Source organism: Gastrolobium bilobum, unplaced genomic scaffold, assembly GCF_033153095.1.
Source record: "Gastrolobium bilobum isolate Gb01-03AN ecotype WA unplaced genomic scaffold, APGP_CSIRO_Gbil_v1 utg21897, whole genome shotgun sequence".
NCBI classification, from domain to species: Eukaryota; Viridiplantae; Streptophyta; class Magnoliopsida; order Fabales; family Fabaceae; genus Gastrolobium; species Gastrolobium bilobum.
In genome coordinates this window covers 6,161-137,841 of record NW_026900159.1, presented here as the reverse complement: position 1 = coordinate 137,841, position 131,681 = coordinate 6,161, and the positions used below count along the sequence as shown (strand labels likewise).

Sequence of the window (131,681 nt, the reverse complement as noted above, 5' to 3'; positions counted from 1 at the left end):
ACATATACCTGAATAGTGTACATAAAACCATAATTACACATTTGTATAACAAGTTAAAATAGCAAAGATAGTCGATGTACATATGTATTCAGTTTAAATTTACCAGTGTAAATCAGCATGTACTCAATCATTTTGGATAAACTAGTATAACCAAAAAGTACACATATACCTCCATAGTACCAATGAAAGCAACATTACACATTTTTTGGACAAGTTTAACCAGTAAATCCAGCATGTACAGACCTATACACATTAAATATACCAGTGAAAACAGCGTGTACAAGTTTTTATAAATTTAAACCAATAAAATCATCAAAAGTACATGTCTACTTTTGCATGCATGACTTCAATTTTCTTGTTACAAATAAAAGTTATGTAGTGATGTGATCAAAAACCACCACTAACCCGGAAGCTTTGCACAAAATAATACAAAATAACAACCATGTAAAGAACATGTAACTGTAATGAACCAAACTATTATCATATTCCTATTTCTTCATCCTCAGTTAGATTAGCATGCAAATTTAGATTGTCATCATCTGTGGAAGGTCTTGATAATTGAACAGGTATTGTGTCATCCACAACAAGATGGTCCAAGTTCTGTGATGGAAATTGGCTAGTCCATGTCATAATATCTTCACCATCTCTACTACTTGAATAGCTTCTAGTGTCAAACGTTCCATAAACCCCACTATTTTGAGTTTTGAGGTTGTTGTCTCTTTCTAAGGTACGAAATTTCATGCCATTTACATTAAATGCTTTGAATTTTCTAGCTTGATACAATGGACCTTTTGCCAGGGAAAGCATGATAGCTACGTCTGGTTGTTCTATATTGTTGACATCTACAATAATCTATATCACAATAAGTAGTAATTAAAATGTTAAGTATTTTATATTAAAGTTTAAGTATTTTATATTAAAGTTTACACTATAGTTGAATAAACTAATATGTGATACATTACTCACACGTTTAGAGAACCATTCGACAAACTCCTTATGCACCCGCTTATCTATCTCTGCTTGATTTCGACTAGTTCTCCTTAGTTGCCTTTTAACATCGGTCCTAAATTCCCTAAATAAATAAATGACTTTATACTTAATATCATCACCACTTACTGAATGACAAGAAATTATATATAAAATACCTACGTACTTACTGAAGATATCTTTCAACAAGTGGGCAATTGGTAAGCACATGTCTATGCACTTGTAATCTTTCCATGTTAGTTAGATTGAAAAATGTTGATGCACCAATTGGCTTACCTACTTGGGGAAATAATTCCTCTACACGCGTTTGTGGCTGTGTATCAACATGAGCATCATCAACACGACTTGTTCGATTCCATCGAGTCTCGATATTGTCCAAGTATCTTGAGCAAAATGTTAGGATTTCTTGCATAAGGTACCCTTCTGCAATTGACCCTTCTGGTTGTGCCCTATTACGAACATATGATTTCAATTGTCCTAAATACCTTTCAATAGGATACATCCACCTATAGTGAACGGGACCTCCAAGCTTAGCTTTTTCAGCAAGATGAACTATCAAATGGACCATGACAGTGAAAAATGAAGGTGGAAATAACATTTCCATGTGGCATAAGGTTAACACAATTTGACGTTGCATATTATCCAAATCTGTAACGCTCAACACCTTACCACAAAGTTTCTTGAAAAATGAGCATAATTCAATCAAAATGCTAGATACATTATCAGGTAATGATATTCGCGTTGCCAACGGTAGTAATTGCTCCATCAATATATGACAATCATGACTTTTCAACATCTCACTGATTCACATAGAATCAACATCAATGCACCTAGATATGTTGCTAGCATAACCATCGGGTACTGTGATGTTCCGCAATGTCTTCAGAAAAGCCTTCTTGCCTTGATTGGTCATTGTATACACTGCTAACAGATATTTCCCATTCTCATTTGGCCAAAGGTCATGCTTGCATTCCATTCTTTGTAGATCTCGTCTAGCATTCAAATGATCTTTTGATCTTGAGGAATCATTAAGCAAGGTGTAAATGATATTCTCGCACGCATTCTTCTCAATATGCATCATGTCAAGATTGTGACGCAATAGATTATGTCTCCAATATGGAAGCTCAAAAAATATGCTCTTTTTCTTCCATTGTTGGGCATTGCCTTGTGTATCACGATCACCAGCCCGTAATCGTTTCCCTCTTCCACCAACGGCAGTTGTTCGTCCAAAGCAGACATTAACATTTTGGACTTGTTCAAGAATTTCACAGCCAGATAATATCCTAGGAGGATTGCGCAGTTCTTGCTTTCCATTAAATCTAACCTTGTTCAATCTAAACCGGTGTCTATGTGGAAGAAAACGACGATGGCCCATAAAACACCACTTCTTACTATGATAAAGCCGATAAGGCTCAAAGTCAAAGTTGCACACTGGACAAGCTAAAGCAGTGTATGTGTTCCACCCAGATAGATTACCCAAACCAGGAAAATCACTAATCGTCCACAGTAAAGCTGCACGTAACTTAAACATCTCCCGTGTTGAAGCATCATAAGCATCTACCCCGTCATTCCATAGTTCAATCAACTCTTCCTTTAGCGGTTGCAAGTACACATCGATGTCATTCCCAGGCATTTTTTCCCAGGTATTATTGTTGAAATGATAAATGATGTGGACTTCATACATATCCAAGGAGGAGTATTGTACACGATTAGAATGATAGGCCAAATGCTATAGCTAGAGCTCATATTACCAAACGGATTAAAACCATCCGTAGCTAAACCAAGCCGAACATTGCGTGCGTCTGATGCAAATGAGGTATGCAAAGAATCAAAATTCTTCCAAGCTTCTGAATCTCTAGGATATCGCATATTTCCATCATTACCACCATCTGTAGCATGCCATCTCATGTCATTGGCAGTCTTTGAAGACAAGAACAATCTTTGTAATCGTGGTTTAAGTGGAAAGTAACGAACAACTTTGGCAGCCACTTTACGCTTGGTATTTCTATGTTGTGGGTCACCTCCTTTGGCAGGTGGTTTCCATCTAGATGTGCTACAGACCTTGCAAACTTAGAGATCTACATTGTTCTCGCCCCAATACAACATACAATTTTTTGGACAAGCATGTATCTTCTGGTAATCTAATCCCAACTTCGTAATAGTTTTCTTTGCCTCATAAAAGGAATTTGGAATTTTTGCATCAGGAAAAGCATCGTGCAGTAGCTCCAATACCAAAGTCATAGCCTTGTCACTCATCCTAGTCAAACACTTTATATGATATAACTTCACAATAAAGGAAAGCTTAGAATATTTGGTACTCCCTTCATACAAAGGCTGTTCTCCATCTTTGAGTAATTCGTAAAAATCATCCCCAGCAAAACCTTCTTCGTGTCCATTATTTGGCAAATCTTCAGCATTTTGCTGCCCATCCACCCCAAAAGCATCATTTACCATGTTTCTTATGGGATCCTCATGGACACTCTTGTCTTCTGGTACATGTAATATATCTGCATCACTAGCATTGCTGGTTTCTCCGGCACATGCACGTGTCTCTCCGTGAAAAACCCAAAAAAGGTAGCCTTCCGGGAATTTTGTGCAAATTAAATGGTCATACACAACTTCTCGTGGATGCTATTTTCTAAAACCGCAACCCGAACAAGGGCATAGTATCAAACCCTCAGCGGAGCTATTTCTTACAGCAAATTCAATAAAAGCTCGTACTCCTTGTTCGTATTCAACTGTATTTCGTGGTTTTGCAATCCATGATTTATCCATCCGCACTGAAAAAAAAACAATTCAGTGTTGTAAGATGTGGGTATATATCACCGGTACTCATTTACAGTGTGTATTGGTAACCATAACTGTTCGGTGATATTTTGGTTTGGGGATAACTTACTAGATTTAGGTTTACGGTTAGGTGGGGCTGTGATTATTATGATTACAGCGCACAAAGGCCTAATTGGGACTATGCAATTTAATTGCAATGGTCATTACATACTTGTAGTGTCGGAACTTCAAGTGGCTGAAGTTCCAACACTACATATATCAATGTATACTACTACAACTATCAAACACCAACAATCAACCATCATTGAAGAACAAGCATTCAGTGCATACATTTAATTAACTTTTTTCTAACACAAAGTGAATTCATTTCATACCAGATTGTGAGTTCCTTTTGTTCCATTGATGTACTGCTTAAGATATTGAACAACACTGATTCTTAACTGCAACAATAAGAAATAATTAGGGAAACTAAAAAATTACAAAACTGAAAACAAGATAAGCCACAGAACTTAATTATATAACTCACAAAACGAAAAACGACAAAATGAGGAAAACAAAAAATTTAAAATGAGTAAGGTTTATATGTTACTTTAATTTCAATAAACGTTACATGCATCATCCTTGTTATTTTAGAAAAAATTAAAATTGAAAAAGTAGGATAAATAAAGCTAACATTTTTTATTACATTTTTCTAACTCATTCTCTTATATAAGAATTAATTGAGCTTGAAGTAAAAGGGAACCTGTTCCTTCCATTCATCATCAAACAGGAAAAACAAATTTTAAAAAAAAAGGTCAAAAGGAATCAAGAAGCACAGAGCTGATGTCTGTTAAAATATCTGCCCTCTTTTTATAGACAACGAGATAAGCCACAAAAGTTAATTATATAACTCAGAAAGAGAAAAATGACAAAATGAGGAAAACAAACAAGATTTTGGTAAGAAAAATTAATTTTTTTACAACAAGGGGAAAAATAGACGCTAACTTTACAAAGGGCAAACAACTTGAAACAATTTACACATGCAGCAAAATAGATAAGAGGGATAATCCAAACTTGTCCACCTGAAGAGCCGAAGAACTTTCCAAGTGCGCAAAAATCAAAAAAAGTTGGAAGCCTTCAAACACTACAACAATAGCATTACATCAAAATGAAACAATGTAAGACTGCCAATGGGGGTTAAGGCGAAAGGGGATGGAAACAGATAAAATAAGGTACTTATGTTGCATTCGCTGACCTTCGCTTGTCAATGAATACAGAACAGACCAACAAGCTGATCCTGTGGACCTGAAGAACGAAGATCTTTCCACGTGCAGAACAAGAGGTTCGAACCCTGCAGAAAGTATAATAATAGCAATAAATAAAAAAAGAATCAAAGGAAAATGTCAATGGGGGTTAGGGCAAATGAGGAAGGAGATACATATGATTTATTTCTCAGACCTTTGTCTATCAATGGGGGTTAGGGCAAAACGAGATAAAGCTACCACCTGTGAGGGAGCATATTTGGCTGAGTGTGAAGATATATAATGTGACCCTAAACTTAACTAATATGCCCTGTCCATTTTTTGACTCAAAGTGTGACTTTCGAGGAAAAGCTAAGAGGGAATAGATTTTTCACAAGGGAGGGAAAACTATCCGCCTCGCCAAAAGCACCAAAACAGTATGTGCGTTTAATTTAATAAAATATGGTCTTCATAACATAACAAACTAGGGATGGCAAAAATGAGCCAACCCGTCGGGTTGGCTCGTAACCCGCACAAAACGAGCCGGGTTGGGTTGACAAAAATGAGCTGCCAGCTCGATTTAGCCCGACCCGAGCCAACCCGAGCTCAAACGAGCCAGCTCGCGGGTTGAACGAGCCAGCTCGCGGGTTACTCTTTTTTTTTTTTTTTTAATAAAATACAATGGACTTTACTGATGGATTCTCCACTGATGGACTTTACTATATTGGTCGCTTTTGCAGGTCCTTTTTTTTCATGATTGGCTTTTGATTTTAGATGCTTATCGTTGAAATATATAATGGATTTCTTTTATTTTTTATTTTTTGGCTTTATATACGTTTTATGGTTATCGTGAGTTAGAGTAATTCAGAAAATCATGATAAATGACTCATGTGATTAGTGGAGTGGTTTGTGTTTCATTTAATGTTTTTGGATTTTGTAAACTACTCTACTTGTAGTTGGACTGCAAAATACAATAATTTTATACAGGAGAACAAACCACAAAAATTAAAGTTTTTGAGCCAACCCGCGAGACAACCAGCGAGCCAATATTTTGAGCTAACCAACCCGCGAGCCAACCCACTAGCATCATTTCGAGCTAACTCGCGAGCTTTTTTTGAGCCAACCCGTGAGCTTTTTTACGAGCCAACCCGCGAGCTGATTATCGAGCCAACCCGCGAGCCAACCCTAACCCGGCTCGGGTCGAGCCGGGTTGGGTTTTCTGGCTCATTTTTTTTTTCGAGCCAACCCAACCCGACTCATTTTTTTCGGGCTGAATGCGGGTCGGGCCGGGTCGAGCCGGGTTGGCCCGTTTTGCCAACCCTATAACAAACCATGCAGGTTAAGTGGCAAAGCCATACGATATTCCTTGTATGAACGTGGGTTCGAATCCTCAATGCATACATTTTGAATTCACTATCATGTATATAATTTTTACACTTGGAATAAATCATATGATGTTATATATATATATATATATATCATAGTAGTGAATATATACTATATTAATATTACGTATATAATTATAATAAATACAAGATATTTTTAAACTTACTATTAATATATAATATTCATAAAAATAAATAACACATATTTAAGTGTTAATAAAAAGTATTAATATAAGTAATGGGTATATGAAATATAAGTTATTTTATACATTAAATCTAAGGAAGTAATTTTTATATATTCATAAAGCATAAATAAGTGAAATATTAAAAGTAATAACATAATTATAAATTTTCTCGGTAATAATTATTTATTATTATTATTTATGGAAAGCATATATATATATTACAACCATTAAAAACTTATCTCATGTACACACAAAATGGTGGGACCATCGTTTCTAACAAAATGTAAATAATAAAAGGAAAAAACTATTTTTATGTTACATAAGATATATTTTCTCTCCTACACACTCTTCGATAACTGTCTCACCTTTTTCTTTTCTTTTCTTTTTTCAGATGGTGGAGCCCACAAATTTATCTCTATGACATGAGATAACTATCTCCTTTAACATGAGATTAATAAAACCCATAACAAAATGAGGAAAGAAACACACAACTCCATGTATGTGCAGGAAAGACACCTTCTCACATGTGATAACCGTTAGATCAAAAAAAGATCAATGGTGTCACATGCTTATAAATCAGAGTCGTTGATCTTTTTTCATCTAACGGCTATCAGATGGGGCGTCAAATTTCAAATTTGACACTGCTGTCAAAGAATCCTACCATGTAGATGGGGAATTAAGGTAATTTGACACAGCTGTCAAATTTCATCTTTGGTGAGTGTGGTAGACATACTAAACACACAACACATGTAGATAAAGGTAATTCCCATAATTTATATGCACTAACCATATAATAATACAGAAGTATATATATATATATATATATATATATATATATATATATATATATATATATATATATATGTTTCGTAAATTAAGATTTACGATTTCATATATACAAAGATTGACATGCGTGACACGTGAACACTTAATCAAGCAATCTAAGTTAATACTATCTATATGTGGAGATGTATTTTTGTTATATGTCAATCGGTAAAAGGGGTGTGTGTGAACACAGAGAATTATCAAATATCTTGCCTTTGCAGGTACGAATTGTTAATCGGTAAAAGACACAAACAAATGTATGTGAGAGTGAATCCCTTGGGTTATTGCAATTGGGAGAGTAGTAGGTGAAATTATATAGAAATAGTGTTGTGTGACATGATCGTGAGTGGTTTACGTGTGTACGTACTCACCTTGTGCCCATATAGAAAGAGGGCACTTACACAAATTATGCAGGAGTAATAATTCATGTGTAACGCATGTGGCTCAGTTAAACAGAGATGTTCTACATTAAGTGAGAATATTAATGTGTGAAAAACGTGGATAACTACCTTCACATAAAGAAGTATACAATTAAGTTACAATGTTCCATTCAGTATTAACGTTTCATGTGCATGTATCATAACTTGAATACATACACACGTATTATTGTTAAAAAACCTAGGTCAAATACCTTACATTATTTCAAATGATTTTATTATAAACCCGACCTGATTATTGATCTGGTCGAAGTACTGCGTCACTGGTTCAACCGGTACTCAAGTGGTTAAACAACATGATCCGATTCAAAAAAATTATAAACATACTCAAATCTATATAAAAAATAATACCAACTGACAATATTTGGTATATGAAAATTATTAAATCATACATATAGTCAGTGTATTGATACCTATTATATATATATATATATACTGAAATATTTAAGCATTATTAATTTATAAAATATTTAAATTTCTTAGTATAAGCTACTGCGAAATGTGTTCTTTTACTGGACACAAAACTTAGGTTATTTTAAGAGAGATAGACATAAAGAGGTGTGGGTCCCAACTAAAAAATAAAGACAAAAAATATATAAGGTATAAATCTCACCTCTTTGTGTCTATTTCTCTCTTGAAAGAACCTTATTTTGTGTCTTTTAAAAGGATACACAGTATCTTTATAAGTTAAAATACATTAATAAATAAAACAAAATGAAGCAAAATAAAGAAAGTTTAGGGTTTGTAAGAAAATTATTGTTAGAGTAAAAATAGATTTGGGCAAAATGTAACCCTAAACCCTAATATTCACCTCTCACACTGGCTTCCTTCCACCGGTACTCATTTCGATAAAACACAATAGCCTCAGCCGAATGCTATATGCTCATATGCAGATCCGTTTGGTTTTTGCTGCTTTTTGTCATCTGTTGTTTGTTTTCTTTAAATTTGCTTGATTGGTTCTTAGTTCTTGTTTGTTTTCTAGTTTTTTGGTATCTTTGGGTTGTGGTTTATTTTTCGCTTCTAGCTTCGGTGGCTAACAAAGCATATTCTTCCCTCATTCGCTGCGCCTCCGTCCACTTTCTAGGTACCTCCATTCCTTCCTAATAATTTTTTCTGCTTCTTGCAAGGGTGGTTATTGATATATGCGATGAATTAACTTGATTTGGTTTTCTTTACACCTGTATAAACCGAAACAATAAGCTCGACCCAAGAAATCTTACTGCACCGTCCATGTCACCCAATGTATTTTGAGGAACAATTAGCTCTTATTAGCTTTGTTTTTACCTTGTTTTGCTTTAAGAAAATTTATAAATTTTTTTAAATAGGAACAATTGACCCTTCTGTCATATATGATGTTGGTTATTTCCTTGTTTTCCACATTTCTGATACATATGCAGGAATTGAAATCCGGATCTCCTAACAATGGCAATGAAACCTGAAATGCCTAAATCTTCTAAAGGGGGCTCTTCTTTCCCTAGCTCCCCTACAAAAGCTGAAATAGAGGAACATATCAAAGTTTTAAAGGCTGTAGTTAGGATGAAGGAAACAGAGAATGCTTTCTTGTATAATGTCAACAGGCTTACGCTGAAATATTTATTGTCAAAATATTCCAACCTCAATAGCTTCAAAAAAAGTTGAACGACCTTGTCCCCAAAAAGATTGAGGAACGGTGGAAGCTTGAGGAAAGTATCAACAGCCCAACCATTGCACCAGAGACTTGCCTTCCAAGCAGGTTAACCCATATGTTTTCCTTATTTTGTTTCCTTTACTGGACGTGCCTGGTTTTCTACAAGGGTGCTATGTTTTTGTATTTCAAGCACACAAAAAATATGGTTGTATCTTTGCCCATATTAGTTAGGTGCATGTGTTTTGTTTTATTTTCCAATAACTGCTTCATAATTTGTAGGCCTCACAATTGATAGTTTGATTATTGTTTTTGCAGTGATGGTTTATGCGATGCTGTATCTGATACGTTGAGCTCATTTAATAGTGATGGACGAGATTAGATGTGTGTGATGATACCAACAATTTTTACTCAAATTTGATACCAACATGTTTTCTTCTTTTTGTCGTGAGCATCGTTTGATACCAACAATGTGTTTCATTCTTTTTGTCTTGGATGGTTGGGTCCATGGTGTATGTATATATATCTTCGATGGTTGGTTTAGAAACTTCATTGGATGAACTTGGAGATATTGGAGAAAGTTTCAAACGGGTTCACTCTAAGGTTCTAAATTGCCGGAGCTATCTGTGTACTATTATGTTTTTGTTCATCTATCTCAAACAATTTAGAGCCCTTGTCATTCATATTCCCACTGATATCAGTACATCAAATGAAATATAACTCAAATTGTTCCTTCTTTCTTTTAATTCTCATCCAGTTTCCTGAAAAATCATTCTTTCATTTTACAACACTTTATATACTTATATCCATTTGCTGAAAAATAAATGTTTCTAAACAAAAGAATAAAACGTATGAAATTGCTTTTGTCGTTTCAATCATATCACAATTTGCAGTCAAGCAATTATCATCCTTAAAATATCTTGCATGATGACATAAGCAATAAAAAATCCATGGATGCCCAGAAAAACCGTGAAACAAGATTACTCCATACTAACGACGAAGCAGTATGCAATATAAATTACAAATAAACATAAGAGAAGGATTTAATTTTATAAAATTGGCGAGCATTTCCTCCTCAAAATAATAATTTAAAATCCAAAACAAGTCGCTAACAATATAAGAACAATATGCAACCCAACGACTTCTCCAAATGAGCTTGATTCATGTTGCCAAGGCTTGGATGATTTGGTTCGTGTTGCAACTGTCAAAGTTTGCCTTTGTAAGCTCCGCCACAGTGACTTTATTTTTTGGGAGATTTGGTTGATGAAAAATAATCTATGTGAATATTATAGAAATATTAAAAATGTTGCATAAATCAAAAGAATGATGAGATCCAATTAAACTATGTATGTTTTCATACTCACCTAGACTACAGTCAACCTAAAATCCAATGAATGGATGCACTCATCAATGAAAAGCCAAAAACACTATATCTCAAGTGAAAACCAAACCTGTTTCGAAACAAACTAAGATAAGAAATTCTCCATCATTGATTCCCTACTTTGTACCTTTTTCTTCTTGTCTACATCCTTCTAAGTATGGGTTTTCCATCATATTCTACAAAAGGCCGCTTGTAATCTTTCTATGAATCAAACAAAAATTTAAATGTCAATGGGGAATTAAGGGACTTAACTTCATAAAGTTCACAAACTATTTAAGTGTTAAACAAACAAAATAAAAGAGGTTCCATATTAAATAAATGGGTTTCCAGAGCATGCAGAGTTAGTAATCACATGCTAAGCTATCTTCATTTTAATTTCTCAAGCCTATTGCATAATCAGTCACGCCAATTTCTCTACACTGTGCACTGTCATCCTTTTTCGGTTTACCATCCTCGTGTAACATTTCTGCCCTACAAGGTTTTGAAGCATTCTCTCTCCCATTCCAAATGCATGTTCTTCAGATGAACTAGGCTACGTGTCTTCCTTAGCCTTTCTAAACATCATCCAATGCCTCATTAGCTTCTGTGATTATCTGAAGGAGGTCTAAAGGAGTAGCTGTTGGATCCAACTCTCGACAGTCCTTTGGAGCATTATGAGCTTCTTGGCTAGTAAGCAAGTAATTAGGAACCTGATGAGAGAAGCGAAACATCTCCTCTTTAGGAATCCTCCTCACCTGATCATGGTCCATGTGCCTTTGAAACACTGTCCTAAAACTGGCAACCTTAATAAGGGGGTAACTAAAATACCTTGCTCTTCATCGAAATCTTCAAGAACCTCCACCATATCATTCCAATAGCTTCTGGATAGCTTAGTGCAAGTGGAAGAGAAACACCAACTGCCAAGTATTCCACCAACAAATTCAGCATAGAGTTTGGCTACAAAATATGAAATGATGCTACTGCCTTGCTTACAATTGTCATTTTGGGGGATGCACTGTGCTTTATCAGCTGACTGATTTAAGTTGATATACAATAGCAACAACCAAAGTCTGTTGAATTTAAACAAAGTATATCTTAATTGAGCATTGATATCTTATCAGAGAAGTTCAGTTGCAGAAAAAATGTAATTGACAGAATAAAGTGTTCTGTTTATTATTACTTAATTACCTCAATTATAATCTTACAAAAATAGAAGCAGACTTTTATATACTAGTGTAAAACTTCAATCAGAGAGATGATACAAGCTCAACCAATAAAACATCAAATGCAACTAATAACAATCATTCACAGCCAACTAATAACAAATAATTAACATAATAACCTAAGTGCGGTGCTTACCTAATATCAGTCACAATTTCCCTAATTACAAAATAATAATAGGTAAGTTGGGATATGACTTAGTGCTAGGGACATTGCTTCAAACATACGGAGTCCTCATAGCTACAATCAATTACTATTCTACGAAACCAAAGTGACTTAGTGCTCTTTTTTTGGAAAATTATTAGATAAAGAAAGGGGTTGTACATCAAATACCTTTGGATTCCCCTTTTCTTCTTCAGCAGCGATGGAGTTGTCAGATGACTTAGATCTGCTCGTGGGATTCTCCTTTTCTTTTTCAGCAGCAATGGAGAAGATATGCATTTTTGGTTAGTGCTTGACATTGCCCTCACCAAAAATGCACCTTCTGAGACCCTCGAGCGTTGGACAGTAAGAACGAACCAACCCTCAAGTCACTTGCCCAAACCAACTAAATGATATTCGAGCTTACAATGATGCAAGATCCTACTGCCATGAAAGATCCTTAATTTTTCCCTTTCAATCATCACTGCTCTGTTGCCCTTTCGTTCACTCTTCCTCACTTTCGCAAGTTCCCTCTTCTCCCTGAATTGTAAAACTAAAACTATTTACTTGTTTGGCCGGACAGAAGAAGAAATAAATTAATAGAAAAAAATATACAAGAATTTTTGTATATAAAAGAGATAATTTTTTTTGGGCGGTTCAAATCTATCAACCTCTTTTTACAAGAATTCAACGACGGCGTCCAACATCCGACGTCAGATCCACCTGATATTCCTAATATTTGAAGGCGGTGAAGCTCAAACGCCAGCAATCCGCCTCAGAATATATTTGAACAAAGGCGGTCCTAATTAAACGCCACCATCTCTGACGGGTTATGACCCCAAACATCATCGGCCTTCTTATCCGCCTATATAACCGCCTAAAATGCCTGTTCACAGACGGTTTTCTGGTAACCGCCTGTATACGTCCGACGGGATTTGCCACTTTTCTTGTAGTGAGAGTTCTGCATCAAGAGGATTACAGAAACCTAATCTGAAAGAGAAACCACCCAGAAAAGCACCATTGTGATCTCTAGCAAGGCCTCCACAGCTAGCATGCTGCCTAGATAGGGAAGAAGCACCATCTGTGTTAATCTTCAACCGACCAGGTTCAGGACGACACCATTTAGTAGGCTGATGGGCATTAGGGAAGCTGCCAAGAATGCTTCTATTCTTACCTCTAGCTTCAATTAAATGCGCAATAAAATCAGAAATGACACGCTTATCATTGCTTGGCCTTCGAAAACTATCATCATGAATATGATGATTACGCCAACTCCAAAGATTCCAGCAAGTAGTATAGAAAACATCTCTCCAATCAACATGAATTTGATAATTCCAACCCTTACTCACATTTTTTATGAGCCAAGGCTGTAGGTCTAATGTGAAGAAATCGTTGAGGACCCTTCTACCAAACCAATCTATCCACAATCTTTTGGCTTGAGAACAATCTCTAAGGACATGAATAAGAGTTTCTTCACTGTTTGGACAGTTAATGCAAAAATTAGGACCCCCATTCCATTTGCATGTACGACTCCTAACTGGAAGCTTATTAAGAAAAGCCAGCCACATCATAGTCTTGATTCTTTCTGGACCCTTCCAGTCCCAAATCTTCTTCCAGGGAACATTCCTTTGAGCATGTTGAAAATTCATCAAGCTCAAGTAGGAAATCTTAACTAAGGAAGATGACACATGATTCTGAAACCAAACTAACCTATCCTCAGTATTATCTTCCAAAGTAACAGGAACGCAAAACACCTTAGAGATTAGCTCATCATTTAAGAATTGCTTCAAATATCGAACATCCCAGGTACCATGCTGAAAGATCTCAGCAATGGTTCTATGCAATTCCAGATCAGGAATATGATTAGGAGCTAAATTACAAAGATTATCATCCAGATTCAACTAATTATCCGCCCAGAATTTAATAGTCTCTCCATCACCCACCTCCCATCGAAGACCGGCTAAAAAACTGTTCCAACATTTAGAAAGGTCCTGCCAAAGTTTAGAATCATAAGGCTTAAAGCTGAGATAAGATCCTTTGATACCAAATTCTAACAGTTGATTTTCACCAATAAATGATTATCAGTTGCTGGGAATCAAATTTATTAATTAATTATTAATTTCCATAAATAATAATAGTTAATTGACGAAAATAAGCAATTATGATTTGGTATCAAATTTTAAAGTTTAATATCGATATCAAATGATCCTATACCTCTCTTCCGTACGTTATGTTATTGGGTCAGGCTTGGTCAAAGTGCCTAAAAATCGAAAGGAAAAGACAGAGAATGACATCCAAACGTTAGCTGTACGTACGTGTTCCGTAGGTTTGGATCATGGATCATGAGGGTTGCATGGGGGACTTCCATTTCCTTCTTCAGACAGCAAGAGGAACCGGAGAAAGAGAGCCAAAACCAAGCTTCCTCTCCTCCTTCTTGCGGTGGAGAAGGAGTTGGTAGTGGCAGCGGCGGCTATAGGTGGCAGTGCCAATTGCCACACGTTTAACAATGTCTTCCCATGATGGTAGCACGCTGCCCTTAAACGTCACCATGGTTGCTGTAGACAAAGACAAGAACAGTGGCCATGCCTTCCGTTGGACAACTAATCATTTTGATAACTCAATCATCATCGCCGTCCATGTCAAGCACAAAAACAATATTATTCCTCATCGTAGGTACCCTCTCATACATATCTTTCATCACACAATTATACATGAGATTATTAATTTGTTACATATGTATAATATGAATATGTTGGAGATATAATAAAATCATTTTATAACATCTTAAGCTTTTTTAGTCGTGACAATATTTATGGTCATTATAGGAGAAGCATTGTCATGATCATTTTTATATATATATATATATATATATATGTTTCTAAATTGTTTATGATTTATGCAGAGGGCACCAATGTTTTTCCTCCGGACGAAGACGACATGGACAATGTTTTCAATCCCTTACGTCAAATGTGTCGTCATAAAGTTGTATGTGATTTGAGATTTTCATTAAAATTAATTCCTACTTCATTTTTGTACATTCAATCAAATGATGTTGGTGGTACTTGAAACTTTAAACTCACTAATATTGATTTTGCACATTAATTAATTAATTCAGGTTATGTTGAAAGAAGCTGTAATCGATGATAATGATGTTGTCAGAGGAATTTTGGAATATGCACATAGGAATCACATTCATACTATCGTTGTTGGTGCACCCTCCTCGACCAAGAACACTTTGGCAAGGTCTCTGAACATGAGGACCGGAAGCAAGTTAAGTTTTGGAACATGACATCCCTATTTTATTTTATTTTTTTAATTTTTATTTCTTTAATATAACTTTAGTCCTCATAAAATTCAGCCCCTGCTTGACATTTTTGTGTTTCCTATGCATACATATATAATATATAATATAAGGGGAATGATCCGTTTACAAATTTTTTTTACAAATTACACTAAGTATGACTGGTCATATATTCTTGATTAAAGTATGACCGGTCATACTTAGTATAGTTTGTAAACAAAAAGTTTATAAATATAACCTTCTCCCGTAATATAATATGTTAAAGTTTCTTAATGTTGTGGCTGTTTTCAGAAAATTTAAAGGCAATAATGTGGCTACAGCCATAATCAAATCAGCCCCAGAATACAGTTCAGTGTACGTAATTTCAAAAGAGAAGATAGTGGGAACTCGACCAGCACTACGACCAAGGGTAAACGGGGTTGGACCACCAAAACAACTAACAGGACATGCACCTAGTGAATTGGAAAATGGAGTGAGGTACCATGAAATGAAACTTATGAGTAATTTTTTAAACAGCCATATTGTCATGTTGAGATCAGTAAAAAAAATGGGTTCTAATTCTTTTTCATAATCTTGGTTTGGCTGCAATGCAAACAGGTCACAAACACTTAGAGTAGGGGTCACCAGTGGAAGATCAGAAAGATCACATCTACATGAGAAGTCAAGAACTTCTTCATCAAGTCAGTCAATGGATAGTTTTGATCTCTCCAACCGTGGACAGAGGTCATCATATGGCCATGACTCAAGCTCGGATGAAAGTGATTCTTCAGGGTTTGCATCAGATTCTCAATCTTCAGTAAGTGTCAAAAAAAAAAAAAAGATTGAAAAGACTATAAGTAGTAAAATGATCATATGTAGAACTAGAACCATCATATGACCAAATTAATAAGATAAAATTAATAGAAAAACAATCTAACTATATGGAATATTTACTTCATTACAGGGAGAGATAGAAGCTGAGATGAAAAGATTGAAGCTCCAACTGAAGCGAACTATGAACATGTACAACTCAGCTTGCAAAGAAGCAATCTCAGCCCAAAACAAGGTGATGTTAATTATGCCATTACCGTATGAAACTTATTATACTTAAGTCCTTCATTCACCATTGCATATATAGCAGGATTTGATATCAATAATAAAATAAGGGTAGTAAGTATGATTACTCAAAAAGTTCTGAAATTTATTGGCAGGCTAAGGAGATTAATCAATGGAAACTGGAGGAGGCACGTAAGGTTGAGGAAGCTAAGATGTCTAAAGAAGCAGCTCTTGCATTGGCAAAAAAGGAGAAGGCTAAAGCAAAAGCTGCCTTAGAAGCAGCTGAGGAAGCTATGAAGATGGCTGAAAAGGAAGCACAGAGAAGATTGCATGCAGAGATGAAGGCCAAGAGAGAGGCAGAAGAGAAGGATAGGGCATTAACTGCGTTGGCTCAAAATGATAAACGATATAGAAAATACACCATAGAGGAAATTGAACATGCCACTCAAAAGTTCTCCCCATCAAAGAAAATAGGTGAAGGTGGATATGGACCTGTGTTTAAAGCCCAACTTGATCACACCCCAGTCGCAATCAAAATTTTAAACCCTGATGCTTCCCAGGGCAGGGAGCAGTTCCAACAAGAGGTATGCTATATTTGCAATGTTTTTTATATTCAGATATATGAGATATGAATTTTAATTAACTTGCAAGAATCCTTCACATAAAAATGCTTTCTAATATATCATACTTCATGAAGCTAGTATGTAACTTTGCTTATTCTAACAAGTATGCATTAAATATTAATGCTGAATATGCGGTGGCTTTATATGAAACATTCCAAGTAACTTTGGTCAGATAAATAACAATTGACTTTGTTTCTTTTTAATAACACTTTGATTTGTCTTTCACTACTTTGTTATCATAATTGTGTAACCTCTGACTTGTGGAAGAATTTGTTTATGCAATTTTGACAAAACTACTTTTTCCTGATCACATTTTTTAGGTTGAGGTATTATGCAGCATTAGGCATCCTAATATGGTTCTCCTCCTTGGTGCATGTCCTGAGTATGGATGCTTGGTGTATGAATACATGGAGAATGGTAGCTTAGAAGACAGATTGCTTCGGAAACATAACAGCCCTCCTATTCCATGGAGGAAACGTTTCGAAATAGCTGCTGAGATTGCAACTTCACTCCTTTTTCTTCACCAAGCAAAGCCAGAACCCCTTGTGCACAGGGACCTTAAACCAGCCAACATTCTCTTGGACAAAAATTTTGTCAGTAAAATAAGTGATGTTGGTCTTGCAAGACTAGTTCCACCTTCTGTAGCAGATTCTGTCACACAATATCACATGACTTCAGCTGCTGGAACCTTTTGTTACATTGATCCTCAGTATCAACAAACAGGAATGTTAACAACCAAATCAGATATATATTCTTTGGGGATAACGCTAATGCAGATAATCACAGCCAAGCCTCCTATGGGGCTTGCTCACCAAGTCAAAAGGGCAATTGAAAAAGGAACATTTTCTAATATGCTTGATCCTGGGGTGACTGATTGGCCAGTTGAAGAGGCCGTAGCATTTGCCAAACTCTCAGTGAGCTGTGCAGAACTCAGCAAGAAGGATAGGCCAGATCTTGCATCAGTAATAGTGCCAGAGCTTAATCGTTTAAGAGACTTTGGGTACAGATTACATAATAATCAGAATTGTAGCCACTCACCACGCCCTCCTACGCCTACACGAGGTCCACATTCAAAGACATAAAAAAGGTTACATGTTTGTATATTGGCTTACTTGTCATGTTCGTGTAGAAACCCTTTGCTCCATTGAACTTCTTTGCAACACGCATTCTTGTGTTGTAAATGTAAGTTTCCAACAGTTTTCTTGTATTGGAAGGCTTAACTTTTGTCCAATTAGATGCCTAGAAATCCAAGATGAGAAAGTCGAATTGTGATGCAAAAAATAAGAAACATAATTCATAAACAACATTAAACTTCAGGACATGTGGTAGTGTTGACTAGAGTGACATATAGGAGGAGGACATTTCAGTTTTCACATCAAGATTTTAACCAACACAGTGCCACAAAATTGATATTCATTGATGTTAAAGATAAAGAGTCTTATTATCTACGAGGTTAGAGAATATTCTGTGATACTTTAAAGAGGTGGAACGCTTTTGAACTGCTTGTCATGACGGCAATATAGATAAGACATTACAGTAAGTCATGTTTCATTGGGTATAGCCATAGTGCCATAGCTTCTATCACTCTTAATTATTAATATTATTATTTTAACAAGAATTTACCTAAACTCACAAGTGAAAAGGTGGTTCAGAATCCTAGCTTGCAAAGTAAAGTATAAACTGATCAGCATGTAGTATAATACTTTGAAGCCAGAATTGATCCACGCAAAGATGGATTGTGTTTGGAGAAAGGTATAAGAAAAAGAGAGATTGAAAAAGCTTTGCTTCGGAGAATAAATTACTTTGTTACCATAATAAACTTTGTTAATGAAGTTAAAGCTTTTCTGTTTTTATATTATTCTGTGGTTACGGGTTCCATAATTCTTATCATCAGATTACGTAAATATATATCAAATTAGATTACTCCAAAATGTAACAAGAAGGTCCAATATTTTCATAAACATGTTTTCTTTGTGGGGAAGATTGAAAAAATATACAGTATCAGACTCATTAGTGGTTATTTATGATGTCTGCAATTCCCAGTTGGTCAGGGCACTTAGCAAGACCCTTGAATTAATGTATAAATATCTTATGCAAGTGATATTATTTCATCATCCTCTGCAACATTCAGTTTTAACAAATTGTGTATTAATTAACTGATAACAGATATGTCCAAGTCATGACTTTAGTGAATTCATTGGCAAACGGCAATGTATTAAGGGTATAAATCTGATAAATTATATTATGGGCCAAAATAAAGTGGGAGAACTAATACTTTTCCACCATGCACCACACCCCTTCATTAAGGAAGCATCAAAGAATATAATTCAAACTTCTAAGTTGCAAAAAGCCAAATGCACACCACAGAGAGAAGTTACCTGGTTCTCACATTGGTTCTATCTATATAATCACTCAGCCAAAGCTGACTTTATGACTCAGTTCACTAGGCCAGAAACATACCTTCCTTGTTTCTCCAAGCTCAACCCTACTTTAGTTCAAATGGGTCATAGCAAGAATCTGGGATTCATCAGAAAAAGTTGGTTTCCTTGGATTGTAAAAGTTGGATTCATGGTGCTGGCTTTGTTTACCAGAGTGACATTTGAGGACAAAGTTGAAGAGTCTTCAAGTGGTTTATTGTGCATTAGTGAATGTGCCACATGTCCAACAATATGTTCACCACCCCCTCCTCCAATTGTAACATCTTTTTCAAATCATCCTCCACCTTCATATTCAAATCATCCTCCCCCATCACTTCTAACACCATATCCTCCACTCTTAACACCACATCCTCCATCTCCTCCAATCCTAACACAATATCCTCCCCCTCCTCCACTTTTAACACCATATCCTTCCCCTCCTCCACTTTTAACACCATATCCTCCCCCTCCTCCACTCCTAACACCATATCCTCCTCCACCATCACTAGGGCTAAAACCACCAGTGCTGCCATTACCACCTCCTCCACCAACCCCAGCAGCACATTCTTCAGGGGCTGCTCCACCACCACCTTTGAAGTCCTACAATCCACCTTCATCAGGTTCAGCACAGCCTACAGTGATTGGTGGACCTCATGAATATCCCTATCCTTATTATTATTATTATGCCTCAGGCGCATCTTCTCTTTCTTGTGTTCATGTTATACCCTTCTTCCTCCTACTACTGTTCCTTCATGGGGTGTTCTTTTGTTGGTAAGTGATAACAAGTAGTTGTATAGTGTACAGCAATGTTATAGAAACTCTGAATTATTTGTTAGGAAAATGCAGGGTATCATATATGCAATTAGTATTTGGGGGAAATCCTTTGTAATCTGTATACAAGTTTAAGTTTATGATTGATTTTTTTTTTTAATGTTATTGTGATGTGTGTAATTTCTTGGTTAGAAAGTTTTAAACCATGATTGAGGTAAGAACTTGTCTTCTGTATTTTTCATGCATATTAGGGACTGTTTGGAGTGAGATATAAAGCACGATAGTATAAGCTTATACCATACGTTATGACATTTTCAATTATTTGGTGTGACCATCGTATAGTATAAGCTTATATAGCATAATCCCTTAATATATCAAAACGATGTATAATTTAATCCAGCATAAGGGTGAGGGATAAGGCCTGATAAGAGATTGATATATTAACATCGTTGACCAATGTAATTCTCAAAAATTAATATATTATTTTAATATTAATTTATTAAAATAAAAATTATTTTTTTAATATATTAATTTTTAAAATATCGAATATTTTTATTTTTATAAAAATTAATTTATATTTTGGACACACTGGTCAATAAATTTTTATAAAAATTAATATCATATGATATTTTTTGAAGAATTATATAAATTCTTTATTAAAGGATATTTTTATCATATATAGTATTATACAGTGCATTACCAAATACTAAATGATATTATCTTATATAATATATTATTTTATATAATACCGTGCCAAATGCTGGATAATATTAAAATTCAATCAGATCTTATACTATGAAGCTTTATCCTATACTATGCACCAAACATGTTATTAAGGAAGTTCCAAACAGAAATTAAACACCGTATTAACAGTAATAGATTGGGCAACTTATATTTTTAGGCTAAATAGTAACAGATTTGTCATTTTTCTTAATTACGAGGTAGGATGTTTATTATTGTGGATTTATTTGGTTATTATTGTAAATGTTGTTTATATTGTGTTTGTTAGTGTTCTATTGCTCAATAGCCATAGATATATCCAATCAATAAACGTATATTCTTCTCTTTGTTGAAAAGAAAAGTAATAGGTATCGACAAACTCAGGGCCTGTTTATTTGAGCTTTTTTTTTTCTTAAAATTATTTTATAGAATAGTTAATGAAATAAATATTTTTTGTATTTTTTTTATTTTGAAAATTAAAAGTCAAAATACAAAATAAAAACAACTTTGATATATTCTCTAAATTTAATTCTAAAATTTAAAAAAGTTATAATTTTTAGAATAATTTTTACAAAATTAAGTTTAACAAACAAATCTTTTATTTTTTTATTCTAAAAATGAAAAAATTATTTTTAAAAACGAAATTCAAACCTGCCCTTAATATAATAGAGTTATATTATCCGATTCAACATAAGATAACTCATATTTTTATACAAACATAACAAAGACAGGTTCCACCTTTATTTTTTTTTCTCCAATTATTTGTAGGTCCCTCTTATTATTTTATTTCACTAACATAAGATAAATTATCTACATCAACATAAGAAAAAGATTTTCCAATATAATAACACTAGGAAGATAATTAAATAAAAAAAGAGGAAAGAATTCACAAGCAATAAACCCTTGCTGAAGATAAAAAGGAGGCCATAAACAACTTAAAGCAATTAGCATGAGTTGGCTTAGCTGATTATTTTACTCATGATAAATGCATAGTTTGAATTAGAATTTAAAGGCCTCTTGTTTGCAACTTAAATGTTCATTGAACCTAAAGATATGCCCTAACCTTGGGCTAGGTTAATTATTCTCAGACTCTAAATTTCTATATATAAAAAAAATTGCGCGAAAGATACCTTAGCAAATCGACATCATGATGTTAAATATGTGGAGACAGAGTTATACTAATTAGTAATTAGATATGCGTAAGTATAAGGGGTAACGGTTTCTTATGTCACAGAACATTATTATCCTAAATATCTTGGACGTGATATATTCTTGAATTCATGACTGGTGCTATCTGTATTTATTAAGAACACATTTTTTAAACATACCATTTTTTTTCTTTATTTTGTATTTTGTGATATTTCATTTCTATCACTCTTCAGCCTCACCTAGTAGTAACCTTCACTAGAAGCATATATAATTTACACGACATAATAACCTAAGTTAAGGCATATTAATAACGGTGTGTAATGATTTTGTAGTATTGTATACAAATTATATGATTGGAGAAGATTTTTTTCTTGCACTGATGCAACAAACAGGTGAGTCCCACGTGTTTTCAATGGGCCCCACTTGCTTGTTGTGTCAGCTGGCGAAGAAAATCTTTTTCAACCCTATAATTTGATTTTATACTACAAAATCATTGCACCTTGTTATTAATATGCCTTGACTTAGGTCATTATGTTGTGTAAATTATATATGTTTCTAATGAAGATTACTACTAAGTGAGGCTGAAGAGTGATAGTAATGAAATATCACAAAATACAAAATAAAGAAAAAAAATGGTATGTTTAAAAAATGTGTTCTTATAAATACAGATAGCAGCAGTCATGAATTCAAGAATATATCATGTGATTCAATATATTTAGGATAATAATGTTAAATTTTCTAGGTTTTTCAATTTGAGGCACATGGGATGAATTAATCATTTGTCAATTCCAATATTGTCTTCTTACTTATTATCCTGCACCACGTCAATTAGAAGCCAGCACGTAATTAGCATTATATGGGCCATGGCCTTTACACCAAGAACAAATTAATATTAAAAAAAAAAAGACCTTACCCTATAATTCTTATTTACTACTATATAGTCTTAGATAAACTACGAATTAATCAATTCTAGAAAAGGAGGATATCAGGGATTGAGTTGGAATCACAATTATCATAGTAGCATTTATTTGTCATTAGGATTAGATTAATAGTGTGTCCAAAAAAAAAAGGATTAGATTAATAGAATAAACAAAAACTCAAAAGGAAAAGAAGGAAAAAACAAGGACTAATTATGGAAGTTGTATCTTGTATGCATGCTAGCTCCTTTAATTAGTTCAGTGGTCATATGGACGGAAAATATCTGGTCTTGTTCTCCCCGAACTATCAGAACCTCCAGCATATGAACAAATATGAGTCAGCAAGCAATACAACATATTTTTAGAAGATTACTAATTTTGAGAACGGCTAAAATTATACATTTAAAGAGAATGATAAACGTTTAAAATTATATTGTTGACAGTCTTGAAATTGATAATTTCTATTTTTATTTTCTACTCTGTATATTTATAACTATGTAATTCTATTCTGTATAATTGTAATGCATACGTACGTCTAAACTATAACGTCATAAAGAATTTTAATGACTTATAACTAAGGTAGTGTTTGATTGAAGATTTCTTAAAATTTACCTATGCTGCTATACAAATCAAATTGACAAAGTAAGAAAGCAATGTTTGGTAGAAGGTTTTACAAAAATTTCCTAGGTGTTTTATTTGCATAGCATTCTTTATTTGTTCATAGAAAGCAAGATAAAGTTACTATTTAGAAAGACAACTTGAAGGTGGTATTTTACATTTAGCTAGCTAAATGGCAAAAGAGCAACCCACTAGTAGACTTAAATACCCTCATCTAAAGTGCCAAGGTTTCACTTTTTTTATGGGGTTATATTTGTAATTTGAAGTTATTTCTTCATCTATATTTTACCTCAAACCAAACATAGACTTTATAAATCTTACCTAATTTGTCCTCTAATTTTTTTTCTAACCAAACAACTTTTTTTACATTTTTCTACTAAACTCACTCTTCAACTATTTTCCTATCAATTACATTTCCCTAATATTTAAAAAATTTATCCTCAACCAAACGCCACCTAAGGGTATATAATATATACTCTATGACTCTGTCTACATGTTGAAGAGGTGAGATATTCAAATTAAACAACTTTCCGAAGAGTTATCCCTTTCGGGAAGCTTCATGAAACTAAACGAGAAATGTAAAGAATATATATATATATATATATATATATATATATATATATATATATATATATATAGGCAGGATATTCTTACACCGGTGTAAGAGTTAGAAGTCTTACACCCAATCTTGACCATTGATCCACTTGTATCCAATGACTCACATTACTAAAAATTTAGAACCCTTAGATATAAGTGGGATCAACGGACAAGATTGAGAGTGTAACTTACACTGGTGTAAAATGATCCTGACCCTATATATATATATATATATATATATATATATATATAAATATTACACAGCAACTGAGACCCGATAGATAAAAAAAGATCAACGACTCTGATTTGTAAGCATGTGACACTATTGATCTTTTTTGATCTAACAGTTATCAGATGAGGTGTCAAACTTCAAATTTGACACTGGTGTCAAATAATCCTACCTATATATATATATATATATATATATATATATATGGGGCAGGATCATCTTACACCGGTGTAAGAATAATAAATCTTACACCAAATCTTAACCATTGATTTTCTACATCTAACGGTTCAGATTTATTAGGTTTCATTAATTAATTAATTTTTAATTCCAAATAAATCTGAACCGATAGATGCACGGAAATCAACGGTTATGATTTGGTGTAAGATTTATTATTCTTACACCGGTGTAAGTTGATCCTATCCCTATATATATATATATAATTTTATCTCAAAAAAAACTTTTAAAATCCTAATCCAATACACCCCCTAAAACTTACTTATCTCTTAATAGATTTTCTTAGGTTTTACAATTACTATGGTAAAATGTAGGTGTGTATATATATATATATGTGTGTGTGTGGAGGAGTTATATATACAACTCAAATAGTTTACAAACTCTTACAATCATATCTTAATCATTGATTTCCGCCAATCAACGGTTGTCATTTATTGTGAATTAATAATTAATTAATAAATTTGATTTGCGAAAATCTTAACCGTTGATTGACGGAAATCAACGGTCAATATATGGTTGTAAGAAATTGTAAACGAAAATAGGTTGTAAGTATAACTTTCCTTATATATATATATAATATTTATGGAAAAATATTTCTCCAGCAACTTTAAATAAGTTTATCTCCGGCCACCCCAAAACTACGTCGCTTTGTTTATTTGTTTCTTTATATTAATTGATTCACCTTTGAATGGTTATGATTTCATTTTTCTCTCTCTTTCTTCGTTGATCTATCTTTGTACAATTATGATTTAGTAGTCAGAGACAAAATTATCTCAAGCAGCTTGAGAAACGAGAAGTCATATATAATATAGAGTCGTAAGATCCTTTGACACCAGTGTCAAATTTAAAGTTCGACGCCTCATCTGAGAGCCATTAGATCAAAAAAGATCAACGATTCTGATTTGTAAGCATGTGATACCATTGATCTTTTTTGATCTAATGGCTCTCAGATGAGGTGTCGAACTTTAAATTTGACACCGATGTCAAAGGATCCTACCTTATATATATATATATATATATATATATATATATATATATATATATATATATATATATAAAAACCTCATACACTGTCGGCTGACGTGGCGGGGAGAGAAAATACAATTTTAATATTTAATCGGTCATATTTAGTTAAAAAGAAGTAGTTGTAAACAATCTTATCTAAAGTGGCCGCAGAAATATATATATATATATATATATATATATATATATATATATATATATATATATATATATATATATATATATATATAGACACACATTTTACCATAGTAATTGTAAAGCCTTAGAAAATCTATTAAGAGTTGCAATACTAAGGATTTCAATTCACGACAAAATACTTGTGAGAAAAAAATATTCACAAAAAATTGTAAGGAGTTTTATTAAGAAAAATACTATTTGCTCCTAAAAATTCTAGTTAAAAATTTGGACAAAGCAATTTGAGACCAGTGGCAAAAACTTTTACACTTTATGCTCTGAAAAGATTAGTCTCGTCCAAATGGACGAAGACTACATCCCTGGAAAAAAAAAAATCTAGTATAATAAATAATGCGGGATCCTTATTTTTCAATGTGTAATTTCACACAAAAATAGTATTTTTTAAAGCTACCAACGTGTGGTAGCATTTTTTTTTAGCATAAATATTTTTTAATTAGACTCATAATAACAAGTCTCAACCTCTTTTATAGGATTTCACATCAATTAACTTCTTTCTCATATAATTATTCAATTTCAATTGTAACATATACATTATGTCAAATTTATAATTTGACTTCAAAATATATTTGAAATATTATTCAGAAGAGTAACAACTTTTCACAAAATTGCTATATAAAAACGTACTATGTGTTGTCCTTTAGGGGTCGCATGTAGCTCCTTTCATTCATATACAATTATTATATTGTCCATTAGATATTAACCCTCAATCTTTTATCGTAACATATTAACCATCAAATGTTGTTATTGAATATCAAAGACGATTGATTCAAGTTGTAACATATATACTTGAGTTAAACAAAATTTTAAGTTAACACATCAATGTACAGCGATTTAGGCTCTAATACGAATGGTAGGAACTATTGGATTTATGCGAAAGCGATTTAGGATCTAGTATATTGGTATGCTTATCGAATCATCCTCGTTTCACAATTACCTTTTGGTGCGCAGGTCTTATGTAGAATCTTCCCTCGTATGATTTCTCTTCACGAACAGCTCACCTCAGCCCCGCAACACGAACAACCTTCTTGAAGCTGGACTATGGCAGATCTTCCAGACTATGTCTCAAGGAAAAATGGGAAGTGTGTGGGCACTCTCTCACTTTCAGGAAGATGACATTACCTCAGCCTCTACAACTGTCAAGTGAAGACTTAAGAGGTTGATGATTATAAGTGTAGAATATATATGAATTCCAAGAAACCCTAGCCCTAAGTATAATGAGCTTTAGATTTCTTGGGCTCTTCTTATACACTAGACTCTATTGGACTTTAGAATTATAAAGAACAAAACTCAACAAGTTAGACCCACCATGATATAGATATTCGTGGCTCAAATAGAATTATCTTACGTGAAAGATACATGTGATTTATAAAAAAGAATCAAATTTTGCTACTGCAAATTGTACTTTGATTGGGCCATAGCATTTTTTTTACTATCTTTGATTTTTATTTTTTGGCCAGGAGGAGGGGGTGGGGGACTTACTTTTGGAGAATTGTTTATCATAAATATAATGAAGGAACAAATAATTATATATTAAAGTTATTATTTTTATTTAGTTTAAAATTCAATACTTATTTTAAATAATTGTTTACTTTATCATTATAATTAAATGTTTAAAAAAATTCAAAATATAAGTAGCCCTTTTATTTTTTATTTTGGGTCAGGCTGCACAAATATAAGTGGCTGCTAAGTGCTACTACTAACCCTTAGAGAAATATCTAGCAACATTACCAAAAGAGAAAAGGAAAGGACAAGTTGATTTTCTTAAGGCTTTACAATGTGTAAACAGCAAAGCACGAATTACCTAAATTCATCTGTATGAAATGATTCAAATGGAATGAAGGAGGCCAAAAAGTCAGAGATTGAGATTGGCATACGTGCATGTGGTCCCATGTAGAAAACGAACTCATAACACAGTATCTAATGAAGTATCCACCCACCAATTCTATGTCTATTATGACTATGATCCCTTAACTTCTACGCCACCACTTCGCCAATGACTAGTACTAAATTGTTGTAAACTTGTAATGGTTACTACTTCCTATTCCAATCATTTTCAGTGAACTTCATTTACGTTGGGTTGCGGGAGTATCATGAAAACTCGAATCAAACAAACACTTAGGTGTACCACTATAATGGCATAACATGCACGCTTCCTTTGCGTACTTCGGCGTTGCAAATTGGGTAAAGGTACGACTTATAGAGACTGATGCACGTTCTTTAATATTGCTTTTGTAGATGGGGACCGTTCTCGATCTGTTCCCTTTGATTGATCTACCAATTTTGATTTGACGCCTCTTCGGGGAAGGTAGGACAAAATTTTGATGCATCATATTTAGGGTTTTTTTTTCTCCAAAAATTATTTATTTCTAAGAAAAAAAAATTAAGTTCATTTGAATGTCTCTTTTAAAAAAAAGCAGAAATTATAAAAAAGTCAAAAATTTACTCTTTTTAAAAGCTAAAAAATTTAACTTCTAAAAAAACAGAAATCAAAAGTCAAATATTTTTTTAAAAACTAAATATTTTTATAAAATATAAATAGTTTTAACTTTTATAAAAAGCACTTTTAAAATAAGAAAAAGATAAAAATTGCTTTTTCTGAAAGTCGAAACAAACAGACTCTTAATTAAGTACATTTTTTTATATTTGAAATTTTTTTATCCTTTTTGAAAAAAAAAATTCCGTCACATTTAAAAAATTTATTTGGCTTTTGGTTGAGGATAAATTTATGAATGATAGGGAAATGTTATTACTAAAGAAATGGTTAGAAAGTGAGTTTGGTAGGAAAATATAAAAAAAGTTGTTTGGTTGGAAAAAAATTTACCGGACAAATTAGGTATCTTTTATAAAGTCTATGTTTAGCTTTAGGTAAAATATAGATGGGAAAAAAGTTGTTATTACTAAAATAACCTTGTTTTTAAAAATAACCAAGTCTGATCTCTGTTCTTAAGCCTTCTTTTTCAACTGAAACCTGTGAACTTCATTCAACACAAATGCTGCTAGTGCAGAAGGTAAATGGGAGGCACAACTTTTAGTCTTAAATATTGACAATGAGATCCCTATCGAATTGTGTTTTTCTCATGATTTAGGAGTGCTAAAACGTTACTATATACAATTTCAGGAACCAACATGATCATATGCTCAAGCTTATAAAGTGTTCGTCATGGCTTGAGCTACTCAAGGAATCACCATCCTGCAGATACAGATAGAGTTGTCTGATTCAGCTTGTTCAGCATCAACTTTGGAGGGTACACTCGTCATCTTACTCTTGCCCAATGTGACCATTTAGGTAGTTAAGATGCCATACCACATATCAAGAGGAAATATTTGGCTAGCTTTCTTAATCTTAATCAGATAGACATGCAAATTGTTTTGATAGCATAATGATTTAGGTAGGTATATGAAGAAAACGTTTAAACCAAACAAAGGAACCCAATAATCCCACTTCTCAAATGCTCATCTATCTCATCACATCCGGCAAAAAAATTTATTTATTGTAATTTAATTAAATAATTACGCATTTATTACAGTTTGGGGAGTATTTACAGATTTATTGCACAATGTGACGCCTTTTTTGGGCGTCACATGCATGTGACGCCTCATTTAGGCGTCTCTCACCTAAGGGAAGACGCCCCAATGGTGCGTCTCTCATGAGGTGTTGACACGTGTCATTTCTCTCTCCAAACAAAATAATAATTTAATCATAAAACTTCTTAAGGTCATAACTTTTGACTCGGGTATCCAATTCAGGTAATTCTTTTTTTGATTCCACATAACTTTTCGAGATCTACGCAATGACATTTCATTTGATATATTTTATTTCTCACAAACATAATTTAAATTTACAAGAATGGTATTATAAGAGCGTTTAAACCCACAAGCCTCTGAGTACTAGATTTGTGATTTAATATAAAAAAATAAAGATTTAGTTTGTGATTTAAATTTAAAAAAAAATCACATTTTTTAATTTTTAATATAAAAAATAAATAAAGTTTTGGTTTGTGATTTAAATTTAAAAAAGTCTAAAAAATTATCATTAATAAGAAAAACAAAATAAAGATTTGATTTGTGACTTAAACTCAAAAATCAATTTGAAAACCATTCAGAAGCTATAAGCTTCCAATGAATCCAGCAATAAAGACCCAGCCATTATTTCGTATCAGAGTCGTTTCCAAACTTCAGAGTTCAGGATTCGATTTTCGGTTTAGTTTTATTTTCTTATACCCATTAGTCCTTTTTTTATTTTTATTTTAAATGTATTTATTTTTTCTTTCTCTTAGGCATACATAATTTAAATGGCTTTAAAGAAAAAAAGTCATAAAACAGAAGGATGTAACTTATGATACCGTATGATTCAAGATACGAAAAATCAACCTAACGATACACAATATGAATTTGGTTCAATAACATTGTACACTATTTTTTTCACACACTTGGTTTTGGTGTGTTTGGTGTTGATTCAGAAAGAACTAAGGTGGTGTTTGGCTCGCGTCTTTACAAAAGTTTTCTAGGCAAATGACACAAGGATTCCAAAAATGTCTTGTTTGGTCAAATAGATTCACTCAAAAAGCCATCCATCCAAAATGCATAGCTTTTTCAATTGGATCACAAAATGACAGCTTTCGACACTGTTTCAAAAGCGTTTTCTTAGGTGGTTTTTTGAAAAAGATGGCTAAACCACTGTTTGCTTCATTTTTTCACACCCATTATACCCTTTGAAAAAGCAAGAGAGATGATACTACTAATTTACCATCAATTATTTTGTCATTTTTTAAAAACAAGGATATTTTTGTAATATCACATTTTTTTTCCATCAATATTTTACCAAAAGGCAAACATAGATTTTACAAAAGTTACCTAATTTTTCCAGTAAATTTTTTTCCTACCAAACAACTTTTTTTATATTTTCCTACCAAACTCACTTCCCAACCATTTTTCCACTAATCACATTTTCCTATCATTCATAAAAAATATTCATCAACCAAACGCCACCTAAGAGACTTTTAGGTTTAAACGCTCGTATAGTACCATTCTTGCAAATTTAAATTATGTTTGTGAGAAATAAAATATATCAAATGAGATGTCATTGCGTAGATCTCGAAAAGTTATGTGGAATCAAAAAAAGAATTACCTGAATTGGATACACGAGTAAAAAGTTATCAACTTCAGAAGTTTTATGATTAAATTATTATTTTTTTTTGGGAGAGAAATGACACGTGTCAACACCTCATGTGAGACGCCCCATTGGAGCGTCTTCCCTCAAGTGAGAGACGCCTAAATGAGGCGTCACATGTGACGCCCAAAAAAGGTGTCACATTGTGCAATAGATCCGTAATTATTTCCAAAACTGCAATAAATGCGTAATTATTTAATTAAATTGCAATAAATAAATTTTTTTTCCATCACAATCCTCCAACCAAACACACCCTAAGTCTTCGGAGTTATAATGAAAAATAATATTTTTTATTTCTAGGTTTAGAAAAAAATTTATGGCAAAAAAAATGCTTGATAACATTTATTTTACAATGTGTATCGTTAATAATTAAAAAGATAGATTCTTTTGTTCCAAATTTTAAATTTCTAAATGTGTATTTAATAAATAAAGTGTTCGGATAAATTTTTGTTTCTGGATACTAACCTATTATCTGAAATAGAAATATAAACTGATTTTGTTAAACATAATTTTTAACTGTTTGTGTTCTTTTCATCAATCAATTTTCCATTAAACATAAATTGAAAATGTCGTCATGCAAATTATTTTTATCAATCAATTTTATGCTGATTTCATTTTTCTTATTAGTTATTATTGCTTGGGTAGTGCACTAGTGTTTTAATCAATCAATTTTGATTTGATGCCTTTTTTATTAGTTCTTTTGAAGAAGGCGTTGATCTTTTCTTGGACTTTTATTCAGATTCCATTTGTTGTTACTGCTTTGCTAGTGCTTTCAACTTGAATTACATATTAATCCTACTTTTTTTTTAATCTTGTTACGCCATCAAGTAATAAAGAGATTTGTTAACGCAATGCTGAAACAAAATTATAAAGTATTACACAAAATAAAACTTTTATTATTTGAGACAGGGAATGTTATATTTATAATTTATTTTCGTTTATAACTTCTTACAACCATATCTTAACCGTTCATTTCTGTCAATCAACAATTAAGATTTTCGCAAATTAAATTTATTAATTAATTATTAATTAGCAATAAATAACAATTGTTGATTGACAGAAATCAACAGTTAAGATATGATTATAAGAGGTTGTAAACGAAAATAAATTGTAATATAACCTTCCCTAATTGAGATTACCAAAAATATTTAATATTAAATTCCTTGTGTAATAAGACTTTTTAAGGAGACATTGAATGTTCCTAATTAATGTTTCTACGAAAAATGGTTATTAATAAAATTTAATAATAATTAAATCCAACTTAATATTTTTTTAAAGTATAAACTTAAAAGCATCCGATACAAATAAAATAACTCGTATAATATGAAGAATATGAGATAAATTATCTTATATGTGTTTCAATTAACATATTTTAAATTAAAAATATATAGTTAAAATACTTCAAAAAGAGCTTTTCTGTCAAGAAATTTTTTTAGGTGTAAAATAAATTAATTTAAACATACATATACCTTTTTTAAAGTATAATAAAGTTGTTTATTTGAAATTTAATAATTAGATAAGTCAATCTTATTTTGTTTGTTAGTGTAACCTTTTGACTTAAATTTATATACAAAATATAATATTTACATATATGTATATAGTGTAAATAGACTAAAAATTATATTTTAAAATATTTCATTATGATATGTGAGTGTTTTTATAAGATGAAAATTTTATACGGTTTTTTTATTGTTCTAGTAATAAATTTTTTAACTTGATATTATATTTTGATATCTTTTTTCTGAAGTTTTAAATATTGTATTCTTAAAATTATAGATGCGCTTAGGCTTAGGCCATCTAAATATATTAGTCAAAGTTTATCCATTTTAAATTGTGTTCTTTGAAGAACGTAATGCACCCGAAGGAAATATATTATGCATTTTAATTATTTATGAAATTTAATAAGTTATAATTAATATTTCGCTATAAAAAAAAAATTAAGAATATATAACATTGTTATTGGAAATTTAAATGTGGATAAAGTTAAACAACATGGAAATACCAGATTGGGCTGATATGTGGGTCCTATGAAATTTATATATTACTGAGATATATAATTCCAACGACACGGATATCCTTGGACGTAAATGAACGTACCAGGTGAAGTTCGAGAGAAGTTACTTTAATTGGAGGGGAACGAGGAAAGAGAAAGACAGAAAAAATGGAGGAGAAACGAGACAGAAAAAATAAATAAATATAGATGTTAATTTTTGAGTGGAAGAATTACGGTGATCCTGAAACATATTAAAAAATTTCGTGAAATTTATCCTGTGGTGGGTGATTTTTTTATTTTTTTTTGGTAAATATGGTGGGTGATTTTTTAACTATATTTTACTTTACTATTTTATTATAAAAACAAATTGTTTTGAGGGTTCTGATTCTATTAAGAAAAATTGTAAGAAAATCATGATTTCATAAGAAGTTGTGTATTTAAGTTTTTTAAATGTTATATTTAATAGTAAATTTAATAATACAGTGTCATCATTGGTTTATATAGTTGACATTGTCATGCATGTTTGTCAATTAATTTTACGAAGCGATTTATTAATATGATGATGGAGGAGAATAATTTTCTTTTACGGTAAACATAATTATGTGTGGAATTCATTTATTTATAAAAAATAAAAATTGAATTGTGCAGAAATTGATATTGTAGGAAAGAGAATTACTTTTTTTTTTAGACATATTCCAATTGCTTCATCATTTTGTGAATTGAGACTAGTTCAATTTGAGACGTGTAAACTTTAAACTATTTCCAAAGACTATACTAATATATATAGAATATGAATTATAGATAGATAAGGTGCTATTAAGGAGTGTTCTAAGGGAAGTAATTAGAAACATTAAGTATTCAATTATTTTAATTATCAAAAAAATATTATTTATAAATTACATGATCATTTAATAAAATAGGAAGGGTTATATTTACAATTTTTTTGTTTACAAACTACATTATGTACTCCCGGGAGAACACTATATTCTCTCCGAGAATACCTAGTGTAATTTGTAAATATTTGTAAACGAATCCTTCCTCAAATAAAATTACATATCAATTTATATATATATAATAGTGAAAACTGAATAGATAACTTAATAGAAACTACCAATCAGAATGTTTTAATCAACCGATCATATAAGATTTAATGGTGTATAGTTGCCTCTCTGGTGTAAACTTAATTAGTCACATCCCTTACATGAGAGAGAGAGAGAGAGAGAGAGGAGAAGGATAAACAGTGAATCATTAAATATCATGCTAATGGCGTGATCAGTTGTTGAATATCTCGTCTTATACTAGAGCAATTGGCGCTGACTATTTTATTAAATCTAATGCATCTTTCCAAATGATATAAAAAGTCATGCTAACAAGTTACAATATTAGAGTATGGAAAATATGCCACTAGAAGCTTATGAGCTATTATCAGACGGGGATGAAGATTTGGGCCTAGGCCACGATTTTTCACCAAAAAATAAAATAAAATAAAATACAAAACTTGTTGACTAAAATTGTTTATCACAACCAAAGAAACATGTAACAGTTATACAAAAAAAAAAAAAAAAAACATGTAACATACCCCCTGACCTCATAGTAGTTTCCCTCTTAATCTTATATGTGAAAAAAAAAAAATGTATTAAGCCTCTTTTTTCCTTAGTTTGAAACCATTTTGTAGAATTTTAGTCATTAATCACTTTGAAACATGAAATGGCAGCACAATTGGAACTCTGCAATATTTTCCACGAACGATAGAAGTGGTTGTGGGTTAGATTGATTGGTTCACCCTTTTTCTTGACCTTCCCAGCTTCATCTCTCTTTTTTTAACTTGTTTTCTTGAATAGATTTAATATATCTATGGATTTAGTGTTTGTTATTTTTTTTTTTTTTTTTTTTTTTTGGTACATAGTGTTTGTTATTTTAAATAACACAATTTTGTATTATTTTGAATGAAACTACGTTGTTTTGATGTGTTTTGTCATTTTTTCTAATTTATAAAAAAGTTCTCTTTTTCTGCAGTTACTGCAGTAAGCCTAATACGACATCATTTTGGAGCTGAAATCATAGTGTTTTTGTAATTTTAATTTATTTCAGGGTTATTATAGTCTTTATAACTATAATTTTCTCATCTTTCAATCTCAAAATAATATCGTTTTGGAAGTAAATGCAGATAACTTATTTATATTAATTGTACAAATATTTTTTTATTTATAAAATTAAAAATAAAAAGAAAACAGAAGAGAGAAAATATAAAAAATACCAAAACTACGTAATTTCATTAAAATGAGATAATTTTAAGTCATTTAAAATGTTTTTCTTGATATCTAAACCCTCGTGAAGAGTAAAACCTTAATGTATTGACGCAGACGTTGTTACGATCCTAGGAACACAAATTCATTAGTCAAAAAGTAAATAATAATTGTGTAAGTGCAATCCCACTCTGAACATCGTTGTTTTTAAGTTCTAGATTCTAGAAGCTGCCCTTGATGATCACATTTAAGAATTTAAAAGAATAGTCCCATTGTCGGTTTGCTAATATATGATTTTGACATCCTAACAACAATAATCCAGAGGAGCTTTACCTACCTAACATTGGGAAAATATCAATTAGACCCTAAAATACTTGACAATACACAAAGCACTTTTTTTTCTTATTGTTATAATAAGACAGATGTATGCAATATAACCCGTTAAATAATTAAAAGAAAACCTTTGATGTGTGGCCACAACAGATTTGATAATGGAATTGTTGGTTTAGCACTAATGGAATTATGTTAGATCCCTTCATTCCTCAACCTTGTTGGTGAATGTACATCAACTGCTAAACACAAAAATATGTGGACGGCAAGGGATGCAAGATGTAGATACATACATATTTGTAGAGGGGGTTTAATTAGTGTAACATTGAAGTCAACAGGTTGGCAAGTTTCTTGGCCTTTAATTAATTGATCAAGATATATATGAAAATAATTATGTATAATCACAATATTAAAAAGTAACTACAAATAAAATAAAAATCATTCATTCATATCGTATAACTCTAGCATCCACATTTAAGGTCTAGAAGTCAAGGAATCTCCCTACAAGTTCTATTCCAAGGTAGTAGGTGAAAGTATGTACTATAAATTTTCTTAGCTTTCACATATTTTTTTCCCTGCAGCATCAATCATTCCAATTCTTATGTCGTCTTTCTCATTTTTTAGATTCAAAAGCAAAAGGTAGCTTGTGAAAAAAAAAAAAGAGACATTACACATATATACCAATTTTAGATGACTCCTAAAAAGATTACATGGAAGTCTGTTACCTTGATCTTAAGTTGTTACAAGGTTAAGGAGGAATCAGAGAAACAGGTTTTAAAACAAGGTTCTTTTCAGAGGCTATGCCTATCGGATGTAAGCAATTCAAGCTCAACTCAGGCCATGGAAGATCTTTCAATTTCCCTTGCTGGCTCAAAACTTCATACATTCACCCTTGAGGAGCTAAGAGAAGCAACACATAATTTCTCATGGAGTAATATGCTTGGTGAAGGTGGGTTTGGACCTGTTTACAAGGGTTTTTTTGATGACACACTTAGGCCTGGTTTGAAGGCTCAGACTGTGGCTGTGAAACGATTGGACTTGGATGGCTTGCAAGGTCATAGGGAGTGGCTGGTTAGCTTTCTGAAGTGCCCTTTTTAACTTATTAAGAATAGCTTGTTCACCCCCATTTCTTTGTTAGTCACAAATCAATATAAGATTACAGATTTCCTTGTCAAAATACTACAATTGTGAATGAATATCTAATGGAACACCAATATCTGAAAACTGTTATTCTTTGGACATATTTTCTTTTCTAGGCAGAGATTATATTTCTTGGACAGCTAAGGCATCCACATCTTGTTAAGTTAATTGGGTACTGTTATGAGGCTGAACACAGGCTTTTGGTTTATGAATACATGGCAAGAGGCAGCTTGGAGAATCAACTTTTCAAAAGTATGTTGCTTTTCTTTCTTCTAATCATCTACTTTTCTCATCACTCTTTCCCCAAAAAAGACAGGAATGAAATTGAGTAGAAAGTCACAATCTTTTGGGTTACATAGAGAACCAAGGTCATTTATTTCTGTATTTCTGATTATATAAGCAGTAAGTCAGTAACTCCCTCAAAGACAAACCTGATTACAAGATCGAGATATATGATGATCAATGATTTGGATCTTCTATTATATACTATAAAGAACACCTAATTGTTTCAAATATTATTTGTTTTCTTTGGACTCTGATGAAAAATTGCATGATAGTTGTGGATTATATTGACTAATTAGAATCCCTCATACTAACACAAGAATTTGGAAATTAACTTCTTACCATATGCTTCTTTTTGTTCTAATACAAGCAGAATACTCTGCTGCCATGCCATGGTCAACCAGAATGAAAATTGCATTGGGAGCGGCTAAGGGCTTAGCCTTCCTTCACGAAGCAGATAAGCCTGTAATATACAGGGATTTCAAAGCTTCAAACATCTTACTAGATTCTGTAAGTTCTCTTCTATGCCCTCTCTATTCTCTTCACATATATATCTCTACATCTGCTGAAGAATCATATTGCATAATCTCCTATATCATCTTCCTAGTGGCCATAACTTGGATTCTTTTTTTTTTTTTTATCTCTCTCCAAATCTAGGATTTCACAGCTAAACTCTCAGATTTCGGTCTAGCTAAGGATGCCCCTGAAGGGGAAGACACGCATGTAACAACACGCATAATGGGAACACAAGGCTATGCTGCTCCTGAGTACATCATGACAGGTATAAACTACCATTTATATATGCTAACCAAGTTTCTAGTATGATGGCACCTAAAATGTAAAAAGGGCTTCAGGGTCACACTATTCCATTCCAAGAGTATGTTACAATCCTCAATAAGAACTTATAGTATTACAGTTTGCATATCCCTTCCTTCAAAAGAACTTGGGCCTTTCAATGGAATTGCTTCAATTTTTACTAGTTTTTTGTATTACTAGAAACTAGTCTTGAGAACCCAATAATATTCTTTTTCTTCAAGTTACAGCTTCACTTTAATCACTGGGATACTTGAAGCTAACTAAGTCATGGCCATATTATAGGTCACCTCACAACCAAGAGTGATGTGTATAGCTATGGAGTGGTTCTGTTGGAATTGCTGACAGGAAAACGGGTAGTGGATAAGTCCTTCCAGTTAAATAGAGGGAAGAGCTTGGTGGAATGGGCAAGGCCTTTGTTGAGAGATCAAAGAAAGCTGCATAGTATCATAGACCGTAGATTGGAAGGGCAATTTCCTATGAAAGGAGCCATGAAGGTTGCTATGTTGGCTTTTAAATGCTTGAGTCACCACCCAAATCCAAGGCCGGCTATGAGTGATGTGATGAAGATTTTGGAACCACTTCAGGACTTTGACGATGTTTTCATTGGACCATTTGTTTATGTTGCCGTAAGTGAAAATGAAGACAAAGATAAAATATAGCAGATACCAGAAGGGACAAAAACAAAAGTCATGTGTTTCTTATATATATATCATTTTGAATGGGACCGCTTGATCTTCACAATTATATATATATATATATCTGTGGCCAGAAATGTAGAGCTGCAGCAAGAATGATGTTTCAGGTGGAATAAGTACTACTACTACTACTACCACATCGGAACCCAAGTTGTCAGAAGTGTTAATTGGGGTTTCTAAGGTTTGATGATGTTGTACACAACAATGCACAAGCACTTGAAGAGAGTGTTTGTTCTGGTGTTACTACTTATATATATATACCTTGTTTGAATTAGTGTGAAACATTATTTAAAATAGACAAAGTGCATTTATTAAAATTATTATTGAGTTGTATTTGAACATGACTTTGGATTTCAAATTATAGTTTAGTGAAAGTGAATTTTTTATTTTTCATTAGGTCAAATCAATACTTGTAAATTGTAATCAAAATAGTTTACAAAATTTAGATTGAGTTAGTAATATTCATGAACAGTCATCTTTATCATGGTTGAAAGGGCTTGGTCAAGTAATTTTACAGCTTTCATTATCAAGCGTTATACAATGAGGACAGAGAATCTACTCACAATTCTGTTATTTACAGACCAAAAAATATCTATCAAATTTATACAAAATTATTAATTAACAAGATATACAATTTGGTTAATAAATTATTATTCCGTTAACCGATTTATATATCTTACTAACTAAAATTTGAGTCATAGTTTACTAGCGTAAGAAAAGAAACTATACACTACATGGTATGCAAGCGATGAAGTTTGACGGTTATAATGTAAATACATAGATATAACTCTTACGGAAATATATCTTTTCAGCCACTGCAAAAGACATTGATCCGTACAACAGTCACATACTTCTCAAGATAGTATTCTGAAAAGAATGGGTCAACTGCAAATAACTTTTCTGCAGCAACAGGAGATTAATAGAACCCTAGCTCTTATCTCTTTAAGGTTATATCATATGTTTCTCAATTGCCCTCATTAATTTTTTTAATACGTCCGCATGAAATTTTCTTGACATAAAAAATATCAGTCATTGACCCTTCAATATAATTTGTGATTTAGTAACAAAGGTTTAGTTAAATATATATTGGCCTTTGTGCATAAAAGAATAAAAATAAATAACAAATTGGCGTAATTCAATTCGTTGGAAAGTAACTGCAGGCTGTGAACAATTCATTTTTGCACGACAACTATGGTATCAAAGAATATCTCAACAAAGTTCTTGAGGGGAGAAAATGCTTGTGCGTGCGTTACTTTTGTATTTTATGTATGATTCCTTATATTGCTTAACTGGAATCCAATAATGTCGCAAAACAACTGCAATGGACAAGCACTAAGCCAATATCATTTATAATATATAAGTGTTGTTAATTATTGCTAAGCTTCGTATCGCTCTCGAACTTAAATTTTCTGATGGCATCGTATTTTCTATTCTTGTTCGTTAAACATGCATGCACATCAAGAAAATTCATGCCAATTAAAAGAAGGAAAACATTCATACAAAAAGAAATGGGTGCATTTAATATGGATCACACACACACAAATACTTACGCCATTCTTATATTACTTTTTTCAAAGATAATAAAATAAAAATAAAAACATATTCTAACACGTATTCGTTTTACCTTTTTTACATGAATTTTTTTTTTTATTTTAAAAATGGTATATCTTTGATAGGATTAATATTTCTATGCATAAGTGTCTGAGACTCATATAACATCTCGTTCATGACGGGTTTGTTATTATTAATATAAGTATTAAAAGCAGCATAATTACTAGTAAATAGGAAGCTACTCTTGTAAATATCACATATACTCTTAGGTAGTGTTTGGTTGAGTTTTTGGTAGAGATGTCTATCTATTTGAGTTTGGGAATTGATGTTGTTTATGTTTGGTTGAGGGTTTCTAAAAATTTGCCTATCAATCTCTTTTGCCTAGCAATTGAGAATCAAGTGCAAAAAGGCACAAAATGCACCATGGAAATTTACCAACTTGAACATGGTATTATATATATAGCTGGGCAAGTGAGAAAAATGTGATAAAAATGATGACAATGTTATCTCTTTTAACTCAATTTTTTCGGTAAATTTTTTTTCCACCCAAATAACATTTTTTACATTTTCCTACCAAACTCACTTTCCAACCATTTTTCTATCAATCACATTTCCCTAATATTCAAAAATTTTCTCCTTAACCAAACACCCCGTTAGGTAAATAAGTGAACTAATTTTTTTCTGATTACAGATGGTAATAAACATTACTCATCTCATTTTTATTCAAGGTAATAACTATTTTAAATTATTCCTTTTACACTTACAGGACTTAACCTCTTCTCAAATTATAATTTATGGTTATTTATGTTTGGACATCCACTCATGATGGGAGAAATTAGCTACCTCCCTTAGGGTCTCGTACCCTTAAACATCAATTAATAGCAATATAGAGCGCATAAGTCCTTCCATTGAAAAAGAATCCAAGGGCACGAACTCTATTGTCATTTTTTGGTATTGAACATCCCTCACCATACTTAAAACTGGTACTACATGAGTTTACTATTAATACTCATCTTTTACTATGTAAAACTAGACATCTTGACCTTTCCAATGACATGTTATAAGCCTCAATTGTATATGTGCAACTCAAGTTACGCATGTCGCAAGCCAACTATTTCAAACTGAACTTCTGAAAACAGGGCAGCGACTTCAGCATTAAACTAGGATTAATCCACTTAACCAATGACTCTAAGATTTCATAGTGTTATATCCCTATGTATTAGCTTCACAAAAGTCCAAATCTCATTCAATTTGGAATCCTATATCTCAAGTTATACGCGTTTTATTGTGCTAAGTGTAATTTGTACTCATACATGTGACGTTCCCATTTGTCGTTCCCGCATATACATGGGTCGTTCCCTTATACATGGTTCGTTCCCCCATACATGGGTTGTTCCCGGTACTTGGGACATTCTCGTCCTATAACATAAGACCTTCTCGTTCAGTAAACATGAGACGTTCTCATCCCTTGCTAGCAGAACAACTCTTCAGTCATTTTAGCTTTTTCTGGAAGCTTCGGTTCTACCCAAATTGGGAACGTTTTGCTACCAGAAAATTCTGAAACTTAGAGACAAAAAAATATACTCTTGGGCTTTAAAATGGTATATAATATACCTCGTTTTATTAAGGAACAAAGGAGATATGGATGTTCTAAGTCGACCCTAGTTGTCAAAATAAAAATTGATAGCACTTGGTTGTATCATAATGGTTAGGGATGCTTCCCAAACTTAATACCACCTGCTTGACAAATTATAAATTCTCATACATGATTAATATGGCGTAACAATCCATTGCCTAGGCTTTCTCATACATGTCATATCTCAAAATAATACATAAACATAATTATTTAGATCATTTGATAAAAGAAATACAAATACATAAGTTGCATAAACCTATACATGTTCCTCTAATAAATGTTCCTAGATTTATCCTAAATGGCATAGACACTCTTTATGCTCTCCACAAAATATCATCATGTCATATATATCAAAATGACAATCATATGTCTCATGTCAGGCAATAATCTATATCCTGACCTCTTGCCACGAGATACACCAATATCATCAGTCTTAGTACATGAAATATGGTCTCCACATGGGATGCGATAACAATCTCAGTAAACTAGAAGACCTTGGAGGATCCCTCCACCCCTAAGTTCACTTCAGATGCAAAAACAGTAAGCAGATATAACATAACACACACACACACACACACAGATATATATATATATATATATATGGGGCAGGATCATCTTACACCGGTGTAAGAATAATAAGTCTTACACCAAATCTTAACCGTTGATTTTTTGCATCTAACAGTTAAGATTTAGTAGGTCTCACTCATTAATTAATTTTTAATTCCCAATAAATCTCAACCGTTAGATGCACGGAAATCAATGGTTAAGATTTGGTGTAAGATTTATTATTCTTACACCGTGTAAGTTGATCCTACCCCTATATATATCAATGTAATGTATAACGATCTCAATCAAACAATTCCTCAGGACCATCAGCCATCACCGAAGTGTTCAAATAACACTTTCAAGAGAAAACGCACAAGGGATTCACATCTCTTATATGACATTTGTAAGAGAACACACACAAAGGAATTCACATCTCTTAAGTTTTACCCACTTAGTATTGCATCCACATGACTTTGGTACAAAGGGATGTTATCAAAAAGTTATTTGGTAGGTCAAAATATTCTCAGGAATGTTGGGTTAATTTTTTTGATGCTATATTTGGTTGATTGTAAAATATTAATTTTACAAAATAGCGCCCATCTTCAACCTGAGACTGTGTGAGAGAAAGAGCAAATAAAACGTTGTCGTTTTCATTGTCATGCAAAGCAATAATAGGGCACCTCACTAAGAGAGCTAGCAATCTGAATAAACAGTAACAGTCAGAGTAGTAGAATTGATGTGAGCCACTTAATAGATTAGTTGGGAAACATCTCATTGTTTCAGAATGGAAAAGAAAAAAGTTAGGAGGTTTATAATATGGGAAAAGTGTTTGTCGTTTTAAATCACATAAAGTTATGTCATTTTAAGAGAGAGATAGACACATAATAATTTTTTATTTAAATTTTAAATTAAAAAAACCACTCACTTTCTCTCTTCCATGATTTTCATTTTCTGTGTCTTTCTCTCTCCTAAAATGACATAACTTATGTCATTTAAAATGACAAACACCAAGCCCTTATAATATATCAAATCAAACAATATTGGAAACAGTTTTCTAGAACTGTTCAGAGCAAATGAATGAAAAACAAATAAAATCAAGTGAAGTAGGGTAGTGACACCATCGGACATCCAACAAAGAATGCAGGTGTTGATGAACAATAGCAGTAGCAGTCTTCGATACTCAACCATCTCACAAAAGTTGTTCCTACCCAGAAAGCTAAAATCGATTTGCAGTCAGCCTTTTTTGCCAAGTTCTAATTTTTCTAAAGATTTTGTGGGCTTATACAGCTCCAATGGCCAAATCGGATACTAGTTGTTGCCTTTCAACTTACCAAAAAGAAGAAGAAAAGAATCAGGTTAACAATGAAGAAGAATTCAAAATGGAGATCCTTCGTTGTTGTGTTTTCATTGAGGTTAATTATGTCCAAAAAAATTATCAAATATTCTTATCCCATGGGATTCTCAAAATACCACCCATTTGATGGTATTTTAAGATGAATTTTTTTTCATAAACATGACTCCCGGGAATTCGACTTTTTATGGAAAAAATTTACTATTTCTTATACCAAATGTGGGGAAAGTAACATTCTCAATCCCATTTTTCCAAGATTCTAAAATTTTTCTTTCTACAAAACAATCCCTAATAGCAACTAATCACGAACGAGAATTTTATTATTAAAGGTGTTTACAAATTAATTTTGATGCATTTCAATGAGAAAAATTATTTGATCTAATTTCATTAGTTCTTACAAGTTTATTATGAAATTAGTCTTATTATAAATTTAAATATGTTCTAGCTTAATTTAAATTGGATTAAATTTGTTCGGTTTTGTTTTTTTAGTAGATAAATTTAAAGGAAAAATATTTATCATTTTAAAAAATAAAAATTTGGGTCCTATTAGATGAAATTATTATATTTTGATAGATATTTAATGATTTTTTTCTATCTTTTCTCTCCTCCACAAAATTAGAATGAGAGAAAAATTAAGAGTATTATGGTTTATGGATAAGTGAGAAGGTAAGAAACTAACAAAAAAAATAACAACCAAATCAACGTATATGGGTGTGCATGACAACCTCCCTGGAATCAATTTTTTTTTTTTAATTTTTGTTCTCAGGAACATAAATGGATAGAAAATTCGTTTGATAAAATCGGTTTTTTTTTCTCGGGATAAACCAATTTAATTTTTGTGCTGGGAAATAGAAAAAGAATCAAAAAAATGTTACTTTTTTATTCGCAGGCAAAAAATAAGAAACATTTATCTCTCTCCACCTCTATCATCATCACCACCACTACCATCATCCCGACACGACTACTGCCACCATCATCGTCGCTGTCGTCGTACCACCATTGCTGTCGTCACCATCATCACCACGGCCTCCACCCATCACTACCATCATGCCACTGTCACCACTACCGCCACCATCATCGTCACCACCACCCCCACCAATCACCATAACCATTATCGCAGGCACTGTCACCGCCACCATCACCGCCATTGTCACCAACCACGACTACCATCATTGTAGCCACTGCCGTCACCGCCATCACCATCACCACCTCACCGCCACCACCGCCACCAACCTCCACCATCATCGTCACAGTCATTGTCGTCATCATCACCACCGCCGCCGCAACCACTGCCGCCATCACCGCACCACTGCCACCATCACCACTGCCACCGTCACCGTCACCACCGCCATCGCAGCCACTGCCATCACCACCACCACCACTACCATGCCACTGCCACTATTGCCGCCACTGCCACTATTTCCGCCACTACCACCACCACCACCATCATCGTCACAACCACTGCTGTCACCACCACCACCACCATCGCTATCACTACCATCGCCACCACCACTATGCCACCATCATCGCCACTGCCATCATCACCACCACCACCACCATGCCACTGCCACTATTGTCGCCACTATCACCACCACCGCCACTATCACCACCACCACCATCATCGTCACAACCACTGCTGTCACCACCACCACCATCGCTATCACTACCACCGCCACCATCATCGCCATCATTACCATCACCACCGCCATCACCACCACCACCACCATCGTCGCAACTACTGCTGTCACCACTGCCGCTGCCACCACTATTACCACCACCATCACCGCAGCCATTGCCGTCACCATCACCACCACGCCGCCATCACCATCTCCACCATTACCACCACAGCTGCGGTAGTCACTGTCGTCACCACCACCACTGCCGCCGTCACCACCATTTAGAAAGGAAAATGATGATTCGAAAACTTTTTATATTTATTTAATAGGAATTATTTTTTATTATATTATTGGTTGTGTTATCAAACACAATTCTCATTCTCGGAATAAAAATAGAACATGTTATCAAACACATCTTTTTCTCAGAAACTGTTTCAAGGCACATAAATAGAAAAAAATTATTTCTTTTCGAAAACAGTGCCAAAGAATAAAATGGTTGTCATGCACACCCTATATACATGTGTTGAATTATCTTTGAGTTAAATTAGTTCTCAAAACTATATACAAAAATCCTTGAATTAAATTAGTTCTGGGTTTTATATTGGTTATGTTACAAGAATGCACGATGCATTTCCTCCACAAACAAAAAAAATGTGAAACAAGGATTGAGAAATAAAAATTCATGGGTTCCACACTTTTTTTGTTTGTGCATAAAATGTATTGTGCATTCCTATAATATAAAACCTATATAAGAATCCATCTAATTAAGCTACTATGATCGGTTTAATTATAAGAGATTTGGATATGTCTTATGTTATATATTCAATTCCCATCATTTTATCCAAAAAGAAATCCAACTAATTAAACTATGAGAAATGTTTTTCTCAAGTTACATAAAAAAATTTATCTCATGTCAGAGACACATCGCAATCCGAGCCAACATTTTTTTTCTTTTTCCTTTTTTTTAACCGTGGGAACAACCCAATTATGTAGATAATACTATCTCATGTAACATGAGAAAAGCATTGCCCTTAAATTATTTAATTTTTTCGATTTTGAGATTAGATGGTTCATGAACACTACATCATACTTGATATTCTTATTTTACAAAAAAACAAAAAATTTGAAAGAAAAAAAAAAAACGGTTCCAGTTTCGCCTTTGTTTTTCCCTTCCCGATCTTCCGTGAGTTCGAACTAAGAATCAACAAGGTGATCGGCGATCGCGAACTAGTTCTGTGTAATGGCGACCTCCGTTGCAGTCACAGGCGCTCTAACGGCGCACGATCGCGGGATTCTTACGGCAGTGAACGTCGGAGCGTCGAGCCTGTCGTTGGCTGGGTCCAGCTTCATTGTACTCTGCTACCTTCTCTTCAAGGAGCTCCGCAAGTTCTCCTTCAAGCTCGTTTTCTACCTCGCCCTCTCCGTATGCTTCCTATTCTTTCTTTTTTTTCCATGCTTTCTTCATCAGATCTAAAACCCTGCTTATCCTCTCTGTATTTTGTTTACATTGCTTCGAATTCTTGTTTCCTCAATTTAACTCTTCGCTAAAACACTTTGTTGTTGTTGTTTTTTTTATATCTAATGTACTTAGCATATAGTTGATACTTCTCATTGACGTAATCACTAGATTTGGTTTTCGAACCAATGACCATAAAACAACTATTTTGAGCTTTTTTCAGTTTGGTATTCACTATGCCGAAGATAGGTTTAAACATATTTAACTTCTTATTCTAATGTGCACTAAAAAATTGGGAGTCTAATGCTCAAGAATCTTAGCTTAAGTTCAACCAAGTTCATTTGAGGACTGCTTGATCCTGGGATTGAATCTCAGAGTGAGACTGTTTTGCCTTCACTTTAGCCTAACTTCCATTCACCAAAAAATAATAATTAGGAGTGTAAATATATGCCGTGTGAACTAGTAATTACGGGAAGCTTCTCCGTGCAATATATATGTTAGTTATTACCAGATGGTTATTGACTTCTAGGGTTAGCAAAATGGTTCGACCTGGCCCAACCCGGCTCTACCCGCATGCAATCCGAAAAAAACGAGTTGGGTTAGGGTTGGCTCGAAAAAAAAAACGAGCCAGAAAATCCAACTCAACCCTACTCGAGCCGGGTTAGGGTTGGCTCAAAAATATGGCTCGTGGGTTGGCTTGAAAAAATAGCTCGTGAGTTGGCTCGAAAATTGGCTCACGGGTTGACTCGTTTTCAGCCTATTTGAATGAACCTGTAGTATTAATGCATGAGCTATGTGGCTTCCATCAGCTTAAACAAAGGGTTACAAAATGAGAAATAAAAGCAAAATATTCTAGTTTCGAATTTTCTTCACAACAAATTTGTACCAACATCAAGAAACAATCAGAACCACTTGCTACCAAGTGGGTAAGATATTTGAACCAAATAGAACCAGCACAGCCTAACAATATAAAAATGGCAGGGATGTGAAAAGATTAGGGACTTAGGTTTAGAGAAGTAAGAAAGACGATGATAACATGTGTGAGTTTTGTCCATTTTTGTATATTATATTTTTTATTTTTATTAAAAACAAAAAAAAACTCAACCCTCGAGCTGGCTCGTTTGACCCGCGGGTTGGCTCTTTTTTTTTGAGTTGGCTCGGGTTGGGTTGGCAGCTCATTTTTGCCAACCCAACCCGGGTCATTTTTACGGGTTGGCTCATTTTTTCCAACCCTAAAGACTTCCATAACAATTGTAAAAACTACATTTTGTTGATGGAAAATTGTTAGTAAATAACTTTTGTTATCTTTCTTGTTTTTTTTCCTTTAGCCACTTTAATTTTTATTTGTAATGCTGTTTTACAATTGAGATGTAGGTCCTTTGTCATTTCAGGAACCATACATATCTGTTCCTTTGTATTGGTTTTCCCTTGTTTTCTTCTTCTGAGCCATAATGCTCTTTTATGACGTTTTTGCCGATTGCAGGATATGCTTTGCAGTTTCTTCAGAATTGTAGGGTATACCTGCTAGATCAAGGGCAATCTTCTTCAAATGTATGTATCAACTGAAGTTGTTCATCATGTGATTGATATAAGTCTCATTTTGATACAGGGACCCATCCAAAGGTTTCTTTTGTTATGCTCAGGGCTATAGCACACATTTCTTTTGTGTGGCATCTTTCCTGTGGACTACAACAATTGCTTTTACCCTGCACCGTACTGTTGTAAAACACAAAACAGATGTTGAAGATTTGGAGGCCATGTTTCACTTGTATGTCTGGGGTATGCATTTATAGATGAATCAGCATTTAATATTTTAGCTTTGAGAAATGGCCTACTTTGCAATGATCTTCACGTCTTGTAACTTCCTAATCCCATGACTTTTAAATTGAAAATGAATTTTTAGAGCAAATTAATGCCGATGGAATGGCTTCAGTTTTGTACCAATAGTTGGATTTCCAACTTCAGTCTTAATCTCAACTGTTCCATTAGCAACTTGCATTGTGGAGAGCTCATTTGATGTAGTTTTTACTTTTGATAGGTACCTCCCTAGTTATGACAGTTATGCGCTCCTTTGGTAATGACCATAGACATCCTGGTGCATGGTGTTGGACTCAAACAGGTCGCACAGGGAAGGTAAGCAGTAGTAGTATTGTCTTTATATATTCCTGAAAATTTCTGTAAAAAAAATTTCTCCCCTTGTTTCTTTTGTTTTACATATGGTTTGCAATAGGTTCGAATCCAGGAAACAACCTCTTTGTAAAAAATATAAAGATAAAGCTCTCCCTCGTACCTACCCTCACAAGATGGGGTTTTATGCGCAGTGGTTCTTTATTTTCGTATAGTATACAATGGGTTTTTAATTCACTAAAAGAGGCACCTGTAATGCAGGGAAGTTTTCTCCCCTTTTCAATCTAAACATTAATGTAAATTGACTTGAAATTGACTTTTTTAAGGCATGGAAGTTTTCTTCCATAACTGTAGGAGGGGTCAAGTTGTGGCAATTTGTGATTAATTTGTAATGATGATTTGTCCCCCCTTTTAGGTTATAGTAAAAATAAAATATTAGTCTTTTCAGGAAAAGTAACAAAGACTCCAAGGGGGGAATCCCCTTCCTATAATGGTGTAGATATCCGAATTACATGTTTTAGTGTCAACTCCTTTTTTTTTTATATCTGTATAATTTGACATCCTATAAATGCAAATGGATTGGAAATGAATTTAAGGACTTGGTTTCCTATGAGAAGAATATATTCCATGTTGCAATTCTTTATTCTTCAAAATCAAATATGTACTTATTAATATGAAAAGCAGCTAAAGTTAACAGCTGAGAAAAATCCATGCAAGAAATGTTTACAGACAGTTAAAAATTCTATACAGCATTATATCCACATTTTTGTTAAGGGACTAGGATGCTCCTCATTATGGCATTATCCAAAAGAAGCTTGTGATGGTAATTGTAAAGAACCAATTCAACCCAAAAGCTTAAGCTTTTGGGTGAGGCTACATTAATGGTTTTATATATCTCAACAGTAATGAATATTAGAAAGAAAGCAGATTAACAACGGACACCTCCCAATTTTCTGCAAGTTTGGATTGCATATCTATTGTGTTTATATATGTATTTTGTCATCAGGATAGTCTAGGTCTGCTAATTTTTCTTCTTTTTTCCTGTCCTCTGAAAGAAGGTTCCTTTTTCTATGCAGGCGGTTCATTTTGTAACATTTTACATGCCACTCTGGGGAGCTATTTTATATAATGGGTTTACATACTTGCAAGTCATACGCATGCTGAATAATGCAACCCGTGTATGTATCTAGTTTTGCTTTTTCTTTTTCAAACAGAGAATGAATTAGGCACTTTTTGAGACCTTATTTCTTGTTTCTTGGCAAATTTCAGATGGCGGTTGGTATGTCAGGCCAAGCTCATGTCTCAGATGCAAGAGACAACATGAGGGTATTTTATACTTTTATTGTTTACAAGATTTGAAATATAAAGATCCGTACACACAGATTAGGAATACCCCTCCCCCCTCCCTCTTCCCTCAAAAAAAAAAAAACCCACGAGAAAAGCTTTTAGTTGTACCTAGCTACTCTCATCTAGTCATCGTTTGTGTGTATTTTATATTTTAAGTTCGGTCATGTGGCTTATTAGTTGTATTCTATTTTTTGTTCAAATGCTGTAGATAGATTAGATATTTCCATTATGTGATTTCTAATGTTTATCCCTTACTTTTTTTGTCATTGATAAAAATTAAAACTAGCACTCTATTATGTGATTTTTAATGTTTACCACTTACTTTTTTTGTTGGGATTTTCATGAGTAAATTTATATCCATGCTTAAACCAATTGCTTAAGATGAAACTATAATTATCTGTTGCATCTACATTCCCATTGAACAATACTTTAGTATTTTCTGTTTTACATTGCAGGCTCTGAATCGCTGGGGATACTATCCCCTAATTCTAATAGGATCATGGGCTTTTGGCACTATTAACCGTATTCATGATTTTTTTGAACCCAGCCATAAGATCTTCTGGCTCTCACTTCTTGATGTTGGAACGGCTGCTCTTATGGTATCAACGAGTATCCATACTATTTTCAGCTTTATTTTCCAGTCACTGAATGTCTGGAAACCCAGCATGGTTGTCATTCATTGATAAATCCTCACTTATAATCTTATGTCAGTTCTACCCATCTCCTTGCTCCCAGTTATGAGCATTTTACTTTCTCCAATAATGAGGCTTAATATGGTGGTAATAACAGATCAAAATGCATTATCTAATTCGAAACCCGGATACATCTAAAATATTTGAGATTTGATAATTTTACACATTCAACTTTATTGGGTGTGAAAATCTGGGTACAACTTGTTCATACTTGTTATTTCAACATATTTGAATAAAAATATAATAATTTATTTGAGCATCATGTGCTTTACACTGCATTACATATATTAGCAAGAATGCAATTCTGATTTTACTCGCTTATAAGAGGTATTTCCCAATGTTTGGTTACCTAACCAGTATCAGTGCAATAAGTTAAATGCTTTTCAAGGTTTTGTAGTGTGATATAATTCCATTTTAAACAGCATGCTCTAATTGGTTGATGATTTTTCTTTGGGGTAATATATGAAAATTAGGAGGTTAATTTTTACAATTTAAACACAAGTAGATGATGCCAAAGTCACAATTGATTTAGAGGACAACATGGCAATTTAAGATTTTTTTTGTGGTCATCCTCACCTCAATTATAGCATGATTGTAAGTTCATCAATACTATGGAAACTTCCCCATTTGCACTGGCACTCTGAAACATTTTTTAACTTGGTTCATCAATACTATGTAAGTTCATCACTTTCCATTTTGCTGGAATCTTCTATGCTTTTCCAGTTTATGTAATTGGCATCCCTTAGTACACATTCGATGTCATGTGAAGAGTGAACATCAAGTGCAACATCGGGAAAAGTACTATTACGGCATCTTGCTAAGGTTCATTACTTTGTCTACTTATTGCAGGGCCTCTTCAACTCAATTGCATATGGCCTCAATTCTTCTGTTCGTCGGGCAGTTTGTGAAAGACTGGAAAAGTGAGTCCTGATTCTATTCTTTCTTCTTTGACAGACTCCAATGAATTTGATCATCTCTACCTTGTTCTTTTGACTTTCTAGGCCAGTCTAATTGTAATATCCTCATCACCTATTGAGTTTAACTTGTGCACTCTCGTGGCCAATCTAATTGTGTTAGCTTTACCGCCTTGCCTTTTTGTGCACTTTGCCTGGCAAAACTTGTATCTTAACACTTACTCAGCCACTCTTGTTCTCTGCCTATTCTCCCAACCTCCTCATCTTCTTCAGGTTACTCAGCCAATCTGGTGGATGTTGTACTATCACATAGAAAAACTATAATTAGGTTACTTGTCATCTTATAGTTTGAGAACTTTATATGCAAGTCTATGGTGCACCCACATTTGGTGCCCCAGTGCAACTCATAACCTAGACTGTTGGATTGCTATTCTCTAAATGGATAGCTATGGATTATGAGGAGGTTTGTATCCTCGGGTGGCCATTCACACAACCTATTTGGTGCTACCGTCACCTCTTCATCACCTTTCATTCAGAATCAATCTTCATCACTGCATAACAAAGGACGAAAATGAAGGTGCGGTGGGAGCAGAAATTAGTGGCTGTGTGACTTGCAACTTAATGCATACCCATTCATTTACACATTTCTTATCCAACAGCCCGTGTTATGTGTTGAACCAGTGCACCCAAATTGTGTGGGTGCCCGTGCACCATAGACTTTAATTTAAATGATAACTTGAAAATTATTAATCTATGAGGTCATTGTTTCCTTTTTCCATCTAAAAAAAATTGAAGTTTATCATTTGTTCAATTTTACCTTCTTTTGATATAATTGCTTCTTTGTTCTTGCTTATTTTAGCACATTTAATTTAACACAAATAACCAAATTTGCTACCTTTTTTTTTTGCCAGGTTCTGGCCTGAGAGATTAAACAGATGGCTACCTAACAATTTTAAGTACAAGAACCTACAGCAAGAAAGTGAACTAGTTCTGTTAAAAACTGAAGATCAGCGATAGTGAATATCCTTCGTACTATATTTTGACATTTTTCATTCTAATTTACTGAGATGCTGCTTAATAGACAACAGAGGATCTGCTGGCAGCCATAATTCCAGGTTATATGTTGCTTTGCTGCATCAGTTAGGTGAATCATTCACACTGAATCTTGTACTGACGAGGATCCTTCTCAAACAATCAGAGGATGTACCAGTTCATCTGGAATTTGTCTTTGGAAGCTGTTATTCTCAAATTGAAGACTACCTGTGACTGCAGAAAGTGCTTTTAATTTTGCCGAAAAGGCTCAACGTCTCTCCCCGTGATTCATCTTTACCCTTGTATTTTTTTGCTAATTTCGGTAATAGAAAGTTTTCTTAATTTTCCTAGTTTTATAGGCTAGGTGCACTTTCAGATTGTTACAAATTGCTAAACAACTTTTCCAGATTTGCTGGGTATTTGTATCACACCTCCGGCAATAAAGGTAATTGACTGTAAAATACATATGTTCAGTACGTTTTCCTTTATTCTTTTTTTGCCCCTTTTGCACCCTTGATTCCTACTATAACTTGTAATAAGCGGACCGAAGGCTATTTAGATTTGATGAAGTTCTCCTGAAGTTGAAGCAAGCCTCCCTCAACAGAGAAGAGGATCTTTAAAACTAGGTGAAATTATAACCACAAATACAAAAGTTAACTTTTCATAGTATTCTAGGATAACAACTACAACAATACATAGATATTTATCAACACAAAATTACATAAACAACAGAAAGGTGAAAAAGAAGAAGAGAACAAGCCCATTCACTATATTATCACAGGAAATGAATTGCAATGCAAAAACAGTTAACTTTTTTCTCAGATCAAACACTCAAGCACATGCACAAGAATTGTCAAGGAAAAGCGCGGCATCTTCGCCTTCAGTCCTGAAGAAGAAGTAACCAAGTGTGAGACCCACCACGATGGCCACAAAGACCCCTCCGTTGAAGGACATGATGGCCAACATCAACAAATACCCAATCGCCGAGTTCACCCCGAACAGAATCGCTTCGGCGAATTTCATCCCTAACCTGGCCTTATCTCCGGCGACATTCCATCGCAGAAGAGGGGTTTGGATCTCCGGCGCCACCGCAGAGGGCCTCTTCTCGCCGGCGATGAGCTTCAGGCGAATCCGGCGATTCTCCAGATACTGGTAGAAAGCGGAAACCACGAGGCACGCGAGTAAACTCAGTGCAAAACTCGTCCATGAATCGGTCTTCCAGGAATCGATTAGAAGGGTCACTTTTTTTCCCCAATAAAAGGTCATGTGCATCATCTTCGCTCTTGAGATTGAGATTTTCCTCGAAATTTCAAGGGACTTATATTTTTGTGTTCCAAAAGTCAGTACGATGAATCGGAAAGTTCCTGATTTTTTGTCTTCCAATTCCAACAACCTATTCCTTCCTTTCTACGTTGTACGCTACCTGTATCTTTTTGTAATTATCCGTTGTCATTATGATTCGGTACGTTGTGAGTTGTGATTATTAATGTTGGTATTTTGGCTTTCGGCGAAAGAAAAAAAAACCGCAATTACGAAAATAGACTTGAGATTGCTACGTGTCTATCCCTTGTTAATGATATGAAAAAAGTGAATGTAAGAAAGAGAACAATATATTTTATAAAAATAATCTTATATTTTCTGTAATATTTCATAATCAATTAAATACAGATTCAGTAAATTTAATTAAATAATTTTAAAAAAATTTGCACTTATCAAATAACTTTATTGTAATATTTTTGAGAAATTAACGTTCTCATATTATTTTCAAAAATCATGTATCTGGAACAAAAATATTTAATCTTTTATTTGCAGATCACCTATATCTTTAATTCTTACAAAATAGATGAATAAATAAAATCTAAAGTAATTATATATATACATATAAAGAAGAATTCGTTTACAAATTGCACTAAATATGATCGGTTATATACTAGTGTATAATCGGTCAGACATAATATAATTTGTAAGAATTTGTAAATATAATCTTCTCTTATATATATATATATATATATATATATATATCATAATAATTCAATAAATTAATTTAATAATTAAAATGTAAAATAATACTTTATTCGAATTTTTTTATTTTAATATTAACTTTATTAGTTACAATTTTTGTAGTCTGATAATTAAAATGTAAAATAATACTTATTCGAATCTTTTTTATTTTAATATTAACTTTATTAGTTACAATTTTTGTAGTATGATATTATTTAAGCCATCTACACATTCATTAATATTAATTAATATATATTTATATTAATAGATAGTATGACAGTAATTAAATAAATAAATAATTTTTAATTAATAAAATAAATAAATTGTTATAAATATCTTTTCAACATTTTTATTATTATATATTAGATATAATTATTTCAAAATCTTATTTACTTAATGGAAAAAATATTTTACCAAAACCCAATGGGTGCAGCTCAGTTGGTAACTTGGCGCTGAGTTAGTGGGATTGGATATGTGTTCGATTCTCGCTGAATGCATTCTTGGGGAGGGAGCTGAACCTTTAGCTATCACTGTTCCCCCGCACTCCGGATTAGTCTCATAGCCGGCTCAAAGAGTCGAAGCTCGTGGGGATACCGGAGGGAACCAACTCGTCTCAAAGAGATAATTAGGGTTGGGTAACTCCAACAAAAAAAAAATATTTTACCAAAACACCTTTCGTTAATTCTTTCAACTCTCAAAATGATATAATTTTAGAGTTGTAGAATATAACTTTATCTAATGTGAAAAAGGAAACGATAAATCCTTTATTTATATTATAAACATTAAAGTACACATAAGATAAACATTTTAATGTTTAATGGAGATTGCAGACCTCATACAATTAGAAGGTTATAATTGTGTCATGTCATAACTCTTGTTGTTAGTTAATGGTAATTGAAGTCATTTGAAGGTATAACGACTGAATAGTGGAATAATCATAGATTAGATGTTAAATATGAAAATTTTGAGTTCAAGATATCAATTAATTTATGGGTTATATTACTCCTATGTTACATGAGATAATATAACTTCCTACACACTAATCGATTTCTGTACTTCTTTTTTTTTAATAAATAATGAGATTTACTACATGATTATATCTACAACATGAGATAATATATCTCCTATTACATAAGAGTAATATAATAAAAGGTCAAAGTTTATGATGGTAATATACTCTTTTCTTCTCTCTCTTTTTCTTTACTACAAGTGAAATACTTTACTTACTTTCACTTTCTTTATTTTACCTTAACTGTATAGAGTTTCACATTATTAATATTTACTCAATTTATATTACAAAAAAGTGAATAAAATTAAAATTTATAAATTACATGTATTTTCTTAGAAAAAAAATTAAATGTGTTGAATAAACTTTCAAATTCGTTCATAAGAAATTTGGATACTAGCATATTAGTCCCTCACAACACAAAATGTGTCCTCGTGGTCTCTAATAACCCACCAATATTAGTCGTATCAATCCCTCAGTTAAGTTCTCTTTGTTAAACTTATTGGACATACTCAGAATGCACATTGTATGGTGTGTCATGTATACAATATTCACACCTTTGAGGTTGGCTTTGGAAAAACGACGTCGCATACCATTCCATTCCTTTCTCCCACTCATCTTCACATCAAAGCACAGCGAAACCCAAATTCTTCCCCTTCCTTGTTATTCAAGTGCCATGCACAGGAGGAATTATATTGACAAATTTTTTTTCTTGCAAACTATACTAAGTCTGATTTGTCATACTTCAATTAAGAGTGTCTAACTAGTCAGATTTAGTGTAGTTTGTAAGTTTGTATATATATAGGGATAAGATCAATTTACACCGGTGTAAGAATAATAAATCTTACACTAAATTTTAACCGTTGATTTCTGTGCATTTAACGGTTGAGATTTATTGGGAACTAAAAATTAATTAATGAGTGAGACCTAATAAATCTTATCCATTAGATGCAGAAAATCAATGGTTAGGATTTAGTGTAAGACTTATTATTTTTACAACCAGTGTAAGATTTTTAAACTTACACTCAATCATAACCACTTATGTACCTTAAATCCAATGGTTGTAATCTATTAAAGATTAGTGAGCACATGACATCCTTTTTTATTTTTTATTTTAACACACTCTCTCAACAACACAGCCACCACTGTAACTCTTCCCCTCTTCTCTATCGGCGTTTTCATCCGCCTCTTCCACCTCACCCACAGCTTAGTCAACTTTGTCATGGAATATATCCTACGTTGAATACTCCCCTCCCCTCAAGGATTTGTCGATCTCCCATGTTATAGGTATGCGAACCCTAATAGTAATTTTCCTCCTATTATTCTTCTTTTTGTATTCCTTGATTTTTGTTTGTGTTTTGGGTATAAAGGCAACGGACAATGCGAACTAAAAACGGGTATTTTTTAAAAAAAATCTTTTGAAAATTTACATTGAAAGAGGAGGCTGGTTTACATCCGATTTTGTCCCCCTTGTTTCCATTTTTTTAACACATTCTCCCACAACACAGCCACCACCGCAACTCTTCCCCCTCTTCTTTATCGGCGTTTGCATTTGCCTCTTGTGAGTTTTTCCCTTTTCCATTTGCATGCTTTGTTAAAAAATTTAGAAGTTAGAAACGAAATCAGCGAGAAAGTGTAAGCAGAAAACAAGAAAGTTTGCACAAGCGCCCCTTTAGAAATTTTGAAGAAGAAGTTTGTGAGAACTAAAGAGAACGGTTCATGCAATATCAAGAGGTAAGTTTTTTTTTCATTTAATTGTGATACTCTTGTATAGTACTTTAGCTGTGAGCCTCTGACACTCTTATATTTCTTCTTTTTTTCATTTAATTGTGATACTCTTGTAATGTATTTCCATAAATTCTATAATAATTGCCTGTTATCACAAAATAAAAATAAAAGTTCTAAGTTTTTTTAAAAGTTATCCGTAAACAATTCAAAACTTTACTTCTTCGATTAAGAATGACAAAAAATAGACAAGGACACGATTGCTTCACTACTGCACTCAATGACCATTGACAACTGTTGTAAAACTTATGAAAACTATATTTATATGGTTTCATCTATTTTTGTTTTCGGGTTAGCAAATGATGGATATAGACACAATTGATTTTTCTCCCACGGACATGGAGACAAATGTCATTTCGGATAACAACTTGGTAATAGATTCTAACTCTCTTGATATGCCACAATCTTTTAGTGTTGAAGAAGTCATTGTTGAGCCTTATGTTGGAATGGAATTTGATTCATTGAAAAAAGTTGAACATTTTTATACGTTATTTGCCAAAGCAAAAGGGTTTGGAATTCTTACCCGCTCTAGTAAAAAAAATTATTACATTTTTGTATGTGTTAGAGAAAGTGAAAATAAGGTGAAAAATGATAATATAGTAGAAGTCAAGAAAAAAACTTCTACCATACGCTCAGGATGTCGAGCATCACTTTCCGTATCAACCATATCTGCATCTATAACCATTAAAAAAAGAGATGGCCGTGAGCATCCAAAAAAACCTAATACTTTTTTTCTAAAAAAAACTGTTCAAAAATAATATCCAAGACAGTTTTTCCTCTTCCTAATTTAATCTTTATCCTCTTCATCTCTAGAACCACCAACAACATTCTTAGCAGTAGCCCTCTAGTTGTGGAGGCATTGTCAACAAGCCATGTTTGCGCCAAGTCCACAAGACAAAATTTGAGAATGACCAATGTGCAAGAAAAACTACTAGCCTGAGAAATCAGATAAAAAAATCATCAAAGGTTCAATTTGCAAGGATATAGAGACTATCTTATAATTATTGCCTTGAAGACAAGAAGTGATAAGTGTAAATCAGATTGTAAATTTAAAATAACAAAAACAAAAAATAAAATAAGTTTATTAGGGACATTGTGATTTGTGGGCATAACCAACATGATAGCCCAGTTGAGATAATTTCTCATTTTTCACAACATATGCATTGGGAAAGAAAAATGGAAACAAGGGGACAAAATCGAATGTAAACCAGCCTCCTCTTTCAATGTAAATTTTCAAAAGAATTTTTTTAAAAAAAATACACGTTTTTAGTTCCCATTGTCCATTGCCTTTATACCCAAAACCCAAACTAAAATCCAGGAATACGAAGAGAAGAATAATCAGAGGAAGATTACTGTTAGGGTTCGCATACCTATAACATGGGAGATCGACAAATCCTTGAGGGGAGGGGAGTATTGAATGTAGGATATATTCCATGACAAAGTTGACTAAGTTGTGAGCGAGGTGGAAGAGGCGGTTGAAGATGCCGATAGAGAAGAGGGGGAAGAGTTAAGGTGGTGGCTGTGTTGCTGAGAGAGAGTGTGTTAGAATAAAAAATAAAAAAGGATGTCACGTGCTCACTAATCTTTAATAGATTACAGCCATTGGATTTAAGGTACATAAGTGGTATGATTGAGTGTAAGTTTAAAAATCTTACACTAGTGTAAGATGATCCTTCCCCATATATGGAGAGGTTCTTTTTACACCAGTGTAAGATTAATAAGTCTTACACCTCATCTCAGCTATTGATGGACGAAAATTATCGATTGGTATTTGTAATGTAATTAATGATTAATTAATATTAATTAATTCGTATGACTTTCTAAATTATAACCGTTGGATGCACGAAAATCAACGGCTGAGATGTGGTGTAAGACTTATTAGTCTTACACCGATGTAAAAGGATCATGATCCTATATATATATATATATATATATATATATATATATATATATATATATATATATATATATCATCCTCCCAAATTATAGACTAATTTGTTTGTGTTTACTCAAAATTTGATTAAACTTACTTGAATAAAAGAAGGGTTTTATATTTCTCATGTTGCTTGTCTCATGCAACACACAAAAAAGTGGATGGAACCCACTTTTTTGTTTTCTCTCTCTCTCTTTTAGTGGGTCCCACCCATTTTTTTTTGTGTTGCATGAGACAGAACATGAAAAAAATAACATCCATAAAAGAATTATTTATATGAGTAAATAATATATTCGAGTAAATTAGAATTTAATTAAATATGAACAGATTCGTTTATAATTGAGAGGAGAGCATATTGATATATAATTTAAAAAGGAAAATAAATCGATGTCTTCTGACTCCATCTTATCCCCCCAAATAAAGTCTCTTTGAATTCTTTCAATGTCTTTACAACCAGAAGTAGGTAATTTGCAACTCTGCATTTGAAAGAATGGTGGGCTGGGTTTGAAGAGATTGGATGTAATGAACGATGCTTTTATAGCTAAAAGGGCATGGAAAAATTTTTCTGATCACGATCAGTTGTGGATTCGAGTACTCAAAGCTAAGTATATGTCTAATAACATAATGGGTATGATTTTTGTGGAAATAAGTGGAGATTTCAACATCTGGAAAAATATGTGTCGTATTTGGAAGAAATTGGAGGGGTTGCTTGTTTAAGAACTTGGGGATGGAAAAGAAATTAGGCTCTGGTGTGATAATTGGATAGCTCATGGTCCCTGCATGTAAGATATGTTACTGCCAGGTAATAGTAATATTAATTTTAATGCAAAAGTTGCAGATTTAATTTTGAACACAGGGGAATGAGACTTGCCTGCTTTACAACAATGAATTAGTCCTGATGCTATTGATATGCTTCTTAGAACGTTGCCTCCTTGCTATTCTGATAGTCCAGATAGAAGAAGGTGGATTATAGGGAGGAACACTTCAGTTGCGGTAAAAGATGTTTATAACTGGTTGATTAATGATGGAGAATTAGTTGTGGGAGATAGTTCCTTGTGGCATCTGTTATGGAGCTGGTCTGGTCCTTAAAAAGCAAAAGTTCTGATGTGGAAAGTCTTGCATCATAGGTTGCTTACTATGGAAAAAATTATTCATTGGGGAGGAGGGTCTGATTTGTGTCCAATATGCAAAACTGACAGTGAAACAATCCTTCATGCATTAAGGGATTGTTTTGAGGTGAAAAATCTTTGGGGCAAGTTGATTTCCAACTCTTTTAGATCTAATTTCTTTGAAGCTGATTTGGAGCATTGGCTAGAGATTAATATAAAAGCCATATTGGGGTTAATCTTACCCGATAATTGGTTATCAATTTTTTCCTATCAGCGTGGAAGATTTGGAGCTGGCGCAGTGAGGTTCGACATGGGGCTACTTTATTGGATCTATCTATAAGGGAACACATTATTAGTAATCTGGTGAGGGAGGTAGATCAAGCTTTCAATTCATCTAATAGTCATCAGTTGGGTAGAAGGGCTGTGGTAGTTAACATTGTGTGGCAGTTTTCGAAAGAGGGTTTTGTAAAGGTTAATACTGATGGTGCTGCTAGAGGAAATTTGGGTCTAGCTGCTTGTGGGGGCATTATTCGAGATTCTTCTGGTAAGTGGATAAAAGGTTTTGCGTTTAAACCTGGTTCTTGTTTAGCCTTCAAAGCTAAATTGTGGGGAATCCTTTGAGGTTTGGAGCTTGCGTGGAGTAAAGGTTTCCGTTATATTGAGATCGAAAGTGATTCAAAGAGTGTTATCTTTGTGCTCACCAACGATGGTGTAGCAGTCCGTGAGGGTCATCTGATCCCTCGGATACGGACATGGTTACACAATTGTTAGAAATATGAGTAAAATAAAATTTATTCATTTAACATAATAAAATTAAAAAAAAAATAGAAGCAAGATAGAATTTGAGAGTTAAATATATGAACTAATGAAATTATTAAAAATTTGAGCAAGATAAAGTTTATATAGTTAATACAAGTTAGGATCAAGATAAAAGTCATAAACATATGCTAATTTAAATATGTTTAAAAAAATTAATAGGAATATGAACAAGTGAATATAAACATTAGACAAAAATAACGCTTAATTAAAAATACAACTGAATATAAATATGAGCCAACAAAAATGCTATACATGTGAGCATAGTAAAACTTATATATAATAGGAGTTGATAAAATTATTATAAGCAAAATAATGTATACAAATATAAATTAATATAAGTATGATCGATCGAGTTAATCAAAGGTTTAATTTTGTTACTTTGATAGGCAGAGGCAGCTTAATTACCTAGAAGATGAAATAAGGAAGTCAATAACGGTATATTCTTTTGGTCTTTGCTAGACAAGTAAAGTCTTAAATGTGTGTGTGTGTGGTGGTGTTGTGGGGGTTAAAATGGCGAAGGTAAAAAATTTAGTGTGAAGTAAGCAGAGGCGGAGCCAAAGCCAGCAGGTGCCTTGGCACCTGTTTGTTTTTTGTTTTTTACTTATTATATAATTAATTATAAATAACTAAGATAAAAATTATAATTTGACATCACCTGATTAAATAGAATATTAAATACTCAATAAGGGTAACAACAAATTATCTAAGTGCAAACAAATAATAAGGAACATGTATAGTACGGTTATTTTTGTGTTTTATCTTTCTTTTTTTTATCTTGTATATTTGTTTTTTTTTTACTGTTTTATTATAATCAGTTATGCTATTTATCCTTACTCCTATTATTTTAAAAAAAAAAAGACTTCTAAACTTAATCACAAAAATGATTAGTTAACTTATTTCAAAATTTGGGCCCAACTAAATCAAATAAACTCATTTAAAAGTAGGAAAAATGGTTTGTCTTTTTAAAGGACATAAGTTTGTATCCTTTTAGTTTTTGACACTATATTTTACTGGTAAAACATAGTTATAATATGAGAAATAACTTTTTTTTTCTATTTTCTCAGTCATTTAACTGACTTGGAGAGAGAAAAAAATAAAATTCATGTTATAACTATGTCTTACCGGTAAGACATAATGTTAAAAACTAAAAGGACATAATTTGTATCCTTTAAAAGGTTAATGCATTTTTATATGTTATTAGAGTAGATGAGGTGTACAGCTTATACAGCTGTACACAGGGTCAATCTTGTAATTAGCCATAGGGTTATTTCTGTAATTAGCAAACTCATTCTGTTCAGCTAACTAATTCTGGTTACAACTAAACCAGATGACGTGGCATATTTGTAAGGTCTATATTAGACCATTGTGTAACACATGTACGATCAATGAATCACTTTATTCTCTTTCTCTATTCACTTTCGCTCTCTCTTCTCTCTCTCTATGACTTCTTTGATGGTATCAGAGCCCTCTCTCTGAGGGCCTGATACAGATCCAACCACTTGATGTCTTCCGCTTCGCATCCACCGTCTCAGTCGTCTTCAGCTGCCGGAACAACCACCGGAAATGGAACGACAGAGCATCGGTCATCTTCTCCGTCACTGTTCACACATCAGATCTCCGTCAAACTTACAGAAAGCAACTTTCTGATCTGGAATCAAGTTGTAGAACCAGTAATCACATCTCATCAACTTCATCACTTTCTTGTTAACCCTAAGATACCGCTTCAGTTCGAATCTGAGCAAGCTCGTGTTGATGAAGCTGTTAATCCACTTTATACTGAGTGGATTCGTCAAGATCAAATGCTTCTTTCATGGATTCTGTCTACTGTCTCAGAAGAAATCTTGAACGAGATCCTCGGTTTTTCTCATGCGTATGAAGCCTGGGAGCAAATTCACAAGTTTTTCCAAGGTATGATGAAGTCCAAAACTCATCAACTCAGATCTGAACTTCGCACCATCAAGAAAGGTGGCAGATCTGTTGCTGAATATCTTCGTCGAGTTAAAACTATTTGTGATGAGTTAAAGGCTATCAAAAGTCCGATCTCAGTTGAAGAACAAACTGAACTGATTTTAGCTGGTCTTCCTCCTGATTTTAATGCGTTTGTTACTGCTGTTCAAGCTCGTGAAAATCCATACTCACTCAATGATTTACGTGTTGAACTGATGTCCTATGAAATGATGCTTGCTAGGCAGAACGAAACTCTTCTTTCAGATTCAATGACTGTTAATGTAGTTCAGAAGATAGCCTCAGATCCAACAGAAAGTTCAAGATCTTATTCAACAGCTATGAGACCTCCTTTTGCTCCTATTCAAGCAAGTCAGAATCAAAGGTCTTATAATACAAATAATGAAAGAGGAAAAGGAAGGTTTTATGGTAGAAATAACATAGGAGGAAGAGGCAGATGTCGAAGCAATATTCAATGTCAACTCTGTTACAAATTTGGACATGGAGTTCAAAGTTGTTGGTATAGATTTGATGAGAATTTTATGCCTGAGTTCTCATCACCAGAAGCTCACCAGTTCTTTCCACAACCACAACCCTCATTTCAGAGATCATATCAGTACAATAGACTACTTTCAACCAGCCTCAAGCTTTGTTGACCACAAATCAACCTCAACATCATGCTTCACAACTTTGCAATATAGCTTCACAATCTCAAGGACAAGGACTCTTGCCTACTCCTTCAAATGTTCAGTCCATAGAGTGGTATCCAGACTCAGGTGCCTCTCACCATGTGACTGCCAATCCTCAAAACCTTCTACAAAGCACACAACTGTCAGGTGCAGACCAGGTTTACATAGGAAACGGCCAAGGTTTGCGAGTCAATGCTACGGGTTGCTCTTCCTTTTCTTCTCCCCTCCAACCACACACTCACCTACATCTTAACAATTTATTACTTGTTCCCTCCATAACTAAAAATCTTATCAGTGTAAGTCAGTTTGCTAGAGATAACAGTGTTTATTTTGAATTTCACCCTTTCACTTGTTTTGTCAAATCTCAGGCATCTCATGAGGTCTTGCTGGAAGGTGCTTTGGGAACTGATGGATTGTACCATTTTCAAGGAGTTAATCTTTACCCCAATTCAAGTTTGCCATCAAGCCAACAGTGTGCTTCTGTTTCTACGTTCAATTCAGATTCTTGTAGTCAAAATTCTCTATGTACTAGTTACAGTGTTTCAGCTTGTACTGATACTCCACTCACTAATGTACTCACACCAAACACATCTAATAAAGTCAGTAGCGCAAGTCCTATAGGGTCAAACTATATGTACTCTCTTTGGCATTGTAGATTGGGTCATCCTCACACTGAGGCTCTGAATTCAGTTCTCAAGTCGTGTAATATTCCTGTGCCTAATAAATCTGACATTTCCTTTTGTTCTGCGTGTTGTTTGGGAAAAATACATAGATTACATTCTGGTCCTTCTACCAAAGTGTATGAAAAACCTTTTGACCTTGTTTTTAGTGATCTGTGGGGTCCAGCTCCTATCAAGTCCTCAATGGGCTTCACCTACTACATATCTTTTGTAGATGCCCACTCTAGATACACTTGGATTTATCCCCTAAAACAAAAGTCAGAAGCATTGGTTGTTTTTAATCAATTTCAAGCACTTATATCAAACAATTTTCAGTCCACTATTAAAGCTCTTCAAACTGATTGGGGTGGAGAGTTTAGACTTTTTCATCAACATCTTAAAAACCTGGAAATAATTCACCGGGTTGCCTGTCCTCACACCCATCATCAGAATGGTGTTGTTGAGAAAAAACATCGTCATATAGTTGAAATTGGTCTTACCTTACTTGCTCATGCATCCCTACCCATCTAATTTTGGGACCATGCCTTTATCTCAGCTGTGTATCTCATTAATTCTCTTCCTACTGCTGCCTTGAACTTTGAGGTTCCTTCTATCAAACTACACAAAACAGTGCCAAGTCATTCAAGGTCTTCGGTTGTGCTTGTTTCCCTTTCCTAAGACCATACAACAATCACAAACTAGACTTTAGGAGCAGTGAATGCATTTTCCTTGGCTATTCTCCTACTCACAAAGGCTACAAGTGCTTGAACTCTTTTGGCAGATTGTTTGTTTCTAAAGATGTCCTTTTTAATGAATCAAAGTTTCCTTACCCTTTTTGGTACAGCTCATCATCCAACAATGCTACTGATCATTCCTCTCCTCCTGTTTCTAATATGATCCCTTTGGTAGACTCTCATTTTCAGTCTAATGCTCCTGTACGTCCATCACTCTCCCCATCACAGCAGAGCTTGACCACTCAAAGTTCCCAAGCATCCAGCAGCAACACCTCATCACCACCATGTACCGTAGCTCAAGCAGATTCTTCTTCATCATTCTCAAGTCCTGTTTGCTCTTCTGGCATGTCACCTTCACACAACAATCCTTCCAACTCTCAGTCAGTCTCAACTACAGCCTCTTCAGGTTCAAATTCTCCTGTTCCTATTTCATTTAGTTCTTCTTCTCCTTCTTCTGTTGACTCTGGTTCCGAATATATACCCTCTGGACCTCTTCACATTTCACCTTCTCACACCATCACTACCCGCTCCAAGACTGCTCCCCACCCACAAATCCTGTCCACCTCTCTTGAACCTATCAACATCAAACAAGCCTTGGCCAATCCCAACTGGTCTGCTGCTATGCAATCTGAAATGTGTGCACTTCATGCTAACTCAACTTGGTCTTTGGTTTCTCTTCCTCCCAACAGAACTGCAATTGGTTGCAAGTGGGTTTTTCGTGTTAAAGAAAATCCTGATGGCACTCTCAACAGGTATAAAGCTAGATTGGTGGCCAAAGGTTTTCATCAGCAAGCTGGGTTTGATTACACAGAAACTTTTTCCCCAGTAGTTAAGCCTATTACCATCTGCACCATTCTTACTGTTGCTATCTCCTTTGGCTGGACATTAAGACAACTGGATGTCAATAATGCCTTTTTTAATGGCACTCTTGATGAAGAGGTGTACATGCAACAACCTTCTGGCTCTGAGTCCCCAAATAAATCACTGGTCTGTCAGTTACATAAAGCCCTTTATGGCTTGAAACAGGCCCCCAGAGCTTGGTTTGATAAGCTCAAAGCATCTCTACTGCATCTTGGATTCGTTGCTAGTAAATGTGATCCTTCACTATTTATCTACAGGAAGTCTGCACAATGTGTCTTTCTCTTGGTTTATGTTGATGATATAATCATCACTGGAAATGACTCCAGCTTTATTCAGACTCTTATTCAGAAACTTGATTCTGATTTTGCTCTCAAGGATCTTGGGAATCTTGATTTCTTTCTTGGTGTTGAGGTTCAGCGAACATCTTCTGGAGCACTGCTTCTTACTCAGTCAAAATACATTCGCAGCCTTCTTAGTAGAGCTCATATGGCAGAAGCCAAAGGTATTTCTACCCCACTTCAATCTGGCTGCAAACTCTCCAAATATGGGTCCAATTACTACTCAGATCCATCCTTCTATCGTTCCATTGTTGGGGCTCTCCAATATGCTACACTTACTAGACCTGATATCAGCTACTTGGTTAACAAAGCTTGTCAATTTATGGCTCAACCTCTTGAAGAGCATTGGGCTGCAGTCAAGCGGATTTTACGTTACTTGAATGGCACCCTCCATCATGGTATGTTGCTGCAGCCATGTCATCCAAGTCACTTGTTCTCTATCACTGCATTTTGTGATGCAGATTGGGCTAGTGACCCAGATGATAGATGGTCTACTTCAGGAGCATGTATCTTTTTTGGCTCCAACTTGGTGTCATGGTGGTCCAAGAAGCAGAATCTGGTTGCACGGTCCAGCACTGAGGCTGAGTATCGCAGCCTTGCTCTAGCTACAGCAGGTTCTCTGGCTCAAATCTCTCCTTCATGAGCTCCAAATTCAGTTTGGCACTCCTCTCATTCTGTGTGACAATCTGAGTACTGTTTCCCTATCTCATAATCCAGTCCTTCATGCTAGGACTAAGCATATGGAATTGGATATATTCTTTGTAAGAGAGCGTGTTATTGCTAAAGAAATCAGCGTCTGCCACATTCCTTCCTTGGATCAAGTTGCTGACACTCTTACAAAAAGCTTATCTGCCTCCAGGTTTGCTGTTTTGAGGGACAAACTCAAGGTGGTTGACTCTCTCCGTTACCTTCATCCACCCTGAGTAGAGGGGGCATATTAGAGTAGATGAGGTGTACAACTTATACAGCTGTACACAGGGTCAATCTTATAATTAGCCATAGGGTTATTTCTGTAATTAGCAAACTCATTCTGTTCAGTTAACTAATTCTGGTTACAACTAAACCAGATGACGTGGCATATTTGTAAGGTCTATATTAGACCATTGTGTAACACATGTACGATCAATGAATCACTTTATTCTCTTTCTCTATTCACTTTCGCTCTCTTCTCTCTCTCTATGACTTCTTTGATATGTTTGCTTTGATATATAATCAACGATAATTGTTCATTTGAATTTTTAATATTATGTGACATTATTTAGTACATAATTTAGATAATTATGTTAGAATTCATAGTAAATTTTTTTCCTGATAAATTTGTGTAATTATCATAAATACTTTGATAATTTAATATGTCAAATTTTTTGGCACCGTCTAAATTTTTAAGCAAGTGAGAACGACGAAGAAAGTAAAATTCATATTAATTTAGGCAGGGTAATCTGATACTGGGTGGATACATTGGCAGATTTGAAGAATTCTCTCATTTTTTTTATTTTTTTTTGTACATGCAATAATAATGACGAAGGGGACGAACTCATACTACACTACATTTCTTCTTCTTCTTTTTGGATACATACTACACTTGTACACTACGTAAATTTTTTTTTTTTTCCTTTTTTGGATACATATATACTACACTAGTACACTACATTCTTTTTTTTTTTTTATACATACTACACTAGTACACTACATTTCTAAGTCTTAACGTTGTCTATGACAAAGATTTATATAAATATACAAGGGTAATTTTCCCTCCTAATTCCACCGTGCCTTCACGACTATAGGGTGTGATAATTCTAATTTGTAGGGTTATTTTCCATTCATTTCTAATGTATTTTATTTGTTTATTTAATTATTTTGAATGAAAATTGCCTAAATTTTTTTAATTGATTAAGTATGATGTAATAGAACTATTTTCCAAGAGAAAATGCCAAAAGTTGGGGTTATTAGCAAAGAAATGAATTGAAAATAAGGAATGTACGAGTCCAAAATTAATTAATCAACAGAAACATAATTTTATTGGTGAACTTTTAACAACTTAATTTTTTGCAACAAAAATTTAGTGCGTAAATCAGGAAAAAAAATTGGCTAGAATATCAACCCATAATAATAAGATTAAATTTGTGTTTTGAAATTTGAAATTCAAAATTCAGATCAAAATCAAATCTCAATCTTTATCCGAAGGAAAGAATTATCAGGAAACTCTTGGCATCGAAGTTGCGGCTAATAAGAGTTGATGCAAGAGGGATATCTCCAAAGGTCATAAACAAAGGGAAACAACGTTTAATCAATTCCTGAATTTCCATCTCTTCCATCATCACTCATCAGAGAAGGGAAGAAGGCCCAATACACCAAGATTAAGAGTAAGCTATTTAGACAAGAAAAAAGGGAATCTTTTATTTTTCTCTCTTTATCATGTTCTATTAACTTATATCTCCAAATTGCTTTATTGTTTCTTTTCTACCATGAACTAAATTTTGTATTATGGGGTTTCAATGTAGCCTAGTCATATAAACCTGAGATTTGTTCTATTCTCTTTTAATATATGGATTAAATCATTCATTTCAATCTAATTTTTTTATTACTTCTACGTGATTGATTGCTATTGTAGATTTATTCACTAGAAGTTTTTCATGAACAGTTGAATGTGAGACTTTTATGAATTTGAAAGAGGGATTAATGATTAGTCATAAGGTGGAATAAAGTGGTGAGGTGAACCAGAGATGTACCACACATTCTGTAATCATGGATAGACATGTATTTTATGCATTTGTTTAGTGAGTCTTGATTAGAGATATGACAAAACCCTTAAACAAATAGACTTAAATGACATATATAGATCGATAATATACCTTTAAATACCTTAATATCTAGGTTAATAATCAAATCAACCGAGTAATAATTTTTACACACTAGATGGAAAATTTGTAGTTCCTAAATTGATTTTAATTAGGGGAGGATGAAATTAGGATCCGAGGCTTAAAACTTATTCAATCATAAAAATTATTAATCACTAACTAATTCCTGGATAACCGATGTAACAATGTTGTGACAATAAAGTGTAGAAATAACAAAACTGAATATAACTTGGGATCACCAGTAAACTTCTGAATTTGATGATTTGCACAAAGAAAAGCAGAAGAGCATGCGCCAGACTGAGATAAGATTTCACGGTTTATGTATCCTTATCACGAGCGTCTATCACTTACCAACTTGTAGGTGTAGTGGGGTCTATAAGTACGGGGTTCTTTCTGATAACTCATTGTCCACATTGTCCCACCCTTTCTAATAGTACACAATTTTCCCATGGGCTTGAACCATCACAAGCGGTGGACCCTCTGCCACTAGATATTTTATTTTATTCAGCAGATATCCTTGTGAGATGCCTCGTCAAACATAGTAAAGTGGGTGGCTTAAGAATCGGAGACTTTTCATTTTTGTGTATCACTCATTTCTCCTCCAAAAAATTTGCTTAGGAAACAACCAAGAAGATATGGACCACGAAATTGATCATGTGAAATGAATCATAAAGAAAGAAAAAAAAAAGTAACATTTTCTGTTTATTTTTGTTATATTAGCTCAAGGTTAATTTGGCATTATAAACCATATCTTTTGGTTCTTCCACAAACAAGAAGATGCTACCTCACGATATGCCACACTGCACTCTATTTAGTTCACTCGCCATTCAAAACTTTTTAATGCAACTAGTTACATATATGAAACAGCTTATATAGTAGAAGTAAGAAGCACGTATTCTGAAGAGTATATATCCCATTAAAAATCATCGAAAAATTAAACTCTATAACATTTTCAAAGATGAATGGTACGAGGGAGCGATTTCGATAATAATAATAAAAATTAAACTCTATATTTGAAGCCCAGACATTATCAAACATAAGACAGAACATGATTTGGCTACGAAACTAAATATTTTGTAGCAAGAAAATAAAAGAAGAAGAAAAATAACTGAAAGAAACTTCATAAGCTTGACATTGCTAGTAATCACAGTGACATTTAGATTGAAGTCAAGGAAAGGAAGAACTCCTATCAACAATCATCCACTCAATCACAAATGTCAAATAAAAACGACCGACAACTTAAATGTGTCTTAACCTAATAAACCATAAACTAACCAGATTATTAAAAACACAACACAACTAAACAAACAAACAACAAACACAGGACACAATTGAGTTTTAATTATTCACTTCTCATTATTGTTGTTATTATTATTATTATCATTATCTATTTCTGTGTGCAATTTATAATCTAACAATTAAGACCCCAATAATTAATCAGTGATCTGAGTGTGTCTCTGCCTGTGTCGGAGTTCCCTGCATTGTTGAAAAGCAACTGTGAGATCTACCAAGAGGACGACATGTGAAACGGTCTTTCCTTGGAGAATCCAAAGTGCGAAAAAGGATCTGCTTCATTACAAGTATGAAATCCTCGTTTGGAGGATTGGAAGAACTCATGAACTTTTGACAGAACATCATGTGTCGCTTCAAAGCTTCTTCATTAGTTATCATCTTCTCTCTCTCAGACCTCAATCTCTCTTCCTTAATTGCCTCAGAACACAGCCCACAAATCCAACGACCCTCGTACCTCTCCCTCACGCGAACAATGTACTCTTCCGTGCACTCCTCCATCAGCCCGCAGCAACAACACTTCACCGACGACACACTCGTCTCCGTCTCAGCCGCCGCAGCCGCCTCAATACCCGACAGCGACTTCGTTTCTTTCAATAATATCTTCGCAGCCATATATACGTACGTTTTCTTTCTTCTATTCGGATATAGCACACAACGCAACACAACACAACAAAACAACCAACAATGCATTCAGGACAGAAATCAATTAATTAACCTCGTAACGGAATTTAAGGTTTTTAAGAATTATGTTAAGAGTTTTACCGTGTCGTGTCCCAAGAAATCACAAACGGTGGAATTGAAGGTAGGAATTACCGCTCCTTTTCCCACTCGATCTCGTGAACCTTCTTCTCGCCGCCGAAAAGAAGAACACTGAATGGCGTATAGTACATTCCAGAGCCTTAATGGGCTCTCTCTCTCTCTCTCTCTCTCTGTTTTTCGAATTCTTCGAATCAATCAAAAACTGCTATCTGCAACAACAAAACCAATTGTTCTGTTGAGTTTTCAGATCTGTTTCTTGAAACGACAAAGAACGCGGAGCAGAGGCAAATATATGTGTGAATACACGGAATGAAGAATTTTGTTGTTTTGTTTTATGTTAAAAAGGTTAAACCAAAAGGGAAAATTTTGCAATCATTGGGGGATTTCGTTATTTGCATTTGGTTCTCATCATCTTGTGTTAAAAAAACACTATGACATGCTGATGTGAAAAATTATAATTATATAAGCGTGGATTAATTGTGATAACAAAAATAGAAAAATGGAAAAATTGTTTGTAATTTTAAATGACATAAATTTATGTCATGTCAAGAGAGAGATAAACACAAAATAATTTTTTTATTTAAAATTTAAATTAAAAAAACCACCATTTTTTCTCTTCCACGATTTTTATTTTTTGTGTCTATCTCTCTCTTAAAATGACATAACTTATGTCATTTAAAATTAAAAACACCAAACCCTAGAAAAATATATTAAAATAAATAATTATAAAATCATAACTATCTATTGATCTCGGTATAATATTTTTTTTTTACACATGAGAATGCAGGAACACTGACCAAAATGTCACTCTTCACCAACTTTTTTACCAAAATGCTACGCGAACAGTGTTATTTTCCAATCTGTCACGGGACAAGTTCGCTACCCGGTGTAGCGAACTCGGTTTACTGACGTGTCACATTTTTAGTGAATAACAAATACCAAGTTAAAAAAAAAAAGGTGTGAACGTGTAGCGAACTTGATGTCCACTGGAAACTTGACATGTCCGCAAACCGAGTTCGCTACACCGGATAGCGAATTTATCTCCGTGGCTGATTGAAAAATAACACTGTTCCCGTGAGATTTAAGTAAAAAAATTGATAAAGGAGTGGCATTTTAGTTACCTGATGCATTTCCTTTCGTTTTACCAATTTACGTGGACTGTGACAGTGACAGGATCGCTGATGTTTTGTAGTTTTTACCTGGAAAGCTGCCACTGTAGTTTTTCTGAATCTCAGGATTTGAGAAGCGGTTTCTAGACGCAACATTCTTTTCTGTTCTCTGGCATATCATATTGCCAGTTTCGAAATGTAAAATTATTTTCATTATTATTTAAGGAAGAAAAAAAAATTAAAATATATCAAAATAGTAAATTATTTTAAGCTGGTTTTTAAGAGGATACCGCATTTTAAAATTATTAGGAAGGCAATTTACCAACTTTCTTATGTATTAAATGCGCATGCCTAGTTTGTATTTTTCTTTTCTTTCTTATTTTAATAATTAGTAAAATTGTTAATCTATTTGAAGTATAAAATTTAATTGCTTCATTATCATCAAATTACATATTTAGAGTTAGCATATGGATTAATTTAACTCGGATTCAACTTGGCCTGTCGTGGAATAAACTAAGGTTGACAATGGATCGATTGGATGATGAATTTTGAATTAAACCGGGTTAAGATGGGTTATTAATTTAGCAACAAAAAAAAAAGGTAACTCAAACCAAACAAACCCGATTTAGCACATATTTGTAGTTAATATTGCCCAAAATGTTTACAAAGAATGTGGCAAAAATCAAAGGTATGCAGGGCTTCCACAATCTCACTTGTTGATCTCATAGACAAATAATTAGTTATCGAACTTTGGCCATAGGATCAAGCATAAAAATAAAAAAGGTCAACCCAGTCAAGCAAATCCAACGGATCTTCAGTTAGCTATAAAAAAATGAGAAATGATCCGTTTACAAATTTTTTTTACAAATTACACTATATACCCGGTCGGGATATTAGGTCATTGAATCACTGATCGGATCAGTTGACTCAGATATATAGAAGTACAATGTATAACCTAGTGTACTTCCTGGAATACATATTGTAGTTTGTAAGAGTTTGTAAATAAAAAAGTTTATAAATATAACTTTTTCCAAAAAAAAAATATACGACGGAGGAACGAACCAGTCTAGTGGACCATCAGCCTAGGCACCTCTCACAACGACTCGAACTAACCAGAATAATATTAAGTTGTGTTGGGTTGAATTAACTACGGTTTTAAAGTAAATGAATCTAGACTCTCATATGTCTAAATACACTTCAATATTCTTGTAAAATAGATACATTTATAATTTCTCATTATCCAATTTCAATACATTTATCCTTATCCATGTTGGCATTTTTCCCCAACTAAATGCATCTATATTCTTTGTGTCTACGTACATTCATTTTCAAAACGTATGGATATCTGATTTATCCAATTAGTGTTTGGTTGGTTCATTAATTACTCGCATTAACTAAAACTAATAGTAATACAATCCACACACGTGTGTGTGGCAGGGGGACATGGACACAATTGTTATCCCTAGCCTTAATCACGTTGAAACATGTTGGGTTCTTTACTAAACAAATTCAAAATTTAAAATCCAAACATATGACACTTAGGTTTACATGAACCCGTGAACCTATTAAAATAATAAAATTAAAAATCACTGGAGCAAACATCAGAAGTAGAGTATATGCAACATACATATAGCCCACATTAAAGGTAATTATTCTCTTGATATCAAAAAAAAAAAGGTAAATTATTCTCTTAATTGCTTGCCTATAGGGAAGCTTAGTTTCGATTCAGCAAATCCTATGGTAGTGATAATTTTTATATTCTGCAATTACATTGGATGAGATTCATTTTTTTTTATTTTCTCTCTTCTCTTTATGTGGTTTCACCCTTCTCATGAAAGTACAGAAATAAATTATCTCGCGCTAAGAAAAGCATTCAATATATATATATATAAATATATATATATATAACATTTTTATTACCAATTTTTTTCACTATCACTCTAATTATTGGATTAGAAGAAAAGTTGAATGAAGAGAGAGAAAAGAAAAATAACTTTTGAATCCAAATGTGATTAAAGTGGTAGTAACAAAATTGATAGTAAGAATATCCTACCTCATATATATAAAAACATTTTCTTATACTGTGGAAGAATTATTTTCTCCTACAAGTTACTCTTTGCTTTTTGTGCAGTATTTTTTTTTAATAGATGTGGGTCTCACACAAAATATGTTTATAGCATGAAAAAAATTTCTCCTATTGCATAAGAAAATTGAAACTTCGTATGTGTGTGTGTGTGTTTTGTCCTGAAGACAGAGATGTTTTTGGATCTAGGTGCTTTCTAAGGTATCTATGAGTTAAATACCCTTGAGTTTAGCAGATCACCGTGCACAAAATAATAAAAGACAGCTTTCGTCAAAGGAGTAGTGTGTGCACAGTAGCAACATAACAGTAATAGAGAGAGAATAGTCATACATGTTAGGCTATACCTCTTATTTATAGAGTTTACCCGTGGGTATTAGGATTCAGGACCTTCTATGCCTCTTCTAGTAGCTCAAGCCCATGTTTAATATTGTCGTATTAAGATTGATATCTTTGATAGATATCCTCCTTTGATTATATTGGATTTATATTTAGATTGCTCCTTATTGGGCATTATAATGAATGAGTCTCACATATGAGTCCATAACAATACGAGATAGGATATTTATACTACCACTTTTTTTTACTACTACTTTAATTACCATTGAATCAAAATTTTCACCAACTTTTTTCTCTCTCTTTTCAATGAATTTTTTGTTTAAAAATTTGATCCAAGGGTGATTAAAGTGATAGTGATTGGTAGCAAAAACAATTGTAGTATGAATATCTTATCTATATATATGTATATGGTAAAATCATTTCTGCAGCCCACTTTACGTACAGCAACGACAGGTGTATGGTTATGACTCTCTACATTTAATATTTTCATCCTTTGTATGGTTATAATTCTCCGCATTTAATGCTTTCAAGTATATATATGGCAAATATTTGATTGTTGCACGTACAGTAGCTGCAGAAATGTAAACCTCTATGTATATATATTAATAGGTTATATTTACAAATTTTTTGTTTATAAACTATACTATATACTTCAGAGAGTACATTCTTAAGTGAATATACTCTTCCCAGAATATATAGTGTATTTTATAAAAATTTCTAAATAAACAGTTTGTAAACATAAATTATATATATATATATATATGGGTCAATATTTCTCCAGTCAATCGAGATAAGTTATCTCCGGTGAGCCCAAAATGACGTAGTTTTGAGGTGAAAATCAAAGTATTTTTGTAATTCTAATATATTACAGGGTTATATTAGTCTTTTTCATTATAATTCTTTAATCTTATAACCTAAAATGATATCGTTTTGAGCTTATTGAAAATAACTTTGTTTTCAGTGACTGAAGAAATATTTTTCCATATATATATATATATATATATATATATATATATATATATATAAGGTAAGATCTTTTGACACCTCTTCTAAGAGTCGTTAGATCAAAAAAGATCAATGATGTCACATGCTTACAAATCAGAGTCGTTGATCTTTTTTGATCTAACGACTCTTAGATGAGGTGTCAAATTTTAAATTTGACATATATATATATATATATATATATATATATATAATGGTTTCAAGATCATGCTTTACATTATTAAAAGAATGTTTCTTATCACGAAATATCTGAATAATTACAACATTAAAAATATAAAACGTCAATTAAATATTATAATTAAACTTTTTATGTAAGAATTTATTGAATTTAAACGGTATGGTATGAATGTGTCTAAGAATCTATGCGTAGGAAAGAGAACAGGTAGCCAGCTGTGAGGACAAAAACAATTTGCTATATTTGAAAAGAATTTAAATATTTTTTTCTTTGGTCCATTTTATACTCGAATTAGTTTCGTAGTTGACTTAAATTAAAGAGTCAAAGTCTCTTGAAATATTAAGAAGAATCAATTTAACTCAAAAAAAATAATTAAAATTGAATTAATTAAAAAAAGTTTTGCTTTAGTGATGGTCATCTGGTATTCTGGTAGAAGCCCAACGTGCAACTTAGAATGTTTTATGGGTAATGTTTTTCTTATGTTGTTGAAGAGAATTTACCTCGTACCATAGACTCTTTGAAATTTGAACCATCAATTTCTTTTTCTTTTTTATAATGTGGGATCCACTTAAAAATGTTTCTGTAAGATGTACTTTTTTTTTTCTTTGAGATTACAAAAAATTAAACACAACACTCTTCATTACACACACTCCTAACACACACCTCACACCACTAGAGTTACTCTAGTGGTTTCTGTACTATGTACTCTTATCTTCAAACAATGAGAAAAGACAATCGCATGTTTTATTGAAGGTATATGTGTTTGTGATAAACTCGCAAAACCATGCGTGTGACCACATGGAGCAGAGTATGATGATGAGGGATGGGATGGACCCTTCGCAGTTCGCACTCGTGTTTCCCTCGCATACTTGCTTGTCCGTATTCCATCACATGAATCAAAATCATCATTACCTATCTACCTTTTTTAACTTTCTTCCTTCTTTTCAACTTTTTTTTTTTTTATCCTCACCGCTTGCTCCACGTGCAGGCACTGAGGCTGCAATGGTGGCCTGGACCACCAAAAAACGTCAACTTATAACTTGTTATATTTTATAATAAATTTTATTTTTATTATATTTTTATTTTTAAAAATTTACATAAAGTTTTCATATTTTATAAAGGGTTAAGTTAATCTGATGCGGTAGAAGACCAAGAGTTTCTCCCATTAACCCTTTAATATTCGTGTTTGTCTTTTTTCTTTTTTTCTCTTTTTAAAAACTAATAGAGCCTATATCTGTTGTGTTGAGTATATCAGATAAGACACCATAATACAATTCATGATATTATTAGCCAATAGTTAACTGTTATTTGTTTTGTGTAAACTGATAAAAAATACTTTTACTAACTTCTCATTACACAAAATACGTTTTATTTCTTAAATTTTAATTTACGCATATTTCTTTATATTTTATGAATACTTTATAATTAAATCTTCTTTATTATATCAAAAATTTAAAATTATTATATAGTTAAACTATAAAAATATAAAAATAACATATAAGTAATACAAGAGAGAATAAACAACTAAGTGAGTTATAATTGTTCACATATTCAAAATAAAGAAAAGTTCTTTAAAAGTACTATAATACAAATTTAATCACGTAAATTGATGTTATATATTAATAAAATGAATCAAGACAAATTTATTGAAATCATTTTTTCAACTGCAAGACATCCAGTTATAATCCAATGATTGTAAATTTCTAAATTGTGTTTATAAGTTCTTTCTCTATGAAGTAACTATTTTGTTTGGTCTTTCAATCGGAGACATCGGGATCCTAACCGGAGCAATAAACATGTTAGAACTCCTCTATTCGCAGTGTAACTCTTATCACTTAATATTTAAAGAATACGCTCAAAACTTAGCAATGTATTTTTACGAAAATACGTTAAAAAATAGTTACAAATGGGATGGCTAATTTTATATTTTATGTGCAACGGTTTTTTCCCTCTATACTTTTGTTACGAAATTTTACTTATCAGTTTTTAAAGATTCATAACTCGTTATTAAAAACCATTTCCGGCTAAATAACACTGCGGGGTGTTTGGTAGAGGAAAAAAGAAATTTTACTAGGGAAATATGATTAATGGAAAATAGTGAGAAAGCAAATTTACTAGGCAAGTTTTAAAAAAACAGTTTGGTAGGCCGAAATATTACCAGGAAAATTGATTTAAGTTTACTAAATCTATGTTTGGTTGAAAGTAAAATATTGATGGGAAAATATATTGAAAAACCGAAAATACCCCTTGTAAATTTTGAATCTAAATGGACCCGTGAGTGTATCATTGAACATCTATACAAGGAACGTTCGTCTTTCGTTATGTGTTTCTCTGTGTTTCTTCATAAATTTTTCTTTGATATTTATGAAAGGGAAATGTATCCATGCCATTACAGTTTAGAATAAGAATGCCATTATAAGGACACTTGAAACAGCTTCTCATAGACAAACTATAATCTCAACAAGACACTACAATGAGAAGGTTCTAGGAAAGTCTAATCATTCCATATCATGATAAATTTTCCTTACACACCAAACTGTGCAAAACCTATTTCAGAAACTCAGTTTCCAAATTTAAGTTAGCATGAACACATCAACTCTAAGATAAAATAATAAAAAAGGCTAATTGCATCCAAATCCTACGATTCAGATAAAAAATACCTGTATTCACTCACACTCTCAAACCGTGTAATTTGGTTATGTGTATCCCTTCCCTTCTCTCTTTCTCAGTTTCTCAGATTAGAAGGGCATTTCAGTCAACAAAATCTGGTCAAATTTTTCATTTCCCTAGTCTTCCTCAAATACTAGCTCTGATGTGGTCTTCACAAAATGGGTTTTTCATATCAAATTACACACAACTCTGGTTTAGATGCGTAAAATGGTTGCCTAGTTTTATTTCTCTAAACCCTCTACCAAACATGGCTTACATAGTATTCCACTCTCACTTACCCATCCATCTCACCAAAAACCACCTACCAAACACCCCCTGCTATTAAATAATTAAAGGAGCATAAACTAGAAAAAAAAATACCCAATGATACAACTATTTTAAGAAGTTATTATTTTTAGTTTCCGCTAAAAATATTAAATTAACTTTTTTAAGATTTTATTTTAAAAGAAAACTTATATAATTATAAAAAAATTTAAATATGTTTTTAATTAAAAAAAACTCTTTTAGTCTGAACCATTCTTGTGTTTGCAAATTAAAGAAATCAAGCCTACCAAAAAAAAATATTAAAGGAATGAAGCATAGTTTTAAGGGTGAATATTCGGGTTAACGGTCAAGTTTAGATGGATAAAAAGATAATATGAATAGTTATTTCTTTCAAATCCATAATATTAATATAATTTATTTATTATATGGATTGACACGATACTAATATTTCATTAATTTTATTTCTTAAATAAAAATTATTTAATTAGATAATCTCAAATTAATAAATAAAAGTGGAATATTGAATAAATATATAATTATATAACTATTTAATTCAAATGGATCAATTACTTGTATGAATACCCCTTATATAAATATCACGTGATTTTATTTCAAATCACTTTTTGTTCAGCATAAATACGGATTAATATAAACATAAAATTTTAATATTATATTCAAATAATTGTTAGGAACTCGGTTCCCTCAAACTCGAAGCGGAAGCGTTGCGGAAGTCACTGGTGGTATCAGAGCCCGGGTTCGACGAGTTTTGAAGGAGAAGAGATGGAGACCAATAGTGTAACCTATGACGACAATATGTTCAAGCTGACTGTGAAAAACTTTACATACTAGAGACCGATGATGGAAGATCATCTATATTGCAAAGACTTGTATGAGCCCATCGTCCATGAAGAGGGGCCTAAAGACAAAACCGAAAAAGAATGGAAAATTCTGAAGAGAAAGACGGTGGCCATGATTAGAAAATACATTGACAAAAGCCTTTTTGAGCATGTTACTTAGTTCGCAAATGCATACGAGTTATGGACGAAGCTAGAGTCCATAATTCGGAAAAATACTTACAGGAACAAAGCACACTTGATTCACCGACTTATGAAGCTGCAATATAAGGACGACATGAGCATGATTGAAAATCTCAACACCTACAAAGGTATAGTGCATCAGCTTTCTAAAATCGAAATGAAGATAGATGATGAGATGCAAGCATTACTACTACTAAGCTCACTGCCAAATAGTTGTGATACTCTGGTAGTGACGTTGAGTAACTCGACTCCAGATGAAAAACTGAAGACAGACACCGTGACAAACAACCTCCTGAATGAGGAATCCAAGAGAAGAGAACGAGATGTAACCAGTAGATTTGAGGAAAATGTTGTTGAGAATAAAGGAAGGTCTGAAGCCCAGGGTCATAGCAAGAGCTGGGGTCGTGATGGACGTGATAAGTTCAGAGGTCGTTCAAGGCTGAAATACGAATTGAAGTGCTTCTATTATAGGAAGCCTGGTCACAAGAAGCCAGACCGCAGGACTCTGTGAAAAGATGAGAAGAACGACACTGTGAATCCAGATCAAATTATTCCAAAGAAGAAAGAAGACAAGAGCACTACTGCGGTGGTTGCCAATGCTGATGCCGAGATATTTCTCTTCGGTGAAGATAAATTTTTGAATGTTTCCTATGATGACGGCACCTGGATTGTTGACTCTGGTGCCTCCTTCCACATTACTCCACACAAAGGTTTTTTCTCCTTTTTTAGAGGTGGTAATTTTGGAGTCGTGAAGATGTGAAATCAGGTAACGAGTAAGATTGTTGGTGGCGGTGATGTAACCCTGACCACGGATATTGGGTGTCGACTTGTATTGAAAGATGTAAGACATGTGCATGACATGCGTCTAAACCTAATCTTGGTAGGCAAACTTGACGATGTTGGGTTAGTAAACTACTTCGGAAGTAGTAGATGGAAATTGGCCAAGGAAAATTTGGTGGTTGTCCGAGGCAAGAAAAAAGGCTCCTTGTACATAATGTAAGGAAAGATAAATGGTGAAGAAGCCAACTTTGTTCGAGATGGACCAAACATGGAGTTGTGGCACAAACGCCTCGGCCACATGAGCGAGAAAGGCCTCAAAATCCTGAACAAGGAAGGATTTTTGATCGGGTTGAAGGATCAAGTGCTGATAGTTGCACGTATTGCCTAGCTGGAAAGCAGCACCAGGTTTGTTTTGTGAAATCGGATCAACCCAGATGACGTATGTATATTCTTGACCTCGTCTATATCGATGTATGCTCTATGTTCAAGATAGTCTTGGAGGAGCTCAAAACTTTGTTTCTTTTATTGATGACAATTCTCACAAGTTGTGGGTATATCTGTTTAAGTCTAAAGACCAGGTACTCCAAGCCTTCAAAGAGTTTCATGCTATGTGGAAAGGGAGACTGGAAATAAGATAAAAGTGGTCCGATCTGACAATGGTGGTGAGTACTGCGGTCCATTTGACATATACTGTAGAGTGGTCGAGATCCGACTTGCGAAGACCCTCCCTAAGACTCCTCAAATAAATGATGTATACTGTATGGTGGAAAAGGAGATTATTCAAGACATCTTGAAGCCCAAAGTTTGGGTTGTTCTCCGTAATGAAGAACCTGTCCCTCTTGTCCGGGCTGAAGCAAGGGGAAAAACAAATGAAGAAAATGAACAAGTAACTGAGGATCGAGAAGATGAGGTCAGAGATACTGAGGTCCGAGATGAGCATGATGAGCTGGACTCTCAACTTGAAGAACAACTCAGACACTCTACACGAGTAAGACAACCTTCTACAAGGTACCCTTCGAATGAATATACAGTTATTGCTGAAGAGGGAGAACCACAAAGTTATGATAAGGCCATGACGAGCTCATAGAAGGAAGAATGAGAAAAGGTAATGCAGAACGAGATGAAGTCCTTGCATGAAAATCAGACTGATGAATTGACCAAGTTGCCTCAATGAAGATGAATTCCGAAGAACAAATGGGTATACAAAACTAAGCATGAGGAAAATGGCCATAAGCCAAGATACAAGGCCAACATTGTGTTGAAAGGTTGCAATAAAAAAAAAGGTGTAAATTTTGAAAAAATATTCTCTCCTGTTGTGAAGATGATTTCGGTCCGAACTGTGTTAGTCATGGAAACTTAAATGGACCTCGAAATGGAAGAAATGGACCTAGAAGAAGAAATTTATATGAAGAAACCTAAAGGGTTCCGAGCTCTGGGACAAGAATACTTGGTCTGCCATTTGAAGAAAAGCCTATACGGCTTAAAACAAGCACCTCGGTAGTGGTATAAGAAATTTAATCTTTTATGACTGAACACAAGTTTGTGCAGACTGACGTTGACCACTACGTATTTGCAAAAAGGTATGAGGTCAGAGACTTTCTGTAACATCCCCATCTCGAGCTGGTTCAATTAACATACATATGATACAAACAGAAATAGCGGAAGCCTTAACTTACGAAAATACGAGCTAACTTTTTTCTTTTTTTTAAAATCCTTTTTCACATGATATCTCACATTGTATACTTCTCCTAATTTAATTCTTATTTGACGAAGATGGAAATCGAGCAGAGTAACCATTGTAAATTGGACAACTGAGGATTTGCAAATCCCACTCTCAAGGGTTCCTGATAAATAGTTTATACCATATATGATTTCAGAAATACCAGATATTCATATAGGACTATATACCCATCCATGGGCGCATGCATAACTTGGCTCCATGCCACTATGTCTAACAGCATGCAAATCCAACATGTAAGCATATAACTGAATACTACATCGTAATATAAACATGCCTGAATACACATTTGTACATGCATCAAAGCAGAAAACATTTACAAATCATATACAGGCCATATACAAAATAAAGGATCAGACATAATGATCCACAAGATAATGGAATACGAAACAACATAAATATACTCAAAAATAGCAATAGCCTACAGCTACTCAAAATTCGGTCCGTCGTAGCACCTCTACCCAGGGGTCGTGTCCCTGCCTTGTGAGGGCTCACCGGGAATCCGAGAACTTGAAATGATGTCCCCAAAAAGGGGTGAGATAACAAATCTATATAAGCTTCAGATTTATAGAGAATTCTCCATACCCCTGGGCCCACTCCTGCATGAAAGTCAGATACAAAGTATACATAACAACATATAGCGGATATCATAACTAAGCAAAACATAAACACATATCTTATCAGAGGCATACACAATCATTCCCAAGGGAAGACCCAAGCAGAAATCAACGTATGTGTTCCCAAGGGAGGACCCCAAGCGGAACTAGAACATATATCAGAGGTGTGCACAGTCAGTCCCGAGGGAGGACCCCAAGCAGACATCAGTGCACCAGCAATCAATACATAAATTACATCAGAAAAAACATATCATGTGACCAAATAACTCTATATAAATGCATCTATACCAGGTACCAATACAGTCATACAATCCAACCATAGTTCAATAACCATGGCGGAGCACTCAAGCAGGAAAAGTCTCCTTAAATATAGAGCTTACCTTTTGAAGCTTTACCGATTTGCTCACTTGTAACACAAGTTACCTATTTAGCTCCAAAGGAAACCCAAAGACGCCAAGTCCCTAGGCACACCTAGAGACAGAATCCAAAACGAAGCTCAATAAAATGCTACAATGCCATGTAATTACAAGACATATATTTTATTGTTTACTTTCATTTCTTTTCATGTATGTCAATTCTATGCTAATTTACAAGTCAAGACCATACTTTCTTAATATCATTATTTAACACATTTACGGATGATTACTCGTAACACAAGCAATCACTCGGTTTTATAATTACCTAGGGTACTTAAATGACCCAACCAAGCTTCTAACATAATCTTTACAATTTTTAACATTTCCTAGTTCCACAATTCATGCAATGGCCGAAGCTAATATCAAGAAAGACTAGGAATTTTCATCAATTCTTTTTACACAACCATTGGTTCCTAGAACCCACACTTAGCCCCTAAATTATTCATATATTCTCATAACAATTTTTAAGCCTAACTTTGCCTATTTTTGTTCACAAAGCCGTTGCAACACATACAAAGGAGCCAAGGTGGTTCTCATTATGTCTTAAACCATTTAACTTCAAAATCATACTAAAGCCATGCATTAGGACCTAACCACATCATCAAAATAATTTTTAACATAATCATCCCTAATTAGATCCTAATGGCCGAAATTCACAAGGAGGGTTTCCAATGGATTTTCCACATGGTATTCTCACTTTAATACCTAAATCTCAACATACACATACATATAAACCTCCACAATTATTTAATTTAATTATTTTGGCACAGTAACCCCTAAATGCCCAATATGGCCGAACCTAGTGTGGTGGTCCAAGGGGATTTTTTTATACTTTTAATTTTTTTTTACCCTTCACTCACACTTTCAAGTACATATAATCATTCATATATTATGCAATTATATTTTTGCACTCTAAAACCCCCAAAAACCCATCATGGCCAAAATCTAAGCAGTGGCCTAGGGAATTTTTTTCAATTTTTTCAACTCATTGTCGTGCTTGTTTGACACTATATCATCATAAAACACACTAATACTTCATAAATTTCAAGTTTTCACTTCATAATTTCTCCACAAAATATGCTCATAATATTCAAAACTTAAACCATGAAAATCAAACCATTAGAATAAAGATTTCTTACCTCAAATCGCTTATCCAAGGTCCAAGGAACAAAACCCAAGCTTGGCTCCACTCAAAATGAACTTCTCTCACTAGGATGAATAGTGACCGAACTTTTAGGAGGAGAGAGCTCCTCACACAAGCATTTTCAGCCTAAAAAAAGTAGTGGAATGGATTCACCATGATCTCTACTTAAACTTTCGTGATGGCACGTAGTGTTTTGGTGACTAGATGAGAGAGAAAGAGACGAGAGAGAGAGAGAGAAAACCCTAACCCTTAACAACCATTGAAGCCTCGGTGTAAAAGAGAAGAGGACGACAATGGCGCGTTGAAGGAAGAAGAATTTAAAGGATTTTCACGATTTTTAAAGTTAAGTTAATTTAACTGGGTAACTGCTTATCTTTCTACACACCTCCATTTAATACCAAACTTTACCCAATGAATTAGAATATTTTTCTAGTCATATTTCTAAATTTGTTTTTGCATTCTGGGTAATTTTTCCTACACACATTTTTATTCCAAAAATCTTACTGACTATACTTTTTACCTCAAAAGGAACCTTAATTTATTTAATTAGATCTTTTACTTAATTTAACCCATTTATGCATGATTAAATATTTAATCACATGTCTTTTTCTAATTAAACGGGTTAGGGGTATTATACTTTCTGATTTTACTCTTATATGTTAGCGACAAGCTGATTATAGGGCAAGACAAGATGAGGATAGCCGCCCTTAAGAAGGCGTTATTCTCGTACTTCACAATGAAGTACCTCGGCCCTGCAAGGAAGATACTCAGAATCAAGATTATTCGTGATCGACCTAAAAGGTTATTGTGGTTGAGTCAAAAAAAATGTATTGAGAAGATTCTGAAGCATTTTAGCATAGACAAAAGCCAAAACAATAAGCACCCATTTAGCTGGACATATTAAGCTGAATCAGAAGCAGTGTCTGAGATCTGATGAAGAAAAAGATGAGATGTTGAAGATCCCAAACCAATCCTATGTCGGAAGCTTGATGTATTCAATACTTTGTACGAGACCCGACTTAACATATGTTGTTGGAATAGAAAGCCGGTATTTGTCAAACCCCGACAAAGAATACTGGGTAGCAGTGAAATGAATTTTCAAGTATCTTAGAAGAACAACAAAGTTTTTCCTTTGATTTGGAGAAGGTGAAGCTGAGCTGCAAGGCTTTACAGATGCTGATTTAGGGAGAGATGTTGACTTAAGAAAGTCGATGACAGGATATTTGATGACATTAGTAGGAAGAACTATCTCTTGAAAATCTAAATTGTAAAGTGTGTGGCATTTTCGACGATCGAGGTCAAATACATAGCCGCGACTAAGGCAAACAAAGAAATGTTGTGGATGAAGAAGTTTCTCTCTGAACTCGGCCATGATCAAGACTAATACGAGCTGAAGTGTGGCAATCAAAGCGTAATTCATCATGTGAAGAATTCGACCTATCACTCCTGCACTAAACACATTGATATGAGGTTTCATTGGATCCGGGATGTGGTGGAGGATGGACAGCTCAAACTCGTTAAAGTGCACACCGATCTCAATTGGTCCGACATGATGACCAAGTTGGTACCATCAAGGAAATTTGAAGATTGTTGTGAAGGTGTCGGGTTGTTGCTGATGCCGACACATTGAAGTCGGAAGAGGGAGATTTGTTGGGTTTTTCCTCCTTAATGTTGCACAAAGCCCAATGTTGATTTTGTGGGGCTCAAGAAACCCTAGTTCTCACTTTTAATATTATAGAACCCTCTTCCTCACCTATATAAGCTTGTGGTATGTGACAGGTTAGAGTTAGACATCTTTTTAGAGAGATTTGAAGAAAAGCTTAGAGCTTTGTTTGTGTGAGCACTTCTAGATGGAAGATTAAGTGAGACCTCTCTAGGAAAGTTTGAATACCATTATTGTAGGTGAGTTTTGAGTGTATCACCACTTGTTGGTGAGATTTTTTATTCTTGTAACCCATTATTGACATAGTGAAAGTTTGATTCTGGACTACTGTCCCGTGAGTTTTACTTCTTCACATAGGATAAGGTTTCCCACTTTAAAAGATTACTGTATTTCTTTGTTTCTCTCTCCTTCTGTGTTTTTGTTTCTCTACTGTCTGAATGACAAAGATGTCCAATCGGAGATTAGTATGTTAATATTAGATCTGTCTTCCATCTCTCAGGTACCTAAGGGGGAAGGTACCATAGAGATCAACGGATCACTATGCACTATAATATAAACGACATAGTTAATGTATGCGGTGTGTACACAGTGACAGCTAAGAGAAAGAATTTAGAATCTGTGTACCTTATTGGTTTAACTCTTTACTTATAGATAAGTTACCTGGCTGAAGTGAACTTTTGGGCCTCTTAGAAATATTATGGGTCCAAGCTTTGATCTATTGCTGGCGTAGTAGAATTAGTATAATTAAAAAATATTTCCTTAATTCATTTTTAGTCATTAGTCCTTTTAGGCCTTTTAGAATATGAATCTTTGTCGGTCCATAACAATTTTTGTTGCACATAGGCCGATTTTGTAACTTCCGCAATGCTTCCGCACATAGTTTGAAGGAACTGAATTCCCAACAACAATATCCGCATGTGGTGTTAAAAATTATCTATCCTAATTCTGATATGTATGCTTAAGGTGTCTTGTTCACCTTGTTGGGACCTTCAGTTTTAGGCCACATGAAAGACTAGCTCCCTTGGCATCCGTGTTTTCCACGGGACCTTCGGTTTGGGGTTTTGAATTTCCGTGGGCTACAGCCTACACTACGTCCTCTCCTAAAATTGATATTGTAGTTACAACCAGTGTTTTAAAACTAGGACTGATCATCGACTCGATCGAGGCACTGGGTTACTGAGTCAGTGGTTCAACCGGGTTGAACCGGGTTCAACTGGATTTCAAAATAATATATAATAAATATTAAATATATAATATACAAGGAGGTAGTCTTAAAAGTTTGAAAAATAAAAGAGGATATTTTAGTTTTATAATGGTTTTCTTGTTGAATCAGCTTCACACTTGACTTTCACTAGAAACATACTGCAAAATTCATAATGATAACATAGTAAATTTATTCATAAACCTGTGCTCCAGAAATGTACAATCTTGAGATGAACTAGTTGAAGCGGTTTATCATAATCACATGCTAGACTGAGAACATAGTAAATTCATCACCAAGAATACAACCCATTTAATAGATTGTTGACAAAAAGGTAATTAAAAACTGTCATGGACATAAGATAAGAGAGAGAGAAGAGCAAAAAATGCGGAATTCCAATTAAAGTTGGAAAATTGATGGTTTGTTGAAGTTGAATGAGAATGAGAAAATCAAATCTGTGGAAAAATGGATGTGGAGTGATGTTCCCTATGCCAATTGCAGTGTAAACTTTCTGTTGGAAGAGAACTACATTCTTACAGCGTTTGAGCTTCTTCACAAGCTTGAAGAAGATGGACCCTACGATCAGGCCATTAGCCTTCAACAATTCTTCTCCCATCCCTCTCGTTTCCTTTGCTTCGGGTCCCTCAAACAGTCAACCTTCTTGCAATCATGGGGAGCATCATCCAATGACCGTGGATGAACATCACAAGCTTTGGAATGTTTAAGAGTTTCGCATTGGCTACCGTATGACAAAATATACTATTTATAAACCCCTTAAGGAACAAATGAAATAAAAAATGAAATTCGTGTTAGTTACATTGCTCTGGTTTAACATGAGTTGGCGGGCCTCCGGTTTTCGGTGTAAACTACCAAGTTCATCCGATTTTTACTGGGTTAAATGCTTAGCCGATCTGATGTACTGCTCGAACCGGTCACATGTCCGGTTCACCAGTTTTCGGGTTGAACCGGCTGGTCCAAGCCGATTTTTAAAACACTGGTTACAACGGAACTTTGTAGCTCCACAACCACATAAAATGTATCGTTACAGACTTCAATAATATTACACACACTTTGGCGAAATCTCAAATCATTTTTATAAATTAACATCCAAACTTACTTAATTAAAACTTTTCTATTATTATTACTTAATTTCATTTTCTGCAACTAACCCCTTTATTAATCATAGATAAATTATTAGTTAAATATCATTTGATATTTCATTGATAATTTCAACCTTTTTACTTTGTCGTTGAGAAATAATAATATTTACATAAGAAAAATTTCTTTATTTTCAATTTGAGAATAAGAATGATTAAATATTATGTTTCATAATTTTTTTTTAGGAGAACGATCCAGTAATTCAGAAATAAAAATTAAAAAAAAAAAAAGATTACCAAAAAAAAATTTAAAAAAAATTTAACTTCTTCATTCCTAGCTACAAAACTGAGAGAATATATATATATATATATATATATATATATATATATATATATATATATATATATGGAGAATTTTTTTGACTCTAGTATAATATTTAGAAGTCTTACTCTCTATATCAGTCGTTGATTTCTGTCCATTTAACCTTTGTTATTTATTTGAGATTAATAATTAATTAATTGATATAAATCAATAAACTATAATTGTTAGATAGATGGAAACCAACGGCTAAGATGGGGAATAAGACTTCTATATCTTATATTGAAGTCAAAAGATTCCTCCTATATATATATAGGTTTTTTTTTTTGTCACGTCACTTCAAAATTATGTCATTTTGGAAATTAGAGGAATTAATGAAGGGTGTTTTGATATTTTTGTTTATTTATTTATTATTTGAATTTTACCAAACAACTTTTTATTAATTTCCCTAACTCCCAAAATGATGTAGTTTTGGGTTGACATGACATAACTTTATGTCATGTAACATGACAAAAGACAACTCTACATATATGAGAAAAATATTTCTCAAACAGCTTGAGATATATTTATCTTCGTCCATCCAAAAACTACGTCGTTTTATTTTGTTTATTTATTTCTTTATATTAATTGATTCACCTTTGATGGTTATGGTTTCCTTTTCTCTCTCTTTTCCTTTATCACCATTGATCTATCTTTATACAATTGTGATTTAATAAATGGAGATAAAGTTATCTAAAGTAACTTGAGAAACGATAAGTCCTATATGTATATATATATGACAAAATAATTTGTAATGTGACTACATATAAGCATTGGTGCAATCACCTGAAAATTATGTCGTTTTGGGTAGGATAAAGGAAATTCGCGTTCAAAATTAATTGTAAAAAGTGGAAATATTATATTTATTTCCCCCTTTATATGGTTATGATTGTCCATATTTAATGCTTTCACATTATAAAACGATGTAGTTTTATATGACTGCATCAATCCTGTGGTGCATTGTACGTCCGCTAAACCCTATATATATATATATATATATATATATATATATATATATATAAGAAGTGAATAAATGTAATTATAATGCAGCATGTTACAATCCTACTCCAACGTATGAGACTTGGAGTTTCATATCGGAAACATAAGATTCTAGTATGGGGTTTATATGGACTTTGAGTTCTCCTACCTCATTGGCTAGCTTTTCCTAAGGTTTGTATCAGTTGGTATTAAAATCTTTCACTATGTATCTCAGTTGCAATTGAGCGACACAGATAATAATGTTAGTATTGCAGTGTTTTAAGATTTTAATCCAATAATATTAAAGATAAGTAGGTAAGTTAGGTAAGAAAAAAAAGGTATTCCTAAAATCATTGACTAAAATCTCTAAGGGGGCGTTTGGTTCAGGAATTTTTTTTGGAATAATAGGGAAATGAGATAGATAGAGAAATGATTGGAAAGATAGATAAAGTGAAATAGGTAGAAAAATATAAAAAAAAGTTGTTTGGTGGGGAAAAACTTTAATGGGAAAATTAGGTAACTTTATGAAATCAACAGTGCATTAAAAGCCAGATAACCGGTTTTCTGCAAAATCCCACCTTCAAATTGGGTTTCTAAACAGTGCGGATATCTATATTTTTCATAAATCCAGACAAATTGGATAGATGGGTTTTTGGTGAAAAACGTTGAAACAAACATGGTGTTTCTAAAAACTATACTTGAGAAAGATAGATATCCGTTGAAAAGCTCCCAACCAAACACCACCTAAGAAGATAAAATTGTCAAGTCAACTTAAGTCTTGGTCAGTCTCCTGATTTGGAAAAAGAAAAATAAAAGACGAAGAAAAACTTACGGACTCTTTTGAACTTTCTTTTCCTAAAAATTTCTTAGCAACCAAACCCAGTCAACAAGGCCAAAAAAGGAATAAGAAAAAAAGCACAGCAGGAAGGAAAGATAACGAGGTGAAACTGACGGTATAATAAGAGTTAAAGAAGAACACGGGAGTCAATAAACTAAGTTTGGTTTAACCCTGGACGGATATCAAAGTAAAAGGATAAATGTGAGGTAGGAAGAAAGGGAGAGACGGGTGTAAATGTTAATGGACTTGAGTTTTGTCATACCAAACCCGGTTCTTTCGTGTACGATTTCATAAGCCATAGGGCTAGTGGTCCATATATTAAGAGAAATTAATGTGGTAATGGAATGGTGTATTAAGAGAAATTAAAGAAGTGTGGGGTATAAGAGTGAGAAAAATTATATTTATAAACTCTTACAAATTATACTATAGCTGACCGGCAATACATCTTGAATAGAGTATTACCGATTAGACTAGTATAATTTGTATGTTTGTAAAAAGAAAAAAATTATAAACAAATCATTCCCGTAAGAATTTATAAGATGTCTTAGCTATACTCGAAGAAGATGGCATAAGAGAATGAAAAAGGTGAAACTTTGAAGTTATAGTACAGACTAACATCAGGAATATATTTGATATCAATTATAACTATAGAACATATTTGTAAAGAAAAAAATGTGTTAAGTATTAAATTATAAATAAGTAATTTATAAGGACTAAAATTATAATTTAAACTAAAGTTTTATTAGGAGGGGGAAAAAACTACTCTCTCTTTTTTTTACCGAAATGTAAAATTGTTTATTGATTTAGGTCTTGGAAGACAACATATATATAACGGAAAAAGTTAACATGATCCCGACACATGTTAACTTTTCCTGGTCAAACTCACAGTCAAAAAAAATTTTAGACCATTTTATTCCTCTTTTTTCTTTTGTTTTCCTTTTCTATCTTTTACATGTTAGAGGAACCATTTATACGGTCCATGAGCCTGGATCATGCAAATATTTCTCATATATAACATGCTTTGCTCGCCAAACCAGTATGACATTATATATATTTTATCAATATCCACATCAGGATTTAGGACCAAAGATTGCATATTAAAAAATGTTTAAATATATAAATGAAGAGTTTTATTAATCTCATATTAATGGAAATAAGTTATTTCATGTCATAGAGACAAACTTGTGGGTTTCATCACCTGAACAAAGAAAAAAAGAAGTGATACAATTATCAAAGGATGTGCAGAAGAAAAAACTTATCTCATATCTATGAAGCACCGATACGGCGTTTTCGATACGTTCTCGATGATACAGGATGTCGATTACCAAACAATATGTGTTCGATACGCGTATCCGATACGTTGAAAAAAAATTTAAGGAGTATCGATGCTTCATAATCTCATATAACATGAGAATAGTTTTTTCCATAAATCAAAGCAGCAGTTATGGACTAGTGGTGGCACACAGCGAGCGTCTTGCGAATTGTGAGTTGTGAGTTGTGACTTGTGATAGAGAATATACATATATTTTATGGGTTTTATTAATCTCCTTCCACATAAGATAGTTATCTTATGTGTGGTAGAGAGAAAATGGGTGAGTCCCACCATTACAAGAAAAAAGAAAAAGAAGAAAAAAGTGGGGTGCGAAAATCGAAGTGAGAGAAAATGAGATAAGTTACCTCATGTAAAAAGAGATTAATATTTCCCATATTTTATATAATTTAATTAATATATTGAAAAAGAGAGTGTAATTTTGCTTTCACTGATAGAGATACTTTCTGTTTTAGCGTCGTGGGCCACGGGCCGACTAATTCCCTCTTTGAGCCAGGAAATTGTAATCGTGATGCCCTTCACTCACTCTCAGTCTCACCCAAATTGAGAATATCTCTTTATACTTAATGAACGTCGCATTCGGTGTATTATGCAGTTTGTAAATGATTTCGCAACCACATCATACACAGCAGGGTGCATAGTACATTACTATTGTACATATCCATGAATGTAATGGTTATGATTAGTTATTTATATACCTATGATCTATCACTGAATTAATTGGCGGAAAGTAAAGACGATGACTTCAGATTCGATTCTCTTACGGTGAAAGTGATGGATAACTTATGTGGTTCATGGACAGAGGGTACTTATAGATGAATTGTGCACGGCTAATTTTCAGTAGCTTCTCTTTTTGTTCATCATGAAAAATTAAATTAAATATTTTTTTAATGGATCTTTTCATGTATTATTTAAAATGATCATATTATATGAGAATATCTTAATTATTAATGATCATACCAATAATGATAAAAAATGATAGATGACATTGAAAAAATATTTGATCATAAATGTTAGAGGATTCATTCGCATTTTTTTTTAAATTATCAAAATAAATGTTTTTTAAGGGGAAAAAATGTTTACCTTTTCCTTTTAGTATCTCTTGTTGAGATATATAGTAGCAGTGTTGTTGGAATTACCATTGTGATTTGAGTTTGAACTCTTTTGAGCAATATTCACTGACATTGACTCAGATAACAGTACCTCATTTTGCTTAGTCAACATCATCTCGTGTATCTCGTGTGCTATGAGCTCTATTCGCAGATCATCTAGAGCATAGGGATTTTCACGCGCACGAACTGATGAGACAAAGGAATTGAATTCAAGTGGAAGTCCATCGAGAATAAAATCTTTGTTTGTTCATCCAATGGAACTGGATTCTTTATAGCTTTAAGCTCATCACAAAGCGTTTTAACATGTCGAAGGTACTCCACTACTCATCTACCTCCTTTCTTGATGGTTCGAATCTCATATCTGAGTTGGCATAGCTTTGAGCGCATCATTCCATGAAAAAGTTTATGGATCTGTTCCCACGCTTCATATGCATGTTGAACTCCTAGTATCTCATTGAGGATTTCTTCAGTAATCGTTGAAAGTAGCCAAGAAAGGAGCATTTGATCTTGTCGTATCCAATTAGTGTAAGCTGGATTCAAGATCTGATTGATTTTGTTTTGTTCTGACTCATACTGTAATGGAATCTTGGGATTAACAAGGAAGGAATGGAGTTGATGAGATGTAATCACAGGTTCTACAACTTGACTCCAAAGAAGGTAGTTTTTCTCTGTCAGTTTAACAGAGATCTGATGATTAAAGAGTTGCGGAGATTTGTTTTCCGCCATTGAATCTCGAGACGATGCGGAAGACATGGTGTGTATCTGTATCAGGCCCTTAGAGAGAGCTCTGAACAGAGAGATAGAGAGAAGAGAACAAAGAAAGAGTTTTTGTATTTTGTTACTCCCATAGATATCAATATAATTGTCAAAATAAGTCAAATCGTCCAATTAGATCGTCTTGGGTTTGTGATAATCCGAGTGTTATATATTCTATATTTTGTAATTTCCTTGTAGTGGAATTTGATCTCTGAAAAAAATCTCTTGTATAAAAAATAGTGAGAGGATGTATACAGGGTTCTTGGGTTTGAAATAATATCAGTATAATATATATTGTGTACTCTCTAATTTCTTGTAGTGATTTGATATCAGTGGTGGATGTAGTCCGATTTTGAGTGAATCACGTTAAATTATGTGTTTGCGATTTTACTTATGCTTGTATGTTGTCGGTTTCTGCTATATTTTAAGGGCATTGTTTTTCTTATATTGCATAAGAAAAAAATAATCTTCTAGCAAACATACAAGGAAGAGAGGGAAGAAAGAATAAGGAGAGAGAGAAAATTTAAAGTGAATTCCGTATCAGATTTGAATGTCTACTGGAAAGATTTTTTTGGTCATACAACATAAAAAAACAATCCTTATATTTTAATGGAAGAAACAACAAAGTGAGAGTGGATCCTCTCATGTGCTAATTAACATGATCATGTCATGTGGGGTAATCATAACTATACATGGGTGAGTTAATGGTGATAAGGGAGGAGAGACAAAAAAAAATAAAGATAGGAAGTTACACAATCATCACCTTTGATTTAATTATTAATGATTAAGATCCTCTCACATAACATGAACATGTTAAATTACACATGAGAGGTCTGGATAGAGGTCAGCATTCCAAACAAATAAAAAGCAAGCATTCCATTTTCGATTTTTTTATTTCCTAGGAATAAATCGATATTACTTTTAACGTCGGTCTGAATTTATTTCCCAACAAAATTGACGTACACAATCTTTAATAAAAGAAAAAGAAAACATAAACAATCTAAAAAACAAATTATACCGACATAAACACAATAACTTATAGTCACAGGTTGGTTGTCTCGTAAACGCCAGAGACATTTTCTCTGGCTAAGGATTATTTTCAAATAAAAATTATGAGGTTTGATTTTATTATATTGCATAAGAATTAAATTTTTATATTGTGATTTAATTAGTGGTGAGTCTCATATTTATTAAAAAAAAAAAACTTTGTACATAAATCGAAGGATCACAACAGGATGAAAATTTAATTTTCATACAACATAAGAAAATGTGTTTTCAAAGATTATAAATTAAAAACTGAATAATTACTACAAGTAACTATTTGACATATAACTGTATTTAATATATAAAACTAATATTTAACTGAAGATTTTCGGACAAAACAATAATGTATGGGGAAATGGAGAAAATATAAAGCATGGATAAAGTCCAAGGGCACAAATTTGACTTGCTAAATTACTTTAATATATAATAACCGTTATTAACTTATTATAACTGGCAACAACAACTAATAACACTCAACGTACATTTAAACTCGGACGAGTATATTTAGTTTTTTTTTTTTATTCTTTTTACATAGGAGTTGCAAGCTGCTAAATAAGGGAAGAGGAAAGGTGTCTGGGTGGGTAGGTAGGTAGGTGAAAATCAAACTGATTTTACCATCAACATCACACTTTAGTATTGAAGACTTCTAAGGAGATTTTCATAGGCATGTCTTAATAAAGAAAAAAACTATCATTCAAAATCAAAACTTTATATCTGATTCAATTGATATATGTTTGGTATAAAGGAATGACATTCCACATTCAATCCTACAATTGATATATCTTATTCAACATGGGAGAATATATATATAGAATAACAATCTTAATAGGATTTCGTAATTTTGCGGAATAAGATTCTACAATTTTTACCTAATATATCATTTTTCATTTTAATAAATGATAAATATTACCATCAATAATTTACCTACCCTTAACTTTACTCTATTTGACCTTTAACTCAACCTATAAACTTCATGCCTATTTTTGACAAGAGATTATAGATCTTCTAATTGTGCCCAAGAAGGGATAATAATTTTTCAACACTGATAAAAAGAAAAAAAACATCATTTTTTTGTTAAAAACAATTAATTATGAATATTGTTTTGGAAAAATGCAAACACACAGATATTTAAAGATCATTTTTTTTTTCGAATTAAGTGTAATTATGTTATTTAAATCCATTTGGATTTTATTTTCATATTGATTTTCGTATAACAAACTTTGAATTGCTTTTCATTCATTATATTGATCACATTCTATCAATCAAATATGAGAACTGTAATTGTTCTGGATTAGGTGAAAAATTTTGCGGACTTTGACAATAAAAATTATATTAGAAAAGAGGCAGAATTTAACGTGTTTCGGCTAAAACGCCTGCGTTCACGAAACAGTAAAAAATCATTTTGTTTCACAAAAAAAAAGTAAAAATTCATTTCAGAGTACACAGTATTACAATAACGCTCAGATTTTTTTATTTTTTATTTTTTTACTAAACCCACAAATTCAAATTCACCATCTTATTATTTCTCACACACACGATTTTTTTTTTATATATATTTTCTTCAATCATAATTGTAATTGAGCTTTCTCTCTCTTCTTTTACTTTAGTTAACAATAATAAACTCAATCAATTTTCTATTATTATAATTATGAGCTAATCAATTTTCCATTATTATTTTTTGGTGGGGAATTTTCCATTATTAACAGCAATGAAACTAATCAAATTTTCATTATAACATTGTACCCAAAAAAAAAATCATTATAACTATATATTATAATCAATAATAATAAAACAATAAAACAATATTAAATCAATCAATTTTTCATTAACATGAATAGAATAAGAATGTCGTATCCGTTAACTTTGGCTCCAACAATAATATAATAAGAGTTTCATATCCAGTAACTTTGACTCCAACAATAACAAAAGTAAGATTCTTGTTTTAATTTATCAATTTCCACTCATATTTCTATTCTTAATCCATGAAACTCCATTCTTTGCACTAAAAATAATCTTATAAAAGCATTATGTTTAATTGTTTATGTCTCTTTTATCATTCCTAAGTCCTAACATATATGTTCAATATGTTCTTTTTGATACATAATTATTTTGAATTGGTGCTTTCCACGAGGAAGTACATTTATAGCTTCACTATTTCGTGTGTTATTGAATATATAATAACATTATGTGAAAAGATTTTAATTATACAAGGGTGAATTAATGATGATAAATGAATTAATGATGTTATTTTTTTTTTCTTAAATCATTAAATTATTATTTTTTCTTAATGATGGTAGCTCAATTAATGTCAAAGAACTGAGCATGAGAGGTGGCAGTACAATATGCTGAATCCTAGTATTCCATCGATCAATGTGAGCCCTGAGCTTACGTCTCCAGTTCTCTTCAACCTTCCCCCGTAGAGTAAGATCATGTATTCCTCTCAATTTTCTAGATTTTTCCGGGATGGGTTGATTAAGACCAAACTGTCGCATGCACCTATCCGGTTGACATGCCTCAACTGTGTGGAAGTAGATAATAGGTGTGGGAGCTAGCCACAGATACTGCTGCTCTGGAGTCACGTCAAGCCACTCATATTCTATATACGGCTGCCACACCACCTACAAACAAAATGTGAAACAATATATAGAGTTACAAAAAAAAATAAACCCATAGACAAATAACAACACCGTAAGTATCTAACACCAAACCTCATCTCTACAGAGTGTGTCCAATGTTGCCCGATAATGGGTGACCTCATGAGGTTTAAACTTTTGTACAGCATTAAACCTGTCAATCAAAAACATTATCAACCATACATAATCGTCCAAAGTCAAGAAGTATACAGTTAGTACATACAGTATTAACCATACATTATCGAAATCAAATGAAGTAAGTAAATCATACCGGCATCCATAATGTGTGCTCGACTGTGGATGAGGAGGAAGGGGTGGAGCAATGGGTGGGAATCGTATCCATGCCCAAATTTGAAGGAGAATATGGCAACCACCCATGTCGCTTCGACGGGCATCTGTCACTTCACACAAATTCCTGAACAAGTGTGTCAAAACTGCAGATCCCCAGCTGAATCGGCCAATGTCCTCAAATCCTCCACCTAGCAACGGGACAAGCTGACAACCAAAATTGCTACCTCCAGACTTGTCCGCCAGCAACCAAGTCCCCAACATCCGCGCAATGTGAGCTTTTGTGAAGTAGATCTCGGCAGCATGATTCCCTTCATGATCAGTCCATCGGGTATAATGTCGATCCAAGAATGAGATGCAGAGGTCGCCAGAATGATGAAACTCACCGGCCTCTGGAACGTGTCCAAAAACACCAGCACAAGCAGTGTGCCAATCCTCAGAGGTCGATCCGATGACGACAGTACCGTCGGTCGGCAAGCCCAAGATGCCTGCCACATCTTGTAAGGTGATCGTCATCTCACCTTGGGTCATGTGAAAGGTATGTGTCTCTGGTCTCCACCTCTCGACCAGAGCACTAATTAAAAATGTATCTATCTGTGATAAATTACGCAGTTATCACGTGTTAACGAATTACATTATTTAATTACATAAATACAAAACGACATAAATAACATACCTGGATATGTTGCATCCTGGCAACATGTATGAAACCCGCCTGTCTGAGGTACTCTTCCACAACCTGTGGAATAACACCGGTAGGTGGGCCCCCTTGTGGCTTCCCACGCCTCGTCTTAATCTTTCTTACATGCTCAGTATTCCACACACGCTGTGAAATATGACCTTTCTGCGTCCTCTGACGAAGGACCTCCCACCTGTAGGGTCCAGGTATGATCCATATGCTGGGATCGGTGGGCTCTACATCCGAATCAGATCCCGAAGAAGATGATGACTCAGCCATTATCCTTAACTAACTACAAAGTTATGCACTCCCGCATTAATAACATCATACATACGAAATTTACAAAGTCTCTAACACTATTTATAAATCACTAATTAATATGCTAAACCCTAATACATAATTAAAAATCAGTAATAATAATAACTACGTAATAATAATATTACTATATCATTACAACATTCATAGCATGACACAAAATTTCTAAGTGACTATCCTAATGTTCCAAGTCTCTAATATACAATCAATCCTAACATGTATTACTAATTAGCACTGTAATTTAAAGGTATACATATGAGGTATTATGACCTTACCTACGTTGGCAGAGCTTCGCTACGAACCGCGGTTAGAGAGAGGTTAGAGAGAGGTTGGAGAGGTAAATGAGTAAGGAGTGAAAAAAGGAAAGTGGGGTATATATAGGTTGCACATGAGACGCCCTCTTTGGGCGTCACATGTGACGCCCCAGTGGGGCGTGCGTCACATGTGACGCCCAAAGAGGGCGTCTCATTGTGCAACAGATGTGTAATTTTTCACAAAACATCATTAAATGCGTAATTATTTTAATTAATTACATTATTTTAATTTTTTTGCCAGAATGTGAAAAGAAAGAGATAAAATAAATAAACTTGTATGTACCAAAAAAATAAAAATAAATAAATAAATAAATCTGAATCTGGATCTGGGTGGTTATGGGCTATGTAGCACCGATACGACACGCGACACGACACTCCGACACATCAATCTTAAAAAATTATGGATTTCGACACGTTGGGACACGTTTTAATATTAAATAATATTTTTAATTTATATAGCGTATATTTTATTTAATATTAATAATTTAACAAAAAATGAAACTAAATTAATAATACCCATCAAGATGAAAGCTTTAATAAAAAAAATATGAAATGGGATGAGAGAGAGATATAATATCAGATAAAGAGATCAAATCATATTAGAGAGAGATCAGAGAGAAGGAGATACAACAAGAGCGTAATAGGAATTGACAACAATGATGCTGAGATGATCTCTTATCTACTTAAGGGAAAAAAAGACAAAAAAATAAAATTGATATGATCAGGTGGAAGCTTTATTAATATATTTTAATTTTTTTAAAAAATAATTTTTTTTAAAAAAAATTACGAAAATGTCATTTGACCGTGTCGGACACGGTCAAATTCGCGTGTCGGAATGGTTAACGTGTCGGAAAAAGTTGACCGCGTGTCCGACACCGTGTCAGAGCGTGTCAGACACGACTCTCCCTATTTGTACAAGTGTTCGTGCTTCCTTAGTTATGGGTGAAGTGAAGATTTCCCATATGCTTGACCAATTGACCCCTGCCACCTTCATCCTTTATGTGCTGCAAACCTTCAAAAATCATATATAAATAAAGAGAACAAATCAATAGTACAAAAATGGTATACAACTCTCTCCTCTCCGTCTCCGATGAGGCATGACTGCTTCTGCTTAGGTTTGGATTTAGTCTAATGGAGGTGGCTAGGTCTGGTCACGGGTGGAGGAGAAAAAGCCAAAAAAAAAAAAAAAATTCACACTAAAATTTAAGGGTGGACACTTGTCCCCCTTCTCTTCTTCTTGCATCCACCTCTGCCTTCCTTGGAATTGAATAAAAGATAAAATTATTTTCAATAACATGACAAACATTAATCCATTTCTATTTTTCTTTATTTTGTTCAACCATTATAATAAAAGATCATTATTAAGAGGAGACAGCACCTCTGGCATTGAATAAAGCATGAGTAAGTTAAGAAATATGAACCAAAACTGAAAGTCTAGTTTGTCTCATCATGTAAAGCAAAAACTTGAAATACCCCCTAACAATCAAAGTTAAATGCCAAAAAAATAAGGGCGGGGCACTGTGCACGTTGCTGTAGAATAGCTCTTTTTTCTACATATTTATTGATTTTTGTGTAATTCATTTTTTTATTTTTTATAAATGAATAGGCCCCATTTATTATTGTGTCTATAATAGGAGAAAATTACTCTCCTATAATATAAGATTAATAAAGCTCTCATGTAAAATCTCAAAAGGATGTTATCAAAAAAAAAAAAAAAAAAAAATCTCAAAAGGAAAGAACCAAGTGGGCTGTTTGGTAGGAGTTTTTCTCCAAATTAGCCATACAAATTAGATTAGGTTTTGAACTTACCCATGTTTGATAGAAGTGTCCCAAAAATTTAGCCTGTCAAATTTCTTACCTAGGCATTTGAGTTAGTGCAATTTAACCACATATGAGGTGGTATTATCTTCTTTCTGGGAAAGAGAAAAACAGATGCTAATCTATTGTCAAAAATAACCCTGTACGCCTTCAACAAAGCAAACATGGACTCGGGCATGAATTTTCATAGGAGTTCTTGTGGTTACATATTCAAGATTTAAAATGTCCAATTTCATAATTTTAACCCACTTTTTTATTAATGTTTTATTTTTAATCAAATATGTACTCAACAAATTTAACCCAATTTTTTCGATAAAATTTCAGCTTACCAAATAATTTTTTATTAACTTTTCTATCAAACTCACTTTCCCCCCATATACCTAGTAATTGTATTTACTTAGTAAAAAAAAGTTCTCTTTTACAAAATGTCCCCCACAAAGAAAAAAGCCATTAAGATGCATTTGAGAGTTTAGAGGAAAAGGAAAAAAAGGGAATCAAAAGAAAAGAAAGGGAAGAAAAACGAAGGACATTCCCTTCTCCTTATTTCGGAGTTAGAAATTCCCTCAAACCCTCTAAATTAGGGGAGTGCTGATTTTAAAGGTGAGAAATTTTTTATAAAAATTTCCAATTTCTTTCTTTCATTTTTTTTAAACTCATAAATAAAGAAAAAACATCTATACAATTTTCTCCTTCCTTTTATTCACTTCCAAAAAGTGACTCCAAACAAAGCTTTACACGTCAATTTGACTTTTTTTAAGGGACTAGTAAATGCTGGTTTGGATAATTTTTTTTTTAAGCTAGAAGCTATTTATAAATAGAAGTTAGGCTAAACAAATTTTGAAATTTTTTTTATAATAAAAACTTTTTTTTATAATGAAGAAAAAAAGCAAAAGTCAAAAGTTCCTAGTAGAAGTTTTTTTAATCTCTTATCAACTTATCTTAAATTATATTTTTTAAATGAAGAGGTATAAAGATAAAGATAACATTTTCTTAAAATATTTGGTTTTAAGTAATTTTTAAGTTAAATTTTTATACAATCATCAAATAACTTTTATTTTTTTAAATTTTAACTTATAAGTAATTTTTCACGGGGAAGGATATTGTGACAACTAAGTTGTGTTACTACCAAGTGACTACCAATCAATCTTATCGTTAGATTGATTATATTGATCTAACGGTTATATTTATTTACATCTTTGTATAGTCATGATTCTCCAAATTTAATATTTTATATTTATTTTCACCTTTTTATGGTTATGATTTTCCATATTTAATGTTTTCACTTTAAATATGAGGAATCATGACCATACAAAGATGGAAATAAATATAACCGTTGGTTCAACATAATCGATCTAACGGTGAGATTGATTGGTAGTCACTTGGTAATAACACAACTTGGTTGTCACAATATCCTTCTCCATTTTTCACTTAAAAAAAAAAATTCAAATAGGCTTTAGATACACATGGCTTTTGGCTTGGGATTCATTAGAATTTAGAACATACATTATCTGAGGTGACTAACGTTGTTGGTTGTTACACGTTTGTTTATTGCAAGAGGTACAAAAGAGAAAAAAAAAAGAATTCTGTATTTGTCTAACAAAATAGTAAATGCACTAAAATTAATATAAAAAAAAAGTTGTGCCACCGTTTTCTAAACCCAAATCCCAATCATGCAGATTAATTAATTATAAACAGTGAAGAGGGTTGAGAGACTCAAGACACATATAGAGAGAGAAAGTTTGTAGAGAGAGAGAGGTCAAATCGAGTGGCGAAAGGTTGGGTGTCTTCTTGAGTATTTTTGTGGTGGTGGTAGTGCTGCTATTAGCTACGAGGGTTTCAAACAAAAAAAAAAAAACTGTGAAAGAAGAGAGAGAGAGAGAGAGAGAGAGAGAAAAGGAAAAAAGAGAAAGGAAAGAGAGAGAAGAAGAAGAAGAAAATCCTGATAACTGAGATAACAATACTGGAGAGAGTTCCAAGCTCCAATTCCCAGAAAAAAAATAAAAACTTGTTTTGCTTTATCTCTATATTTCTCCCTCTCTTTCCCGTTGATCTCGTGCAATCTTTGCTCATGGATCCATTTGATTTGATTCGTAAAGGTATAATTTTTCTTTTACACTCTTCCATGAAACTCAGATCTTTCACTTACCCATATAATGAATTTTTAATTTTTTTTTCTGTAATTCCAGCTTTTGTTCTGTTTGATTAATTTTACTTCTTGGGTTTTTTTTTTTTTTTTTTTTTTGGTCTTCTTCTGATTTTTTGAGGGGTTGAATTGCTTAAGATCTCGTAAAGTTTTTGGCTTTGATAATGGAAGGTTGTGTTATCAGTGTGCTCATGTTTTGACTTGTTGCTTTTTTCTTTTGTCTTCTGCTGGTTTTAGTATGTCGCACCTTTATTTTGTTTGTTGTTCTTATGAAATTTGGGTTTGAAATTTTTTGAAGTTTTGTTGCGTTTTACTACCCAATAATTCTTTCAATTGTTTAGGTCGTCTTCTAAAGTGCTTTGAACGCTTTCAATTATATCTGAATTTTTTTAGGGTTTTAACCTTATCCTGTAGTTTATTACCAGTTCTGACATTGGTCAGTGATCCCTATGGATTTTTGTATTCGTAAGATTTACTAAAAGTCGTGTCTGTAACTCATACATAGTGCCTCTGTTGTTCAATTAAGCTTAAGGGATTCACTTCCAAGTTAAAAGTTTTGAAAATGGTCAACTGTAGTTGCTTGCAGTGATAATCGATCTAGTTATGTACCTTTGCACATGCTCAACTGTTCTGTTAATTTGGTAATTACAATTTTCAAATGGTGGATTTTATATAAATTGTTTTAACTAGAGTTCAATATTGAGTTGGTTACTTGTTCGCATTCATGTTTCATGTGATCTGGGATACTATTGAATTCATTTGTCTAGTACATAATGCATGAAACTTGTGGAAATTTTATTGTTCTTGTTATTTTGACTGCAGTCTGGTTGATCGAGTATGATCAAATTGAATTATTTTGCAGGGTTTGGTTGAAGTTGTCTGGAATTTTCCTGTTACTATTTTTGAAGTCCATATATGTTTTAATCAATTTGTTCATATTCTATTCAATAATGAGCTTATCCAAGAAAGGATCCCAAACAGACACAACAAAACTGAGCGCCCCAAAGGCAACCGCTTTGAATCCAAATGCAGCAGAGTTCATTCCTTTTGCCCTCAGATCATTGCCATCTGCAAGTTCCAGCTCGGTAGATGCAACATCAAGGCTCTCTACTGCTGGATCTCTTGGGAAAGCAGTTTTAGATAGATCAGAATCATCCATATCAAATAATTCTGATGATGAGGCCCACCAGTACTGGCGTTGTCAGCTCCCTGATGATATCACCCCTGACTTCAAGGTGGATGGAGAAGATGAGTCCCAAGGTCTCAATGACCTCTCTTTAGCAGGCTTATCTGTACACGATGATGATGAATCCTCAAGGTTTCCTTCTTCTAAGGGAAGTAGATATATATTAAATGAGGAGCAGGAATTATCTCAACAGCACCTTAATGGCAATACCTTTGCTGATAAATTAAGGTTTTCCAATTCAACCTACAGGGAGGAACCATCTTCAGCCAACTTTCTGAATACATTAGCAAAGCCTTGGGATATGCAAATTGGGAATACCAACCTGCATGTTAACAGTGGTCGAGAGGTGCTTGCTTATGATGACAATTCTAGACATGGATTCTTAAATGATGTTTTGGCTGAGAATGCTATTGTAAACGATACTGATTTGAACCCTTTGGAGTTTTTAGCTTCTATATTCCCTGGTTTTGCGTCAGAAAGCCTTGCTGAAGTTTACTTTGCTAATGGATGCGATTTGCATCTGACCATTGAGATGCTCACTCAGTTAGAGGTATGTTGATCTTCATGTTATAACTGACTTGTGGTTTGATTATGGTTCATTATAAAGCCTCTTTTCATGTGATTGCCTATAAATTCGTACATTGTCAGTTATATTCATGTGCTATAACTATATGTCTCCTAGCATGTTGTGATGTAATTATTGGTTGGAAATGCACATCTTGCGATATACTTTGGTACAATATTAAATCTGAAGGGATGGGAGCTAAACGTGTAGAGCAATGCTTGTGCCTTGTTTTGGCAGGGAAGAGCCGGCACCCCTTTAAAGCGTGAGGCGACTCTAATGCACTCCAGCTTCCGGTTTCTAATCTCTGTTTCCTGAATCCTGATACCTATCTTCATGTTATCAAGGGATCATTTGCAATCTTTAGCATTTTTTTTGGATATATGATCTTTTCTTGGTATATGATTAATACAGTAACACAACCACATCTCTAGGTTTTGTTTTTCATTCTGTGGATGTCATTGTCATCACTCATGAATATTACTCATTTCTCTGGTATCCTTAACCAAGGGCTTTTATGTTGATTATTTGATTATTTCTACTTTTCCCCCTCCAAATGTGTAGATTCAAGTTGATGGTAGTTTCAGTCAGAATCTGAGTCCGAAGACTCTGTCAGCTCCCAATCTGAGCGCAATGGACTTTCCAGCACTTAATTCACCAAATGGCCAGGCTACTTCTGCAAAATATGCTGCAGATAATGTCCAACAAAGTGGCAATCCTTACCTATCATCTGACAAAGACATGCTCATGTTCAAATCTAGCTCTTCTATTCCATCTAGAGGTGGTGTTGATTTTGCTTCAGCTGTCAGGAAATTGGCTGCTGAGGATTCTGGTATATGGAAGTATGACAGAAATGATTCTGGTGATGCTTCCTCTGGCTCAAGTAGGAGTTTAAATGCTCTGGCTAGTGCCTACAATGGTGGACAGGGGAGATCTAACTTTGGTGATAGGTTACAGAGCCGTGGTTCTGCTCGGGCAGCTCCTGTTTGGCTTGAAACGGGTGACGCAGTTGGTAAATATTTATGTTTATATTCTTTGTGAGATAAATTCCTTCTATACTGTGTTTCCTTTGACAATTTTGGATGACAGCAAATATGTATTCTGAGCTGCGGGAGGAGGCTCGTGATCATGCACGCTTACGTAATGTATATTTTGAGCAGGTGGGTGTTTGATTCATGGAGAAGTTAATGGGTATGTGAATGAGAATAGAATGTAATGATTTTGGTTATGTGCTTCATGTTAACTTGTATCCACATGCTTTCCCTGGACTTGTAGTCTTATATGTTCTTTCTGAGTTAGTCCACAATTTACATTATCTCTTTTGTTTTTTAGTATATAAATGTGGACAATCAAGTTGTAGTCTGGGTAGGGTGGGTAGATTTAATAAAAGAGCTGTTAGGTGGACACCGAAATGAATATGAACAAACAACAAAGTCCCAAACATTTGCTGTGTGGCCGTCATGTGCTTACCAGAACCATCTGTTTCGTAGTTTGTTTTCGGACAATCTTATATCTTTGTTTATATGCCATCGGAATGAAATTTGTCCACCTATCATTTTTTGTACCTTCGAGTTTCAATAATCAAGCTTTATCCCACTAGGTGGGGAAGGGATGTAAATGAGGACTTGCTAGGAGATCTCAGGACCTAATTTCTGTATCTTGAGTTTAATTTTTCATAATTCAAAAACAGGCACGGCAAGCCTACCTTATCGGAAATAAGGCCCTTGCAAAGGAGCTAAGTGCTAAAGGGCAACTGCACAACATGCATATGAAAGCTGCTCACGGAAAAGCTCAAGAATCTATTTACCGGCAGAGGTTGGTTGTTCCCTATTGCTGTCACTCTTCCTGTTCATGTGAGTTTTAGTAAAAAAACTATTTGTATGATGTCATAATGACAATATATATATTGGGCTTTCATTTCGTCTTGTTGCTGGAAGAAATTTTTCTTCCTGCCACGGAAACAGACAAGGAAAATAATATTAAAGAAAGTGGAAGATACACATTATTCAATGACTTTGCCTTGTCGGTAGTGTTGCATGACAGCAATCTTGTTCCTGCAAAATGATTCTTATTTATCCCACATATTTTCTGACGTTGTTAAAACTGGAGATTGGACAATGAACAGGTGACTATGTGAGACTTTTGGTTAGGGGTGTACAAAATAACAAAAAGAACTAAACTCCTTTGTGAACTAAATTTCACTGCACTTAAAAGAACTATTTTTTTTTAAACAATTAATGAACTGAATTGGTTTTAAAAAATTAGTTCATGATCCGAACTATTTTTTTTTCTTTTTTCTTCTCTTTTCTTTTATTTCTCTTTTTTCCTCTGTATTTTTTTCTTATTCATTTATTTACTGTTTTTTATTTCTTTAGTTTTTTATTTTTAGTTTCTTTTTCATTTTTCTCTTATGTATTTTACTCTCTCATTTATCTTTATTTTCATTTATTTTATTTTTTAATTGTTTATTAATTTTTTTAATTTCTAGTATTGTTTATATTTTTTAAATATTTTTCCCTTAATCTTTTTGTATTTTCCATTTGGGTTCATTTGCCATTGACCCTCCCTAACTAGTTTGGGATAAATGTGTTGTTGATGAATTGAACTGATTTTTTTATGTTATTTTGCTATTTTTTTTTTATCGTACACAATGCCTCACTTATCATATTCAATCATTGTTCAAAACCTTTATACAAGCTGTAACATTGATAAGCCCAGAATATTTTGACATGTTAGTGTATCTGATCCAATTTATTGAACTACAATTCTTCAATCTATTGTTCATACATGGTGGTTTTACGTGTTCAGAACTATTTCAAAAACCAATTCTGAACTGGTTTGAAAAAACAAACCAGTTCTCCGAACTGAATTGTTTTTTCTAGTTTAGTTCGGCCAAGAAAATTGAACCGAACTGAACTGTGCACACTCCTACTTTTGGTCCAAGTTCAACCTTTCAAACCGATTACTTGAACTTGTTGATATCATAAGAATAATTTACATAAATTAATACGCTAAAAATATTTGAGATATGAAAAGAAAATGTTTTCCTTTTGTAAAAATTGGTTTGAATCTAGAAAATAATCTTCTTGTAAAAATACAAGAGTAAGATCGTGGGTAAGGAATTTCCTCTTATCCTCGCAATTTGGGGTTCATGGGAGTGATTTTTTTGCTTCCATCATTCAACTAGGGATTGGCTAGTTTTGATTGGTCAATTGGTTGTCCGACCCATAGTAGTTAATTGCGCCGCAATAGCGCCGCGAGTCGCGCCGTACGGGCGTTGCGGTGCCTCGCCGCAAGCAACCACGTCGTGTTGCACCGGAACGCAATAGCGGCCATTGCGATCGCATTTGCGGCCAAATCGCGGCCATATTGTTGTCATAAGGCAAAATTTCAATTTTGTCCTAAATTTAAATGTGTAACGGAAATTTTTTAAGGGTTTTCTAGTCTATCTGCCACTTCTGCTATCTTTGCCTTTAAAAAATGTTTCTTTTTTGTTATTATTTCTGTTATATATCTATTCCGCTATTTTCGCAACCGCAACCCGCTATAACGCTATAGCGTTTTTTGGGGTTGGCCGCTACATGCCGCAATCCGCATTTGATAACTTTGGTCCGACCATCAATTCGGTTATGAGATTAGATCATAACTAGCTTGGTGTTTAGTTTACGGTCCAGTTTAAAGTTTAACAATGATATTTTTTTGCCCCTACCCAACTTGCATATGATGAGAGTTTCTTTTGACACAGCTGGATCTATTCGTTTCTTTTTTGTTCATATTTTTACCTTCCACATGTTTCTTATCCTATTCACACGTATTTTTTTGCTGACTTGCATATGATGGTCACACATTGGTTGTGTGAGGTGTGAAACAATGTGAGCAGTTAAAAAAAAGTTAACTGATGTCCAGTTGTTATACATTGGCTTAGAGAGAAAAATTGTTAGAAGTGAGGTACAAGGGCTGTACCTCTACTTCTTTGAGCCCAAAGAGCTGCAGGTTTTCCTTTTTCTTCCCTCACCAGTATATTGTATGAGCTAGAATGTTGGGTTTTCATTGTTCTAAAATTCCTCATTACTAGGTTTGTTTTCTTAGTGTAGGGTTCTGCCTAAGTCATGTGAGTGTTGGTTTTTCAGGAACCCTGTTGGTCCAGATATGCAGGTGAATGGAAGAGGACATGAGAGAATGATAGACCTACATGGGCTGCATGTAAGTGAAGCCATTCACGTACTGAAACATGAATTGAGTGTGCTAAGAAGCACTGCTAGAGCTGCTGAGCAGCGTTTGCAGGTTTATATCTGTGTTGGCACTGGCCACCACACCAGGGGTTCCCGCACTCCGGCGAGACTTCCGGTAGCTGTACAGCGTTATCTACTCGATGAAGAAGGCCTTGATTTCACAGAACCGCAGCCAGGCCTGATTCGTGTTGTGATATGTTGAGCCAAGGATATTATGATGACAAAGGGGTATACAAGTTTTTGACACGGTAAAAATCCATGAACATATAGACATTGTAGTCATTCTTGTATCTGTACATTGGAAGTATTGGCGATGGCCAAGTCTGAAGAAAAGAGCAAAAAAAAAGGTTGGGAGGGTGGTCTTGAGAAAGAAAAAAATGGAGAAGTTTAGAAGTAAAGAGAAGGGTTGTAGCAAATTTGTACCATTAAGGTTTTACTGAGGCATCTGATTACATTAGTCAGCATTTTCCTTCTGTTAATTTTGTACCCTAATTTTCATTTCTTTGTTAAATTCCCTTTTCCTTTGTTTTTTTTTTTGTTTTTTTTTGTTTTTTCCTTTTTCTATTTTGATTCAGATGTAACTGATAGAACTCAATTACATGATAGTACAATTCACTTTGCCAATTAGATTCAATGCCAAACAATCTACAGCTAGAACAAATATTCAAGTAGGTCTGGTTCCCATTTTCATTGTTTTGATGCTTACAATTACCCCAAGATTTGGAGAACGTCGGTTGTCATACTCATTGGAGCAAAATTAAGTAAATTTTCAACTTCCCAAGCAAAACCAAGTTAATTTTTAACATCCCAAGCGGGTCTTGGTATAGCTTTTTACTTGTTACGTACATCATGTTCTTTATAAAAGAATTATTTCATTTCATGTAAGTTTCTAGTTGTAAACAATTACAAGAGAAAAAATGGGTAAACTACTACCAAAGTGCTTGATTAACGGTTGGATCATAAATAATGTTACAAATGAACAATCTAACAAAAATAACTATACATACAAAAGCTCTACTTGATTTATGCAAAATTACCGCTAGTTTTCTATGCACATTTCTTTCATTTCTCTATATATCCAAAATTTTTCAATACTTATCATAGCTCTATATGTCGAAAATGATCAGAGTGAACCGCCATATAATTGATTTTGATCCAGAGAGGAAAACAAAATTGTTTATCTCATGTTGAATTTTTTTGATAAAAAAAGCCTGCCACCAAAATAAAAATGAAAAGTTATTACGAAAGTGGGTTTTCGAAGGATAACAGTTTGCTTTACGCGTCAAAAGAACGTTTAAATATCGCAAAAAAGAAGAAGAAGAAATGAATTAAAGAAAATCCACAGCATGTAATTGCTTGATATTCATAGAAAGGACAGGCACATAATTATTGAAAAAAATGCCAATTTTGTACCATAATATAGATTAATACAGGACAAATAATGGATCGTTACAAGATCTAAACCTATCACCATGTAAACATAATATATTGATGAAGATCAATTTACACCAGTATAAGAATATTAGATCTTATATCAAATTTTATTCATTGATTTTCGTGCATTTAACGATTAAAATTTATTGAGAATTAATAATTAATTAATATATGAAATCCAATAAATCTTAATCGTTAGATATATAAAAATTAACGGTTAAAATCTGATACAAGGCTTATTATTCTTACGCTATAATATAATCCTGCCCGTTGATCAGTATTGACATTCTACTCCTAATATCATTGCAATATACAATCTACATGCCAACAAAGCTTAAAGCCCGAATGGTAATGTAAATTACCGGAAAGAAGTGATCCTGTTAAAATTATGACAACTTCGAGAACAAACTTTAAAATCAAGATTCAAAAGTCATGGCAATTTCTCGACAAATCCTTTTAATAGCTTGCTAACTATGTCAAAAAGCTACGGTAGTGATTAAAAAATTCACATGAAAAAGATCCATCATGATATGCTATAAAAAGAACGTAGAAACTTTAAGAGTTCAAGAATCTCATCAAAATATCACTTGCTGAATTGATGAGTGCTCTTCAAACACGAGAGCAGAGGAGGGCCAAGATACAAGAAAAAGTCGTAGAAGATGATTTTCAGACACAACAAATTAGGTAACAAAGAAGGAAAGGAGGGAAGCAAAAATTGAGAAAGTTCAAATAAGAGGAAATCCTCTCTTCTTAGTCAATTGTGATTCTCCATACGATCCATTCATATTTCATTTTCTTATTTACATATTTCCAGTTTTATTTCCTAAAATTATGGTATATGATTGGTTATTTTTATGTATAGCCAATGCCACAAAATTGCAGCCACATTCTTCATGGAAATAACAAGATACAGAGAATCATATTCCAAGTAGACAACACTGTCTTGTCCCAGATAAAAAGGTATCTTGAGGGATCTGAAACATTCGAATAAGAATTTTGCTCAATACTATAAACCTTGGTGAAGTACTGAAGATCATCAATGGACCAACAACACAAATGCAACCATTTATAGGAGAATTGTGGGAAAATATAGTATTTATAGCTTCCTCTTGGGCTTTAACTCGGTGTATGATGCAACCAAAAGATAGGATTGTGGCCACATGCCCATTACCCTTAATTAGGAAAGTATATGCTGAAGCACAGTAGGAAGAGAGTATATAGCAATTGACTCTTGGGCCATGAAACTTAAAACTAACATCAGAGTGCTCTGCCTTTGCTGTTAGGAGCAACTTTGGAAAGGTCAATCGAGGAAGCTAATTGGAAGCCTAGGCAACTAAGAGGAAATCGAGGATTCATGGTATCTACAAAGGAATGGAGACAAACTACTTCACTTCAACCTACCATTTTTAGCAAGGAACAAGTGGTGAATCTGGTGATCCTCCTAAAGATGATTAACGCTCACAAGCCAAAGAAACACATGCGTATTGGTGCAATAACACTTGTAGATAATTCTCTGGCAGCCTTGCATGCTCAAATTGGATTTGTGTGTGTGTGATAAACTTCAGATATCCTCGGCGGAAGGAAATGCTGTTCGGAGTGGGTTCAGGATTAAGACTTTAAATCCTTTTCAAAAATGATATTGGAAAAGATTGAACAAATGCTATCACCTTTAACTACTTAGCTCTCATGCGCCAACTGAACTATCATCAAATTAGAAAATTTGATACACAAATTATTGTCTTACGAGCTTTTGACCATAAGTTTGGTAGTGCCTCCCTTGTAGTTAGCTTTATTCCAAATTCTGAAGGTCTAATTGTGAAAGTAACTAACGGTACTTTAGCAAAGTTGGTGGAACTGGGGTTGTAAAATTATCAGAGGGCTTATTACCAAAATCAATGTGATTAAAACCGGCCCGATCATTGACCCGGTCGAGGTACTGGGTTACTGGATCACTGTTCAACTAATGGGTCACTGGTTCAACTGCATGACCCGGTAATTATATGCAATTTTATAATTTATATTAAAAAATTATAAACATACTCTGATATCTAAAAAAAATGATAAAAATTTCAAATATTTTAATATAAAAAAATAATAAATCTCATATTATTATCCAATAAAAGATCAAACAAAAATATAATGATCGTGATACGAGGCTTTAGGTTCAGAAAATGACATCTCTAACTATAAATCAAATCAAAATCTTCTGCATAGTGCATAATTGAGATAATATTAGTGTTGTAGGTACATAACTTATGTAAGTCAATAAGCAAAAAATATTCAAATATGTCCATTATGAATTTTTTTTTTGGACCAGGCCGGGTCACTGGTTAACCGATCGGGTGACCGATTTTCATGAAAATTGACCGGGTCGCATCGGGTCGCACCGGTTCTGATGCATGACCGGTCTGTTACTTAAACCAGACCGATTATATGACCGGTTTACCGGTTCCCAGGTCAACCCGACCGAGTCGGTCCGGATTTCTTACTGACCAAAATTATCTATTAGCAAACTTACCAAAAGACTTGAAGTGTGTTGCTTATTTTCACATGAATGGATCTTATTTTCAGGATTTGGAATCCGGGAAGAGGATTGATGTTAGGACATATGCTGGACTCTACCAAATACAAAATCTCAAAAGGATGCATAAAGAAATCGTGACTCACTATGCTTTAGTCAACCAAATTTGATGATGTATTATTGTGGCAGGCTAGGCCACTCAAAATTTTCTTTACATGAAACATTTGTATCATGATAAAGTGAATAAAATTTTATCTTTTCCTCCATGTAAAATTTGTCAATTTAACTATAGATAAATTTGTTATAAACTAATAAAATGTTCACAATGGTTTTTCGCAGCAAAGTTCTACGCATGGTGTATAACGAGCACAATCATAAGGAATGGTTAACCACCCAAGTGTGGTGGCTCAGTTGGTAGCATGGGGACTGAGTGGTGGGAGAGGACCTCGGTTCGAATCCCACCAACACCATCTGGGAGCATGAGTACCGTAATTCTTGGACTCGCATAAAGAAGTAATTAGGATCAGTTTCCAAAAAAAATAAGGAATGGTTAACCTGTTTCGTGCTTTAATGTGTATAGTAACTTTCTACAATTTTCTTTGCTTCTAATTCCTTCTTCCCTCATGAATTTCACTCACATAATTGAGGTGACTTCAGCACCTAAGGTGTTTTTTGTTCTCCAACAGTTATGGCCTCACCATCTTGTGTCAAAGAAGACAAAGGAAATATATTATCTTAATTAAAGATGACAAAATAAGTTAACAGACACAACGCAAGGATTTCATGTGATTCATCGAGTCACGTGTTGACATCTATTTTTAGACAATAAAACACTTTTATTATAAAAAAAAAAAAATGAGAATCATGATATAGAGTAAGAAAAACATAACTCATTCAACCTTTTTATTTATTTATTTACTAACCTATGGACCCATTAATTAGTCCATTATCCATCTAATCCAATTATACAAAAACTCAATCCAATTCATCCATTTTTGGTTATTAATAATTAATATTTAGGAAATTTAATTTTTTTTATTGGATGGATAGTGAACCATCTAAGGGATACCTTAAGAACAACCGTCCCTTAACCACTGATTTCCTGTTACATCTCAAATTTGCACATACAAAATCAATTTTGACTTGAACTAACAACTAACAAGAGCTTGTTTGCTGGACATTGAACTAGAAATTAAAATATAGTAATATACTAACCGACATATGTTAGGAGTATCCGAATATCCACACATAAGGAATGTGATAGTTAAAGAAAGAAAAAAATTGGAAGGACAAAAATTGTTGATAATAAGCAATACTTATGTTGTTCTTCAATTTTAAGTTTCAAGGAAGTTTGCCACACATCTACAATAAAGATCAATCTTAGAAAATTTTCTAGTAGTATTAAGGCTACGATTACAAATTACAATGGTATATCCCTAGTACTACCTTAAAGCTACCAAATAATATTTTTGCATGGAATAAAGGATACAATCAATCATACTTTAGAACCTAAAGGTGCAGCGGTTGGAAGCTTTTGCCCCAAATAAGAACAATAACAAATATATAATAGCAACAGACATTAGGATCAACATCATTTTGTTCTTTATTCATCATTTGACAGATTTCTATATAAGAGTGGAGAACTGACAAACATAAACCTACTCGAAAACATTTGACAGATAAAGGAAATTGCTCTGTTGAATAACAAAAGGATATCATTAAAAAAAATAAAAAAAGAGAAATAAAACATATAAAATTTAAATATATAAAATAAGAAAAGTCTTCGTTCTTGCTCCATCTCGCATTGTTAAAATGTTCACTTATCTGTTTTAGTACCAAAGGGAGGCTTACATTTAAAACATTTGTATTTGCCTCCAGTGGCAGATCCAGAAAATTAACGAAGGGTGGACACTCAGTAAGTTCAAATACATATAGATTTAGGTCTGGTCTGAAATGCGACTTGTAAGCAGCTGTCGGCAGGCTGAGTCTGATTTAAATCTATATCTGGACGGATTGTAACTCAACTGCACCGATGATGGAGATTGAGGTTTGAGGTTTGAGAGGAGATGAATCGATATGTAGATACAAATGATGAGTCTGGAATAGAGCTCTCTGCTGTTAGGTTTGAATAATGAAGGTGGAGGAGAAAAAAAAAATCACAGAAATATAAAACAGAAGGAGGAAAATTAAAGGGGTAAGATATCGTAACAACCAACTAGAATTACTACCATTACAACGATGAAAATAAATATAACCGTTAGATTAACATAATCGATCTAACGGTGAAATTGATTGGTAGTAACATTGGTAGTAACCCTAATTGGTTGTTATAATATCCTACTCCGAAATTAAATTGGAAAAACCTGAATGTTAACATAAGGGTATTTTTGTAATTTTACATCATATTTCAAGGGTAGGCATTTGCCCTCTTCTCATATAAGTAGATCCGCCTCTGTTTGCCTCCATGGATTCCATATGATTTTCTAAACTTCTTTTTGTCTCTAAAATGTTTATCTCACTCATGGCACATGTGATCCATATCTCTTCTATCACTATCACTGCTGCCTGAAGCCATGCATGCAAATTGTTTGATCTAAGCACTAATTTTAGAACTAACTTTTATAGAGCAGAATGGGTAAATAATCATGAATTGAAAGATATGAAAATAATAAAATAAAATAAATATAAAACAAATAAAGTTGTAGTTTGTACATGCATGCAGATCGGATGGGAACAATAATCAGTCCATGTACTAGAAGAAATGGTATAAATAACTCAAAAACATGCAATTTTAGTGGTCAATACATTGTACAATAGTCAATAGGTACAATTCAACCAAATATATATGCATTCTCTTCCTTACAATGAGACTTGCATGAACATGATCCAATTTTTTTTATTATTTAATTTTTTTAGTAACAAATGATTATTGATAACATCTAATAATTTTATTTTATTGCAGTTTTATTTTCATCTAATCGTTCGCATTTGCAAATATAAGAAAATATAGTACAACAAAAATATTGTCATGTATATATATTTTATATTGAATGTAACAAATAATTACAGTTCTACTTTTAATTTGTAAATTTCTCATGAGAAATTTCCTTTTTCAACATTTTATGTCTATTTTTTATTTACAAATAAGGTATGTATTTTTTTTGGTAAATAAGAAGGGCTAAAAAACCCCAAACACAAACTCAGTTCAGAAATACCCTACGAGAATTACAAACCAAAAAAAAAAATCAGCCAAATACAGTGGCAAAATCCCAGGGGGAAGGGAATCAAAGACTCTAAAATTATTCCCCAAATGGTGTTTTAATGTATATTTAGACAGCCAGTCCGCACAACCATTGTTTTTCCTAAAAACATGAACCAGTTGCATCTCCCAATCCTTTTGTAACCATGCTCGAATGTGAGTCACCAAACGAGTCTCTCGAGCTGCTCCTCCACTCTTGGTGAGCAAAGTAATCACTGAGCTAGCATCACTTTCTAACAAACAACGTCTCTATCCCCCGTTACAAGCCATTTCAAGACCTTTGAGAACACCTCAAAGTTCAGCTACAAAGGCTGAGCACTTGCCTAGATGATAGGAAAAACCTTGAATCCACCTACCAGTTTCATCCCTCATGATTCCCCCACACGCAGCATCTCCAGTATTTAATTTGGTTGCCCCATCCGTGTTAATTTTAATCCAACCAATTCCTGGAGGTTTCCAAATCACAAGGATACGAACCGGTCTTCTAACAGTCCTATCAACATGACCCTGCCTCCATGCATAAGAGATCTCATAAACATTCTGAGTTATTGTTTGGCTCTTATAAGCCAACCAATTATCCTCCTCACCATGAACCACTTCATTTCTCCATCTTCAAACATAAGCCATTGTGACAGCAAACATGCTGGGCCATTGATCATTTGCCCGAATTAAGACATTATTCTTCAAATTCATCTTCAACCAGCTACGTAAATCTGCATTAAAAAACATATTATAAAAAATAGGGTCCATTAGTTCCAGCCACACTTTCTTAATTTTATTGCAATCTCTAGCCATATGCAATATGGTTTCTTCATCTAGTTGACACAGAGGACAGATTGGAGTTGACATGTCTAGTATGGCCAGCATGCTTCTAGTAGGCAACCAGTGGTGGGCAATCTTCCAAAGTAGAACACTAAATCAGTTAGGCACTTTCAATTTCCAAATCATAGACCAGATTCCATTCTCATTATCCTCATCATCATGATTAAGAAGAGCATTATACAAATGCTTGACAGTTATCTCATTGGATCCCTTAATATTCCACCCAAAATTATCAGCTCCACCATCCTCTTGAGGAGGAAGAATACTTCTAATTATTTGAATAGTACTATCCAGAAGAAGATTTGAAAGAGCCCCACAATTCCACATTCCATCATCAGTAACATACTCCCCTACTTTCCTCCCACTTTCTGAATTAGGAATAGGAATAAGAGCATTACTTGCTAAATTGCTATCATGATCCATTCATTTATCTTCCCAAAACTTGATTGTTAAACCATATCCTATTTCCCAGATTAGTCTAGGCTTCAGTTTGTGCCAGATTTCACACATGGCTTTCCAGAGGTTAGAATCTCTAGTCTTCCAAGTGAAAGCTTCTTGCCTATTGATAACATTGCCATATTTGGCTTTCAAAATCTTTACCCACAACTTGTCATGATTATTAAGAAAATTCCAAACAATTTTCTCAATAAAGGCTTCATTCATCACTGTAAGTTCCTAATACCCAGTCCACCTTGATTTTTTGGCCTTGAGATAGCATCCCATCCAATAAGATGCATATGTTTTTTATTAACTGAGTCACCCCATATGAATGTCCTTTGAAGTTTCTCCAATTCATTACAAGTAGCCCTCGGAATCATACCATACTGCATATGATAATAAGGCAAAGCAGATAAAACAGATTGAGATAATACAATTCTACTTGCTTGAGAAAGGGTTTTAGATTGCCAGCTATTTCAATCTTTCTTTTGCTCTTTCTACTACACCTGCAAAGGAATTTTTAGTGATCCTTCCATGTTGAATCAACGCTCCAAGATACCTGCCAATATTTGCTACTCGCTTAAACCCACTCACCTGAAGGATCTTATCAGCAGTTTCATTAGGAGTATTTTTAGAAAAATACACACTAGTTTTCAGTTCACTAATTTTTGGCCAGAAATTTCACCAAACAAGTTCAAGCAGCGAAGGAGGATATGGATCTGATCCTCACTAGCTTCCAAGAAGAGCATTAAATCATCAACAAATAATAAATGAGAAATGTTCGGTCCACCCTTACCTGCTTTGATTGGTTTCCACAAATTACCATCCACCGCAGTTTGAATAATATGGGAGAGCTTCTCCATAGCTAAAACAAACAAATACGGGGATATGGGATCTCCCTGTCTAACCCCTCTACTAGGCTGGAATTCATCTGTTATGTTCCCATTCCATAAAATGCTAGTCTTAGGAGAAGTTACAACAACCATGATTAACTCAGAAAGATGACCAGGAATTTGAACCTCCATTAAAATATTACCAAGGAACTTCCAATTGAGACGATCATACGCTTTTTCCAAATCCACTTTAATTGCCATAAAACATCTTTTACCTCTCATTTTCCTCATTGAATGAACTAACTCTTGGACCACAATAATATTATTCTGAATATGACGATGAGGAACAAAACTAGACTGAGCAGGAGAAACCACCTTTTCCATTATGATTTTAAGCCTATTAACAATAAGTTTACTGACTATTTTATACACCACGGGGCACAAAGAAATTAGCCTGAACTGGCTTATATGGATTGGACTCTGCACCTTGGGAATGAGCACCAGAAGTATAGAATTAATTGAAGCCAGTATATTTGGATAGCTCCATATCTGATAGACCAGAGAGCAGATTTGAGTTTTAACCAGACTCCAATTCCTCTGAAAGAAGATTGCTGGGTATCCATCTAAACCTGGAGCTTTAAAAGCACCAATATTAAACAAAGCTTGCTTAATTTCAAGTTCATTTGGACACCTGTCTAGATCATTTTTTTCCATTACCAAAAGATTAGGCCAAAACTTATCAGATGTAATCCATCTCCTCTCCAAGATATCCTCAGTAAATAGGCCCTTGAAATAGTTCACAGCCATATCTTTAAGATCAGCAACATTTGTTACCCATGCATCACCCTCACTTGTATTAACAAGTGTGGATGTGCGAGTGGTAAAATTAATTGCTTTTTAAATAAATTAGTGAGATCAACTTTATTTATTTTTCTTTTTTATTTATTTCTTAATTTTTTATTATTTTTAATTAAAAACATGAAAAGTTTGTTTACCAAAAAAAAAAAAAAAATGAAAAGCAAAATTTACTATCCTTTTGGATACCAATATCGTAACACTCCATTACATACTGGTGTGTTAACATCGAATAGTATTAAGCGCAACATAATAATAAAATTAAATTACTCCTTAAATCATATCTTAAATGAAACATACTTAAAATTTAATTATACATTAGTCGAAAATCGAGTTCACTATTTCATTTGAAAAGGACTATATTACACCATAACTAAACTCACAAGAAATATTTCTATTTCATCATTCACTCCACTCATCTCCGTACATTCTTCAAAGTCTTTAATTATAGTGTTTGACCATACTCCAATGCTACACATATTGGCATGTTTATTCTCTGAAAATGTTAGCATAAAAACAAACAAACGTAAGATAAATCTCAGTAATATTGGGGTTTTTAAACTATAATCAATCCAACCATTTTAGTGGAAAATATCATTATCTCAAAATATGTTTATAATAAGAAAATATTATCATGAGTAATAAATATAAGCCCAGACCTTTGTGAGTTCTTCATTTAGATATACCCAAACCTTTGTGGGTTTCTTCATACAAACATATAAAAGAATGTGTAGTCTTTAACTGAAATGACTAATGCTCAAATTCTGTGAGCGCCCAAATTCTGTGGGTTCTGTATGTGAAAGGTTTTGTATGGCGGGGCTCAAGCCATGATAAGACGTCCCTTATCCTATAACCATATGATTTCCTTGCGAGTCAGTCACATCAGAATCATTCAGTAAAAGATTACATATTCCATAATATTCATTTGGTACCAAAGGAATTCCTTAATTCTATATTCTTGATTCAAGATCATTCTTATAACTAATATGAATAAATTCATCAAATCCACAAACTCAAATATAAAAGATAAATCAAAAGAATAGAAAAGATTCAAAAGAAAACATTTGGACAGAGTAAAGACACCTTCCTCTTCTTTCTTCCTTTTTCCTTTCTTCTTTCCTTTTTTTTTTCTCTCCCGGTTTCCCACTATTATGCATTGACTTTTCTCGACTTTTCTTTATTGTCTTCCTCTGTTTCTTTTCTTTTCTTCTTTGTTTTCCTTCTTACATGCTTTCTTTCTTTTTTGTTTTTCTTTCTCTCGTGAGGGGTATATATAGATTTGTTACATGCTCACCAAATAAAAGTCTAGTGAAGTTGTTACCAAAAAAAAAAAAGTCTAGTCAAGTAATCATTACTTTTCTAAATAAAAATTTGAGTATCCTTATCGCTTTATTTCTTTGGCTTGACTTCATGACTTTTTTAAAATAATTATCTAATCTTTTTTTTTATTATTGTATTATTTTAAATATTATTTCAATATCTATTTATTTATATTTTTATCCTATTATATATATATATATATATATATATATATATATATATATATTCTATCTAATTTATGGCGCTAGCCACCAATTTCATCCTTGGCTCTATCTAATTTACGGCGCTAGGCACCATTATGGCGCCACCAATTTCATCCTTGGCGCTTCTAAGGTATTATCTTTGGCTCCACTAATATTACAAGTTATTATTGCGTTAAAATGATAAGGGAGTTTATTAGAATGTATATACTTTCAATTTCATTATAAGGTATTATTCTTATATATATTTATATTTTAATAAATAATATACAAGAAAGAAAGTTAGGAAAGAGATTATGCATTTTGTAGGATTGTTCCTCAAATTAAAGTGTTCCAAAACAATTATAACTTATGTTTTTAAGTAGTTATTGGTAGGAAGGGGTGGCTCAACGTGTCATAACCCGCAACATAATATGTAAAATTTGGATCGTGTTGATCCGTGGAATAAAATAGGTTGTGTACGGGCTTGGATAAATGAAACGAATTATTAGCAAATCGTGTAATTGGTTGACTTTTGTGACCTGCATGTCTTCCTGCAAAATATTTTTATGTCAAAAAAAAGGTTAAAATTTTGGTGATTTTAGCACATGTCGTTGCCAGTCACAGGTCAATCTGAAACTTTATTCAGTTTTTTCCTTCTATTTTTAATGTTTTAGAAAAAAATAAATTTTGCGGGTCAATCCATGTGACCCTCGACGGGTTGTGTCCGGGTTTGAATTTTTGACCCATGAACAAAAACATGTCATGTTTGGGTTGGACACTTTGGCCAGCGGGTCAGATCTTGACACGACACAAACCTGACCCATTATAACTTGAGAGTAAATGAGTCAGGTCAAGCCAGACTTTAACTTAAATGGGCTAGGCCTATGTAAATTATTTCAAACATAGTTTGACTTGTTAGCCTGATAGAAATCAAATTATAAGCTTGATCTGACTTAATTTTAAGAAATACATGGCTTGGTTTGTCCTTTCAAGCCTTCAAAAATAATATAATGCTCTTTGTAAATTATAAGTTATAATTTCTTTGTAGAATAGCCAAACATAACTCAAAATATTGACAATTTAACTACGTTGTTAAAAATAAAAACCAATCAATGGAATCAAATTGTATTGATTTTTAATTATAAAATTAAAATTTGATTTAATTTAAAATAAAATAAAAGTTTATACACGTGTGTCCGTGTTTGTGAGTGTATAAAAAATGAGCACAAAAGTATCTATTGTTAGACTAAATAGCCATGATATTTAAACATAAAAGAAGCAACCACCAAATAAGTGAAAGTCAATCAAATTAGACTAATAAAATATACATATTTTTGGAATTCAAAGTTTTAAAATGACAAGTACATTACAATTTAAAATCTACGCAGACAAATCATGCAAGGAGAAACTCAGCACTGAAGATGTCTACCGATCAACCAACATAATTATATGAGAATTTTCCAATAAAAAATAATTAAATAAATAAAGAAGAAATAATAAAAGACAAACATAAATGTGTGCCCAACAAACAAGAATAAAAGATATGTAAATGCATACAACATCCACAAGTTAGAAGAGCGGTGGCGGGGAAGGAATTCAGAGTTAAGAAAAAATATGTCAATGAAAACAGAAAAGATTGTGAAAAATTAGAAAAACTAAAAAAAAATCATAAAATATTATTTTATGAAAAAAAAACAAGATATTAATTTTATTAAAAAGTAACAAGATATTATTTTCTTAAAAATTAAAAAATATTATTTATTAAAAGTATGAGTCAGACCTGGAGGCTTAGAGGCTAGCTACATAGGCTTGTGGCCTGATTTTAAACAAGCCTTTTAATGAACTTAAGTATGTACTATTTTTAAAATGGGTCAAGTCAAGTCAGGCCAAAGGCAAGGGAAGCTGTAGCCCATTGACAAGCCGTTTGACCCATTTACACCCCTATGTAGAGGTGTTTATCAACCGGTCCAAACCGATTCAAACCGCGGTCACTGAACCGAAAAATCGTGTCACATTTATTTCAAAAAGCACATATGCCTTAGCTTTGCTTTTTTGGCTAAATCATGCCATTCGTTATGTTGGAAAAGAAAAATTATAATCGTAATCAGTTTATATTAACTCACATAATCTAAGCTTTGATAAGATGTGTTTGGGAAGAAACCTTCTTCCTTTTTCACCGTAAATTATGCTTAAAAGAGAAAATAACTATTTTTCCTTAATAATAACTTCTAAATAGTTACCAATAACCAACTTATTCAAAAAAATTTATATAACATGTTCTCTCTTGTTTTCACCACACACCTAGGTTATTAGTGATATTTATAACTAAGTGTTAAGTGTCAAACATATAATGTTTTTAGGACCGATTTGTGCTCAATATTGTTGAATATGGTCAAAGACATGGTATATATTATTAAATGCAAAAGACTTTGAATTTTTCATGATTGAGTATTATACTGACTAAAAAGTGTATTGGTTTCAGGTAAAAGTGCTATGATAGAGCAAGGACCGATCACGAAAGCTGGAGGAAGTTGAGGTTCAATTATGCAAGGCTCGTTGGCTTTCCTCGTTAAGTTGCTCGCTCCAGTGAGCAAACTTAGTGAGTAGGACCACAGAAGCACTTATTTTTTCAGTATTTCCTCGCTGATTTGCTCGTCCAGTGAGCAAACTCGGCGAGCATCATCCTAAAAAAACCAGTGGATCTTTTTATTAAAATGGAAAAGAAAGAGGGCAATGCTTATTCAATTTTCTGTGACTTGGAGAGGAGGAAAGCTTTGTTCTTGGACGGGGGAGTCGAGAAGAGGGTCAAAGCTTCACTGCAGAGATCGATTATCAAATTCTTTTTATGGATTTCTATAGTTTTTCATCTATTGTCTTAGTTTCTCCTACTATGTCAGTCTAGGTTTTCTTGTATTTAGGGTTAGATGGAACCAATGGATTCTTGATGTTATCTATTCTTTTCTTTTAATCTAATGTGTTCAATCTTTCATGTTATACAATTAATCTGTTCTTCATTCCTAGTTTTGTTTATGATTTGGCTAATCTTAGATGAACACATGAGTTTTGCATGACAATAAGGATGCTGGTGTGAAATTGTGGCTTGATTAATTGCTAGGTTTTGTTTGATCTAGGAATAGATTAATGAAATCTATGACTGTGTTAATTCGTTATGCTTAATGCTTGCCCTAAGTGGAATCACTAAGGGATTATGGTTCTTAATAGGTCAAAAAATTGAAACACCATGGAATTGAGTTTTAATTAATCTATGATGAATTGTCAATCGCATGAGTTTGAATATTGATTAATGGAAATGATAGATTGATTAGGATGAAATTGGGGAAGTTGAAATCCTAACTACGCTTTTGAGTTATTGATTTTTATTCTGAGTTCTTGATAGTTATTTGGTAGCTACAGCGTGCATTTTTATATTTTAATCACATTACAATTATTATTCCGGTTGATCCAACTTTGATCGTGTAGTGAAATTAATACTTGGTAGATCAATCTCGTGGAAATGATATCCTACTTATCACTTTATTACTTGTATGGTATACTTGTTGTTATTGCAACACTAACATACCTAAACCTTTAGATATTTTATCTCACCAGAGACACTTATTAATAAAAATAAATAAGACAATTCTTATTCTTATCAAAATACATGAATCAATATCTCACATGAAGACGAACTGCATATTATGGAAAACAAACAAGTAACAGCTAGCTGGACATCATCCTTTCATCATTACCTTCTTAGTACGTTGATGTGCTATTTTTTTCCTTTTTTTTTTAAAGTCAGAGAATTAATTTCTCATAAAAATTACGCAAAGAAAGCGTTTGACCGTTGAGTGTTAAAAACCCAGGGAAAAGAAAGGAAAAAAAAAAAAAGCGTCAGCAATATTGGAGAACTCTCTATAGAATAATTTGCAACTTGCAAGTATCGTCATTCTCTTTACCCCTTCAATTCTTTTTAGCATTCGAGCGAATCACATGACACCCTGCACAAGGGAGTTTGTGTGCATAGGAATAGAGATGACGTTGCAATGGCTACATGATGAAACTTAACTATATTGGACTCCACAAATGATAGAATGGTACTGTAACAGGTTTAAACTCTAAATCATACGAAACCCTGATTCTTTTTTGGTAAAATAGAAAAATCTATAAATTAATCAATTTAGGGGTGATTTATTATTTACACATTAAGAAGATAAATTCCTAATTTTCCCTATGGTTATTTTGATGAAGTAACCGAAATGCACTGGGATTAGATATCTTACAAAAGAGGGGATGCAAAATTCTCCATCAAATGGAAAAAGCAGGTTCCAAGTATTAATGGAGAGCTTTTCCTAAAACTTAATTTATCTTTTGACAATTTGGTTATAAAGACTCTAATATCACCAACATTTGGTTATCTTTTAACATTTCTAAAAACTTAATTATTAAGTGAAAACTTATAAGGGTTTTTATTCCTAACACTAATAATACGAGAAAAAACCCTAATAATTAATCAGAGAAAAAGATAAATAGCATTTTATACATGATTCTGTTAATATATATATATATATATATATATATATATATATATATATATATATATATATATATATATATATATATATATATATATATGGTTTATTATTTCTCAAGCTGCTTGAGATAATGTTATCTTCGGCTACTAAATCATAACCGTACAAAGATGGATCAACGGTGATAAAAGAAGAGAGAGAAGAAGGGAATCATAACCATTCAAAAGTAAATCAATTAATATAAGGAAATAAATAAATAAAACGATGTAGTTTTGGGGTGGCCGGAGATAAACTTATCTCAAGCAGCTTGAGAAATGTTTTTCCCATATATATATATATAATCTCCTATTTTTCTTAAATCTCGTTATCTATATTCAGAATTTTTAGATTCAAAAACAAATTATGTCATTTTCATAAGTAAAAAATTGACTAAATAAGTGGACGAAAATTTGAGCACACTTTCAATTTGTACAATTATTGTGCTCAGTAAGCCCTACCAACTGGCACAAGGATTTAATTAAAAGAATAAAAGAATTAAAAGAAAGAAAAGACATCACAGAACATATTTGTATATATATAACATGTTTTTTTTTTTTTGACAGGGATCTATAGATAATATGGTTGACAAGAATGCAGGTGGTTCAAAACGATCTGTAATAATACAAATACTTATCGCAAAAAGAAAATATAAGAAAAAAATTGGCACTGGGTAGCTGCTAGCAAGTGCTAATTTTTTTTTTTTTTTTAATTTCTTTGGGAAGACAAAAAAAACTTTATGGCACAGTGGGGTCGATCTGATCAACACTGTAGCCTTAGCCTAACTATTTTTTTAAGATATTTCAATCGATTTATCGTTGATTAGTTCAATTCGGGACGAATTTCGAGATTAAAGTTTTAAACTCTTTTAAAATATGGTACTGTGGAGGATCAAACACACCTCACCTGCTCAGTTTCCTTACGCCAATTGAGCTATCATTATTTGGTGTCTTAGACTAACTATTGTTATTAAGAAACTACCATATATATTTCTCATGTAACATAAAATGTTAATGAGATGCATTTTTTTCTTCTCTATTTTCCTTATTGGTTCCCATCCACTTTTTGTGTGTTGCATATAGTTATCCATGTGATGTTAAAATCATTGAGAGGAGATAATATGTATTAGAGAAATCACTTCAACAATATTCTCAATTCCATGAAATACACACAAGAAATTGATTTATGCAATAACATAAAGTTAAAGCGTACCGTACGAAAATATATGAATACAAAAAAAAAAAATCCGAGCCTAGTGTTAGACAATATGTCCTTAATACAAATTTTGTCTTCTTTATGGTGCCCAAGATTCGTGAACAATTGTCTCCCAGTATAGAACAAATTACCTCTGTTGTGAATATTAGTTTAGAATAGTAGTTTACTAGTCCCACTTCATGTATATCTCTTTGTACTTCCTTTCTTTTCACTTATATAATATACTCTCCGCTGTGTAGTCAAGACACACGGATTACTCACAAACCTCTCGGGTCTTGATATTTAACATGGTATCCAGAGCCTAACGAGAGAAATTTTAATTTACGTCTGTCCGGTGGACCTACTGTTCATCGAGTAAAATTTGTCTTTCCGGGAGCTGTCACATCGACAGTAATCAGGCCACCGTCAGCCACTGTCTTCTGTCACCGGAAAATTTCTCCGGCGACCGTTTTTTTCAAAGCATACGTCAACGGACTCAGAAGGAGTCGATCTACGCAAAGTCGAAGGACCCACCGTCATAGGAGGCCCCACGCTCTCTCACGCGCCAATTCCCTCTCTGTGCGTGGCCAACACGCACCACCTTCCTCCGACGCGTGCAGTGTTTTCCAGCGATCGTTCGTCGTCGACCAAGGACAGACTTGGTCGCTCAATCGTCCTCTTTCCAGACCAGCCTTCACCTCGTTCAACTGACTTTTTTTGGGTCCTCTTGTTCACAGTTCGTGTCCCCTGATCGTGTTGCCTTTGTTCGTGCGCTGCTGTTTGAAGCCAGCAATAACCGTTCGTTCCTGGTTATTAATCATCGGACAACCTTGTTCTTTGTTCCTGTTCTCGGGCGAAGCTGCTCGTATTTGCTGCCACAGCCAGGAGCTTGCTTGTGGTGTAGATCCATCGCTCCACTTTGGTTCTGCTGCTACTATTTCAGATCTGATCATCCACCACAGTCACAACATTAGATAGAGTCACATTTTCCATACCTGTGTGCTTTTGTTCCTAGTGTTTGATCTTGTTGTTGCGTGACATTGAGGTTCCTTGTGACTTTGGTTCTTTATTTTACTGGCTTTATTCTATTTTTAGACCATGGATGATTCTAGCTCATTTCCCCAATATGTTTCTCAGTCCACTATCCCTGCTTCCACGACTACTGTTGCGCATATAGGTAATACCTTTACTGGTTTCACTCAAAATTCATCCTTTGGTCATTGGGTTCTTGATTCCGGTGCCTTTGATCATATTTTTGGTAATAAGTCTTTATTCTCTTCTCTTTCTACCTCTGGTTATTTGCCTGCAGTTACTATGGCTAATGGTTCCCATATTTAGTTTAGTGGAATTGGAACAATACATCTCTTTCCTTCTCATACTATTGATAACGTGCTTTATGTCCCCGGTTCACCCTTTAATCTCCTTTCCATTAGCCGTTTAATACATTCTCTTGATTGTCTCATCTCTTTTACCAAAAATTATGTTGTTTTACAGGATCGGAGTTCAGGGAGGACAATTGGCGGCAGATTTGAGTCCAATGGCCTTTACATGCTCTCCAACTCCTCTCATCCTCATTTGGTATTAGATTATCCACTCACTGTTCACGTTCAGTTGGGTCATCCTAGTCTTACAAAGCTCCAAAAGATGGTTCCACGTCTATCCAAACTGACCACTTTGCAATGTGAATCATGTCAATTTGGGAAACATACTCGCAATTCTTTTCCTGATAAAGCCAGTCGTCGTGCCTCATCTCCTTTTAGTTTGGTTCACTCTGATGTTTGGGGACCTAGTCGTACTGAGTCAATTCGGGGGTATAGATAATTTGTCACCTTTATTGATGATTATTCTCGGAACACCTGGTTATTTTTACTGAAAAATCGCTCTGAGCTATTCTCGGTATTTCAGAAGTTTTATCAATAAATTCTTACTCAATTTGGTATTCCTATCCGCACTTTCCGTAGTGTTAATGCTCGTGAGTATCTGTCTCAACTATTTTAATCATTCATGGCCTCTCATGGCATTCTTCACCACACGTCATGTGCCCATACTCCTCAACAAAATGGGGTTGCTGAAAGGAAAAATCGTCATCTCATTGAGATAGCTCGGACACTCTTAATTCATGGGAATGTTCCTACCAATTATTGGGGTGATGTTGTCCTCACTGCATGTTATCTTATTAATCGCATGCCTTCCTCCGTCCTTGATAACCAGGTACCGTACTCTATCTTGTTTCTCCATCGGATTTTATATTCCTTACCCCTTCGTATTTTTGGATCTACTTGTTTTGTCCATGAACTCGGCCCCAATCATGACAAGTTGTCTGCTAAGTCCCACAAATGTGTGTTTCTCGGTTAGCCTCGAACACAAAAAGGTTATTGATGTTACTCTCCCAGTCTCCGTTGCTCTTTTGTCTCGACGGACGTTACCTTCTTTGAGTCTGTGCCATTTTTTGGCTCCACCTCCGTTCCTAGTGATTCTGTTGATAGTCTGTTTCCTTTACCCTCTGTTCCAGTTCAATATGTCCCGGCACCAGATCCTCTACCACCATTTCCTTCTGTCACATCTTCAGATGTCCCGGCACCAGATCCCCCCCTCCAGGTTTATCACCGTCGGCCACGTCCTCTTATGCCCCAAGACACTGACTCTGTTGTTAATGAGGTTCCTGTGGACTCAGTTTCGTCGTCATCAACTACTACGGCTTCGGTCCCGCCCTCAGACATTGACCTACCCATTGCTCTCTGGAAAGGTACTCGTGATCCTCGCCCTCCACTCAGGTATTCAATAAATATCAGTTATCCTCGCCTTTCTCCATCACATTTTGCTTGTCTCTCTTCTTTGTCTTTTGTGTCTGTTCCTAAGACTACAGGTGAGGCGTTATCCCATCCCGGATGGCGGCAGGCTATGATTGACAAGATGTGTGCACTTCATGGCAGTGGTACTTGGGATCTAGTTCCTCTTCCCTCTGGAAAATCTGTTGTTGGATGCAAATTGATATTTACTGTCAAGGTTGGTCCTGATGGACAAGCGGATCATCTCAAAGCACGTTTGGTGGCCAAAGGATATACTCAGGTGTTTGGCGAGTATTATGGGGATACATTTTTCCCTGTGGCAAAAATGGCATCTGTTCGCCTCTTTATTACTATGGCTGCCATCTATCACTGGCCCCTCTATCAATTGGATGTCAAAAATGCTTCCCTCAATGGTGATCTTGCAGAAGAAGTTTACATGGAGCAACCTCCTGAGTTTGTTGCTCAGGGGGAGTCTGATTTAGTTTGTCAACTCCGCAAATCTTTGTATGGTCTCAAACAATCTCCACGAGCTTGGTTTGAGAGGTTTAGCACCACTGTCCAGAAGTTTGGTATAACTCGAAGTGAGGCTGATTACTCGGTATTTTATCGCCACTCAGACTCCGGATCCATTTATTTGGTGGTATATGTTGATGACATTGTCATTACAGGAGACGACCATCAAGACATTACTCAGTTAAAACAACACCTCAATCGTCATTTTCAGACAAAGGATCTCAGAAGACTATGATATTTCTTGGGAATTGAAGTGGCTCAATCCAAGGATGGTATTGTGATATCCCAAAGGAAATATATTATGGATATTCTTGAGGAGACAGCTCTGTTCAATGCTAAGCCCGTTGATACTCTTATGGATCCAAATGTCAAGCTTGTGCCAAATCAGGGGGAACTATTTTCAGATCCAGAAAGGTATAGAAGATTGGTTGGGAAGCTGAACTATCTCACAGTTACGCGACCAGACATCTCATTTGCAGTCAGTGTAGTGTTGGGCTACTCACGGCAAGTGCACCGATCGTACAAGTAATATAATGATTAAGTAAGAGATCGTTCCCACGAGGATTACGGTTCAAGCACCAATTCACTATCGCAACTTAAGTTGGACAATCAAAAGTGTATTTGGAAACAGGATTTGAATTGCAAAATTAAAATATTAAATATTAAAGCTAATTACTTGCAAGAATTAAAGACAAGAAATTAAAGATGTGATTTACGAATGTAAAAGAACGTAGCTAGGGGTTCGATTTCATTTAATCTCCTTATTACGTTTGAATTCCTTCTTAATGTTAATTGTCCTTAGTATCAATCTAATCAATTCTTTCGCATGTTATTAGAGCTCAATCCCTTGTTACTCTAAAACCTTTACAATATTGGAAGAACCCTAGTTCCCCGATTATTCCCCAAGCATGCAAGCATTAAGTTCAAGAATCTTAACGATTATGCAAACCCTATGTCTATCCCTAGAATCATAACGTTTACGATGAAGTTATCAGATATGGATCACACACCAACATTCCTATTGTCATGCATTCACCGATGATCATTATATAAGATTCAAGCCTATATAAAGCATTAAAAACAGATAACTTCATTCATGATATAAAGAAAAATTAACACAACGAATTGTTCAAAACATAATAAATCGACTAAAATCCATCTAACCCTAACTACTTAAGGAACTAGCTAGACATAGCAAAGTCAAGAACAAAAGAACTATAAAAGCTCCCCCAAACTCCATAGGTGATTGGTGGATCTTCAAAATCTCCAGTGAACACTTGACGTTGATCCGTCTCCGCCGCTCACGAAC

At 33.7% G+C, this 131,681-nt stretch overlaps 6 protein-coding genes across 6 annotated transcripts; 3 read left to right on the top strand and 3 right to left on the bottom strand.

The window, feature by feature from the left end:
- Positions 1–14,678: 14,678 nt before the first annotated feature.
- LOC133295577 (U-box domain-containing protein 34-like) lies at positions 14,679–18,213 on the top strand. Its single transcript, XM_061494418.1, has 8 exons — positions 14,679–14,841; positions 15,075–15,157; positions 15,288–15,415; positions 15,765–15,950; positions 16,071–16,275; positions 16,417–16,518; positions 16,664–17,092; positions 17,452–18,213. Exons 1-8 carry the CDS (start codon positions 14,679–14,681, stop codon positions 18,211–18,213), a joined length of 2,058 nt encoding a protein of 685 aa, XP_061350402.1.
- Positions 18,214–19,866: 1,653 nt separating this feature from the next.
- Positions 19,867–29,259, bottom strand: LOC133295576 (glycine-rich RNA-binding protein 1-like). The gene is made up of 2 exons (XM_061494417.1): positions 29,188–29,259; positions 19,867–20,148 (listed from the first exon to the last, which is right to left on the bottom strand). Exons 1-2 carry the CDS (start codon positions 29,257–29,259, stop codon positions 19,867–19,869), a joined length of 354 nt encoding a protein of 117 aa, XP_061350401.1.
- Positions 29,260–36,331: 7,072 nt separating this feature from the next.
- Positions 36,332–53,387, top strand: LOC133295574 (probable serine/threonine-protein kinase PBL12). The gene is made up of 14 exons (XM_061494415.1): positions 36,332–36,811; positions 36,997–37,132; positions 37,536–37,672; positions 37,820–37,943; positions 38,261–38,561; positions 46,673–46,796; positions 48,313–48,344; positions 48,439–48,608; positions 48,868–48,962; positions 50,033–50,134; positions 50,226–50,282; positions 50,759–50,902; positions 51,845–51,915; positions 52,821–53,387. The coding sequence occupies exons 1-14, from the start codon at positions 36,431–36,433 to the stop codon at positions 52,924–52,926; spliced, it is 1,980 nt and encodes a 659-aa protein (XP_061350399.1). The 5' UTR covers positions 36,332–36,430; the 3' UTR covers positions 52,927–53,387.
- Positions 53,388–53,554: 167 nt separating this feature from the next.
- On the bottom strand, positions 53,555–54,400 carry LOC133295579 (copper transporter 5-like). Its single transcript, XM_061494419.1, has one exon. The coding sequence runs from the start codon at positions 54,214–54,216 to the stop codon at positions 53,773–53,775; it is 444 nt and encodes a 147-aa protein (XP_061350403.1). The 5' UTR covers positions 54,217–54,400; the 3' UTR covers positions 53,555–53,772.
- A 16,714-nt stretch (positions 54,401–71,114) lies between these two features.
- On the bottom strand, positions 71,115–71,582 carry LOC133295575 (uncharacterized). The gene has a single exon (XM_061494416.1). The coding sequence runs from the start codon at positions 71,580–71,582 to the stop codon at positions 71,115–71,117; it is 468 nt and encodes a 155-aa protein (XP_061350400.1).
- A 31,679-nt stretch (positions 71,583–103,261) lies between these two features.
- LOC133295573 (polyadenylate-binding protein-interacting protein 7-like) lies at positions 103,262–110,287 on the top strand. The gene is made up of 6 exons (XM_061494414.1): positions 103,262–103,620; positions 104,530–105,403; positions 105,980–106,427; positions 106,505–106,575; positions 107,106–107,230; positions 109,546–110,287. The coding sequence occupies exons 2-6, from the start codon at positions 104,618–104,620 to the stop codon at positions 109,847–109,849; spliced, it is 1,734 nt and encodes a 577-aa protein (XP_061350398.1). The 5' UTR covers positions 103,262–103,620; positions 104,530–104,617; the 3' UTR covers positions 109,850–110,287.
- The last annotated feature ends 21,394 nt before the right edge of the window (positions 110,288–131,681 follow it).

Coding starts and splice junctions, on each gene's coding strand:
- LOC133295577 (XM_061494418.1), top strand. CDS start 14,679: ATGTCTTCCCATGATGGTAGCACGCTGCCCTTAAACGTCACCATGGTT. Junction 15,158..15,287: donor AAATGTGTCGTCATAAAGTT/GTATGTGATTTG, acceptor TAATTAATTCAG/GTTATGTTGAAAGAAGCTGT. Junction 15,416..15,764: donor ACCAAGAACACTTTGGCAAG/GTCTCTGAACAT, acceptor GGCTGTTTTCAG/AAAATTTAAAGGCAATAATG.
- LOC133295576 (XM_061494417.1), bottom strand. CDS start 29,259: ATGACGAGTGTACCCTCCAAAGTTGATGCTGAACAAGCTGAATCAGAC. Junction 20,149..29,187: donor CTATCTGTATCTGCAGGATG/GTGATTCCTTGA, acceptor GGTGGATTGTAG/GACTTCAAAGGTGGTGGTGG.
- LOC133295574 (XM_061494415.1), top strand. CDS start 36,431: ATGACTCCTAAAAAGATTACATGGAAGTCTGTTACCTTGATCTTAAGT. Junction 38,562..46,672: donor AAGATTTTGGAACCACTTCA/GGACTTTGACGA, acceptor CGGGATTCTTAC/GGCAGTGAACGTCGGAGCGT. Junction 48,609..48,867: donor GTTTCACTTGTATGTCTGGG/GTATGCATTTAT, acceptor TACTTTTGATAG/GTACCTCCCTAGTTATGACA.
- LOC133295573 (XM_061494414.1), top strand. CDS start 104,618: ATGAGCTTATCCAAGAAAGGATCCCAAACAGACACAACAAAACTGAGC. Junction 106,576..107,105: donor GTAATGTATATTTTGAGCAG/GTGGGTGTTTGA, acceptor ATTCAAAAACAG/GCACGGCAAGCCTACCTTAT. Junction 107,231..109,545: donor GAATCTATTTACCGGCAGAG/GTTGGTTGTTCC, acceptor TTGGTTTTTCAG/GAACCCTGTTGGTCCAGATA.
- LOC133295575 (XM_061494416.1), bottom strand. CDS start 71,582: ATGGCTGCGAAGATATTATTGAAAGAAACGAAGTCGCTGTCGGGTATT.
- LOC133295579 (XM_061494419.1), bottom strand. CDS start 54,216: ATGATGCACATGACCTTTTATTGGGGAAAAAAAGTGACCCTTCTAATC.